The sequence below is a fragment of the Schistocerca nitens genome, chromosome 1 (assembly GCF_023898315.1).
Source record: "Schistocerca nitens isolate TAMUIC-IGC-003100 chromosome 1, iqSchNite1.1, whole genome shotgun sequence".
NCBI lineage: Eukaryota > Metazoa > Arthropoda > Insecta > Orthoptera > Acrididae > Schistocerca > Schistocerca nitens.
The window spans coordinates 241,408,152-241,552,330 of record NC_064614.1 but is presented as its reverse complement, the minus strand read 5'-3'; the positions used below and the strand labels follow the sequence as shown (position 1 = coordinate 241,552,330).

General features: G+C 41.2%; 1 protein-coding gene across 1 annotated transcript; it reads left to right on the top strand.

The window, feature by feature from the left end:
* Positions 1–36,196: 36,196 nt before the first annotated feature.
* LOC126246560 (GPN-loop GTPase 1) lies at positions 36,197–110,260 on the top strand. The gene is made up of 5 exons (XM_049948404.1): positions 36,197–36,636; positions 60,373–60,737; positions 60,825–61,054; positions 104,192–104,433; positions 110,052–110,260. Exons 1-5 carry the CDS (start codon positions 36,378–36,380, stop codon positions 110,156–110,158), a joined length of 1,203 nt encoding a protein of 400 aa, XP_049804361.1. The 5' UTR covers positions 36,197–36,377; the 3' UTR covers positions 110,159–110,260.
* Positions 110,261–144,179: the final 33,919 nt, after the last annotated feature.

Sequence of the window (144,179 nt, the reverse complement as noted above, 5' to 3'; positions counted from 1 at the left end):
CACCGGACCACGTTCGAAGTCCGTGGGTTCCACGGAGCGACCCATTCTGCTCTCCCACGATGTCTAATGACTACTGAGGTCGCTGATATGGAGTACCTGGCAGTAGGTGGCAGCACACTCCACCTAATATGAAAAACGTATGTTTTTGGGTGTGTCCGGATACTTTTGATCACATAATGTAGTTATTAACAATGAGACAGATGAAGAGATCAACAAATTATTAAATTCAGCTGGGTGAATTACTGATACATCCAAAAATGACATCATCACTAGGTTCCATAAATTCATTATGTGTACGATGTAACCAAGAGGAGATTTGGTAGCGTCACGTGGGTGAAAACAGTTAAGTTCTACAAAGAGATACCAGTATCAATAGTGTTATGCACCTGTGGATGTTAGGCACCAACAGCAAAATGGGACGCAAGATCAGTTGAGTGAAAGCAATGGTGCCACGTAGGACTCTTTGTTTGAACACTAAATCCACCTTACACCTAAAATATAACGATACAAATAAATGACGAAAGTTCAGAATAATGTAAGTTAAATGTGAATCTGAAATGTTGAATATGACGTTAAGGCTGAAAGCATAGGACGTGAAGAAAGCTACAACAGCACCCGCAAACAAGAAAACAAGTCAGAGAGAAACATGTTTAAAAAAGAGCGGGTATCCTCGAAAACTGCTCTTATTTTATAAACACTTGCCAGAGATGAGGTCAAATGGGTGTCCGAAAAGAAAAACTGGCAGCCAAAGTCAGTTTATTTTCCATCAGAAGTTTATTTTAATGATTATTTCTGTAGATATCATTTACTCCTTGTGGTCATCACTCCCGCACTCCATGGGTCAGCTGACTCCGTTGGATCGGGTACATGTTCACTTGCAACTTTTTTTGTATAATCGCGTAAAAATAAATGCTTTTCCTTGTTTTCGTATTAGCTTTTGGTACAGAGATGCATGTTTTGCAGCGCTGGCCCTCTCATTCCACATTACCCTACAATTAATCCGTCCTGTTATTTGAACCTTTGATAAAAGCAAACAAATTATAGCCGTTCACTATCTGTACTCGCTCAACAATGAAGAGATCTAATAACAACAGCTCTAATCGTTCAGCCAACGTGTCTCGCAACAAGTGATTACTGAAATTAAAACGACCGTGGTAACCAATAATCTTGCCTCCCTGTCGTTTGCGATAAAAACCCACGTAACGCTACGCCTCACATCGCTAGATATGTGTCAGTGGCGTAGAGAGCATTCGAGCGTGATCGGAAGATAAAATGAATTATCGAAATTTCATAAATGGTGTACTGTCAAAGAGCTGCTGTTGTGAGTAGTATGAGGACTGCCAAAATGTATCAAGATTTGGTTCAACGTAGACGAACAGATCGTCAGATTTGATATTTGGGGTAACTACAATTTCCAGGGCATACTGCACTGCAGAGCAATTGGATAAATCCCATTATAGTAGCGGCCAGAATTAATGACTTATTGAGTATCATTATTTGCAATTTCAAAATCTCCAGAGATGAAGCAATTATTTACCCTATCAGAACTTAAATAAAACCTAATTCGAGTTGACGTACTATCAGCCTCGAGTAGAGACCAGCAGTAAGTTGTTAATGTAGAGAAAATATTAAACTTTGCAGTTCACGCAACGTAAAAAGGTAATAACATTTGACAGTTATTAAGCGTCGATCAATTGATAGGCTACCTGAATCGTAATTTCTTAGATCAATGGCCGAAGAGGCAACCAAAATATTGGTTATATTGGTTTGTAGGATCTATGAGTCTGGAGACATACCACCAAACTATAAGAAAAATATCATCTACACAATCCAAAATATAGCAAGTGTAGATAAGCATGAGAAATTTCGTAAAACCAAGTTAACACCTTAACATCCAAGTTGATGACAATAACATCAGAAGAATAGAAAAAAAAATTGAGAATCTGTTATATGATTAGCTTTTGGAAACGTAAAAACACCCTGAGAGCCATTTCTGACGTTGCGCTCGTAAGAGTACTGTGCTACAATCGTAATCTTTGGTTAGCAAGTTTTAGCCCAGAGCCAGCCACGGCACGCCAAACTGCACGCGTCCTCGATGTACCGGCCGTGTTTCGGCCGAAACTTGATCTGTCTCGGAAGTACTCGATACGGAGCGACATTTCATGTGGTAGTGTGATGCGGCACCGTTGCTTCCGACATTTGAACTCGGACCGAACAAGCCTCGGAGCCTTCCCCAAAATTCATATCAAATGTCTGATACCACCTTTTTCATATGCATCCGGATAGTTATCGGACAATTCAGTGCTCCTTAAAGAATCATTCTGTCCTATTTGATAAAAAAAACTTGATATTCATTGCGAAGGCGCGTAGAATGTTCTGGAAGGACGTGCGTTGTCATTGTTATCGGTGGATTGTTGTCGTTGATAAAATTATGTACATATACTAAATTAAGAAACTAGTCAAAAATTCCCTCCATGAACCATGGACCTTGCCGTTGGTGGGGAGGCTTGCGTGCCTCAGCGATACAGATGGCCGTACCGTAGGTGCAACCACAACGGAGGGGTATCTGTTGAGAGGCCAGACAAACATGTGGTTCCTGAAGAGGGGCAGCAGCCTTTTCAGTAGTTGCAGGGGCAACAGTCTGGATGATTGACTGATCTGGCCCTGTAACAATAACCAAAACGGCCTTGCTGTGCTGGTACTGCGAACGGCTGAAAGCAAGGGGAAACTACAGCCGTATTTTTTCCCGAGGACATGCAGCTTTACTGTATGATTAAATGATGATGGCGTCCTCTTGGGTAAAATATTCCGGAGGTAAAATAGTCCCCCATTCGGATCTCCGGGCGGGGACTACTCAAGAGGGCGTCGTTACCAGGAGAAAGAAAACTGACGTTCTACGGATCGGAGGGTGGAATGTCAATTCCCTTAATCGGGCAGGTAGGTTAGAAAATTTAAAAAGGGAAATGGATAGGTTAAAGTTAGATATAGTGGGAATTAGTGAAGTTCGGTGGCAGGAGGAAAAAGACTTTTGGTCAGGTGAATACAGGGTTATAAATACAAAATCAAATAGGGGTAATGCAGGAGTAGGTTTAATAATAATTAAAAAATAGGAGTCCGGGTTAGCTACTACAAACAGCATAGTGAACGCATTATTGTGGCCAAGATAGACACGAAGCCCACGCCCACTACAGTAGTACAAGTTTATATGTCAACTAGCTCTGCAGATGATGAAGAAATAGATGAAATGTATGACGAGATAAAAGAAATTATTCAGGTAGTGAAGGGAGACGAAAATTTAATAGTCATGGGTGACTGGAATTCGTCAGTAGGAAAAGGGAGAGAAGGAAACATAGTAGGTGAATATGGATAGGGGGGAAGAAATGAAAGAGGAAGCCGCCTTGTAGAAATTTGCACAGAGCATAACTTAATCATAACTAACACTTGGTTCAAGAATCATAAAAGAAGGTTGTATACCTGGAAGAATCCTGGAGATACTAAAAGGTATCAGATAGATTATATAATGGTAAGACAGAGATTTAGGAACCAGGTTTTAAATTGTAAGACATTTCCAGGGGCAGATGTGGATTCTGACCACAATTTATTGGTTACGAACTGCAGATTGAAACTGAAGAAACTGCAAAAAGGTGGGAATTTAAGGAGATGGGACCTGGGTAAACTGAAAGTACCAGAGGTTGTAGAGAGTTTCAGGGAGAGCATAAGGGAACAATTGACAGGAATGGGGGAAAGAAATACAGTAGAAGAAGAATGGGTAGCTCTGAGGGATGAAGTAGTGAAGGCAGCAGACGATCAAGTAGGTAAAAAGACGAGGGCTACTAGAAATCATTGGGTAACAGAAGAAATATTGAATTTAATTGATGAAAGGAGAAAATATAAAAATGCAGTAAATGAAGCAGGCAAAAAGGAATACAAACGTCTCAAAAATGAGATCGACAGGAAGTGCAAAATGGCTAAGCAGGGATGGCTAGAGGACAAATGTAAGGATGTAGAGGCTTGTCTCACTAGGGGTAAGATAGATACTGCCTACAGGAAAATTAAAGAGACCTTTGGAGAGAAGAGAACCACTTGTATGAATATCAAGAGCTCAGATGGCAACCCAGTTCTAAGCAAAGAAGGGAAGGCAGAAAGGTGGAAGGAGTATATAGAGGGTTTATACAAGGGCGATGTACTTGAGGACAATATTATGGAAATGGAAGAGGATGAAGATGAAATGGGAGATAAGATACTGCGTGAAGAGTTTGACAGAGCACTGAAAGACCTGAGTCGAAACAAGGCCCCGGGAGTAGACAACATCCCATTAGAACTACTGATGGCCTTGGGAGAGCCAGTCATGACAAAACTCTACCATCTGGTGAGCAAGATGTATGAGACAGGCGAAATACCCTCAGACTTCAAGAAGAATATAATAATTCCAATACCAAAGAAAGGAGGTGTTGACAGATGTGAAAATTACCGAACTATCAGTTTAATAAGTCACAGCTGCAAAATACTAACGCGAATTCTTTACAGACGAATGAAAAAACTGGTAGAAGCCGCCCTCGGGGAAGATCAGTTTGGATTCCGTAGAAATGTTGGAACACGTGAGGCAATACTAACCTTACGACTTATCTTAGAAGAAAGATTAAGAAAAGGCAAACCTATGTTTCTAGCGTTTGTAGACTTAGAGAAAGCTTTTGACAACGTTAACTGGAATACTCTCTTTCAAATTCTGAAGGTGGCAGGGGTAAAATACAGGGAGCGAAAGTCTATTTACAATTTGTACAGATGGCAGTTATAAGAGTCGAGGGGCATGAAAGGGAAGCAGTGGTTGGGAAAGGAGTGAGACAGGGTTGTAGCCTCTCCCCGATGTTATCAATCTGTATATTGAGCAAGCAGTAAAGGAAACAAAAGAAAAATTCGGAGTAGGTATTAAAATTCATGGAGAAGAAGTAAAAACTTTGAGGTTCGCCGATGACATTGTAATTCTGTCATAGACAGCAAAGGACTTGGAAGAGCTGTTGAACGGAATGGACAGTGTCTTGAAAGGAGGATATAAGATGAACATCAACAAAAGCAAAACGAGCTTAATGGAATGTAGTCAAATTAAATTTGGTGATGCTGAGGGAATTAGATTAGGAAATGAGACACTTAAAGTAGTAAAGGAGTTTTGCTATTTAGGGAGTAAAATAACTGATGATGGTCGAAGTAGAGAGGATATAAAATGTAGACTGGCAATGGCAAGGAAATCGTTTCTGAAGAAGAAAAATTTGTTAACATCGAGTATAGATTTAAGTGTCAGGAAGTCGTTTCTGAAAGTATTTGTATGGAGTGTAGCCATGTATGGAAGTGAAACAAGGACGATAACTAGTTTGGACAAGAAGAGAATAGAAGCTTTCGAAATGTGGTGCTACAGAAGAATGCTGAAGATAAGGTGGGTAGATCACGTAACTAATGAGGAGGTATTGAATAGGATTGGGGAGAAGAGAAGTTTGTGGCATAACTTGACCAGAAGAAGGGATCGGTTGGTAGGACATGTTTTGAGGCATCAAGGAATCACAAATTTAGCATTGGTGGGCAGCGTGGAGGGTAAAAATCGTAGAGGGAGACCAAGAGATGAATACACTAAGCAGATTCAGAAGGATGTAGGTTGCAGTAAGTACTGGGAGATGAAGAAGCTTGCACAGGATAGAGTAGCATGGAGAGCTGCATCAAACCAGTCTCAGGACTTAAGACCACAACAACAACAACAACAACAACAGTCAAAAATTGAAGTAATAAATTCGTAGCTATAAATAACTGAAGACTGCAGAGATGTTAGCATGAAAAATCAATGCTTCTAATTAACAAAATGGTAATCTAAAAATGCAGCAACAGAAGACCTCACTAACTTGAGAAACAGCTTAAAAGTTATTACCAAACGATGTATTTTCATTTGTTATTTATTTTTATGTCTTCCTCTCTAACTAATATTCTTTGTAATTACACTTCTAATTAACTCTCCAATTGTTTACATCTCACAGTTTTCCAATTTCCAGAATTTGAGGCCTTATTTGTGCATATTATCTATGTAATCGGATAAAGCATGAGCTCTGTACTACCATTGAATATTAGTAACCAAATCCAAACTAATTAATTACGTGACTAAAATAACACAGTAAGACATTATTGTAAATAAAGTTCAGAATGATTTTCTTATGGAAACTAAAGATATTACTATAAAAGATGGTCACTGAATATTGTATTTTATACCTTGTTCGGCTGTAACATCAGTGTCTTTACGTTTTGTACATTTTAATTGTGACATCAAAATTGTAAAAAATTAATAATGCTTTATTTTGGAAGCTATTGTTAAAATTCTATATAAAGCGATGCAGCGATGCTGCGACAAGTCAGTTTTGAAGTTACTTTTGGAAGTCAAAGAGATCAGTGAAGTTTGTCCGTATTTTGTTTCATGACAAGTATGCAATTCGGATGTCAATTGATGTGAATAAATTTTGTGAAGCATGAAAATTTCGCATTCATTTATCAATGGACCAAGAAGAAGAAACTTAAGTAACATTCAACATGAATCGTTACACAGCCAAACCCGACATTGCTTAACTTCGATGATCTTACGGGAACCCGTGTTACCATTGTGAACAGGCCGTTGGCTCTTCCGGCACATGGCTCGATATTTTTCGAAGCACCATCGCTGTATATTTCTCGCTATTTTCTTGTAGTTTAAAGTGAGTGTAAAAGAATAGTGGTTATCGCAATGGCACATACATTCAGAATGAGACAGAATAGCAATGTAAACCCACGTTCATTTAAATATGAGAGGGAATTTCAAAGAGAAATATGAAAACTCTCAGTTTCTATTACGCAGTCGCATAAACGCCAGGCACTTCGCTTATAGAATGGCATAAACCTCAGTGCACAGGGAATTTAAGGATTTACGAAAGACAAAACAAGCTGGCGATCTAGAAAAGCGCAACGCTGCACAGCGAGCAAATCTCAACGTTCGCAGCTCATGAAAATCATTGTGTTTGTGCTGTTTGTATTCGTACATATTTCTTTATGGAAACCAATGTGTTTAGAGTCCGTTGTATTGTTTCTTAGTTTTAGTCGGCAATCAACTGTAGGGGCCCATCATCAAAAACAAACTACAAAGTAGCGATCAAAATTGCCAGATCTAATAAACCTTCCAGCGACTGCGAGTTCATTAAAGAGTGCATTGTTGAGGCAGCGGATTTCGTGACGCCACAGGAGACACAGAAGTTTTCCGAAATTAGTCTTTCGCCACAAATAATGGCGGACATCTACAGGCAATTAATTGACAACGCCAGCAAGCTCATTGCATTCTCGATCATTTTGGACGAGTCGATCGACATTCTGGACGCAGCACAGATTGTGATTTTTGTTCGTAGAGTCGACAGCAATACACACGTGACAGAAGATCTGTTAGATCTAGTACCAAAGAAAGACGCAACGAGAGGAATCGGCATGGTGGAAACTACTGAAGAGGCAGCTGAAGCCTTTGGCTCAACTGAAACATGTTGGTGTCAATTACCACCGATGGACCGGCAGTGACGCGAGGGGTACAAAATGGGAAAAAAAACAGTGTGCAACGATCAACAGACAATTTACTCATCGTTTCCTGCATCAGGGAGCAGTTTGTGCTAAATTTTCATGGGATGAAGCGCTTCATGAAACGGGTAGTTTGAATAGTAAATTATCTAAAGTCACATTAGGTACTATATTTTCAGTTTCAACAGTTTTTGATGGAACTGCAGTAACTGTATGGAGACGAGATTTAATACTGCGAAGTACGTTGGTTAAGTAGAGGGCATGCCTGGAATGATTTTTCGAGTTAACGCCTGCTATTGCTCAACTTATGAAGGAAAAAGGAAAGCAAGAACCAACGTTAGAGGATCCGGAATGGATTGCATACCTCGCACTTTTATATGACATAACTGCACACTTAATCACCCTCAGTAAGTCACCGCAAGGTGAGATGTAGTTAATACCTAATTTAATGGGATATATGGATGCATTTAAAATGAAAATATCATTGTGGATGAGAAAACTTTTGAAAAAGATCACCGCCCATTTCCCCAAACTCTTTGGTTTCAAAGAAAATGCGAATTTTGCACAGTTCATTTTGGCGTTGGAAGAAGCAGTGGAAACGTTTTCAAATCGTTTTTAAGACACTGCCAAACTCGCATCTGTTTTTAATACGTTTTCAGGTCCATTTGTCGTACCTGCTGAAAGCGTCCTTGTTCATTTACAGACGAAACTAATCAATTTGCAGTGTAATTCCCGATTAAAAGACAACTTCTACTACTTTAAAACTGTCCAAGAGTTCTACGAAGGTCTTCCTCGGAAAGAGTTTCGGCACATCCATAATGAAGCTGCAAAAGTGATATCCATGTTTGAACCAGTCTATGTTTGTGAAAGGTTTTTGTCCATAATGAAACTATATGTCACGATTACCTGGCAGAGAGCCGACATTTAGTACCAGTTATCAATTTTTTTGCGTCATCAGCGAACCAAAAGTAACTAAATAGTGGCCCACCCGGTTGGCCGTGCGGTCTAACTCACGGCTTTCCGGGCGGGAAGGAGCGCCTGGTCCTCGGCACGAATCCGCCCAGCGAATTTGTGTCGAGGTCCGGTGAACAGGCCAGTCTGTGGAGGGTTTTTAGGCGGTTTTCCATCTGCCTCGGCGAATGCGGGCTGGTTCCCCTTATTCCGCCTCAGTTACGTTATGTCGGCGAATGCTGCGCAAAAAATTTCTCCACGTACGCGTACACCACCATTACTCTACCACGCAAACATAGGGGTTACACTCGTCTGGCCTGAGACGTTCCCTGGAGGGGTCCACTGGGGGCCGAACTGCACAATAACCCTGGGTTCGGTGTGGGGCGGCGGAGGGGTGCAGTGGACTGCGGTAGTCGCGTGTGGTTGTGGACCACTGCGGCTCCGGCGGGGACGGAACCTCTCCGTCGTTTCTAGGTCCCCGGTTAACATCCAACATACATCCAACTAAATGATGATGAAACTTTTGTTTTGTTTCGCATATATTTTGTTGAGAGTCGTAGCCATGACACTATCGATAAAGAAGTGTTCGGTAACATTCTTTTTTTCTTTTCACATGTCATTATGATACCTTTTTCCATCTCTAACGGCATACGATCGAGACCATTTGTTTTTGCATCATTTTCTATATCTCAGCTGAACTGTTGTAAGGATTTTACATGGAAGTATGTGGCTCGCACAATATTACTGACGTACTGTGGCTGCAAACTCAACTTTTTTTATAGGTACATGCTCTTCTACCATCAGTCAGGAACAGTGCATGCCAAAGGGCCGCCCGCATACCAAGTTTCTGGACAGATCTGCGGTAGCCAGTGTGGTCGCGTTTGCGACACGCACGACTTACTGGGATGTGTCATCAAAATGACTAGTTACTCGACATGATGATAGCGTTCGACAACTTAGGGGGCGCCGGGTTGATTTTTTAGTATTTCGTGTTTCTTTATTATAACTTGCATTTTACTGCAGTGTGCCATTTCAAGGCAATGGCGCGTTGAAGATTTGTCAATGCACCTTTGGTGCAGGGTGGGGCACATAAAACTAGCACAGAGACTATAGTTCCAGGGCACAAAGAAACACAGTAGATGAAAGGAAATATAGTACTAACCTGACTATAAAGCAATGAAGCATTCCGTCTTCAGGCCACAAGTGGCCCATTGAGACCATCTGACCGCCGTGTGATCCTCAGCTGAGGATGCGAATAGGAGGGGCTTGTGGTGCTCTCCTGCTCTCCTGGTCGTTATAATGGTTGTCATTGACCGGAGCCGCTACTATTCGGTCGAGTAACTCCTCAGTTGGCATCACGAGGATGAGGGCACCCCGAAAAGTGACAACAGCGCTTGGCGGTCCGGTCGGTCACCAATCCAAGTGCCATCCACGCCCAACAGCGCTTAGCTTCGGTGATCTGACAGGAACCGGTGTATGCACTGCGGCAAGGCCGTTGCCAACCTGACAATAGCAGACACTGAAAGTGACCACCAATCATCTCTTGGCACTTTTTGGCCCTGATGAGCAGGTTACTGTAGGCGGCTCAACCTGGACTCCTTGAAGTACTGCAGTCTCATCCGAAATGTTCCGCTTCAATTCTTGAAGATTATGAGGGCTGTTGTGATTCAACTTAGACTTGAGGTTCCCCAAACAAAGTAATCACACACTGACAGATCAGGTGATCTGAGTAGCCGGTTAGGGCCACGACCAGACTGACATCTGCTAACTTCTCTGTCAGGCGTGAAGACTGTGTAAATGTGCTCCAAGTTTCGGCCGGCGATACGAGCAGTTGCTCCATCCCGTTGGAAATGGTTATATGCATACATTCACGTCCAGTCGTACCCACTCGTCCAGGCCACTTTTATTTGCCCCATCCTGTATTATTTCCTACAATTAGATGTCTGTTAGTGACGCATCAACGGTAAAAGCCTTCAGAAGTTTCGAGTTATCAAATCGAATGAAGTACGTTCGCTTCATGCTATATGCCAATATTTTCTTTCTCCATCTTCGCAATTTTTACAGATTCTGTGAATTCCTTATTAACGCAATACTAGTATGTTCTGCAATATTTGATGACATATGCATATAAAAGTGACCTCTCAGAAATGAGATAGACATCAAGTAGACAAGTAGACGAAAAGATTGGCGAATCGTACTTCATGAAAACAGACATTTATTAACATGATGCAAACACTTTAGCAATCATTTTCCAAACACAAACCACCTTAAATTACGGTTCCTTGTGGGGGTTGATTTCTTAACAAATTCTATGGACATCATTCTGTCAGCAAAGGACGGTGCCATCGGAAAGATTGGGCACGGTTGCTCTCGTGAATGCATTAAAAATCCAGTCACTCACTATAGCAGTGGAAGGAACATAAATTCAACAATTCCTATGAACTGCGAGTGAGTGTCGTCAAATCTGGCGTGTGACTATTCATTCTGCTCAAGAAAATCTGTAGAGCACTATGGAGAAGTGCTAGCGGGGATGGTTGATGAAAAAACAAGTCGCCGTTCCAAAACCTAAGTCGGAAACCGATAAAATTTACTCACGCGAAATTTATCTACTTAGCTCCCATAACCAGTGAATTCAATTACTGCACAGATTACCTTCATTGCAGAACGAAACGACTAATCACACTCTCAACCAAAACGTGTTATTCTAAGTGTGCTCGAGAGCAGTACACGTTACTCGCCACATCGACAGACTGCGACTTACCATTCCCATAACTTTCTAAAACACCCCAGACAGTGTGCTCTGTGCAGCCCCTCTGAGTGAAGGTGGCCGACAGTGAACCGTCATCAAAAACGAACCCGCAGCGACAAATGCTCCGCCCAGTCGAGTGTTTACCCAGTCTCCCACCAGTTCGCCGAACAAAAATTCGAACAAGACTTGGGTAGAAAATTCCACAGTTCACGCATTCCTCTGACTGATCAATCACAAGACGAACTACTGAAAAGAGCAGGGCAGACTGTTGTCTCCAGGCCGACCACATCACAAGCTAGCTCTGAATGCTAAAAATCCAACAACGAGAACCAAGAAATCTGTACTGATTCTAAGATCGCACATGCACTCTTAATTAATCTCACATTCACATGTCACACGATTAGATTATGGTTAAAGTGTAACACTGGATGCTGATACAAGATAAAATTAGAGGCTAAGGTTCCCAGTAGGTTATTAAAGCCGGAAGCCGGGAAGGGGAGGGAGGAGGGGGGGGGGGGGAGGCGGAGGAGGTTGCCCATTCTTCACATCTGATCTCTGATCCTTGGGCGCCTTGAGATTTGGATGCCCACCAGACCACACCATTTTAATCAAATTCTAAACAAGATCAAAATATGTTCAGTAAATAAAAGGCATTTAGCGTTCAAGGCATCATATGTATGCAAAATATAAACATAGGTATCCTCTTACCTATTATCAAGCCATGGCAGTTGTCAATGGGTGTGCTCAGAGTCTCTAGCATTCTTGTAAAACGTTGTATGCCAGACCCAATTATTCTGTAGGAAACGTTTTTAGGTATATGTGCCATCTCCACAGTTGTACAAAAATTTCAGCGAAGAGTGTAACCTCCCCCTCACTTATCGACCTTAATGACAGTGAAAAATTAAACCGCGTGTACCTAATGGAAATTTGGGAAAGCAATCGTCACCGAAGTTAATCTGTCGGTAAAGAGGGAGGAAAGGGTTACATCTAAATGAAAGGAAAAATTCAAATGAAACTGGTGGAAATTAATTTTGAAAAGGGGTAAAGTTAATAAAGAAAGTAAATGTGCGGCCGTTACGTTAACAATTAACTAGCGGTAATTAGATATTTGAGATTTGGGGGAAATTACGGTCGCCAGTCCTAAGGACAATTACTATAGTAACTGAAAAAGAAAGGTTATTACACATATAATTAGCACTAGAGGCGTGGCAACTGAAGGTTGACACGTGTAGTGTGAAAACTGAAAGTTTGTCAGAAGTAATAAATTTCGCTACACTCTGACTTAATTTAGCAAAAGAATTAATAAAACCGGAAAATCGAAAGTTAATTTAGTGACTGAAGTTAATAGTGAGCTTTCTTTCTGAAGCACATCGAAATTCAGTAAAATACGGTTAGTCTTGGACTACCTCAACAATCATTTCAAAAGCAACTTGACTCTACGCAATTTAGAAATAAGAGATTTAACTTTGAACTTGAATTAAATGATTCTGAACAATTAACAATAGTAAAATTTAGTACGTACCAAGCTGAGCTGCAGTCACAGGTAAGCTAAAATATGCTAACAAAACTCGCACTCTTAATTTGTGCTCGTGTAATCTAAATATTGTAGCCAGCTATGAATACTTTAACTGAACTTTGAAATTAAGGCAGTGAAATTGAATTATATTATTTTAATGCTGGCGTTTGAATTTCAACGACACTCGGGTTCATTTCGGAAAAGGAAGGGACCCTGCTTGGCAATGCAATTGGGACAATGAGCAACAAAGGTTCATGCTAAGTTGCTGTAATTTTGTGACGCAACAATTTTAGAAGCTGAGGTCTGCCATACAGTTCTGAAACTTTACGTGCTTTTAGTCTTCCTTGTTGGTTGATTGAAGGTTTGAAGTCGCCGATCGAGGAGGTGGCGACAGTCACTCATTGTCGGCCGTCGCTGTTGCAGAAGCTGGATGCTGGCGCGCCTTCTTCTCGACACGGTCACCATGCGAAACTGGCTCTTGATGTGTGCCAGCTAATGCTTCCCGTCCGCGACACCGTGCTAGAAACTACCATAGCCAGTCGATCGCAATTACATGCTGCCAAACCCCGAAAGCCCGGCAACTTGCGGGAGCGTCACACAACACACCTGCTCAATCGCACTACTCCAACCATACTCTCCCTGCTCTGCCCGCGCTCCAAGCGGCAGAGTTAACACTACCAAAGATCCTAAACAATTTGGTTCTCCACACGACCTATCGATGTATTCGTTCGATAGCATAGTTTTCCCTAGGCAAGACCCAGCGTAAAATACAAATAATATTTACAAAACTATCCAATTATACATCGACATATATATATATATATATATATATATATTAAAACAATTACGATATATAAAGACATAGAAATGTTATATCTTCAGGTAACAAAATAAGGAAAAAATTATGGTACAATAGATGGAAATAGGAGGATATGCGTTTCCGGCGTTACACGTGCCCCACATTGTCTGAGGATGTTCGTGTAATCTAATCAGACTCAGAAAATGTCCCAAAAAAGAAACAGCGGAAATGCATATGGTCAAAACATCATCAAAATTTAGCATTCGTCTAATTAAGCATAAATCAATTTTTAGACCATAATAATTGAGTGGAGACACTCCTAATCTTATTCCACTCTATCATCTTGCACAAAATAAAACAGGTTGACAACATATTAAAATTCATAGAAAACATAGAAAATGGTTTAGCTATTCTAAAATCGTCAAAATTCGTAACACTATCAAGAAATGGAATATTATTTACAAAATTAATCAGAGTACATGGCCATAAAAACAGGTAGATCAAAATACGCAAATTAATTATTAATTACATATTATACACATTTTTATATAACCTTTTCATAATTAATATTCTCGTCATGAGAGTCCAATTAAAGCTAAACAAGAAAATAATATTCAGCAGATCGACAAAAACAAATATTGAGAGCAGAATTCTTTCACATCAGCTGTCCTGGAAGAAAAACTATTCCGCCTTTCTTACTCGCAAGTACAAAGAATGCCGAGAGCGGCACAAGAGCCGACAGCGGCACCGCCTCGCCAGTATTGTTGGGCTCGCCTGTGCGGCACGCTTGATCTCACTCGCCTGTGTAACGGCATTTCCAGAACGTCCGTTTCACTGAGTTCTTTCGGAACAACTCACTCCCGAGTAATCTCAAGGAGTCCATTAATTCTATCACAGTGGATAACTCAACATTGTCCATGATCACACGCATGTACTAGCCTGAAACTTAAAACAGCGCTAAGTACATCGGCAGTGACTAGTAAATCACATATTTATGAAATCTTACAGCTAGTTACAAAATCATATTTACATTCCTTAATCTACAGTGACTCAGCTGAAAACTTAAACTAGCAGCTTGGATTTATCAAATGATTATTAATCAATTTCTCTTAAATCATTCAGTCAAAATTAATTACTTATTAATTACAACTTCTTTAATGACCTCTTGGTCAGGCATAAGCATGGCAACCTAGCAAATCCTTAAATCTTACACTCTATATTTACATACTGTACAAATTACCCGTTCTGTGGTATTAATCAATCCTGGGTTGGTACAATTTCAAGTCTACAATGTTCCGTATACCTAATAGTTTTCCAGAGCTTGGATACTCTAAGCAATAAGCATTTGTGTGAGGTATACCAATGACTTTATATGGTCCATTATAAACAAACTTAAATTTAGAGATTTCATGTTCTATCTCGCTCGATTTCTCATGAGCTTTTACAAGTACTAAGTCTCCGATTGCAAACTTAGCAAAACGCGCTTTAGCGTCATGACGACGTATGTGAGCATCGGCTTTTAGCTTCATTACTTCTCGCAAACGATCTTTTTTTTCACACCAATACTAATGTCAATCCGTGGAGGGAATTTGATTATCTCTTCCAATTCACTTTCTACACTTTTGTCAATGCCGAGATTCCTCACGTTACGGCAGTTCAAATTCATGCCTACGTCAATGGCATCCAGCCAGTTAACAATGTGTATAGGCTGGTTTTGCCTATGCACGCCGTCTCGTGCCTCGTCAAAACTAACTACTATTGTTTTATCTTGTGACGTACATTTCAAAGTTTTGCTTTCGCAATTAATCACTGCATGGTACTTTAATAGCCAATCTAATCCGATAATTACTTCCGTAGTTAAGTCTGGCACGACGACAAACTCTTGTTCAAATCGTGCCCCACATATCTCGAAGTTGACAAAAATCTGAATTTGTGACCGGTTTACTGGCCTTCCCAGTAGCACCGATAATTTTCACTCCTGTTACTGGCATAACTACGATACCAGGTCTGTCTTTCAGTAACTCAAATATTTTCCCAGATACAGCACTCAATTCTGCACCGGTGTCAATCAACACGTTTAGTTGTAGGTCGTGCATATTAACAGGCACTACTATCTGTCTACACTTGTCCTTGACTGTTTCTTCATTTTCCCACAGTAAATCCTCGTCTATATCCAGGTCTTTCCAGAAAAAACCATCCGGATTTGATCCTAAAACCGGCTTATCTGGCGGCTTCTTCAGCCTCTGTTCACATACAGTTTTAATTTCAACACGTTTGTCCTGAGGCTTAGTCTGTAGCTTCGCCTCCAATACCGAAACCTTTTCCTGTAACTCGTCAACTAGTGAGTGTTGCTTTGCTATCAATTCACTAATTGTCACCTTCGTTGATTCCTCTTTGATCTGATTGATCTCATCTGCCAATCTACCTGGAGGAATGTACCCAGTAGTATCTGCAATTACTTCCTCTGGATCTGCGCAACCCACACTGCTGCCGTCTGACCGTATAACGTCAGCTCTAACCTCATACACGCTGTAATCTATGTGCTTTTCTACCAATAGTGTCCGGCTATCACTAAAATTTTCGTAATCTTTCTCCTTAATACTCTCGCAATGTTTAAACTGGAGGTTTGCGTCGGATGGGTCGGCTACTTCTACCACTACAACTTTCGGTAAGGTCTGTCGGTTAGGGCCAGAACTTTCCGTTACTACTTCAACATCTAACTCCTGCGGGACGAAACACGACGAATCTTGCTCGTGCTCCCCATTAACATCAACTATTTCTGGTAAAGTCTGCTGGTTAGGGCCAGAACTTTCTAACACTTCACAAACACTATCTTCCTGCGGGACGAGACGTGGCAAATCCTGCCCACGCTCCCTATAAACACTTTTCCCACACAGGCCACTATAATCTCTTAATTCGTCGTATAAACGACCGAACTGCCTTAACCAGACATCATCCCTCTCTGCATCCCCTCGCTCAATGACGGACGTGTTATCCGACATCTCACCTTCTCTCAACAATTGCGAATAATTCTTAAACTCAATCTCCAGTTCCGCTGTGGGTGTTACAGCTGCCACTTTATAATCGTTTTCCGGAACACTACTTAAATTGTTCTCACTGACAGTGAATGTATTTTCTACCGCCGTGTCTACAGCTGATCTATTACTTGTGGGCGCACTCCTTTCTCCTAACACTGGCACACTCTCCCGCCGTTGATTATTCCATACGGAATTTTCATAACGACGACACCTCGGTTTTCTACTGTTATTGGGCCGCCAAAATTTCTCCACGCCCGGTCGGCCCCTCACCGGCGCGGCTAATGGTTTCCCTGTCTCGTCCCAGCAGATACGCTCCCCGGATGCTGCTGAGGCGGCTGATCACACCCTCTGGCGTTATTACTATTCCGCGAAGCCCGTATCACGCTAGCATGATACTGGTTTCCGTCATTCCTGTTATTATTTGCATAGTATCGATTGTCATTACGGCCCGAACCACTATTGTTATTGCTGCCAAGATTGCGGTATGCATTATTCCCATAGTTGTCGTTGTTGTGGTTGCTGTGGTACCCGTTGTTGTTACCACGGCCTCTACCACTGTCGCGATTATTGCGCCAGTTGTCCTCGTCCTCAACTCTTTCCAGGAAATCATTGATTGTCCTGTAATTGCTTCCTATGTAGCGTTTTGTATCATCTGGAAGCTTCTTGTAGAGTTCCCAGACTATTTCGGATTCCGTGCGGCGATCACGCAAATATTCCAACTTGCGGATCCAGCCCTCGCAAAACTCCTTCATCGAGCCGCGCGAATTCGCATCGAAAGGCCTCGATACGACAAATTCGCGCTAGACATTTTGCTGTTTTTGCTCTGACCAGTATTCAGCCAGAAACAATTTTTTAAACTCGTCAAAAGTCAGGTTCGTAATGTTGAGGTTTAAGCCCCAACGCTTGGCATCACCAGCCAACACATCAATAACCGCATTAATTTTTCTCTCATTAGTCCACGATCTGGGTAAAACTCTTTCACAATTTTTAATGAAATCCGTCGCGTGTATACCGCCTTTTTCAAGGGGTCGAACCGCTCCTCTTTCGTCAACAATTCCGAACTATGTGCACAGATTGGCACATAGCTCTGTTTTTCATCAAGTTTCTTTTCTAATTCCGACACTCTCGTAATTACTTGGCAAGTGGTTGTCGCAAGCGTTTCTACTTCCTTTTTTTTCTCTTCGCAGGTATTAGCCTGCTTCGTCACTTTGGTATCTACTTCGGATACTAAAGCCTTTAAAGTTTCCACCTTCTTTTGATCCTCTTTTTTCACTAATTGAATTTGTTCCGTCACCTTATTCTCGATGATCGGAGCAACTGCTTCTCCTACACTTTTTTCGATTCTGCTAATTTCGGAATTAAAACGCGTATTTATGCTCGCAATTTCCGCCTGAACGCCTATCATTTCCTGTTTAAGATTACCGATTTCGGTATTAATCACAACAATATCTTCTTTGATTTTATCAACTTTTGCGTTAACAACTCCAACATTGTTGTTAACAACATTAATAGCTTTGTTCTGGTTGTCTAGCTTCCTGTCAATTTTTTCAGACTGAGTTTCTTGCTTGGCAGACTGAGCTTCTTGCTTGGCAGCCTGAGCTTTAATTTCTGCCGATTGAGTTTCTATCTTGCTAGACTGAGCCTTGATTTCGTTAATCAAAACATTCAATAAATCAGCTAAATTCCCGGAAACTATCGGTTTTACTTCCGTAGCGGCTTCCTCTTTAATTGTCCCCGCGCATTCGTCATCAAGGGGTTCAGATCTGATTTTCACTTCCGATTCCGAAACATTTTCTAAAGTTTGGAATTCCATTTCTGCTCTTTGTTGCGTTTTGGCGGTCGCGTCTTTCACGCTAGCCGCCTGCCCCTGAACAATGGGTACCGCGGTGCGCGTTTCCCACTGTTCGACCGACTGTTCCGTATCCAAGTCTACCAAATTTTGGTAATTGTTGCCTTCACTCATTTTAATAATTTTCAATATAAATAACAAATCTCAAATCTAATTAGGATTCCTCCCACTACTTAATCTCGCTGACGTAACTATCTGTTCGTAACCAATACTTTGTTACGACATCTGCATCAAACAAAATTCGTGTCCAGAACAACCTCAAACTGAACATCGTCCTGTCACGGTCGCCACGTGTAACCTCCCCCTCACTTATCGACCTTAATGACAGTGAAAAATTAAACCGCGTGTACCTAATGGAAATTTGGGAAAGCAATCGTCACCGAAGTTAATCTGTCGGTAAAGAGGGAGGAAAGGGTTACATCTAAATGAAAGGAAAAATTCAAATGAAACTGGTGGAAATTAATTTTGAAAAGGGGTAAAGTTAATAAAGAAAGTAAATGTGCGGCCGTTACGTTAACAATTAACTAGCGGTAATTAGATATTTGAGATTTGGGGGAAATTACGGTCGCCAGTCCTAAGGACAATTACTATAGTAACTGAAAAAGAAAGGTTATTACACATATAATTAGCACTAGAGGCGTGGCAACTGAAGGTTGACACGTGTAGTGTGAAAACTGAAAGTTTGTCAGAAGTAATAAATTTCGCTACACTCTGACTTAATTTAGCAAAAGAATTAATAAAACCGGAAAATCGAAAGTTAATTTAGTGACTGAAGTTAATAGTGAGCTTTCTTTCTGAAGCACATCGAAATTCAGTAAAATACGGTTAGTCTTGGACTACCTCAACAATCATTTCAAAAGCAACTTGACTCTACGCAATTTAGAAATAAGAGATTTAACTTTGAACTTGAATTAAATGATTCTGAACAATTAACAATAGTAAAATTTAGTTCGTACTAAGCTGAGCTGCAGTCACAGGTAAGCTAAAATATGCTAACAAAACTCGCACTCTTAATTTGTGCTCGTGTAATCTAAATATTGTAGCCAGCTATGAATACTTTAACTGAACTTTGAAATTAAGGCAGTGAAATTGAATTATATTATTTTAATGCTGGCGTTTGAATTTCAACGACACTCGGGTTCATTTCGGAAAAGGAAGGGACCCTGCTTGGCAATGCAATTGGGATAATGAGCAACTAAGGTTCATGCTAAGTTGCTGTAATTTTGTGACGCAACAATTTTAGAAGCTGAGGTCTGCCATACAGTTCTGAAACTTTACGTGCTTTTAGTCTTCCTTGTTGGTTGATTGAAGGTTTGAAGTCGCCGATCGAGGAGGTGGCGACAGTCACTCATTGTCGGCCGTCGCTGTTGCAGAAGCTGGATGCTGGCGCGCCTTCTTCTCGACACGGTCACCATGCGAAACAGGCTCTTGAAGTGTGCCAGCTAATGCTTCCCGTCCGCGACACCGTGCTAGAAACTACCATAGCCAGTCGATCGCAATTACATGCTGCCAAACCCCGAAAGCCCGGCAACTTGCGGGAGCGTCACACAACACACCTGCTCAATCGCACTACTCCAACCAGACTCTCCCTGCTCTGCCCGCGCTCCAAGCGGCAGAGTTAACACTACCAAAGATCCTAAACAATTTGGTTCTCCACACGACCTATCGATGTATTCGTTCGATAGCATAGTTTTCCCTAGGCAAGACCCAGCGTAAAATACAAATAATATTTACAAAACAAACCAATTATACATCGACATATATATATATATATATATATATATATATATATATATATATATATATATATATATATATACAAATATTAAAACGATTACAATATATAAAGACACAGAAATGTTATATCTTCAGGTAACAAAATAAGGAAAAAATTAGGGTACAATAGATGGAAATAGGAGGATATGCATTTCCGGCGTTACAAGAGCTTACGAGTGATTTATTAATTTGTTAACAAAAGTATTACATTCCAAACTTACTGTCACAAAGGTTAAACATAATTATTATACACCTTGTTTTATGAATATGAATATCCAACTAGAGTCATCTAGATTAAGGCAATGGTTTTTACCAACTGCAGACATCAAGATCAGTACTAGAATCGTCTGGCCTTTATACGCCGAAATTAACCACAGAAAAAGTTTTGCGACGTGTTTTCCTGCTGAACACACCCGGATCACATCGGTCTTTATCTACCTATAGTCAGCGCCTTAAGGAGGTGCACCTCACTCTCTTTATGGTGGCTGTGGCGCTGAACATAAATAATAGATCTGAACAACAGAGAAACTATGTGATGATTTATTTCATAAACTGCATAGCAACAAGTGACAATCAATGTTAACCTTATTATCGTAAAATTATGTTATTACGATTAACTTGTTAGGCTCCAATTGAAGATACTAACCACTCCGACTTCCATCTGAAACTTTCGGGGAATAGACATCAGAATGGAGAAAACCCAAACAGTCATCTCATATGTCACTACATTACCTCTAGCTTCGTGTTAACTTCATTTCATTTCATTTCTCGTAAAGCTCGATTAAAAATACTTTGTAATTAAAGTAAATTTTCTTTGATTTTTGTTGTGGCGCGTTAAGTGAGTTCAAACAGTGATTGTATTATCTCGTCTGTCTAAGAAGAACCGAAACCTATTATTAGGTTATTGCTATCTAAAAATTTACTAGTTTTGTATCCCGCCTGGAAGGCGGTGCGTGGGTCTGCTCCAGTAACTGAAGGGTAGGCCGAATGTAGGAAGCTAGGAGGAGCAGGTGAGGTAGAACTCTCGGCACTGCAGTGTGAACTAAAATCACCTTTACTTAACTTTGCGTACAGATGAGCACGTAGGTGCGAAGCCGTACGTCCAGTTCCTAAGTTACAGGTAGTGGTTAGCCCACTATGAAATAGAAACAATGTTTGCTAGGTCGTCTCCTCGGAATCAAATGGGTAGAATCAGCAGTGGCGCTCGTAGAGCTGAACAGCGCCGGCTAGAGGGCGCTGTCGTCGGTGTCGGTGTCGTAGTGCCAACCTACCAACTTGCACCTACGCCGTGGCATCATAGCTATCGATACCACAACTAGTACATACTATCAGTATCATAAATGCACGGACACTTAAAGTTCTATAATTCTTTTCAAACATTAGATTCTTTCTTTACACTGTTTTACAGCAAATTAAACTTTCTCGTTATATCGAAATGTATTACAAAATGTATAATCATGATGTTTAACAAAGAAGTAATGGTTTATCAAATAGCAAAATAAATATAATCTTTTTATATACTGAAAAAAATTTTGCTTTATTGTAAACCACAATACGGAAGCCATACACAGTATTCACTTGAAAATGACCATGCATATATGACCACGGCGTACCTATCTGTTCTCTACAGCGAATCTACACGCTACACGAAGAGAGAAAAATTACTGTTAATGGACGCGTAGGCCATGGTCAGTTAGCAAATAATCTTGGGAAACTTTTTGTTAGTGAAAAGAATTCGCCCATCTGCGTCTTAGAAAAGAAAGCGAAGAAAATCAAAGATAGAAGACACTAAATCTCTCGCTGCATTTTTACCCTAATACCTCTCTGCCAGTTGCTTGGACAGCTTTGTATTGCCTGCTTGTATGTTATTTACTTCAGTTGCTACGGTTTTTAACACCTCCTTCATGGTAGCCACTTGTGGTAATAAAAATCCCAACTCCCAGAGGTACTTGTGACACAAATGGCTATAGTTAAGAATGGAAGTTTGGTTTTTTAGTCGCTAGCAGCATCTAAGTCGCACACGTTTCGATGCGGACACCGAGACTGCACGGCCTCAGGACCATGCTAGGCTGTGGTGGATGTGACAGCTAGCAGTTAGCCGCAGCTCACTGCGCCACATGGATGTCCAGTGGAGGTCAGGCGATCAGGCCACGTGGAACTGTCAAAATTCAAACGAATGGATGTGATGTCAGGTCCATCATTAGTGCGCATTAAGAGAATTCATACATTGTTCACATTTGTGCACCTACAGTGCAAACTGTAACAGGTATAATGAAGGAAGATACGTCAAATTGGCCGGCCGCTGGTGGCCGAGCGGTTCTGGCGCTACAGTCTGGAACCGCGCGACCGCTACGGTCGCAGGTTCGAATCCTGCCTCGGGCTTGGATGTGTGTGTTGTCCTTAGGTTAGTTAGGTTTAAGTAGTTCTAAGTTCTAGGGGACTTATGACCTCATAAGTTGAGTCCCATAGTGCTCAGAGCCATTTGAACGTCAAATTGTAGATTCTGCCAGTACGTAGATATGGACTGTAATCAAAATATGTGAAAAGATTCAGCACCGTCAAAGTCTTTGATAACCACAATTCAGAAAATCTTAGTAACCTTTATATTATTTAAAGCACAAAGGAGACTGAGCACTTAAATTGTAGCTCTGGTGATGCAGTTCGATTGAGACACTCACGTTTCCTGACACAATTAATTAAGCTGTGAGACGAATTTTAAATGAAAATCGATATAACATCTGATGTAAAATAAATACACAACGAGCAAGGCAGTGTGCATTAAGGACGCTGTTGCACACCATATCCAACATTTTGTTCCGGTGTAACCACAAGCGCCAGAACGAAGAGGAAGAATGCAAGACCAGAGAAGGCGGTGCGGCGACGTCAGTCAATAGCCCGCTGAAAAGGACCACGCCGCCCCAGGAACGACCTCTGCAAGAACTGAATATAAACGCTGCTTCTGCCAGCCTCGGGGCTCAGATCGGCTCAGTGTACGGACATTAGTGGAACGTATTCGCGGAGCATAGCAGAGAACCTTGCAGAGAGTGCTACGATCCATATCCATTGCCTGTTTGGATTTTATCTATAGCGACGAACATAACTTGTTTGCATGTCGCCCATCGTGTGTTGTAACGTTCTCTGGCAGCACGCATCCAAAGTGAAAGTTAAAAGAACATTTCAATGTATAATGCTCACTGTAACAAATAATTAATATGAATTTCTGTTCATTGAATTTCAAAAGGAAACTTAATTTTGTAAGGAAAAAGATAATTATGAATTTTGCTATTATAAATGATTATTCAAAGAGTGTGAAATACTGTCTGTGGCGGAGGACGTGAAAACCGCCACAGGAGAAACGATATGTAGTCAAAACTGACAAAGACTGTACAAGAATTAGTTAAGATATAAAGAGGCAATATATTGTAATAGAATTGATTGTATTCTGCACGGACTGAATGGGAGAGGAACCCGTGACGTTGCACTAGGCTCTTAAGTAGTCTTCATTTGTCATAAGTCGATGATCGACGCCATTTGTAGCTGGGATTGTAAAAGGTGTGTAAAGATTTTAATTGTTTCTGTTAAAATATATTTATCTAGTAAAATTTATTTGTCACAATTACTGCAAAGTTCGCACCGGACATTACCCACTTTATTTAGAAATTTCAGCATTTTATTGGATATCGCTGGTGGTGCGGAGCTGCGCCGCGAGCGAGCAGTCTGCAGCAACGGCAGATTTAAATATACGATCGCAATAACGACCACATCCTAAAAAGGGTACAGGTAGAGGTGAACGAAAATAATAAAGTGTTTCTTTTCACAAATTTCAAATGCAGAATAAAAAGAGAGAGTAGCTTTTATCTTGTGTATTCACAGGTGGATACAAGCTGCGGCTTTTGTAAATTTTCATTCAAAAAAGTGATAAATTCTTAACATATCGTAAAGTGTATTTAAAAATGGATAATTTTCATGAGAGCTTAGCAATATAAAAAAGAAAACATTTTCATATGGTAAAGATAGTCATGCTTCAAAGCTAGTCGGGGTATATCCAGTTAAACAAAAATCCACTGCAACGTGAAAATGTTGGCTAAGTTCGATGGACAATGATATTTTCATTCTTGCACAAACAGCTTTAGTACTTGAATAAAAGTATAATTTGAATAATTATTTTGGAATATTCAAAGAAATTCATTTTTATTAATCTGCAACAGAATATTTCATACGTAAAGTAATAATGACAGATGAAAAATTTATTGCAACCTTTCATTTCTCATGTCCATCCATGTATATGTTAAGTTCAATCTCAACGGTTTCCCAATCAAATTAAACTCAAAAAGCAAAGAAAGTTTAAAACCAGACGGTCAACTAACGAATAATTAAAACAGACAGAATCGCATTAAAGTGCGACTACTCCTTGTAAATCTCCAAGTTAAGTATTGTCAAATGTGCTTTATAGAAATAAAACTACTAATGTTATTTGCTTGAATTGTTTGGACGCTGTGCCTCTGCTGAGCCAGACAACCATGGCGCGGCATTTGTACTTGGGTCAGTGCAAATGCAAGGGCAGGAATCTGCTGCTACGCACTCGGCCACTCCGCCCACGTGACGTAATGGCTCCCCTCCCACCTCAGGCGGTGTGGCCGGCAGCAAATATCAGCACAGCCAGAAACTCCGAACTTGCCCTCCAGAGAATTCTTCTCTTGCCCTTCTCATACTCACCACGTGGAGAGCCGAAGGGTAACAGTCAGCAGCAGTCGTCACAGTAGAGCCTCAGCAGCTCCAGTCGCCCACGTAGGGTGGCTCTGTCGGTGATGGAGGACTCAGACGTGGGAGGCCGAGGGATCGCGCCCCGCTGCGGATGGTAGCTTGCCGTCCGTCGGACGACGTCACCCAGAGATCAGAGGCTGGCCGCCCCCCTGCTCCCTGCACACGTGCAGCGCCGAGCTCCGGATACACCTCGCCACAGTTGTGGCGCGATCGTACAGCAGAGCTTGGGGGTTGATTCAGATGGCTAGTAGGCTCTTGAAATTCATCACTAAATTGGTCGTCGCGGTTGGCCCGCAACTTAAACAACCGGCGTACTCTCTGGTTCAGGATGCAGACAAAATGATGACACGACTGCTTGTCTCGAACCTCTGGGCGCCATCACTTACACTCCTTTTCTTACCTCTCTGACGTAGTCCCTTTGGAGGGGACGAGTTTAGTGTTCCTTAATAATTATAAAGTCAGCTCTTCCTAGCCTGTTTCAGCCTCCACACCGAGGTTGCTAGGCGCAACGTAAAGATTCTTCATAGCACATCAGTGGACTTTGTTGCGCCTGATTAGTCCAAACCCGTCTACACATTGCCTGAGAACAGCGTCGTAAGCGTACCTCGCAGAACCGTTTGCTTAATAATAACATTGTCAGTACCCACTGCCCGATGTGTCCATTGTACCTTTAATTTCTACCTTGCAGCCATAGCTGCGCCAAATTTTTAAACATTCCCCAAATCTGAGTTTAAAATTACTCGCGGTGCAGCACAGCCAAGCTAGTTGTAACACTCAGAAATATTTCATGCAGGTTCACTGTGGTCTTACACTGAACACCAAAGAAACTAGTATAGGTATGCGTATTCAAATACAGAGATACGTAAACAGGCAGAATACAGCGCTGCGGTCGGCAACGCTTGTATAAGACAACAAGTGTCTGGCACAGTTGTTAATTCGGTTAATGCTGCTATAATTGCAGGTTATCAAGATTTAAGTGAGTCTGAACGTGGTGTTATAGTCCGCGCACGAGCAATGAGACACTTCATCTCCGAGGTAGCGATAAAGTGGTACGGAAACACCCAACTGGCAACATTCAGAATTCCTCTAAGAACTTCAAAGTGAAAAACTGTAGTTACCGTTCTTATGTTGTAAATATTTCAGTATTAAAAAGAAAACTGAATTTTATCTATTATGCATTACAAGATAATAACATTATTGTTCGATTATATTGCCGCAAGATATCAACGTTACTGATCGTAAACAAATATCTGTTAACATGCCGCGTGTTTGATTCCTAGGTAATTTCCAAGAATGTTTACCTATTGAAGCCGTGGGCTCCAAACGATAGATATCGAATGTGCGATTCTAAATCGAGCAGCCGACCCGAGCGGACCCCTGCTCTGTGCACCTGGCGTAACTGCCGTCTGATAGCTCTTCGGGGTGGCCTCTAACAAGCTGCAACAGGCGCAGCTGCCTGTGACGCTCTTCTGAGCGCCGCGAACCAGACAAGCCGCTTAACGCATCCGAGCGCCAAGCGGTAGGAGCTTCGGCTCAACACTCCGCAACTTCGGTTGCAAACCCCCCAGCGGGACTATCCCGGTCTTTGGTAGGGTTTTATCAGTGTCAGGGGCCCGTTCACGTCGCATATCCCCGCGCACTGTAGGCCGCTCTCTTCTACCCGAGCTCTCTTGCGCCGCGCATTGCACTTCGTGCAGATAGGTCGTAGGGACTCCCCTCTTCAGTAGGTACACAATCTACTGCACTCTCGCCGAAAACCGAGCGAGGTGGCGCAGTGGTAAGACACTGGACTCGCATTCGGGAGGACGACGGTTCAATCCCGCGTCCGGCCATCCTGATTTAGGTTTTCCGTGATTTCCCTAAATCGCTCCAGGCAAATGCTGGGATGGTTCCTTTCAAAGGGCACGGCCGACTTCCTTCGCCGTCCTTCCCTAATTTGATGAGACCGATGACCTCGCTGTCTGGTCTCCTTCCCCAAAACAACCAACTCTCGCCGAAAAAAAAGCAATAGTTGTCGTTTCTAAAGGAGCAAAACCGTCGTACACACCTCCCTATCCAAATAAAACTTTCCTATGCAGGAAAGATGTCTGATCCTTCCTGCATATCCCCACCAGTAACCCGCAGCAAAGCTGCAACACAAGAGGCGGTGATGACGGCTGTTCCCGCCAGCATTTCCGTCCCAGTCTCCACCTTCCAAGAGGCAGTTGCCTCGAAGGACCAGCAGACTGCAGATCAGCAACAGCTGATCGAGCTGCTGATGGCGAGTGAACACTCACAAACACAAGACACACAAGCGCCTGCCGCAAACACGAGAGATATGCCCTCGCTCTCACTTCTGGCGGCTCAGGCACCGACCGACTCGGAGCCAGAGCTGACAGAAGACCCTAACAACTCCGAAGACGGACCGTGGCAGCAGGTCGGTCCACGACGCCAACAGCCAACAAACACACAAACAAGTGAGTCCACAAACTCACGAGTCAACGGCCGAGTGCTGCTGTCAACTCCGACAACATCGCAGATTAGCAAAAAATGGTTCAAATGGCTCTGAGCACTATGGGACTCAACTGCTGTGGTCATAAGTCCCCTAGAACTTAGAACTACTTAAACCTAACTAACCTAAGGACATCACACACATCCATGCCCGAGGCAGGATTCGAACCTGCGACCGTAGCGGTCGTGCGGTTCCAGACGCAAATTAGCAACACAGGGAACAATACAAACTACCCTGCGACTGCATCACACACAAACAAACAAACAGCTACGCAGAACCCGAAGCACCAGTCATTGTACACAACTACGGAGACCTTAGTTTTCTAAACAAAGAATTTAATACGAAACACAACCCCACAACATTCGACTCAAAACTCACCCGGGACCACGCCACACTGTACGTGGCAAACAAATCAGACTACTCGAATCTGCTGGACTTTCTGAAAGAAAGAAAGGTAGAACATTTCACGTACAGGACACTCCTAGAAAAAAACACAGCAGTACGTGATCAAGGGGATAGACTCACGAACCCCAATCGAAACGGTACACGAGGAACTCACCGCCCTCGGATGGGAGTGCATTCGTGTAAACCGAATGACAGAGTTCGGCACAGCGAGATCATCTCACAACTACATGGCGGAGGTGGCCGACACGGCCAAGTCCCGCGACCTGTTGAAGTTATTTCTTCACATGGTCGTCAATGTAGAAGTCTACAACATGCCGCATCCCCCCCCCCCCCCCGACAATGCTACAACTGCCAGCGCTTTGCACACGCGGGTATCCAATGCGATCTCGCTCCTCGCTGCCGCAAATGCGCTGGTGGTCGCACGACACAACAGTGGAAACTCCCCAACACAGCACCACGCAAATGCATCAACTGTGGAGCGGCCCATCCGGCCAACTACCGGGGGTGCATTGCGTATAAAGAAGCTCTGAGGTGCAAATTAGAAAAGCACACCAAAACTACCGCCATCACAGCTCCGAAACCGCCCCCGCGTCCAGTAAGAAGTGGAATATTCGTCGCTGGAGTGGTCGCTGACTGCCCCAGCAGCGCAGGACGGTCAGAGGAGCCTCTTAGCTCAGGACACGCACAACACCACCAGCACCAGACACACAACCAATACACACAACACCCAACACCACATCGGATACACCACACAACACCAACAACAACACCACCCTACCCCTGAGATCGCGAACTGCAGCCCACCACAGGCTACAGAAGACGCACTAACACAGGGCAAACCACAACGCCAGAGAAGGAGAAGGAGAAACAGTCGGAACAGGAGGAACGCCGGCCGCTGTGGCCGAGTGGCTCTAGGCACTTCAGTCCGGAACCGCACTGCTGCTACGGTCGCAGGTTCGAATCCTGCCTCGGGCATGGACGTGTGTGATGTCCTTAGGCTAGTTAGGTTTAAGTAGTTCCAAGTCTAGGGGATAAATGACCTCAGATGTTTAAGTCCCATAGTGCTTAGAGCCATCTGAACTATTTTTGAACAGGAGGAACACGACCTCACCACAACAAGCACACAGACAACAGGACACCAATCCTCACGAGCACAGTTCGGACACCAACACAACGACCCACACAACACATCCAATCGTCACTGGAACAACTGACACACAAGCCAGCCCTCACCAGACGCCAATACAAGCCCCAGTGGCCGCCAACACACCCAACAACTCACAGGCCGACACGCCAAAAATTATGGAGACATTATTCACCGGACTCACGGCGACCGAAGTAGTCATGAAGATTATGGGGTGTGTCACACAACTGTTCACGCAGTTCCTGTCGGGCTCGCTCAACTGGACAAGCATCCAAGCCACTATCATGCCACTATTTACACCACTGCATGGATAATCACCACACCAGCCTCGAAACGCAGACGCTAACACAAACTCACAGATCCTGTTTTGGAACGCCAACGGGATCGCAAACAAAAGAGCCGAAATGGTCGCGTTCATGGAACGAAAGGGTATCCGAATCGCCCTAGTCAACGAAACACTGCTTACGCGTCGCAAACAGCTAAACATCCTAGGCTATTGCGTTTATCGTACCGACCGAGCGGATGGTAGGAAGGGAGGCGGTACAGCAAACATCATACACAAAGACCTAGAACACACGAACATCGAGCTCATTGCGCTTGAGAGACTAGAGGCCACGGCCGTCAGGGTCAAGTTCAAAGGAGCCAACACCGCACTGGTATCGCTGTACAATCCTCCTACAGACATAGTAATACGCGATATCAGCACAGTTCTCAACAAAGCTGTTTCTCAAGGAGTTCCATGCGGGTTGGGGGAGTGGCTATGTACGTAAAAAAGCAGTATTCCATTTGAGTCCATAGACGTATCACGACACTGCACTGAACAGATATTTGAATGTTGTGCAGGGGCAGCTTAATTTAGTGAAACTAAACTTCTAATTTTTGTTGTTTATAGGTCCCCTAACTCCGACTTAGAGCACTTCTGCTCAAGCTAGAGAGGGTTCTTGATTCACTTTGTAGGAAGTGCCAGAAATGAGTTATATGTGGTGACTTCAATATTAATTTTGTATATGATGGTGCAAGAGGAAGGGTGTTGGTAGATTTAAATTCATATGATCTGATGCAGACTGTGTTTTTTTCCAAGTAGGGTGCAGGGAAACAGTAGCACAGCCATAGACAATGTTTTTATTCATTCTTCATTACTAGATGGTCATTCTGTGAGTAGAAGCGTGAATGGCCTTTCAGACCATGATGCACAAATTTTAACACTAAAACGCTTTTGTACTCAAACCAATGTCATATTTAATTACAAACTATGTAGGAAAGTTAATCCAACAGCAATAGAGACATTTTAAACCTTGTCAAGGAACAATAGTGGCAGGATATTTATAGAGCCAATAACATAGATGATAATTGCAATGCTTTCCTTAACACATTTCTCATGCTCTTTGAGAGTCGCTTTCCATTAGAACATTCTAAATCGGGTACTAGCAGTAATAAGCAGCCCAGGTGGCTGACTAGTGGGATAAGGATATATTGTAGAACAAAGTGGGAATTATATCAAAATGTTAGAAGCAGTCACAATCAAGCTACAGTAGCCCATTACAAACAGTACTGTAAGGTGCTTAAAAATGTTATTAGGAAGGCAAAGAGTATGTGGTATGCAAATAGAATAGCTAATTCACAGGAAAAAATTAAAACCATATGGTCAGTTGTGAAGGAAGTGTCTGGTCAGCAGCACAAGGTCGACGATATAAAGTCAGTTCACAGTAAAAATATATCTGTTACTGATAAATCAGATATATGTACAGTATTTAACAATCATTTTCTGAACATTGTTGGTGAATTAAATAAAAATTTAGTTTCTACAGGAAATCATACAACTTTCTTGGCAAATGCCTTTCCGAGATTGATGTCTGAAATATTCCTCTGTGATACAGACAAGAGGTAGACTGAGTCAGTAATTAAATCACTGAAGACTAAGGACTCTCATGGTTATGATGGAGTGTCTAGCGGAATATTGAAGTACAGTGCTGCCAATGTTGACCCTGTATTTAGCCATATTTGTAATTTTTCCTTTAGGAATGGTTAGTTTCCTGAGCGATTAAAGTACTCAGTAGTAAAGCCGCTTTATAAAAAGGGAGAAAGGGCTAATGTAGATAATTTTAGACCTATTTCTATGCCATTTGTGTTTGCAAAAGTTATTGAAAAGGCTGTGTATGTAAGGATAATTGATCATTTTATATCACACGATTTGCTATCAAATGTACAGTTCGGCTTTAAAAGTCGTCGTTTGACAAATGAAAATGCTATATTCTCTTTTCTCCGTGAGGTACTGGATGGGCTAAACAAAAGGTTTCGAACGCTTGGCATATTTTTTGATTTAACTAAGGCATTTGATTGTGTTGATCATAAAATATTGGTCCAGAAGTTGGACGATTACGGAATACGGGGAGTAGCTCACAATTGGTTCTCCTCTTACTTTAGCAACAGGCAGCAAAAGGTCATTATTCACAATGTTCATAACGGCTATGATGTGGGTCTGAGTGGGGTACTGTCAAGTGGGAGTGGGGGGTGGGGGGGGGGGTGCCCCAGGAATCAGTGTTGGGGCTTCTCCTGTTCCTTATTTATATAAATGGTATGCCCCCTAGTTTTTACGGGTAACTCTAAAATATTTCTGTTTGCTGATGACACTAGCTTGGTGGTACAGGATGTTGTGTGCAACATTGGCTCGGTTTCAAATAGTGCAGTACATGGCTTGTAGAAAATAAACTAACGCTAAATCACTGTAAGACTCAGTTTTTACAGTTTCTAACACACAATTCAACAAAACCTGACGTTTTAATTTCACAGAACGGGCATATGATTAGTGAAACTGACCAGTTCAAATTTCTAGGTGATCTGATAGACAGTAAGTTGTTGTGGAAATCCCACGTTCAGGATCTTGTTCAAAGACTTAATACTGCCATTTTTACTATTCGAACGGTATCAGAAGTGAGTGATCGTTCGATACGAAAATTAGTCTACTTTGCTAATTTTCATTCGTTTATGTCGTATGGTATTATATTTTGGGGTAACTCTTCCCATTCTAATAGGATATTTTTGGCTCAGAAACGGGGGTTTCAGGCAATAAGTGGCGCAAGTTCACGAATCTCTTGTCGACCCCTGTTCACGAGTCTGGGTATTTCGGCATTGGTCTCTCAATATATATTTTACTCCTTACTGTCATTTCTTGTTAACAATATTTGCTTATCCCCAAGAGTAAGCAGCTTTCACTCGGTTAATACTCGGCACAAATCAAACATGCATTTGGATCGGACTTCCTTAACTCTTGTGCAAAAAGGTGTGCAGTATACTGATGCATCCATTTTCAATAAGCTTCCACGCGAATTCAAAGATCTTGGCAGTATTTCACGCGCTTTCAAATCCAAACGGAAGAGTTTCCTCATGGGTCACTCCTTCTATTCTGTCGAGGCGTTTCTTGAAAAATTAACCTGATTCTTATTGTATTGTTGATGACGTTTACTTAAACTTATGGACTGACTTTTTTCGGGTTCATAGACATTTATTTTTATCTGTTATCACTTCTATGCTGTAATTTCATGTACTGACACGTTCCATGACGTTGGAGATTTGTTCCTCAATTTGGTCCTACGGAACTTGACGTGTAAATAAATAAATAAATAGCACCGCGGGTAATCGCCGCTGGAGATCTAACCGCCACTGGAACTCACGAATACGAACCTCCAACGGCAAGACACTACAAGAACACGCACTAGGACCAAATTACATTATACTTGGGCCGAATGTCCCCACGAACGTACCTACACAGGCCCGATACAGGCCAGACGTTCTAGACATAGCCCTCATCAAGGGAATCACCTGCACACTCAACCTTATGGTTGAAAACGATCTGGACTCAGACCACATGCCTGTCATACTGCATACGGAAGAAACACTGCAGGACACAGAACCATGCAGGATACTGAACTACAAACGCGCGAATTGGACACTGTTCAAGGAAGCGCTTGATTGTCGTATTCCTGACACCCACGAAATTAACAACACTCAACAAATCGATGAGGCTGTGGAGGCTCTTACTACTGCCGTCCATGACGCAATGACTGACGCCATTCCACGTACATCACCAAAACAACACTCGACGGCCCTGCCCCAGGAGATCCTGGGCCTTATCTCAACGAGGAACCGCCTCCGGAGATACTGGCAGGGTACCAGGCGCCAGTTCTATAAACTGCACGTCAACAGACTCCCGGCTATAATACGGGACAAAATACAAACATTTAGAAACGAACAATGGGGACAGAAACTCACTGGGCTAGACACCACACATCTAGGCGTGTGTAGCTAGGCAGACACTTCAGCGGGGAGCAACATTACATTCCCACTCTACAAGGACCAGACGGCCCAGCTTACTCTGCGTCGGAGAATGCAGAGCTTATGGCCACAACACGTGCAGCGTCTTTAATGCCGAATCTGGCTCCTTCAGCTCCAGTATTCACACTTGAAACGGACCAGGAGATTACACGTCTTGTAGCCCAGTCCACACGAGACGAAATTAGACGCACTAGCACAAATGAAATTACGTGGGCTATCAAGCATACCAACGTTAGGAAAGCCCCTGGGTCTGATGGCACTCAAAACCGTGTCCTCCAGGAGTTCGCGGACAGAGCCGCAGAATACCTTACACACATAACGAATGCCATCCTAAAACACAAACACTTCCCTGACTTTTGGAAGGCGGCCAAGGTCCCGATGTTCAGGAAGCCAGGGAAATACCACTCCCTCCCACAAAATTACCGACCCATCAGTGTGCTGTGCTCGCTCAGCAAGATTGTTGAGTTGGTAATATTAAAACGCATCACTACGCTCTGCATCGTCAATGACACCCTAAGATGGGAGCAATTCAGCTTTAGGAATCGTCACTCAACAACACAACAACTCCTCCGCGTAGTCGAACATATAACACACGGCTACAACATGAACTAAGTCTCAGGGGCCGTGTTCCTGGACATCGAAAAAGCTTTCGACCGTCTTTGGCACAACGGCCTTATACGCAAACTAAGCGAAGCTGGTTTCCCGGACGGACTCGTACGTCTCATACACTCACATCTCACGAACAGATGTTTCAACACTGACGTGCAGAGCAAACAATCAACACAACACGGTACCCAAGCTAGAGTACCCCAGGGAAGCATTCTAGGGCCCATCTCGTTCAACCTGTACATTAACGACTTCCCAGCAACACAAAACATGACGTTAGCCATCTACGCGGATGACGCAGCCATCCTTGCGCAAGATTGGAAACGGTCGAACATTAATTCACGAATACAGACGGCACTCAGAACTGCCGAGCCTTGGTTGGAACGACGGCGTATTAAAGTAAACGTCGACAAGTGCGAAGCAGTTCTGCTTAGATGCAGACCGAAACTAATGCGCAAACATCAACACAGTAGACAGATAACTGTACATACACGCCCAATACGTTTCCTAGAGAAAGTCAGATATCTCAGTGTCTGGCTGGACCGGAAACTTACATGGGGGGACCACATCGAATACGTTGCCAACAGAGCGCACGCGAGGCTAAAAAACTCTACCCAATGCTCAACAGGGAAAGCACACTGAATAGGAGGGAGTCGAGGTCCATATACATGACACAGATTAGACCTCTGATGACGTACGCAGCTCCCGTCTGGGGATATACAGCTCCTACACGCCTGCGCCGCCTGTAGATCATACAGAACAAAGTGCAACGAATCATTAGCAATGCTCCACGCTACACACGCACTGTGGATCTTCACAATGAATACCTCCTTGAAACCCTCAAGGAAGTATTCAAAAAACACGCCACACGGCTGTACAGGAACTCGAGATACTCGAACAATCCTTTCATCCTTACTCTGGGAAACTATGATCACAACCACAGATGGAAGCCTAAGCGGCCAAAGACACTACTAGCTAGGGCATAACCACCTATGACAAGCTACCATACACCAACAAGCGACAAACTTCGGCAAGCCCCTGCATATCAGCAACGTTGACTGGATATACCAGCTACTATTAAAGCCGACCAACAGGCTACAGCAGGGAAACCGAGGAGCTCGCTCACTGACGCACAAACAAATCACCAACGTCACCCCACACTGTGCATCTGATATATGACCTATCGGACACAAAACGATGGTGAAACTGTTACAGTTTGCTGACGCTGACCAAGAGATCAACACCGGAACCCAGCAGCAGCCGCCGAGTAACAGCACCGCACAACGTCAAAGGTATCGACATCCATAATACCCACTACTAACAAAACCTACCCTTGCATGACCTGTCGCATGCAGCAAGAAATCTGCTACTGCTCTTACTACCCGACCCAACTAACCCAGAGGTTTTTTCCCCTTGGCTCTTGCCTTGGCACTTTTTTTCCTCTGCCCTTCAAACCACTACCCTTTGTTCGTCTTTCGACCCAATCTATCTCCAGATGAGCGCGTATTAATGGTTAACAATAACCAGACGTACGCAAACATCGCAATACCCACATCCTGCGACACCTCACAAACTAACCCTTATGCAGACATGGCAGTAGACCTTTTGAGATGGCCATCATGTCGGTGTGGGCGTGGAGGGGCTCCACCTCTTGTTAAAATAAATTCTAAATCGATCACGCGACTGTGGGGGCGGGCGTTATGAGCTTGTTTACAGTGGCCACTACAGCAACAACAAAGGAAGAGCGTTACTAAAATAGCTGTAATTAAAAAGGAAACGACTTACTCGTCTTCAACGTTATCGTCATGAGAAAGTCCATTTGATGTGTATGCTACGGGAAGCATTCCCTTTTTGCCGTAACTCTGCCAATGTCACGCAAAAATATGGGTAGAGTGTCACATTTCCGACAAAAATTCAAACTATTTTCTACATTTCATAAGCATGGAATTAGATTCTTCCACTTGAGGTAATCGGCCGAAGAAACGGTAACAATACCATACATCCCACTCACCACCGTCATAAATCGTTTGGGCTTTCCTAGCATCTCACAAATAATTTATCATAACGCCCGCCACCACAGTCACGTAATCGATTTAGAATCGCAAGTTCGATATCTATCGTTTGGAGCCCGCGGCTTCGATACGCAAACATTCTTGGAAATTACCCATTCCTATGTATCGATATTTCGATATATCGCTGTGTGCTCTCGCTATACTAGTTTGTTTTGGTTATGGAGTCGTGTTTATACGTGTTGGATGTAGTAGGATTATTTGTTGTGTAAACGAAGTCATACGAAGACTGAGGATGTGCGTTAGTTGTTGATATGGCGTAGTCACACGTTTCACTATATAAATACGTGTTTTGTCTGAGTGCTTTCCTCAAATTATTTAAATTATGCAAGCTATGGACTCAGCAGAAAGTTCGCAGCAGTGCTCATCTGCCGAAATCGACATGAAAGAGACTACGGAAGAAAATGCCGCAAAGAACATACAGCGGAAAACCCCAGTTTGCTTGATTATCCTAGGAATGGCAGGATCAGGAAAATCAACTCTTGTGCAGAGGCTTACATTGCATTTACATGCGAAGAAGAAGCCTCCCTATGTGATCAATCTCGATCCAGCTTGTCATGAGGTTTCCTATCCAGCAAATATTGGTAAGTTCATCTCTTTATTAGTGTAACGTTGATATGATTTGTAGTGAAATAAACCAATGCATATTTTTTTTCTTTAATACGTTTACAAAGAAAAAAAGCATTTTGTGCGATACAGTGTAGTACCAGCTAAAGCGTTTAGTTTGAAGAAATATTGATTTTTTTTTCCCTTCAACATGCGTGAACATTCTGTGTACTAATAGGTTCTAACAGAATAAATAAATTTAAAGGGTAACGTATATCGACATTAGTGGTAGGCCTGCTTAAGCAAATCAAGTTCCAAGGAAACAATTTCTACTAGTCCAGAGTAATTGAACGATATTTTGCTTACCTATACGTCACAGGGTCAAACATGGTGGAAATCCATAACTTCCTTTGCACCGTAAGTGTTTAACACTGTAAAAAGAAAAAAAATGAGATTTGTGAATTTTTCATGACATATTGTCTCCATTGTTTACTTGTAGATTAAATGGTAGGCTACAGCACCTTCAGCATAAGTGTTACACTCATAAGTATGTAATCTTTCTACACCTTAAGGAGATACAGCTTTTTATTGCTTGGGTCGTTAGCAATCCACACAGTTTTTTTGCAGATACAACCTGTAAGCAAAGGTAGGCTAAATGAAATTTTTTAGTCGCGGGGATGAAGTCTCTTGAAAACAGTGTAAAAGTGCACTGAAACTTGTAGTCAGTAACCCACTATGGGAACTATTACAAATTATTAAATTAAAGTACTAATCAGTTTTGATCTCAAGGATTTATTAAAAATTAATACTCACATGTCAAAATAGTAACTGGTTTCGATTTTATCAAAAATCATCTTGAGAACAGTTACCAGTGGTGTCCTCCAGCACATAGTAATGCTCAAGCTGTTGTCTCTGCTCACCTTCTGATGAGACTGGTCTGTAGTTGATTTTTGATAAAATAGAAACCAGTTACCATTTTGATGTGTTATTAATTTGTAATAAGTCTTTGCATTCAAGACTGATTAGTATCGTAATTATCTATCAGATCACTATTATTTTCCAGCAATGTTTTCAAAAGTTACTGCTATAACTTATTTCAGCAATCTCCCTCCCCCTTACGTTCTGTACATGATCAATTATCAATTATAAATTTTCACCAATCACCAGAAATTTTATCTCCACCAAGTTGTATCTCAGTCCTAGGTAATTGCATTGATGAATTAAAGTCACCCAACCCAGTTGACATAATCTGCCTCTCTGAACACCGTGTGACCACTGGTATAGGAACTAGGCCTAAGCACAATGAGAAACTCAGACAGGAGAGTACTGCAAATGTTAGAATAAGGAAAGGTTCTCATAAAAGTATAATTAAAAATAATGTAAGTATATTTCATCAAAATATTCGGAGTTTAAAGAATAAAGTAAATGAGCTTCTAGTTTGTTTAGAAGATTTAGAAGCTGAGAATGAAATAGATATACTATGCCTGTCTGAGCATCAAATTGTTACTGATATGGATAAGGTAAATGTAAGTGGATATAAGCTCTCTTCACATGTAATGAGAGAAAATAGGAGTTGCCATATATGTCAAAAGTTATCATTGTGCAAAAAGTATAGAAACAAAAAAGTTTTGTGTAGAGAAACATATAGAAGCATGTGCCTGTGAGCTTAAATTAAATAAAGGCACATTTATAATTGTAACTGTATATAGGTCCCCATCAGGAAATTTTCATCTATTTCTGAAAAATTTGGACTCCTTGTTGTGCTATCTGTCAGACAGGGGGAAGCAAATTATTATTTGTGGGGACTTCAATGTAGATTCTCTGAAAGAGGGTAATAGGAAAAATGACCTTGAAGTATTACTCGGTTCTTTCAATTTGACACCCATTATTGATTTTCCTACTCGGGTGGTAAAGGATAGCAGCTCACTGATAGATAACTTCTTTATAGACCAAGATAAGTTTAACCAGATAAATGCTCAGCCTGTTGAGAATGGTCTTTCTGATCATGGTGCACAGCTAGTTACAATATATGACATAGCTCCATTCAGCAATACTAAACAGTCCTCCAAAGTAGTACGTCCAGTCAACGATTTAACAATTGCACATTTCAGGGAAAGCCTACAGCAGTTAGACTGGGATGAGGTGTACCGTGAACCTGATGCCAATTTAAAATATAATTTATTTCATGACATTTTTGTAAATGCATTTGAAAACTGCTTCCCCAAGAAAATAGTTAAATATACTCGTAAGAAACCTTGTAACAAGCCATGGCTTACTAAGGGTATAAAAATATCTTGTAACCGGAAAAGGGAAATGTATCTGACAGCAAGAAAGAGTAGTGACCCAGAAACTATCAAAAATTATAAAAACTACTGTGTTATATTAAGAAAACTTATTAAAAAATCCAGGAGTATGTGTATCATGTCTGAAATCAGCAACTCTGATAATAAAATTAAAACAATTTGGAATATTATTAAAAGAGAAACAGGTCAACCAAGAGCAGAGGAAGACAGTATTACCATCAAATTGAATGAAAACTTTACGAACAAAAAGTCAGACGTGGAAAATATTTTTAATAATCATTTTCTAAATGTTGTGGATATAGTAGGATCCAGGTGTTCATTAGAAGATGCTAGGCTGTTAATGGAAGAGGCCATACCTATGCAATTTGATACAATTGAAACCTCACCCACTTCTCCCTCTGAAATTAGGAAAATAATAAACTTGCTTAAAAGCAAAAACTCACATGTTATTGATGGCATTTCCAGCAAAATACTAAAAGCTTGTTCTCAACAGATAAGTAAGATTCTCAGCCACCTGTGTAATAGCTCTCTGGAACAGGGCATTTTCCCTGATAGACTTAAATATGCTATTGTTATACCTTTGCATAAAAAGGGGGATAGATCTGATGTCAACAATTACCGTCCAATCTCCCTTCTAACAGCTTTATCCAAAATTTTTGAGAAAGTAATGTATTCAAGAGTAGCTTCACATATCTGTAAAAATCAAGTACTAACAAAATGTCAGTTTGGTTTCCAGAAAGGTTTTTCAACAGAAAATGCCATATATGCTGTCACCAGTCAAATTTTGAATGATCTGAATAACCGAACACCACCCATTGGGATTTTTTGTGATCTCTCAAAGGCTTTTGATTGTGTAAATCATGAAATTCTGCTAGACAAGCTCAAGTATTGTGGCATGAGTGGGACAGTGCACAAATGGTTTAATTCGTACCTAACTGGAAGAGTGCAGAAAGTAGAAATAAGTAGTTCTCGTAACATGCAAAGATCAGCACATTCCTCAAACTGGGGAATGGGGTTCCACAAGGGTCAGTCTTGGGTCCTTTGTTGTTCTTATTATATATTAATGACTTGCCATTCTATATTCATGAAGAGGCAAAGTTAGTTCTCTTTGCTGATGATACAAGTATAGTAATCACACCTGACAAACAGGAATTAACTGATGAAATTGTCAATACTGTCTTTCAGAAAATTACTAAGTGGTTCCTTGTAAACGGACTCTCACTGAATTTTGATAAGACACAGTACATACAGTTCCGTACAGTGAATGGTATGACGCCATTAATAAATATAGACCTTAATCAGAAGCATATAGCTAAGGTAGAATATTGCAAATTTTTAGGTGTGTCCATTGATGAGAGATTAAATTGGAAGAAACACATTGATGATCTGCTGAAACGTTTGAGTTCAGCTACTTATGCAATAAGGGTCATTGCAAATTTTGGTGATAAACATCTTAGTAAATTAGCTTACTACGCCTATTTTCACTCATTGCTTTCATATGGCATCATATTTTGGGGTAATTCATCACTGAGGAATAAAGTATTTATTGCACAAAAGCGTGTAATCAGAATAATAGCTGGAGTCCACCCAAGATCATCCTGCAGACATTTATTTAAGGATCTAGGGATATTCACAGTAGCTTCTCAGTATATATACTCTCTTATGAAATTTGTTATTAACAACCAAACCCAATTCAAAAGTAATAGCAGTGTGCATAACTACAATACTAGGAGAAAGGATGATCTTCACTATTCAAGATTAAATCTAACTTTGGCACAGAAAGGGGTGAATTATACTGGCACTAAAGTCTTTGGTCACTTACCAAATAGTATCAAAAGTCTGACAGATAACCAACAAGTATTTAAGAAGAAATTAAAAGAATTTCTGAATGACAACTCCTTCTACTCCATAGAGGAATTTTTAGATATAAATTTAAAAAAAAAAATATTTAAAAAAAATTAAAAAATAAAAAATAAAGAAAAACAAAAAAACACAATAAAATAAAGTTGTTATATTAACTTAAGTATGTTGTTAAATTAACCTAATTATGTCATGTATTGGAAAATTCGACTCGTTCCACATCATTACGAAATATCGTATTCATGATCCATGGAACTAGTATTAATCTAATCTAATCTAATCTGTGTGTTTTGACATTTTGGACATTAATTCAGAGAAATCCTAGCGCCTCAAGCCATTTTTCAATGTTGTATGTAGTTTCATTCTTCACGTTATGTTAGAATGCCTGACGAAGCAGTTTCGGGTTAACTGCAGCCACTAGCTACAACTCTACAATTGAAAATTAATACTTATTCAGACAAAAGTTAATTGTACCTCCTAGTGTAGGATAACGTGACAAGGATGTGAGGGATATTTGAACTAGAAGAGACAGGAAATTTTTAGTGTCCTAATTAATTAGAAAATGAAAACCAGTATGAATTTGTAAAACAATTCTGGACTTGAGTAATACATATATTACTACTGCTGTATATGTTGGAAACAGCCCATTCAAAACCACACACTTTGTACCTTACTGGGCATTACAGAAGCATCTGATTCCACCCATCTCCTTTGACCCATGACATCATCAGTGTGGCAGAAATGGCTACTTACAGCATACGCAAAGTGACAACCATAATATCACTAAATACACGTGCCAACAAATGCAAACACAAATAAGAATGGCGCAATAACGTCTCACTTCAAAAATAAAATGAAACTAATGCAACAACCATGGAAAATTGGGGGTTTAGGGTGGGGACAAGCTAAATAAACAACAATAAAAGAACACCACTCCACCCCAAAACAAAAAATATAAAAAAAATTAATTTATAGCAGTCTGCTACACCAACAAAACCACAGGAATCTGACGCTTCTCTTGACCTATATAGATCAGGCGCAGCTGCTGATACCAAAAATCAAGACCTACAAGCCCAAAAAGTGGAATCGGAGATTTCCCTTGATCTATATAGCGCAACCGCAGCTATCGATACCAAAAAATCAACACCTACAACTCCAAAAAATGGAACCAAAGCCCCAACAACTTAAAACCCCAAATACGTCAGATTCACTACACCAATTAAAACCCAAGTGACCAACTGTAAATATATGACACACAAAACATCACAAGTACTATAGAATGAAACCACAATAATAATTACTTACCAATAAAAGCCTCTGGCAAAACACACACACACACACACGTGCCCACAATGCCACATGTACATATCCTGGACCTGAGCCTCTTGCACTCTCGTTAACCTCATGTTGTTGCCACAAACATGACACCTAGTAACATATTCAGCAATAAAAACGAACATCTGCAGAAAGTGTGTGACAGTCCTCATATCATCACTCATCTCAGAACATAATGGTATACTCATGAACTTCACTGCCATATCCATACCTAACAAAAAAGCAGTTGGCATAGTCCATATCAATTCAGGCAGGCTAGGAAAAAATCTTACCTTCATAGTGTCGGATCTTACTGGATTTAGCATACGTTAAAAAGGAGGACTAAGTAAGGAAGACAAATTTTTTTGTATTCTCCATAAAATTTTCTGCTCCGAGATACAGCCCTCCAAAGATGACATTGCGCATATCATTTTGAAGATGCGAATTTTGGAAAAAAAAAATTAAAATGCTGTATCTCTGGAACAGTTCTAGGTTTACTTTTTTTTTTTGAAAGATAATTGCTTTATGATTACAAAGAAATCCTGCATTTGGAATTATCTGTCAAAGTTCTTTTACTATAGCATTGTGAACTTTTTTTATAATTTAGGGACAAAAAAATTTTTTCAAAAATGCCATTCCATAAAATTTTGATTTTTTTCTGTTGATTACTACCATATAGTTCTACATTCCCTGTAAAGGAAAGCTTCCACTTTTAGGTTTTATAAACAACTGAAATTTTTACCATACATAAAAACTGTTTTATTACCACATTATCACATAACACGCTCATAAAAATCCAAACCTAGCCTTATTTAAAATAATTTTAGTTTTGAAGGATGAGTAAGAGACTCATTTTTCAAGCATTTTAAATGGTTCCAAAATGTATGTGAAAGATCCAGTGACTTAAAGGTTTCAATTTATATAACTTCTGTGCACTCTGTTTTCAACTGAAATTAGGCATTCAGTGAACTAAAAATGTGTTCCACTGCTTCAGTATTGTCCTTTGATATAGAGTGATGCCTTGTTGTTGAACCAATAGCAACTGGAGCACATACAATCTTTGAAACATTGTGTACAGGAAGTCAGTACTGATGGCATTGTTGCTGTCCTTCAGCTGGAAACCAATATCCAGTAGATGGTCCATGTGGTAGCATAAAGTTCACCACAATTTCGTTTAACTCATAACTGGTGTCAATAATCTCTGCAGTACACCAGTCACAGTCATACACACTATCACAAACATCCCCCTTCTCAGATTGTTTATCTGAATATTATCCTGCTGTTCTGAGGTGTTGGCTGAACAAACTAAGTTTCTTCTTTCTTGCTCTTTAAAATGCATGCAATATGAGTTCACCCATCACTCTGTGTCCAAAAATGTGTCTTCTGAATTCCTGTCACAGGAGTAGCTTGTTTAGACCATTCTTCTTTTTTCTGCTCACAGAATTCTTCAATTTCCTCTTTGGAGAAAAGAATGAGGGCTGTGGATGTGTAAGATTTCATGACTCTCGTAAAATATTCAGCAGTCTGAATTGCAGCTGTATTTGGTCTGGAAAGATTATGTTTTGCAGCATGGTGCTTCAGCAGGCCTCCTATGCCATCACAAGGCCCCTTCCCAGGACCCGTAGCACTGTATACCCAGTCAGTTGGCACAAGCAACTTACTCAGTCCAAACAGCAGATAACAATTTTTAAAATGACTAGGAGCACCATCAGAAATAATAATGATCTTCTCTGCCCCTGTTTGCAGTTGAAGAATTTTGCGCATTGCTAGCAAAGCATGCGCTGAGTCATGTCCTGTGTCATCACTTACAACTGCAACACTTGTGGTCTTGTTTTGAAAATATGTCACTCCTGTAAAAATTGAACCTGGTCATTACTCCAATGATACCCTTGTACTTCTTGTGGGAGAATTTCAGACCAATTCCCAGCAAAGTCACAGTGAAGCACTAAACATAATTCTTCAGCCTTACACACCGTTTCACTTCTGCAATGTGTTATTGCAATTTCTTCAGGTGCTGGTGTGTGACTGCTTTCACTGGCCATTTACCAAGTTCATCAATGAAACTGTCAAAGGCAACAGTTTTCTTAATTGGTTTATTGTCCTCCCATGTTATGTAATTTCTGAAGAGTTATCTGCTACGCCTTCCAGGCCAAGTTTCTGTAAAGACAGTCCTCCCTTTCCAGGGCATTCACCACATTCTTGAAACAAACAAGTCTCTTGCTTTACATCACAGACTACTAATGACTTCACATGCCCAACCAAGGTGTCATATGTCACATGTTTCAGTAAGTTCTTCAAAGTTACCACACAAAGTTCAAAATTTACGTAGTACATACATAAACAGACATCTCTAGGAGGGGTGGAACTACCCATCTAGGTTGTACAGCATAAAACTTTGATCTTCCAATATGTGAAGTTGTATAGTTGCTCTTATAAATTGCAGAAAGTTTCTTTAATACTGTGAGTTATGTACCTCTTCATATTCACAACTTTTTGACCTTCAGTTGTTACAACTATAGTGTCTTTTTTGTTGGCACTCTGACAAGAACAGCCCCATTTATCTTGCAGAGGAATTGACTCCACTATTTGAATTGAGCTGCATCTACAGGATGACTATAATAGGGATCTGTTCTTCCAAAGACTCCTTTTACAGACCTCACATTTGTTGATGTGTCTACCATGTACTTTGAAGCTGATGGAATGTGGTTCAAAATTGTTTTCTTTGAAAATGTCTCTGGGATAATAATTAAAATTTGCACCTTTTCACTGTAGGATGCACTATATTCAACAGCTGAACTGATATTTGTGAAAAATTCCTGGCGAGAGATGCAATAATGCTTTCATTCATTTTCTTCTGAAGATGGAATTTCTATTTTGAAGAGTGTGGTCAGTTTTGCTGTAGTGTATTCATCCTTAGCTTTAGTAATTTCTCTGCACTTTCTTGATGCATAGAGCTTATGACTCATCTTCACTGTCCACAGTTTCTTAACAGGACTAACGCCTACCTCTGTGGTTGACTGATTCAGGGTATTTAATTCTTCCTCTATTGATGCAAAATCTGCATCATCTCCACCATAGGAGGCTTCACCATGTTCAGATACTATCACTGTTGTTATTCTGTCAAAACATTTAGAACACAAAAAGTCATCACTGGAAACATATTCACTTTAAAACAGAGTCTTCAAATAAGAACACTTATTCCCAACCTGAACAAAGTCTGTTGTTTTTTTTTTGTCTTATCCAGGGTGTCCCATTTATCTTGACCAGCCTAAATAACTGTTTTTCCAGATGCAAATTACAAAATGTTTGAAGCAAATGTTCTTTAGCCATCAGGGGGACATCAATCAGCATGATTGCCTTTGTTGCAACTTTGTTTTTTACAAAGATTTGAACAGCTGTATGACTATTTTTAAATGGCACCCTGTAGTTTTTATTTGGTAATTCATTTCCTCTCCTAAAGACCTATTCAAAAATGTATCAAAATGTACCATTCACTGAAACACAATGTTATTAATTACAAAAAACAACATTGACATTGATGCTCCCAGCACTTAGTGCTGTTACTCGGGGTAATGGAACACATCCACATGCTGACATTGACAGAGGACAAATGTAAACGTAAGTAGAATGCACACCCGTCATTCCGTCAACCATCGTCAGTTGAAGAGTCGTGTGAGTAGAATGTACACCAACAAAGAGAAGGTAGAAAAGCTACTCGTCTATGGGGAATGTTAGTTAGCAGAACAGTAATTACAATACTGTTTTCTTACATACTGGTACATTTAGTACAGTAGTTTAGTCCTTTTAAATACTGTTGTGTGGAGTGGGCATACAGTAAAGGCTGTCCTTCATACAAACAGCATCGACATAACGTTTCTTTTATTGTTGTTGTTGAAGGTAGGCAAAACGCTATGCAGGTAGCAGAACTGTACAGAGAGCGATATCCTGACAAGAACCCACCTTCCCGATAGATATTTTCTCGTCTTCTTGCGACGCTTCAGGAAACGGGAATTTCAACCCACGACAACACAATCATCATAGCACTCGCACAGATGAAGCTGCCAAAGTTATTGTACTTGCATCCGTTGCTATGAATCCACGTGTGAGCACACGACAGCTTTAACATGAGATTGGCATTCCTAAAACCAGTGTACAATGTATTCTTACACGTCACCGGTTCCATCTTTACCATGTACACCTACATCAAGATTTGCATCGGAACGATTTCCAGAATCGTGTACAGATCTGTCAGTGGGCACAGCAGCAAATCCTCGCCAACCCAAACTTCTTCTTCAATGTTCTATTTACCGATGAATGTTCCTTCTCAAACAAAGGACAGGTAAATACAAGGAACATGCATTATTGTTCCAGCGACAACCCACGATGACTTAGATAGGTGGAGCATCAGTGTCAATAGAGAGTTAACGTCTGGTGTGGGATGCTTGATACTAAAATTGTTGGTCCTTATTCAATCAATGGTAGTCTAAATGGCACAGCGTATGCCAACTTCCTCAGACAAATTCTTCCACCTCTTTTGGATGAAGTGCCGCTAAGAACCAGATGCTTATGTGGTATCAACACAATGGGTGTCCAGCACATGATGCCTTGCGTGCACATCATGTTTTGAGCCGTAGGTATCCTGCCAGATGGATTGGTCGAGGAGGAACAGTTACTTGGCCTGCTAGGTCTCCTGATTTAAATCCTCTGGATCTTATTCTTTGCAGATGCATTAAATATGTTGTCTATCGCAATATTCCAACAACACCAGGACATGCAGGAACGTATTGTGCTTGCTTGTAATTCTCTTCAGCAGGCGACACTGGAAGCAATAAATAATTCTTTCATTCAACAAGCTCACCAGTGTAACTTTGTCCATGGTCACCACGCTGAGCACTTTGAATGTTCTACTCCTGGGCAGTGGTACAGGGGAGTCAAAGTCAATTTTTTATTAAGTTTTTACTTGGTTTTCATATGTTTTCTGACAACTCTAGCGAGTGAACGAGTTTGTGATTCCGAGCTCAAAGTCAGTGTTGTGTTATGTAATTAATAACATTGTGTTTCAGTGAGTAGTGCACTGTGATACATTTTTGAATAGGTCTTTAGGAGAGGAAATGAATTACCGAGTAAAAAATACAGGGTGCCATTTAAAAAAGTCATACCGCTGTTCATATCTTTGCAAAAAACAAAGCTACAACGAAGGCAGTCATGCTGATTGATGTCCCCCTGACAGCTAAAGAAAATTTGCTTGAAACATTTTGTAATTTGCATCTGGACAAACAGTTATTTAGGGTGGTGAAGGTAAATGGGACACCCTGTATATCACTCTTTTATGGATATGCAAATAGTGAGCACACTTCACTCTCCAGTGGCCTCAGTCAGAAGTCATTTCAAACAGTCTTTTTCACAAAACACGCTGCTACTGTGTCAACTGGCAAATTTCTCACGAAAACACAGAACTCACTGGATGGTCTCAGATTTCTTAGAAGCCTCTTCAGTAAACAAATTGGCACTGAACAAATACAATGCAGAAACCTGCAATGAACAACCACGACAAAGAAACTGACAAGAAACTACAACAAAGTGTAAGAAATATCTGCAACACTGAAAGTGAAAAGAAATAACTGTAATAAAGAAATTGATAAGAAATAACTGCAACAAAGACAATAAAAATAAACATTGTAACAAAGAAATTAGTAAGAAACAACTTCAGTGAAAACATACATTATCCTTGAAAGTAAAAGAATGATTTTTTAAAAATAAAACTGTCTAACTTAAAAAGTGGAAGCTCTCCTTTACAGAGAATATAGTACTATATGGTACTAATCTCCTAATCAACATAAAAATATCTAACTTTTCAGGATTGGTATTTTTGGAAAAAAAAACATTTTTTCTGTAAATTATAAAAAAAATTGAAAAGAACTTTGACAGTTATGTAAAAATGGAGGATACCATTGTAATCATAAAGAAATTATCTTTCAAATATAAATAACTCTAATAAAATATCTAGAACTGTTTTAAACAATTTTCTGAAATTCGCATCTTCAAAATGGTGTTCACAGTGTCGTCTTTGGCAGCCTGTATCTTGGGGCAGGAATTTTTTTTTGGAGAAAACAAAAAATAAATGTTTCTTACTTACTCCTTAATTTTAACATATGCTAAATTCAATAACATCCCAGACTATGAATGTAACCCCCCCTTCTGCCTGAAGTAATACGGATTATGCCAGTTAAAAAAATTAGACTTCTTTCTGCACAACAAACACCAAACTAATCAGATGTAACAAAAATGCCAAACACATAAACAGAAAAAACCTTAATAACTCACTGAAAACACTTCCACAACCCACGTTACCGCACCAGCTACGTATCTCAAAACCATGTTAGCATGATGACTACCAAACCCAGTACCACACATTAAACTCAGCATGTTCACATCCACTGCCAAGGGGCACCATCAGATGCAACACGACATCTACAGACACAACCAACTCAAAAACTTCATACTGTAGTGATGTTGTCACACACCACAACACCGTTACGTCACAGATCTAACCAGACGGGTGGAATTGGACGCTTCCGTTGACTGTACTAGATAGTGCAGTGTTTAGGACAGTGGGCTCTCGGTTTGATGAAATGGTAGTCAAATCCTTTGTCCAATCTTCCAAACTGCATAACATAAGCCTCCAGAAACTGTTAACAGCCTTTGAACTCCACACCTCGACTAAGGTCAGAAGGAGCAGCTTATATACTCCTTTCAGGAATATTTGAATGATGAGTATTTGACTATCCTTCTGTACATGGACATTATGGTTTAATAATATATTGCTTGCATAATTATTGTCTTCCAGATAGGCAAAAAGTAATAGTCATTTCATTTGGAGGCGTCAGACATTTGGGTTCGTGGGAAAAACTTGGCCTGATAAGAATTCATAGAGTGATCTATAGTCACAATTAAGAGATTGTGTAGGCTGCTGTTTAGCATAACCCTCACTCTTGCACACAGGTATTTGCACAAAAGACCAACATCAGCATGGTATTGTTATGTGGCAACTGCCCCCTCATACCACCTGTGACTACACCAGGAGATCCAAGTCCATGATTTCAGTGCACCGGCAATTTTTTGTCAGTTGTTCTTAGAAAATGACACTGTCTTCTAAAATGTGTCTTATTTTCAAATGAATCATGGTTCTGTAACAACAGACTTATTAGTTGCCACAATAGTAGTTATTACATTGTGTATAAGTCCTATTGAGTGTGATGAACAGATTTCCAAAAAAAGAGGGGTGTGGAATTATGGAGAATCATCCAATTTATGCTGATTTCTTTTACTGTCCAAGAAGATCTCTCTGTTGTTGGAACATAATGCAACTCTTGGATTGATGCAGGGTGTGGTTTAATTGGGGCCTTCAGTACTGTGTATCACCCTTGACTAATTACATCATCAAAGTAGCAGACATAAACGACTCATCAGAAAGTACAGCATCTGTCATTACTCATCCACTTTACTGTGAGTTGCATGTTAATGATAGATATAGGCATCTTGTACTGGGTGGATGGGGACCAGGGAGGACTCAGGTTATTGTGCCAATCTCTCTAACCAACAAGTTTGAGGTGCTCTCTCTCAGCGAAACTGAGCCAGTGGGATTCAGTTTGCCTGTTTTGGGGAAACCTATTTCATCCAGCGTCAGGTGGAGGGAAACAAAAATGGGTAAGGCCTATTAATCATCAGCAGTGCAAAAGTACGGTGAATGGTGGTACCTCTTAGGGAAATGGCAGCAAGGGACACGAAAGGACACCAGGTGCACTCAGAGCGTATGCCTTCAGGCCTCATTCAACATGTTGAAGAAGCTATTCCAGGAGCCATTGAGGGGACAGGGTGCAACAAAATGCAGATTGTGGCACACATTGGAACAAGTGATGCTTGTCATTTCAGCTCCAAGGTTGTGCTTGGGTCATTCCGGCGACTGACAGAGGAGGTTGAGAAGACCAGCCTTGTGCATGGAGTTTCAACAATGCTCACAATTTGCTGCATTGTCCTCAGTACTGATCATGGCCCTTGGTTCTGAGTCAAGTGCAAGGACTGAACCAGAGACTTCTAAGGTTCTGTGACAAGCTAGGCTGTGACTTCCTGGACGTGCACATAGGGTTGAGAACTGTAGCTAGCTGACTTTGTTTGGATTGCACACAAAGATGTTTTTAGACTAGGTGCCACCCCATCCAATGTGTGAGATCGAAAGAAATGCCTCCCAGGTGAGAGTATAAAAATCCTAATGGTAAACTGCCCATGTATTTGCAACAAAGTGCCAAAGTTGAAAGAGCTCGTGAAAAGCAGTGAAGCTCAAATTATACTAGGTAAAAGAAACTGGTTGAAACCTGAAATTGATAGCAGTGAGATTCATGGGAAAAATTTAAGTGTCTATCGAAAGGACAGGCAAATGGGAAATGGGGGTGGTGTATTTCCCGCAGTTGACAAGAAACTCAAATCCACCAAGATAGAAATTGTAGCTGCATGTTAGATGGTAGAAATTGAAGCTGCATGTGAGATTGTTTGGCGTGACACAGTAACAGGGATGGGCATAAAATGCTAAGTGGATCCTTCAGTTGCCCACCAGACTTGTCTCCTGATGTTACCGAAAACTTTAGAGAAAATCTGAACTAGTATGTAAGTTCTCCAGTCATACTGTAACCACCAGTGGTAGACTTTTATCATCGAACAATTAATTGGGAAAATTAGTTTTGTTAGTGGTGGAGGTGATAAGATATTATGTGAAACTTTACAAAATGCGTTCTCTAAAAACTACCGAGCACAGTTAGGAATCCCACTCACGATGGACATGTATTGGATCAAATAGCAACAAATAGACGTGACTCTTTGAGAATGTCCATGTTGAAACTTTCATCAGTGATCATGACACGGTCATGGCAATAATGATTACCGAAGTACAAAGGACAACTAAACAAAGCAGAAAGGTATATATTTTCAGTAAACTAGATAAAAAAAAAAATCAGTATTGTCATGTCACAGTGAGGAACTTGAAACTTCCAGCACAGGACAGGAGCACATAGAGGAACTCTGGCTCAAGTTTAAAATAATTATTGACCTCGCACTGGATAGATATGTGCTCAGTAGAAAAGTCCATAATGGGTGGGAACCTCCATGGTATACAGTCACAGTAAACAAACTTCTTAAGGAACAGAGATTGTTGCAAAATAGGTGTAAAACAAATTGTAGGGCTATAGATAGAGACAAGCTGAATGAAATGCATTTACCTGCCAAGAGAGCAATGTGCGATGTGTTCAGTGACTACTGTAGCAGGATACTGTCAAATGATCTTTCACAGAAACCAAAAAAATTCTCGTCATATGTAAAGGCTGTTAGTGGCACTGAAGTTAGTGTCCAGTCCCTAGCGAATGAGACTGGAGCTGAAATTGAGGGTGTTGTTGTGGCCTTCAGTCCAGAGACTGGTTTGATGTGGCCCTCCATGCTTCTCTATCCTGCGCAAGCTTCTTCTTCTCCAAGTAACTATTGCAACCTACATCCTTCTGAATTTGCTTAGTGTATTCATCTCTTGGTCTCGGTGTATGATTTTTACCCTCCACACTGCCCTCCAGTACTAAATTTGTGATCCCTTGATCCTCAGAACATGTTCTACCAACCAATCCCTTCTTCTAGTCAAGTTATGCCACAAATTCCTCTTTTGCCCAATTCTATTCAGTACCTCCTCATTAGTTACTCGATCTACCCATGTAATCTTCAGGATTCTTCTGTAGCACCTTAGAGATTCGAGCGCGCACGGAGGCTTTCCAGCAGTTGTTCTTCCCACGAACCATACGCAAGTGGAACAGGAAAGGGAGGTAATGACAGTGGCACGTAAAGTGCCCTCCGCCACACACCGTTATGTGGCTTGCGCCGTATAAAAGTAGATGTAGATTCCAAAAGCTTCTATTCTCTTCTTGTCTGAACTAGTTATCGTCCATGTTTCACTTCCATAAATGGCTACACTCCATACAAATACTTTCAGAAAAGATTTTCTGTTACTTGAATCTGTACTTGATGTTAACAAATTTCTCTTTTTCAAAAAGGCTTTCCTTGCCATTGCCAGTCTACATTTTATATCCTCTCTACTTCAACCATCATCAGTTATTTTCCTCCCCAAATAACAGAACTCATCTATTACTTTAAGTGTCTCATTTCCTAATCTAATTCCCTCAGCATCACCTGATTTAATTTGACTACTTTCCATCATCCTCGTTTTGCTTTTGTTGATGTTCATCTTATAACCTCCTTTCAAGACACTGTCCATTCCGTTCAAGTTCTCTTCCAAGTCCTTTGCTGTCTCTGACAGAATTACAATGCCATCGGCGAACCACAAAGTTTTTATTTCTTCTCCATGGATTTTAATTCCTACTCCAGTTTTTTCTTTCGTTATCTTTACTGCTTGCTCAGTATACATACTGAATAACATTGGGGATTGGCTACAACCCTGTCTCACTCCCTTCCCAACCACTGCTTCCCTTTCATGCCCCTCGACTCCTATAAGTGCCATCTGGTTTTTGTACGAATCGTAAATAGCCTTTCCCTCCCTGTATTTGATCCCTGCCACCTTCAGAATTTGAAAGAGAGTATTCCAACCAACATTGTCGAAAGCCTTCTTTGAGTCTTCAGATGCTAGAAACGTAGGTTTGTCTTTCCTTAATCTAAGATAAGTTGTAGGGTCAGTATTGCCTCACATGTTCCAACATTTCTACAGAATCCAAACTGATCTTCACTGAGTTCGGCTTCTATCAGTTTTTCCTTTCATCTGTAAAGAGTTCATGTTAGTATTTTGCAGCAGTGACATATTAAACTGATAGTTCAGTAATTTTCACATCTGTGAACACCTGCTTTCTTTGGGATTGGAATTATTATATTCTTCTTGAAGTCTGCGGGAATTTCACCTGTCTCATACACCTTGCTCACCAGGTGGTGGAGTTTTGTCAGGGCTGGGTCTCCCAAGGCTATCAGTAGCTATGATGGAATGTTGTCTACTCCCGGGGCCTTGTTTTGACTTAGGTCTTTCAGTGCTCTGTCAAATGCTTCACACAGTTTCATATCTCCCATTTCATCTTCATCTACATCCTCTTCCTTTTCCATAATATTGTCCTCAAGTACGTCACTCTTATATAGTCACTCTATGTACTACTAACACCTTTCTGCTTTCCCTCCTTTGCTTAGAACTGGGTTTCCATCTGAGCTCTAGATATTCATACAAGTGGTTCTCTTTTCTCCAAAGGTCTCTTCAATTTTCCCGTAGGCAGTATCTATCATAGCCCTACTGATATATACCTCTACATCCTTACATTTTCCCCCTAGCCATCCCTGCTTAGCCATTTTGCACTTCCTGTCGATCTCATTTTTTAGATGTTTGTATTCCTTTTTGCCTGCTTCATTTACTGCATTTTTATATTTTCTCATTTCATCAGTTAAATTCAATATCTCTTCTGTTACCCAAGGATTCCTACTAGCCCTCATCTTTTTACCTGCTTGATCCTCTGCTGCCATCAATATTTCATCTCTCAAAGTTACCCATTCTTCTTCTACTGTATTTCTTTCCCCTGTTCCTGTCAGTCGTTCCCTAATACTCTCTTTGAAACTCTCTACAACCTCTGGTTCTTTCAGTTTATCCAGATCCCATCTCCTTAAATTCCCATCTTTTCGCAGTTTCTTCAGTTTTAATCTACAGTTCATAACCAAGAGATTGTGGTCAGAGTCCACATCTGCCCCTGGAAATATCTTACAATTTAAAATCTGGTTCCTAAATCTCTGGCTTACCATTATATAATCCATCTGAAATCTTCCAGTGTCTCCAGGCCTCTTCGATGTATACAACCTTCTTTCATGATTTTTAAACCAAGTGTCAGCTACGATCAAGTAATTTCCTGTGCAAATTTCTACCAGGCGGCTTCCTCTTTCGTTTGTTATCCCCATTCCATATTCGCCTACAACTTTTCCTTCTCTTCCTTTTCCTACTATCAAATTCAAGTCCCCCATGACTATTAAATTTTAGTCTCCCTTCACTATCTGAATAATTTCTTTTCTCTCATCATACATTTCTTCAATCTCTTTGTTGTGTGCAGAGCTGCTTGGCATATAAACTTGTACTACTGTGGTAGGCATGGGCGTCGTGTCTATCTTGGCTACAATAATGCGTTCACTAAGCTGTTTGTAGTAGCTTACCCGTGCTCCATTTTTTTATTCATTACTAAACCTGCTCCTGCATTACCCCTATTTGCTTTTGTCTTGATCCTCCTGCAACCAAACTTCACTAATTCCCACTATATCTAACTTTAATCTATCCATTCCTCTTTTTAAATTTTCTAACCTACCTACCCAATTAAGGGATCTGACATTCCACACACTGATCCATAGAATGCCAGTTTTGTTTCTCCTGATAACAATGTTCTCGTGAATGGTCCCTGCCGGGAGGTTCGAATGGGGGACTATTTTGCCTGAGGAATATTTTACCCAAGAGGAGGCCATTATCAACTAACCACACATTAAAGATATATGCCCTCGGGAAAAATTACAGTTGTAGTTTCCCCTTTCTTTCAGCCGTTCGCAGCACAGCAAGGCTGGTGGTTAATGTTACAAGGCCAGATCAGTCACTCATTCAGACTGTTGCCCCTGCAACTACTGAAAATGCTGCTGCCCCTCCTCAGGGACCACATGTTTGTCTGGCCTCTCAACGGATACCCCTCCATTGTGGTTGCACCTATGGTACTGCTATCTGTATCGCAGAAGCACGCAAGCCTCCCCACTAGCGGCTAGGTCCATGGTTCATTGGGGTGGGGGGATTTAGGGTATCAAAGCAAAAGCTGAAATTCTTAACTCCATTTTCAAATGTTCCTTTATAAAAGAAAACTCATGAGAATTGCCTCAATGTAATCCTCATACCACTGGAAAGATGAGTGAAATAAGTATAAGTGCCAGTGGCTTTGAGAAACAGCTGAAATCATTGAAATTGAACAAAGCTCCAGGGCCTGATGGAATCCCTGTCAGATTCTTTACTGAATTTGTGGTTGAGTTAGCCCCTCTTCTAACTATAATCTATTGTAGATCCCATGAACAAAAAATAGCGCCCAATTCTTTGAAAAAAGCATAGGTCACACCCACCTACGGGGAGGGTAGTTTAAGTGATCCACAAAGCTACTGTCCAACATCCTTGACGTCATTTTGCTGTAGAATCTTTGAACATATTCTGAACTCAAATATAATGAGGTATATTGAACACAATGACCTTCTCAGTGCCAACCAGCATGGATTCCAAAAACACCTATCATGTGAGACCCAACTTGCACTTTTCTCACATGACATACTGAAAGCTTTGGATCAAGGCAGTCATGTAAATGGAGTATTTCTTGATTTCTGAAAAGCATTTGACTCAGTATATCATCTACACTAACTGTCAAAAGTTTGATCACGTGGGGTATAAAGTGAAATTTGTAACGGGATTGATGGCATTTTGGTAGGGAGGACAGAGCATGTTATCTTGGATGGAGAGTCATCATCAGATGTAAAAATAACTTCAGGTGTACCCCTGGGAAGTGTGTTGGTACTCCTGCTGTTCATATTGTACATTAATGACCTTGCAGACAATATTAATAGCAACATCAGTGTTTTTGCAGATGATGCAGTTTCTGTAATGAAGTACTACCTGAAAGAACCTGCATCAGTATTCAGTCAGATCTTGATAAGATTTCACAGTGGCACGGAGATTTGGAACTTACTTTAAATATTCAGAAATGTAAAACTCTGCACTTCACAAAATAAAAAAAAAAAGCACAGTATCCTATTACTATAACATCATTGAGTCACTGTTGGAATCAGTCAGCTCATCCAGATACCTGAGTGTAACACTCTGCAGGTATATGAAATGGAATGATCACATAGGCTCAGCCACAGGTAAAGCAGGTGGTTGACTTTGGTTTTATTGGCAGAATACTAGAGAAGTACAATCAGTCTACAAAAGGGATTTCGTATACATCACTCGTGCAACCAGTCCTAGAATATTGCTCAAGTGTGTGGGACCAGTACCAAATAGAACTAACAGGGGATATTGAAAGTATATAGAGAAGGGCAGCACGAATGGTCACAGGTTTGTTTAATCCACGGGAGAGTGTTACAGAGATAATGAAAGGACTGAACTGGAAGACTCTTGAAGATAGGTGTAAACTATCCTGACAAAGTGTTAACAAAGTTTCAAGAATTGGCATTAAATGGTGACTCTAGGAATACACTAAAATCCCCTATTTATCACTCACATAGAAATAGTGAGAATAAGGTTAAAATAATTACGGCACACACAGAGACATTCAAAGAATTATTCTTCCCACACTTCATACGTGAATGGAATAAGAAGAAAGCTTAATAATTGGTACAGTGGGATGTACCCTCTGCCATGCACTTCATAGTGGTTTGCAGAGAATAGATGTAGATGTGGAAATCTAATTTGTGTAATGTACATACCGAAGCAAGCATTACAGATCACATTTGTTAGCTTCACCTGCTCGTAAGAAACTGTCACCTTTTAACCTAATGTTGACATCAGACTACCCTAAAGGTCAGTTTGTCACCACAGCCTACATGCAAAATAATAATAATAATATATAAGCAAAAATATTATTGTCAGTGTTTCGTTCACTTTTTGTTTGTGCACATATGACATCACACACAGAACCATCATGCTGTGGATAAAGCAAAGTATGGTATCTGTGTCTTTCATCTGTTGGTTTATAATGATCTAAGGTAGCCATGTTTGTAGAAAAGAACGCAAACATTCATAGTATGGACATAATCACTGTATATCAAATTTCTACCCAATTTTGTTTCACTGTAACCACTGGTGATGCCAGATTCCAGCCTTATGGCTTGGCCAATGGCCAGAATGATTCATCGAGTATGGGACTATGACTCCCTCTAAAATAGCCACAGAAAATGAAAGATAAATAAAAATAAATACAACAAAATGTAACAGTGGAATGTCAATTTCCAAAACAAATATAAAAGGTAGTGAACAAGTATTCTGTGAGCAAATGACATTCCATTTTGCTGCCAGAAGTGCTTCCACAAAAAGAACAGCATTGAGATAAAGAAAACAAGAAAAACAAATTAATGTACAAGCCAAACATGATTGTAACCAAGTTGTTTAATAAAAATGAAAAGAACCATATTACGATAAATGTCACATTGCAACATCAGTAAACCATATATGGCTTGCAGTGATGCCAAATAGCAAGTGTCTTAGTCAGTGAACTTGACATTGTTGCTGGATACAGGTTTGACAGATCTCTGGTTTCCAAGTGACTGGGAACTGCCACCCGCCATCTGTAGGTGTGAACTCAGTGCATGCTTGAGCAACCACTGTGCAGTGCTAAAATGTTGGCTCTCCCAGGGAATGGGGCTATTGTCTTCAGTGCGCAGGTCATGAGAATGGTACACAAAAAAAAAAAAAAAAAAAAAAAAAAAAGGGGGGGGGGGGGGAGGAAGCTTAGAGAGAGTCTGAAAAATTGGATCGCCAACATCTGTAAATTTACTCACTGTCAGTGTTCAAAATTAAAATGAAAAAATGTCATGTAACTGCTTTTAGCTGCTGATAAAATAGTTTGTTTATACAACCAGTTTTGAGTCATCTGACTATCATCAGGTTCGTAAAAGCATTCACAGCATCATGTTACATGAAATATAAAATCATCAAGTGACAAAGCCATGAACAATACACTGTCATCATATCTTAGTACAAACTATATCCATTGTGTAAAAACTGTGCTATGGGATGTACACATTCATGTTAAATAGATTGTCAATGTAACTTATATTACAGTGTGATGGCATTGTATTGTTATTACTTGATGATAACAGTTTTATGTTTCACCTAAATGATGCTGTGAATACTTTTAAGAACCTGATGATGACCAGATGACTGAAACTGGTCATATAAATAAAGTATTATATCAGCAGCTTTTATAAAGAGCTATGGGGCACCATCTGCTCGAAATCAAAATGTAACATTTTCCTGCTCATTCTTTCTGTTTAGTGATTTGGATGTCTCTTAACACTTCCCAGGCAAATTGCAGATTATTTCAGACACCCCCCCCCCCCCCACCACCACCACCACCACCACCACCCGCCTCCTCCCCCTTGCCTGCTCCACAAGAATATTTTAGGCCAATTCTCCAACATGATACCATCACTTTATTTAGGAAGCTCTTTTCACTGTAAATAGTTGATATTTAGGCAGTTGTAGAGGGATCAGTTAAGTGCTTCATGAAGGTATCATGATTACAGAAATGAAATAATACTACAAATAGAAGATAAATAGCATAATTTAGTTAGTTTGTAAGTCATGCTTGTGGCATGAGATAAGATTTTTCACATTTCTTGATAAAGCATGCTGAACTACTCCTGCAACCTGAAAACACATCACTGGGTGTGAGGCAATAATGTTTTCCCACTCTTGTAGCTTTTATTGTTGTACCTTGTAGTTTTTCCTGTTCAATGATACATGTTGGTAGGATTTTTATGTGATTGTGGCAATCAGCTTCCTGGAGTAAATGTCCTGTAAAGGCATACAAAAGCTGTTGCTGTGGTGGAAAATGGTTGCAGCATGCAGTATATTGTGTAAGTGTTAAGAACTAAACCTTCCACAATTTCCAAAACCCTACAAAGGTACAGGGAAACTGGAGGCTATGCATGGAGTCCAAGTTCAGACCCAAGAAGGACCACATCAGCAAGAGATAACTACTTCTTTCAACTTCAAGTTATCCACAACCATCGCACCACCTTGTTGGGGCATGAAATTGGCTCTGCCAAGTTCAAGGAGTGAGTGTTAGTGAAAGGACCATTCAGAGAAGACTGTAGTAAGCAAATCTTCAATCTAGAAGATGTTCTACAAGCCCAGAACTCAGCAGAGAGCATCACACAGCTCAACTACATTTCGCAAGGGAATATCAATGCTGGAGAGCAGAACAGTGAGAGCGAGTATTGTTCACTGATGAGTTGCAATTTGGCTTGCAATCAGCTGACAATGGAAAGAGGGTCTGGAGGAGGCATGAGCAAAGGCATTCTCTTGCATTTCTGCATCCAGTGCACCTTTCTAGAATGGTTCTCTAATGGTGTGGGCAGGAATTAGTATGACTGCAGGGACAGATTTGGTCTTCATGGAGTATGGGAGCCTTAGAGCACATCAATATGTGGGGAAAATCCTTTAGAAGTATGTTGTGCCTCTCACTCCATTTATTGGTGATATTTTCACACTAATCCATGACAGTAAACAGCCTATGTTGGGAGAATTGTGCAAGAGTTCTTGTATGAAGGAGAGATTCATACTATGACTTGGCCTGCTTGTTGCCCTAATCTGGATACTGTTGAGCATGTATGGCAGCAGCTGGGGAGAAGGACTCATCAGCGCTATTAAGAGACCTTGCAGGAGGTCCTCCCGAAAGCTAGATGATTTCTCTAGAGAACATTGAAGAATTAATCACGGGCATGCCAGAAAGAGTGGATGCTGTTATTGGTACAAGAGTAGGGGATAATACAAGGTTTTGAAGATGCGAAGAGAGGTCTGTGATGTGTAGAAAACTGAAACAGAGGTACATTACCTTCATGAGCTTCATCAAAATTTGCTTCAGATGTGAAGCCAGTCATGTTACTTCTGCATTTGTGGCTTAATTGTTTATAATCATCTGTTTTCATTGTTAAACTTGTAGATGGGACTGAACCACAATATTTTATTATAAAATAGTAGTAGACTAGTGTCATTAAAAGTGTTCGGAATATAAAATAAAAAGTTTTTTAGAAATTGCATTTTTTGTGCCTGTCGGAGTTACCAATTTTTTTATTAACACTTTAGAAGCTAAATATATCTAATGCAGGCTGATTTTTTACACTGAAATTATGAACAGGAACATTTGTTTGACACAAAATATAAGGCAAGTTAGTTACATATGAGAAAACTGTGTGGCATTTTGTAGAAGACAGCAGAAGTCCTAATAAGTTTCGAGAAGACTTGCAGTTTGATTCTGGAGTCATATGACAGTGCCACCTGCAGTAAAAAGCTAAACTTGGTGACAGTTAACTGTAGCTGCAGTTGTGATTTTGTATCCCAAAATTATCAGCTGTATGTATTCTGCATATTATTTTACTTATGGAATTATCATCTACTGGAGTTAATCCTTACTTGTAAAAATAACTGAATATGCTTAAAATGAAAATATATGTTTCATTCTACATATTTTTACCATGGTTTCTTTGTTCTTACAGATATAAGAGATACAGTGAACTACAAGGAGGTCATGAAGCAATACGGCCTTGGCCCCAATGGTGGCATAGTAACATCACTGAACCTGTTTGCTACAAAATTTAGCCAAGTTGTGTCGCTGCTTGAAAAAGCAGGATCACAGTACGATTTGGCAATACTTGACACTCCTGGGCAGATTGAAGTATTTACATGGTCAGCATCAGGAAACATAGTCACTGAAGCTTTGGCTTCATCGTTTCCTACTGTTGTTGTTTATGTGATGGACACAGTTCGAAGTGTTAATCCTGTCACTTTTATGTCGAATATGCTGTATGCATGTTCTATACTGTACAAAACAAAACTACCTTTCATTGTTGCAATGAACAAGGTAAGATTTATTTTTCTAATTGCAAAGTTATTCATTGTCTTGTTAGTTAGTAACATATTTTATGTAACTACATCTGATGCTTTCAAGGTTGACATTGTGGAGCACAGTTATGCTGTGGAATGGATGAAAGACTTCGAGGTTTTCCAGGAAGCTCTGGAATCTGAAACGACATATATATCAAATTTAACAAGGTCGATGTCTTTAGCTTTAGATGAATTCTATAGCACACTGAAGAGTGTTGGAGTGTCAGCTGTTAGTGGTGCTGGTATGGATGAATTTTTTCATTTGGTAGAAAAGGCAGCTGAAGAATTTGAACAGTGAGTCAAAAGCTTTCTTTTTATTTATCACACTTAATCCATAATATGTAATTAATAGGATAATGGGGAATTTTTGGAAGTAAGAAAAATGAAATGAGTTAAAAAAAAGTACTCAACATTCAGAGGAGGTGCTGAGCTGTTGAAAGGCACATAAACAAGAATTTGGACACTGTAGCACAGCCCAAACTTAACTTTTTTTTTTTTTTTCCGGAGTGTAATAGAAAGGGATGTATGCAGACTATGTCTCATAAGATGAGTTATGATTTTCTTGTTCCTGTGCATGTATACAGTGCAGTGCAATATGTACTAGTCAAAGTGTCCTATGTGCAATGGATGGTTGTCTTTACTTATTCATTGTTAAGATGTGGGTTCATTTTGTTATGGATTATTTCATGGCACCCTAAGTCATCAGTTGAAATGTCACCTCAAAAGCAGCATTGTATGAAAGTGAGTCATGGACGGAAGAGAAATCAGAATAAAAAGAAAAAGAATACCATGAATCTCATTTGTTGCTTAATTTTTCAAATAAAATCTGTATTCTGCTGGAAAATATGTACATTAAAAAATTCTCATCACTCTAAAGAATATGACCATTTTGTTTTCACTATCAGTGATTTGTTCATGTTCAGTATTCCCATATTTCAGCTGTGTGATGTATCAACAGTGAAAGATTTCAGTGTGTTCCACCTGTGTTTATACTTTGCAAACCACTTGTGGACTGTGGCATGGCATAGTAGAGGCTAGACCTGTCTGGTTATTCCTTTCAAAAAACAGTATGTTGTTCTGTTTCACAATTCCTTTGATTTCAGTTATGTAATTGTTTATCACATGTATGCTAGAGGAAGTGGTACATTCTTAGGACCAAATTTAAGATCACTGTGTTTTGAGTTGAGTTGTTACCATAAGATGTAAAATTCTTTTACTCCATTCTCTCTTATCTGGGCTAGATAAGAGTAACAAAATATATAAGATTGAGAGAAAGTAACTTGACACATTTTTACTTCATTGTATATTTACCAGGTGTTTCATGGACAGTAGAGCTGTCTTGCTACGACTGTTTGTTCTGGTTTGATTAAATGCATCTTCTGGGTGTTGGGGTGTCTCCACCATTTTTGTTCATCCACATTATGCTGATATGCAGACTTAATCACTGTGCACAGAGTTGCTGTCTGTACATGCCCGTACCACCTTGCACATTTTCTCAATAACTAACATAACGCTGACCTGCTGTCTGATGGGGCTGCTTGTACAGTTAGTCAAAGTTGCTCCTGTTATCTGACAGCATCCACATTTTCACCACCTGGAGGGATTGTGCAACAATTTTTGGTTTAGCAGACACTGTCGTATACAGTGACAGGTTTTACCAATATTCAATATAATTAGGCTTTAAGTTGGAGTAGAATTTTCAAATCAGATAGAACTCCAGTGACTTTGGACCTTTGCATTCCAACTGTATTGACTCTGGCTTGTGCACCATTTATGTTCTTGTTGTTTTGTATGCAGATCTCAGGTTACAGAATTTTGTTTACTGTTTCTAGTGTGCTGTTGCTTAATTTAATGGAATCAGGTGTTTGCGTAGTTTCCAAGTATTTGGTTTTGAGGGTGTTTGTATATTGTCCATATGGTCGGAGTCAATCATAACAATTGTCAGTTTGTTACTGTAGGTTTTCTCTGCTTTTGGCTGCAAGCACAACATTATTTGTGGCATCTTACTTCTTATTTCATGATAAAATACCTGTGTGACTTACTTCTTTTTCACTGTGTACACTACACTATTTTTTGTAATAGTAATTACTTTTAAGCTCCATCTGAGGTAGGTTCATGTTAATACGGGTTCTGAGTTTCTGTTGTAGCACTAATTTCACATCAAGGAGAAGTGTGCTTCAAATCCTCATTCTGTCACCCACATTTAGATTTTGTAGGGTTTTCTTCAGCAAGTAATTGAGGACGTTGGGTCAGACTACTGCTCATAGATACAGGGGTTAGCACAGGATAGGAATCCATGGCAGGCCACATCAAAACATTCAGAGGACCAATGCAAAATAAATAAAAAATAGGAAAGATTGATATACTACATCACCCTTGTCCTATCTGAGCTCAGCTTCTATCAGTAATAATCTTATCACTGATGTGATCTTAAACTTCAGTTCTTCCCAAATGGCCCAGCCATTCATCTGCCACATTCTCAGATATAGTGTGTTTTGTCACCTGAAGAAGTAATTCATGGTTCCAAAAGCTAAGAGTTTTGTGAGTATTATGTTGTGATGTGAATTGTGTCATTTGCTTCAAGGACTTGCAGATCAGTTACAGAGGCATCTTTTTATCAAAAACTCAAAGTCAACAATTACATTTTTTAATAAAATGTAAAACCATTGAAATATGAACTATTGAGGACCACCTGGCACAGCTGCAACATTTCTGCTGGTGCCTAAAACAAACTACCACTTAGTACTCAGTGGGGTGTTCCAATTTTATTTGGTTCCTCTAGTAGCAGCAGTGGCATTCTATGGTTCAGTTGCTCTGGGACATTGATGTGTAACAGGCCTGCAGACTTGCACCTGTACACAAACGTAATATTAATTATATATGAATATAATAGAGGGAAACATTCCACGTGGGAAAAATATATCTAAAAACACAGATGATGTGACTTACCGAACGAAAGTGCTGGCAGGTCGATAGACACACAAACAAACACAAACATACACATGAAATTCAAGCTTTTGCAATAAACTGTTGCCTCATCAGGAAAGAGGGAAGGAGAGGGAAAGACGAAAGGATGTGGGTTTTAAGGGAGAGGGTAAGGAGTCATTCCAATCCCGGGGGCGGAAAGACTTACCTTAGGGGGAAAAAAGGACAGGTATACACTCGCACATACACACATATCCATCCGCACATACACAGACACAAGCAGACATTTGTAAAGGCAAAGAGTTTGGGCAGAGATGTCAGTCCTTTCGTCTTTCCCTCTCCTTCCCTCTTTCCTGATGCGGCAACAGTTTGTTGCGAAAGCTTGAATTTCGTGTGTATGTTTGTCTTTGTTTGTGTGTCTATCGACCTGCCAGCACTTTCGTTCGGTAAGTCATATCATATGTGTTTTTAGATATATTAATTATACATATTTATATAATTTTTTTCTTTTTTTTTGGGGGGGGGTTGATAAACATGGTCAGGGTCTGTTTTTGTGTCCATTTGTGTTTATTTCTACACAGAGAAACCTGCAGTATCAAGACAATAGATACTTTATTAGTTGTGTTTGTCCTTTGAAGCAGGTGATTGTAAAATATTGAGACCTTTGTAAAGTCTATTGCTAAAGAGTGACCTCTAGTCTCAGCTCGATAGCCCATATTCCCATGGAGAGTGGCATGTAATTCCGAGCAGTCACTAATTAAATGGTTGATTAGATTAGATTAGATTTACTTTCATTCCAATTGATCCATAGTGAGGAGGTCCTCCAGGATGTGGAACATGTCAGAAAAACAACAATACATGACAAATATTTACTACTAAAACAAATACGCTAATGTACCATTCCACAGGTCCCAAGTGGAATGATCGTCACTTTTTAATGAGCACTATATGAAAGAGTCATTTTACAAATACTAACACACTGAGTTTAAAATAAAAAAGTTTTTTATTTATTTATAATGTAATAAACATGTAACTCGATACATAGATGAAAACAATTTTGATTCCGGAGGTTTCAGAATATACAAAGGAAAGGTAGGCAAAAGAATAATGAAAAACACACCCCACCTCGGAACGGGCTTTATAATAGATAAAAGTATTTTAGACTCCATTATCAGCTTTCAATCACAATCGGAAAGACTCTCCACACTCACTTTTAAATCTGCTAATAGAGTATACACAATTGTGAATGCACATGCCCCCATAAATGAAGACAATAGGAAAAATAAGGAAAAGGTGGAACGTTTTTGGGAACAACTAGATGACGCGGTGCAAAAGATCCCAGACAAACACAACATCATACTTACGGGGGACTTCAATGCTCAAGTAGGAAAAGAGAATAAATACAAAAATATTGTTGGAAACTACCCAGCGCACAATAGAACTAACCAAAATGGAGTCAGATTAGTAGAACTCTGCCAAGCGCATGGCTTGATCCTGAAATCCACAGCCTTTAAGAGACTACCCAGAAAACAGAAGACATGGACCTCACCAAACCCACACTTGGGTGAATTTCAACTTGATCATGTGGCGATAAAATGGAAACACCATACAGAAATACAAAATGTCAAAGTACTCAGAGGAGCAAACTTGGATTCTGATCACTATCTTTCTAAAATAAAACTCAAAATTATCCCCAAAAGGAAAGATAGAAACAGTAAACCCAAAAGCAGAAGATACGATCCAGAAAAGATAATGAATTCGAAGGAGTTTCCCCTCGCGACTCAAGATATAAGGAACCAAAATTGGGATCAAATGAAGGAAAGCCTACTAACCAAAGCTGAACAAATAGCACCTATAACCAAAATCAAAAAACACGCATGGTGGACAGAGGAATGTGACAAACTTATTGAGCAAAGAAAGAAAGCATGGCAACAGATGCAATCTCAGAAAAATGAATATAATAGGCAAAATTTCCTGAGTGTAAGAAAACTAGTGAGTAAAAACCTCAAAAGAATTAAAAAAGCACAAGAAGATCAACTCCTTTTGCAGATCAACGAAGACTTCAACAAAAACAAGATTAGGAGCTTTTACAGAACTTTTAAACAAAAAATAACCAAGTACAGCCCACCGACACTCCAATTACAAGATAAAAATGGTAATATTGCACACAACAACAGGGATAATTGCAAAATTTTGAGGGAATATTTCAGAAACCTTCTCAACTGTAAAGAACCAATTGAAAAAATGGATTTCAGCAACTCAACTTCAACAAGTCCTAACTCAGAACCACCCACCGTCGAGGAACTACAATCAATCATTTTGAATCTCAAAAACTATAAGGCTTCGGGAGAGAACCAAATTACAGCTGAACTGTGGAAAAATGTCAATAGAAATGCCATAGAATCTCTCCAAAACATATTTGAAGAAATATGGAAATCAGAAAGAATTCCGGATGAATGGAAGATGGCCCTCATTCACCCAATTCATAAGAGGGGATCCAGAACAGACCCCAACAATTACAGAGGGATTTCGCTCCTTGACGTAACATACAAAATACTGTCTAAAGTCCTTTTGAACAGAGCAGAACCCCAGCTAGATTGTCAACTTGGAGAATACCAGGCAGGCTTCAGAAAGGGAAGATCCTGCCCAGAACAAATTCTAAACCTCAAAAATCTTATGGCCTACCAAAAATCGAGAGCAAAAGCGTATGTCATCACATTCATTGACTTTCAAAAGGCGTACGACTCCATAGACAGGGAATCTCTAATCTCCATATTAAAAGAATTGAACCTAGACAATAAAACTACAAACCTAATTAGAGAAACCATCACCAACACATACTCCAAAATTAAATTTATGGGAGAACTCTCAGACCTATTTGAGATAAAAACTGGAGTACGACAAGGTGATGGACTCTCTCCATTGTTATTTATCTGTGCCCTAGAAAAAATAGTAAGAGAATGGAACAAGAAAATCAATAGTGGAATCTGACTAGGAACAAAAAACAAAGGCATCAAGGTTAATTGCCTAGCATTTGCAGATGATATGGCCCTACTAGCTGAAACATGGGAAGAAGCCAAAGAACAGATCCTCGAATTACAGAAACAAGCAGAGAAAATAGGCCTTAAAATTTCTTTTGAAAAAACCAAAATAATCACAAATATAAAAAAGCCAATGAAATATCTTAAAGTAAGAGACCAAAAGATCGAAATTGTTAAAGAATTCAAATATCTTGGTGAATGGATTAGCTGGAACACCCTTGAGAAAAAAGCAATAGAATTAAGAAGAAACAAAGTTGAACTAGCCTTTCAGCTTACTAAAAATACTTATAATAAAAAGTCCCTCTCATGGAATTCAAAAATAAAACATTACAACACTGTCATTAAACCAGAAGCACTATATGCAGCTGAGACATTATCTATCACTAACCATGGCCCAATTGAAAGGCTAGAGATCAAAGAAAGAAAAATATTGAGAAAAATTTTAGGCCCCAAATTTCATAACGACAAACTAATTCATACCAAAAATGAAACACTCTACAAAACCACAGAAAAACTTTCGGATACAATGAGGAAAAGAAGAATTGAGTTTTATGGGCACATTCTCAGAATGAACCCAAATAGACTTACAAAAAGAATGTTTGACTACTTCAGGAATAAAAAATCCAAACCAAATTGGTTTATCCAAACAGAGAAAGACTTAAGAGAACTACACATCACAGAAAAAATGCTCACAGACAGGACCGCAAAAATGATAAGCAAAGACAGAAAAGAGGGATTCCAGCTCCAAAATAGAAAGAAAAGAACGATTGTCATCTCTGATGAGGAAAGAAAAGCAAGATCAGAAAGAATGAAGCAGTACTGGGCGAAAAGAAAGGCACAGAACACACAGAAGTGATTGATTCAATGTACCTCAAAGTTGGGTGAAACAAAGAAGAAGAAGAAACATGTAATACAACTACTATAATACTTATTTACAATGAACACATTACTGCACTGAAATGGTGCAGAAGTTAGATTGTACTTACACACACACACACACAAATTTTCAATGAACACATTACTGCACCGAAATTGTGCAGAAGTTATAGTGTACTTATATACAAATCAGTTGGTTTTACTGAGAAATTCATCAATGGAGTAGAAGGAGTTGGCCACTAATAAATCCTTTAGGCTTCTCTTAAACTGAATTTCATTGGTTGTTAAGCTTTTTATGGCTGCTTGCAAGTTATTGAAAATGTGTGTTCCTGAATAATGCACACCTTTTTGTACAAGACTAAGTGACTTTAAATCCTTGTGAAGATTATTCTTATTTCTAGTATTGATTCCATGAATTGAGCTGTTGGTGTAAAAAAGTGAAATATTTTTAATGACAAATTTCATTAAGGAATAAATATATTGGGAAGCAGTAGTTAGGATCCCTAGTTCCCTAAACAGGCTTCTGCAGGATGTTCTTGAGTTCACACCACATATAACTCTTACTGCACGTTTTTGTGTCCGGAAAACTTTAGCTTGGCTTGATGAATTACCCCAAAAAATAATCCCATATGACATTATGGAATGAAAGTAAGCATAGTATGCCAGCTTTTTCATTTTTATATCCCCTATGTCTGACAAAATTCGCATTGCAAACAGAGATTTGTTAAGACGCTTCAGCAGTTCTGTGGTGTGCTCCTCCCAGTTGAATTTATTATCAAGCTGTAATCCCAAGAATTTAACACTGTCCACTTCCTCTATCTTCTTGTCATCGTATGTTAGACATATACTCAGCAGCACCAAAATCCTCTTACCCATTGTATTTTTTTCTCCATCATTTCTTTTCAGACAATACAGATCTGCTATTCTGCTACAAATATACCATCATTTGTATACAGAATGAGTTGCATAAGACATAACATTCCTTTTATTCATAAACTGTTCAAGCTACTGAAATGAGCTTTTCAGCAAATGGTGGTATGCAGAGTGGCATGTAGTTTTGTTGTATGGGTAACATTCTCATGCATTTTAATTATAAATTTCTGGTGTTTAAGCATATAGAAATTACAGATCACTTTCTTTGACACCTCATCCTCAGCACTGTAATACAGTATAGTGATAATTATTCAGCATAATTTGGGAGAGAAGATGCATGAATAATTGAGATATTTTCAAATTTGTATTCTTTGTTCAAAAGTTTATCCAACTTCTGGTCGTAGGTACTGCAGGACTGTTTACTTCTTACAACAGTTGTGATGTTGGTCTGCTTTGGAGACGAGTTGGCATTTTTCCCCATGCATTTCAAATTTTTCTTGCAGAATAATGTCATTGTACTACTGAAACCCCCTCTGGTCCATATAATCTAGAAGATTATCAATACATTGCAATGCAGTACAATGACGACAATGCCACTCTTTTATCCCCATTTCCACATTCACTGTTCTCTTCTTTGTTTTGTTGTGAAAGAGCGGTCACAATTTCGGTGACACTCATATAATAGAAGCTGGGTTCACTTGTGTCAATTTTCAGCAACTCATTCAGGGTTTCTTCATTGACATCTTCAAAACCATTTGACCCCATTTCCAGTTTCATTGTTTGCTCAGTTTTTATTTCTTAATCAGTGATATGTTGAGAAAATCACTTGCTTCCATATCTGGAAGAATTTTCCTACATGTTCAAATAGGTGTATGTGATTTAACTTCCTGCCAGGCATCTACAATTATCTTCTTCTTCCGGAATGCCACCAAATCATCCTCATCATGTAGCATTCTCAGTAGACCACCTTGGTAGAACTGTTTTACTGATGCAGTTATGCTTTGATCCACTGGCTGTATAATGGCAGTGACGTTTCGAGGTAAAAACAGAATTCTGATGAGACCATCATCAGATACAACAAGCCTCATGTTGGGATGTGAAGGGGCATTATCATACAAGAGAACAGCCTTCTATGACAATCCTTTCTCTTCTAGAAATTGCCAAACTTGTGGTACAAAATGTGTGTGGAACCAGTTTTTGAAAAATTCACGATGCATTGGTGCTCCTTTTTAATTGTAATAATGCACAGTCCTTTTGATTGTAATAATGCACAGGGAGATCCTTAGCTCTGGTATCCTGGAACGCTCAGGATTTTCTTGATTTTCCAATCAGTGGTAGTTTCACTTTGTGGTTCCCAGAAGTGTTAGCGGTGCACAAGATTGTAACGCATTCTTTGGACAGCTTATACCCGGAAGCATGAACTTTACTCTCAATAGCAAGGATTCCAGATGGTAAGACATTTCCAGTACAGATAACTTTCGTCTGCATTATAAATTTGGTCTGGCGTGAAATTCTCTTCTTCCACAAATTTGTGGAACTCTTCCCGGAAGGAATCAGCTGCTGCAACATTTCACTAAGTTGCTCTCCTTGCACAGTAAGTTTGTTTACCCCGTGACATTGTTTGATTCTGGTTAGCCATCCATACGATGCGTTAAATTCTCTCTCTAGCCGTAGAGCTCCATGAATAAAATTAGCTTTTCCAACACACATTGCACACTGAAACAGTGATACCTTCTTCTCATTTTTGGATAAACCATTGCAAAAGAGCAGCCTCTAATTCATCAAATGTAAATATCATCAAGCATTTTCATGCAGATGGTCCAGAAATAGAATCACAGTTACAGACAAAGTCCTGTATTTTCTGCTGCATTCCAGTACCACAATCAGCACTTAGTTTTGTAGTAGTCTCCCCCTTTTCAAATCTCAGTTCAATCTGATTTTTGTTTTAATGTCCACGTTTCTTTGGTTTCTCAGTCATATCTCTTACGAATTTCTTTTAAGTTGTTTTGTTGGCACTTACAGGCTGATTAACATCAGAAAAACAAGCTTGTTTTCGATTTATGTGGAACTGGCCAGCCAGTAACAATGGAAACTGTACTCTGTAGTCAGCGGCAGTCATTTAAACAGTGAAAATGGCACTCATTTCTACACAGCGGGTTGTTATTGCTATTTGCTATAGTATTGCATTTTTTGTGTGCACAAATAATCCACACATAAATAATTAGAAGTACACGGTATTTGTTAATATTTCTTATAAAATATTGTTCACAATTACAAATATTTTCTTTCTATTACAAAATTTGTTCTTGGTATTGGATACATTCTGGCAAAAAAGAAAGGTTGTAAGAACACTCCCAACAATTTACTATGAAAAATAAGAATTAATCTGTATGTATTACCAAAATCAAACATCAACAGTAAACAAGGGTTTTTATTTAAAATAGCCTTATGGAGCTATATATGGTGCTAGAAAACACAAAAGTGTTTCCCTGGGGTTTTAGCTTCATTCAACCAATGCGGAACAGAAGTGTCGTAATACCAAGATGGGCACCTGTGGTTTGTTATTTCTTTGGAGTAATTTCTAGAAACATCTAGTAATAAAATACATTTTAATGTTGTACCTCTTGGTGTGTTTTATTTATTAATTTTCCAGATTCAACTTTGTGAAACATGTTCACAAATATTACTACCAAATTTGCATTCATTTCTGCTGCTGATTTTGAGCAACTTGTTTAATTTATACTTGCTTTGACAATATTTTTACAAAACTTTGCACATCTGAAACACACACTTTTCTACAAGCATTGCAAATTCTGAATGGGGAATCCATGATAATTAGCTAAAGTGCACTTATGAGGCCAGCCAATTGGGAGATAGTATACAGTAGCCAGTGAGAATGGCTGAATATAAATGATTTCTTTTGGCAGATGGCACAAATTGATTGCATTTGTTTTTTACCTGTATAATGCCACAATAACATTTATTCATCTCAGTTATTATGAATTTTTTAAGTTGGTTACTGATTTTCATATTTGTATGATAATTGGAAAAAAACTAGTTGTGCTGACAGACTGACCTGTAGCAAAGCCAGTGGTCTAAGTTAGAATGGAACATGGCAGTTTGATTGTGAACTGGCAATGTCAATGAATCCCAACACAAAAATCTCTGCATCATTTCTAGGATTTCAGACATGGAAAAAGCACTTGATGTCATGGAGTCAAATACCTGAACATCACAGCAATTAAATAGTGAATTCATAGTTCAGTGGCATAGTCAGCAGACTGTTAAGCAACTGTGTAGTGGCACGATTTGGATCAAATCCCACTTTCAGCATTATTATTATTATTTTTAATCAATAAGAGAAACAAAATTGATGGAACAAACAGTTTGTGGTTCTGAATATGATTTTTTGGCCCTCAAAAGGAAACAGCATGTGTATTGTGAATTTTAAAATTTTCCCGGCGAATTGACTGTTCAAACAAATTTCGGGCTTGCAGCCAGTCGTCGTTCAATACTTCGCACAATATTTCAACTGGGCACCGTCTGCGACGGCTCACCTGAAGATAACTGGCAGGTGCCCAGTTGAAATATCGTGCGAAGTATTGAACGACGACCGGCTGCAAGGCCGAAATTTGTTTGAACAGCATGTGTATTCTTTACCACTTACTATTCCATCCAAAGACTGTCCACTTCAGTGACCATGTAGTGTGTGAGGAAGGGGGTCTATGATGTGTGTCTTTTTGTATCATTTTCCCACAGGCAGCTAGGACAACATTTGAAGGTCATGGTGTTACTTGGAACATGGCCCGACCAGTTTTGTCGCATGGTCCCTTTTCTCTCTGCCCATACAGTTTTGCTGGAACTGGACTCTGGTGCAGAAGGAAGCCATTGGAAAACAAAAATGTCATTGTGTTCTTCCAAGTTACTCTTGCACCATAACTGACATGTGTATTGGTAACTGATCCTTCTGGAAACCGATTAATCCATAAGTATATAGTTGTCATACTGATGGGATAACATTATCCTTAATATGATTATAGTGGGCAACATGAAGTCAGCCATCTATACTGTCGGTGTCCCAAGTCTGTGGAAACACATCCATTTTCAGACTGCCACCTCCATGTAGCCACTGCAGTATGGCTTGTGAATATATTTGGGGTCAAACCAGACACCATGCAGTCTGTATACTAGAGATCAAACACAGAGCAAGTACGAGTCTACCAGGCAAGGGAGCACCGTTGTTAGCAGACTGGACTTGCATTCAGGGGGACGTGTTTAGCTATTCTAATTTAGGTTTTCCGTTATTTCCCTAAATCACTTAAGGCAAATGCCAGGATGGTTCCTCTGAAAAGGACTTGGCTACTTTCCTTCTCTGTCCTTTCTTCATCTGAGCTTGTGCTCCATTTCTAATCACTTTGTTGTCGACGGGACATTAAATGTTAATTTCCTCCTCCAAGTACGAGTCTAATGTTGAGGGTTGCATACCTTAGAAATTGAGGTTCCACTGTTACCTCAATACTGTATTAATGTTCTGTGTTCCATGATATCACTTCCTACTCATCGACTAGTTCCCTCTTAGTGAAGCTAAGTCATGACTTAGTACAAAAGTTGAATGTGCGATCTTGCTCTTGTGGTGTTGCACTGATCGGGTGAAATTACAGATTGTCAGGATCAGATGGCCTCTAACAAAGCTGTGTTTTGTGAGGATGTGGAGGGTCTAAGACGAAAATTAAGTGATGCAGTGTATACAAGAGCAAATGTGCACAGTTACAGGAAGAGTGATGTCTGGGAAATGTTTGATGTTGTAGGTCACCCTTCAGATGAAAAACATACAAAGTTCATCCGGTGCAAATAAAGTGGTTGTATTCTTGTTTATTTTACATCTACCATGAAAAATGTATGTGGTCCATCAAAGGAAAGTGGTGTCATTGTTATGTCCCTGTGGCCTAAAAGTGCACTGTTTTGTATTCTTTTAGCCATGGCAACTTGCATCTATGGGCTGCTAGCGAGTTGTGTAGCTTATCATTCACTTCTGAAATATTTTTGAGGACTACTGTAAATGTATTTTAATAGTTAATCACCATGTAAAGAATAAACTTAGTCCTCATGTCCTATTTTCTTTGTATTGTCATCACAGACTGTAATGGTCGCCTAGTCGTAGATATTGCTAATTGCTATAATCGCACTATTTCACTCCAATTTACGGAGCTTGTTAGCACTTGATGTTAGGTTGGCGCCATTAAAATGCATTGTAGTAATCGCTGCTGCTTGCTGGATCGCTGCTGTATCTCGATGCTGATGCTGGCTCTAAATCTGGTTGTCTAGGGTAAAAACATGAGTTCCCATGTTTTTTATGTGCTGTTGATGATAAAGAACGAGCGAAACCAACAAATATGTAAACATCAAATATTTATTACTTTGGTGGCCATCTTAATTCCACAGACCATGACACAACACAAAGTAGTACTTCCTTTACATGTTCTCTGTATTGTTTATCCATCTCAAACAATAACACAGAAACACACTTTACCAAAGTGACATTCCGACTGGCTCCTCGACCCTTCTTGCTGCTTGTATTTATAACATTGTCAAAGAACTACTAAAAAGAGATATAGTTTATAAGTCACATGTACATCTGTTATCATAATTTGTGCAGATAAGTTATTAATTTGCATCGAGTGACATAATTTAACATGTTATGAAAATGACAGACAGATTTGTTGACTTGACAGAATAATTCTCTGTTACAAAAAGGCCATTTTTTAGAAGTTTGTCAATTGACTTCTCTAATTTGCATAAATAAGTAAGTAACATGAATTATTGAGAATTACATTGGTTTTCGTCTAAAATAGGATTGATTACGTGAATACTGAGTGAAAACGCTCCTAGTGAACAAATAGGTTTCACTGGGTGATTTTTATTTAAGGAGATCCAAAATACCTAAGTTGGCCACTATTTTTCGTACTTCATATTAATTATTTAAGATAAACTTAGTGTTTTTACATGATGACATTTGCTGTATCAGTGATCAAGTGATATTAACTTTTGTGTGGGTCAGTTATTCAGTATAATTTAATGGGTTGACTGTTTATGGAGACATGTTGTGCAATCATTGTTAACATACACAATAACTTTTCTATAATCATAAATACTCGTTAAACTGTTTGAATTTGGAGGGCATCCCATACTTCGGTAAAGTAAAGCCTTTAATATGTTCCGTTACAATACCCCCCTCGGGTAATATCATTTACAGAAGGTTAATGATATTAGCCGACTAGGACAAATGTGTCAAATGGTTATAAAAACAAAGATGATGTGACTTACCAAATGAAAGTGCTGGTCGGTCGACAGACACACAAACAAACACAAACATACACACAAAATTCAAGCATTCGCAACAAACTGTTGCCTCATCAGGAAAGAGGGAAGGAGAGGGAAAGACGAAAGGATGTGGGTTTTAAGGGAGAGGGTAAGGAGTCATTCCAATCCCGGGAGCGGAAAGACTTACCTTAGGGGGAAAAAAGACTGCTTGTGTCTGTATATGTGTGGATGGATATGTGTGTGTGTGTGTGTGTGTGTGTGTGCGAGTGTATACCCGTCCTTTTTTCCCCCTAAGGTAAGTCTTTCCGCTCCCGGGATTGGAATGACTCCTTACCCTCTCCCTTAAAACCCACATCCTTTCGTCTTTCCCTCTCCTTCCCTCTTTCCTGATGAGGCAACGGTTTGTTGCGAAAGCTTGAATTTTGTGTGTATGTTTGTGTTTGTTTGTGCGTCTGTCGACCTGCCAGCACTTTCATTTGGTAAGTCACATCATCTTTGTTTTTAGATATATTTTTCCTACGTGGAATGTTTCCCTCTATTATAACCATATATATATATATATATATATATATATATATATATATATATATACTATGCATAATGTGTATGTATACAATGACCGATACACTGTTTCAAAATGACTTTTTCCTGCAAATATTTTAGTTGTGTTGTTTCAAATGCACTTTGTGTTATGGCTCTCAGTATGACAGCATAATAAAAATATTTAGTAATATATGAAAGTAAAAAAATTGTTAATCTTTGCTCCCAGTGAGCCACAATGGAAAATGATCAAAAACAGACACAAATGTATCACATGCGATGTTAAGATATATAAAAAATATATGTAAATTATTTCAAAGTCAGCTCTCATTGAGTCACAGAATAATCAAGATAATAGAAGGAACATAAATATATTACATAGATGGACAGGTCAGATGTCCATAGGAAAATATTGCAGCTGTCTGCTCGTTTTGAGCCACATAAAGGAAATGAAAACAAAGAACATAATTATAAGTATGGACATGATATATAAACACAAACACTAGAGAAGTCACATGTATGAATATAATGTGCATTTAAAAAAAAGAAAATATTTAAAAAACTTGTCTCTCATTGAGACACATAGTCAAGATAGTACAAGAACATATTAATACCAAAATTGCACACTTAATTTGGTCACAACATAACACAAACATCAAACTTGGTGAACATCTGATTAGCTGTAGAAAATTGTACACAAATCTTATGCCTAAGAAAAGAATAGTAACAAAATGATGGGTCTTGCACAACAATATTTTACATTGTCTTTTATATTTGGTGCAAGTATGTCCCATATTCAACAATACAAACAGAAAGTAATAAATGTTTGTCACCTTCTTGCCCATTGCAAGTAAAGAAGATATCTCAATATTTAATATGCAATAGTGACAATAAAAATATAAAAACATTGTCTCAGAGATCTGGAACTTTTCCAGGGTCTGTAGTGGTAGTTGCTATTTGACACACCCAGTAAAAATCTTTGCTGATAACATGCTTTACGGAAAATGGGTAAGTAACTGTATTCAAACAGGGAAATGTGCTTGATCATGTTTATATGGTTTCAATTCAGTGATGTTTCTTAATCCAAATAACCTTCTTGATCTGGGAAAGATAAGTCTATACGCATTAGGATGTGGGCTTTCTCTTATTTCAAATGGACAACCTAGCTCAACATCTTTGTCTATTTCAGTATTTTCAAACAATAGATCCTTTTCAATTTCTTTAGTTCCTAAGTCTGATGTCTCTTTCCTACACTTAGACACATCCCTCTCTGTTTTCAAAGCATTGACATTTAAATATAAACCTTTGTTTTTATCTGTTCCTCTTAACACTGTGTTGCCACTTAACAAACTACTGTTTTCACCCCATTTTTTATGAAATCCACTACAGATTCTTGTCCACCATGTAGGATACAAGGTTGCACTTACCTTTGCTAATTCTTTCCAAAAGGCATCTTTGTTTATACAGTTTCCATAGTTGTTCCACAAAACTTCTAAAAACTTTTCCCCTTTTTCTTGAAAACACACATTTACATTCCATCCCTTTATATTTTCTTTAATATTATTATTATTACCATTCTCATAGATTAGTGTTTCATAGCTCCCAATAGGCAATAGCTTGTCCTCAGATACACATTCCCTAGTCTGCATTTCACTCAAATTAACCTCATTATTACCCATGTTTGTCACATCACTTACCTTTACCGCATAATCACTTTTCAATTCTACAAATACTTTTATTTCTTCCTCCACACTCTCATCAATAACATCACTTGATTTAGGATCATCATTTAAATGTCCCTCTATTACTTCTTCCTCCTCCTCCACAACAACCCCATCTTCAGTTTCCCCCCTATGTATCTGAATCTCAGCAATTGAGTCTTTGGCTCCATTAAACACTTCGTCATCCCCCTTCGTATCAAATAAACCCCCAAAAATAGATTCTATTTGTGGTGTGTCTGACTTGTTATTAACACCAGTATCTTTTTCAGCCCAACTATGGAACTCTGCAATACCTTCAACTTCTGCACTTTCACTAACTACCTGTGCTTGAACACTGTTTTTATTAACTGTATCACTTTTACTCATAGTATCCCAAAACCTTTTATTAAATTCTAATTTATTCATTCTAACAACATCAGTATTTTCATGGTACTTACTCTTTACATTGTATCCTCTCCTTTTCCAGTTTCGGTTATGTGTTGTCCTGTCATAATATTGTCTAGCCCCAAAACTACGGACATCTAGTGGGACTGTCCACCATTTCCCGGCTGGTTCCCTCGGTCTGTCCGTTTGTAGTTGTCGTTTTGTTCACTAGTTTCAACAAACCTCCTTCTATCTTGTTCTCTTCCCCAATACCTATTTCTATCATTCCTGTTATCTCTCCTCCATCCTCCCTCCTGTGTATTGTTTCTGAAATCATTTTCATATCTCCTAACTCCCCTATTTGGAGCATTATTTCCAGAATTTTCAAAGTCTCTCCTCCCATAATAATCTCTATTTACATTCCTGTTCCACCCCCCATACTGGTTGTTGCCAGAGCCAAAACTTTGGTTATTTTCTCTTTCCAAGGCCGTATCTAATCTATCTACAAATTTCAGGAACTCTTCCATTGAATCGTCTGGTCCATGGACCAATTCCCACTGCAGTCTCTCTGGTAACCTTCTTTTTAAAACATCAATTTGTGTCATAATATCAAAAGAGTTATTCAAATGAGCCAGTTTTTTCAATTGATCTCTGCAAAATTTTTGCATTCCCCCTACTTTCCCTCTATACACTGGTCCATTTAGAAATTCTGACTTTAATCTGGCTTGTATGGATTGTGACCAAAATTTACAAATAAATTTAGCTTCAAACTCTTCAAAAGTATTCCAAGAATCATTATTCTCATTTGCCCAGGATAGGGCCTCCCCTTCTAGAAACCGTTTTACTAACTTAATTTTTATGTTATCTGACATTCCTACAACAAACATATCTTTACATTGGTGAATAAAGTCAATAGGGTGCAGATTTTCACCAGGAAAGCATTTCACTTGGATGTGTCCATACATTGTATTTTGATTGTAAAACATTTGTTTTGACATCAATGCATCTTCCAATTGTGTATATTTAGTGTGTATATTTTCTACTTTTGTATCTACATTAGTGGTATACAGGTTGTATTCTTGTTTAAGGTTTTCTGATGTTTTGTCTATTCTCTGATCTAATCTTTCAACTTCAGTATCTACTCTGTTGTAGATGACAGCAATGCTGTCTGTGTTAGCTTGTATGTTTTCATTTAAGCTTTCAACTTTAACTTGAAATTCTTTTCTGAAGTGTATCAGCTGCTCTCTAGTGTCCTTACTGAGGGTAGTTTTAATTTCCTCACACTTCTCATTGAGATGAGTACTTAATAGATCAAAATTCAAACCTAACTTATCCAGTCTATCTGTGTTTTCTTTAAGTTTCAAACTTACTTGTTCACTCGATTGTTTAAGTTGCGAGCTTATTTGAGTTGCAAACTCTGCTAGCCACTCTGTTAAGTTTAATTGTTCACCATTCCCTGGTTCAATTTTTACATTTCCTACGATCTCATCACTCTCAGGTAGAGACATGTTCACTATTAATTTTGTAAATGACAACAACAACAAAATACCTTGCTTTATGTAGCTATGCTATGATGTCGTGAGCGGTGTTCTTGTTGGCTTTCTTCACATCTATTCGGTTTTATCGAAGCTAAAGTCTTGATTGATGAATTCCATTGACATAATCCAGACGTTAATCTTCCGAGTGGTGTGATGATAGTTTTTCGTAGTCGCACAAACACACGTTTTTTTGTTTTTCACTTTGACATATTTTCACTGTTGCCACACTGCACAAATAAACTTTTTTTTTTTTTGGAGTGCTAAGCACTTACGAAATTTATCGCTGCACTATTATCATTGATGCACTTAAAGATCCCGGACGAGCCCCCACTTTTGTAATGGTCGCCTAGTCGTAGATATTGCTAATTGCTATAATCGCACTATTTCACTTCAATTTACGGACCTTGTTAGCACTTGATGTTAGGTTGGCGCCATTAAAATGCATTGTAGTAATCGCTGCTGCTTGCTGGATCGCTGCTGTGTCTCGATGCTGATGCTGGCTCTAAATCTGGTTGTCTAGGGTAAAAACATGAGTTCCCGTGTTTTTTATGTGCTGTTGATGATAAAGAACGAGCGAAACCAACAAATATGTAAACATCAAATATTTATTACTTTGGTGGCCATCTTAATTCCACAGACCATGACACAACACAAAGTAGTACTTCCTTTACATGTTCTCTGTATTGTTTATCCATCTCAAACAATAACACAGAAACACACTTTACCAAAGTGACATTCCGACTGCCTCCTCGACCCTTCTTGCTTCTTGTATTTATAACATTGTCAAAGAACTACTAAAAAGAGATATAGTTTATAAGTCACATGTACATCTGTTATCATAATTTGTGCAGATAAGTTATTAATTTGCATCGAGTGACATAATTTAACATGTTATGAAAATGACAGACAGATTTGTTGACTTGACAGAATAATTCTCTGTTACAAAAAGGCCATTTTTTAGAAGTTTGTCAATTGACTTCTCTAATTTGCATAAATAAGTAAGTAACATGAATTATTAAGAATTACATTGGTTTTCGTCTAAAATAGGATTGATTACGTGAATACTGAGTGAAAACGCTCCTAGTGAACAAATAGGTTTCACTGGGTGATTTTTATTTAAGGAGATCCAAAATACCTAAGTTGGCCACTATTTTTCGTACTTCATATTAATTATTTAAGATAAACTTAGTGTTTTTACATGATGACATTTGCTGTATCAGTGATCAAGTGATATTAACTTTTGTGTGGGTCAGTTATTCAGTATAATTTAATGGGTTGACTGCTTATGGAGACATGTTGTGCAATCATTGTTAACATACACAATAACTTTTCTATAATCATAAATACTCGTTAAACTGTTTGAATTTGGAGGGCATCCCATACTTCGGTAAAGTAAAGCCTTTAATATGTTCCGTTACAAGACTCAGAACTGTGTGTATGTCAGTGTATTTGTAGATGTACTCTGAACAGAGATTGAATGAGATGGAATGAGCAGGCGTATATGAGAACTGTGGAAGGGTAGGTGAATGATCAGCTTTGGTTTATTGGGAGAATTGTAGGAAAGAGTGGTTCACCTGTAAAGGAGATCACATATAGGATGCTGGTGTGACCTATTCTTGAGTAGGCTCTACTGCTTGAGTGTTTGAGATCCGTACCAGATCGGATTGAAGGAAAACATTGAAGCAATTTAGAGGCAGGCTGCTAAATTTGTTACCAGTAGGTTTGAACAACACATAAATGTTATGGAGATGCTTCAGGAACTCAAATGGGAATCCCTGGAGAGAAGGCGACGTTCTTTTTGAGAAAGACTGTTGAGAAAATTTAGAGAACCAGCATTTAAATCTGACTGCTGAACAGTTCTGCTGCTGCCAACATACATTGCGCATAAGGACCACAAAGATCAGATACGGGAAATTAAGGCTCATATGGAGGCATGTAGAAAGACGTATTTCCCTCGTTCTATTTGCGAGTGGAACAGGAAAGGAATTGATTAGTAGTGGTACAGGGTACCCTCTACCATGCACCATACAGTGGCTTGTGAAGTATCTGCGTAGATGTAGATGTAGAAATACTAAAATAAATTTACAGCATTTTTTGAAAAAGTTCTGTACATATATAAAAATAAATTAAATAGACTCAGGCTGCAGTTATGGAGTTACACGTTTTTGTTTCAACCTTGATGACAGATTATGGTTATTAGTATATGTAGCAGTGTTCCTACCAACCACAGTGATGTATAACTACACACACAAACACACACACACACACACACAAGGCAGGAGAGAGGGGGAGGGAGAGAGATGTATGTATATAACAATTCAAAACCATATCCTGGATCCATTAGATCAGAAAGGATTTAGAAAAGGCTGATATAAGTCCATCAGACATTTTCAACTTAAACTCATAAAGACAAAAATTAGCAAAGGGGTAGCATTGTCAGAGAATGAAGTCAGCACCAAACCTGGACTGAAGAAAGAAAAAGTGTCCATGGAGAAAAAAATGAGAACTACAGGAAACTCCAAAGATTAAAACGTAGTAGCTTTTTATGATCTGATAGTGTTCAGTTGCACCTCATAATACTAATACTGCTACTACTACCACCACTACTACTACTAATAATAATAATAATAATAATAATAATAATAATGTTGGTTATATACACTTCTGTATAAATGCATCTATAAACAGAATAATATTCACTGCCCAATAGTTGCTAATGTAGTGACGGTGCCGCAAGTCCTCAGTTATACTTGCAAACTCAAGTACTTACTCTCCGTTCTGCACTGGTAGTGTCCATTTATACCCAAGACAATACTCAAGTGATGATTTTATGGGTGTAACTGGGCAGTGGTGGAGGCTCACAAGTCATATCTCTGATCTTACAGACACGACGAATTCGGATATGACATCACAGGGCATAGGGCCCGCTTGTGAGTTTAAAGCGAGTATATAGAACTCACTTTTTATCTCTAGTATACTCGTACTGGAACATCATGCACCGTGGAAAATACTTTTTCATGGAAATATATTACATTCTGCAAGTCATGATGGATTTTCCTCGGGAAGCACTAACTGGTAGGGTTGATTATCATCATGAGCATTCCCTTGACAGCTACACACTCACTTTGTCATCCAATCTCCCAAAACTGACACCAAACTATGTCATCTTATTGGGGAAATACAATATTATGTTTCAGTTGCACCATGTATATATAAGAATTTTTCCATGATGTGTTACAAGTTCGTTCTATTGGACTGGAGTTGTTACATACCAATGTCCTGTTTCCAGACACATACATGTTTCTCCAGTATCACTATGTCATTTTATCCATCATTGCATAGTGTGCCTTGATACTCCATACTGTGCCTTGTGAGCAGCTCATCTGGAGGTTGGGTAGCACTGGTCGCAAGAAGGATAGGAAGGAGGTTACTTGTGATGGAATCATCGATGTTAGCCTCTGACACCTTCATCCACAAGAGCAATTATGTGGTCACAGGTAGCTTATTGACAATGAGATATGGCTTGTGAAAAAAAGTGACTGGACTCAGATCAAGGTGGTTCAGGTAGCTGAACTTCAAACATGTACCGTCATTGGTATTGTAGAATGAATAGTGAAATGATAAATGCAATTCACTTCTTCACTTTGTCAGTCACTGTACCAGAATAGTTTTACCACATGCAGGGCAATGTATAGTTTGCTAAATTACTCCAGATTGTGTTGTCCTTTGGTTAAGACAATCCTACAAGGAAGCGAAGCAGTTTAGTCCCTCTAAATGCATCCATACATGCTTTAGATCATTAGGCCTTGGTTTTTGAAAAAAATCCAAGTCCGCTGTAATCATGTTTGAGCACTGTACTTCATACAGCTGGTGAGTTGGCACAGTGATTACTTGCCAACCAGGACATCATGGGTTCAAATCCCCGGACTCACATTCCCCCCCCCCCCCCCATATGTATAATTAATGGTCTCAACTATTAGTCAAAAGAAATGTACATGTGCCAAAATGTCTTCTGTTCAGTATGCAAAAGTGCAGAAGGTTTGTGAACCTGACACATTGTTGAGACTAAGTTCAGGAAAAAACTGTCTAAACAATGATACAAAATTATATGAGGTGTGATTATTTATCTGTGCTAAATCTGAGATCCAGTGACCTGCACCCTTTTATTAGCATTCCTGTTGAGTGCCCCCCATCATTGTGGTAAAGCATATGGAAATCATCTGCTCAACAGATGAATCCTTCCCTTGCCATAATTGGGTAATCTTCTTCTTCTGTAGTGGTCGATCCAAGGATTGGTTTGCAACAGCTACAATGGCAGCTTGTCTCCATTCTGTGCGTCTTTCAGCTTTTCTCTTCATTTCTTTATAGGTGTTACATCCCACATCTTTCACGATTTGATCCATGTACCTCAGTCGTGGTCTTCCTCTTGGTCTTTTTCCCTCGACATATCCCTCTATGATTGTGTTCAGGAGTCCTTTATGTCTTAATGGATGGCCTGTAAATTGCACTCTTCTTTTAACAATGAAACTGCAGAAGCTTCTCTTCTCACCTGCTCTTTCCAGAACCACTTCGTTTGTGACCTTGTCGATACATTTTATTTTGAGCATGCGTCTATAGCACCACATTTCAAAAGAATTTACCTTCTGGTCTTCCTCTGTCCTGAGAGTCCATGTTTCACACCCATAGCATGCCACACTCCACACATATGTTTTCAAAAATCTTTTCCTGATTTCAAGGCTGATGCTCTTAGATGTTAATATGTTTTTCTTCTTGTTAAAAGCAGCCTTTGCTTGAGCTATTCTACTTCTCACTTCTGCCTTGCTCATTCCATCCCTGGTAATATTACTGCCCAGATAAGTAAATTTATCAACTTGTTCAAGCAGTTCATTGCCTACATGAACTTGGACTTTCACTTGATCTTCTTTGTCACATGCCATCACTTTTGTTTTTGCTTTATTAATTCTCATATTATATTCTTCACCCATAACTTTATCCATTCTATTCAGTAGGACTACAAGATCTTCTTCACTTTCAGTCAGGACAGCTATATCATCGGCATATCTTATCATATCTATTCGTTGGCCATGAATTACGACACCTGTCTGTGAATTTTCCCTTACTTTTTTCAGCGCCTCTTCAATGTATATGTTAAAGATAACAGGGGATAGTGCGGAACCTTGTCAGACACCTTTCCATATCTGCACCTCTTCTTGTTTTGTCCGTCCACGGATAACTGCTGTCTCGTTTTTGTACAGGTTCCATATCATTTTTCTATCTTTATGGTCTATTCCTACTTTTTTGAGTACCTCAAACATCTTATCCCATTTAACATTATCAAAGGCTTTCTCTACATCTACAAAAGCTATGTATGTTTTCAGGTTCTTATCTAGTCGTTTCTCTATTATTAGTTTTAGAGCAAATATTGCTTCTCTGGTTCCTCTATCTTTCCGGAATCCAAACTGGTCTTCGGAGAGTGTAGCTTCGACTTTTTGTTCTATGCGTTTTAGGATAATTGAGGTTAATATTTTAGAGGCGTGCGTAACTAGGCTGAGCGTCCTATAATTTTCACATCTTGTGGCATTTGCCTTCTTTGGAATGGGGATCATAATGTTTTTCTCAAAGTCTGTAGGAATTTTACCCTGCTCGTACATGTTGAAAACAAGATTATACAACTCCTGATTCAGTTTTGCTCCTCCAGATTTCAGAAGTTCGGCTGGGATATTGTCTATACCAGGCAATTTGTTGTTTTTCAATTTTTTCAGAGCTAGTTCAAACTCTTCCTTTAATATAGGTTCACCTATGTTGTGTGCATCTACTTCTGTTTCTTCTTCCATGATGTTTTCAGACAGGTCTGGTCCGCTGTACAGTTTTCCTATATATTGTTTCCATCTTCTTGCAACTTCATCATCGTCATCCAACATATTGCCATTTTCATCCATCAAAGCCCTACACTTGTTTCTTCTGTCTCCAAAGCAATGTCTCACAATTTTATAGGCCCTGTCGATATTTCCCTTGCTCATGTTGTCCTCAACGGAAATACAGAGATCATCAAGGTATTTTTCTCTTGCTTGTTTTGCCTCTCTGTTGATTCTGTTTTTCAGACTCTTGTATTTCTCTTGGTCTTCCTTCTTCACAGAATTTTTTAATTTCCTTCTTTCTTCCGTCATATTTAGTAGGTCATTAGTGATCCATTCCTTCCTTTTCTCTGTCCTTTCTTTTCCTATTACTTCTTCTGCTACTTCTAAAATACCAGTTTTTATTTTTTCCCAGCTGCTTTGGATGTCATTGCAACCCTGTGTATTTGTTTTCTTGTCTGTTTCTAGTTGATAGTGCTTCAGTGTATTTTTGTTTTTCAGGTTTGTTAAATCCCATTTACATGTACTTCTTTTTTTAATGTTCTTGAATCTTAGTTCAGTCGTCATCATAACGAGTATGTGGTCACTTTCCACATCACAGCCTGGATATGATCTGGTTTTTAAATCTTTGCTTCACTAATATGAAGTCAGTTTGATATCTGTTAATTTCACCAGGCATTTTCCAAGTATTTCTTCTTCTTGGATGATGATTAAAGAAGGTATTTGTAATGCAAAATTTATTTCTTTGGCAGAATTCTACAAGTTTATCCCCTCTTTCATTTCTTAATCCTAATCCAAAATTCCCTGCCACATCCTCTTCTTTACCATCCCCAACAACGGCATTCATATCTCCCATGATGACAAGGTTTTCAGCTCCTTTAATTCTGCCAATTACTTCTTCAAGGTGGTCATACATCATGTCGATTTCATCATCCTCGTGCCTCGTAGTTGGCATGTATACTTGGATTATGATTGTGTCTCTTGGTTTAGTTTCCAATTGGACATAAATTATCCTCTCACTATGTTGAACAAATCCTTTTACTCTTAACCCCATCTCTTTACTGAGGATAATTCCCACTCCTGCAATCCCGGGATTGTCTTGTGCTGTTCCAGTGTGTATGATTCTGTAATCCCCTGACCAAAAGTCACCAGTGTTTGGCCATCTCATTTCTGAGACTCCCAGTACATCAATATCCATTCGTTTCATTTCCATTTTCAAGTTTTCCAGTTTACCACGTTTAAGAAGTGAGTTGATGTTCCATGTTGCTATCCTTCTTACGTTAATGCTTTTGGATTTTGGTATCGCTTTAGTTGTCCCCGCCCGGAGATCCGAATGGGGGACTGTTTTACCTCCGGAGAATTTAACCAAAGAGCTTTCCATCATAAGCTGTTGATACTTGGGATACCCGCCCAGGTCTTTAATGGAGTGGTTTCCCGTTGCCTTCTCCATTCTATGCCGTTGGCCACCTTGTGGCTCCTCCGCCTTTAGGAGCAGTTTCCCACCCCAAGGTCAAGAGAGTGCCCTTCCTTCTAGCCGCTCATCCGCCCTCCTAGAAGGCCATTGGCAATTGATAGAAGGTAATCTCCTTATCCCGGGAGATATTTGGCTCAGTAGAAGTATAGGTTGGAAATGGAAGACCCCTAGCCTTCGAAACCTAATAGCGTCAGTGTCGGAAAAGAACAAGAGTTGGCCGAGGGTGGCCAAATAGGAAAGATAAAAGTGAGGAGCCTGGCATAAGTAAGTGGAAGCAATGCCAGGACTCAGCTCAGGACCCCGTGGTCGCCAACCACATACTCACTAGGTGTGAGTCCCTGAAGTGAATTGGGTAATACAGGGTGATTCAAAAAAAATACCACAACTTTAGGAATTTAAAACTCTGCAACGACAAAAGGCAGAGCTAAGCACTATCTGTCGGTGAATTAAGGGAGCTATAAAGTTTCATTTAGTTGTACATTTGTTCGCTTGAGGCGCTGTTGACTAGGCGTCAGCGTCAGTTGATGCTAAGATGGCGACCGCTCAACAGAAAGCTTTTTGTGTTATTGAGTACGGCAGAAGTGAATCAACGACAGTTGTTCAGCGTGCATTTCGAACAAAGTATGGTGTTAAACCTCCTGATAGGTGGTGTATTAAACGTTGGTATAAACAGTTTACAGAGAATGGGTGTTTGTGCAAAGGGAAAAGTTCTGGGCGGCCGAGAACGAGTGATGAAAATGTAAGTGGACTACAGTATCTGGAGATGTTAGAGAATTGGCTGTTCCCTCAGCTCGAACAAGAAGCACAACAATTCATATTTCAGCAGGATGGAGCGCCACCACATTGGCACTTATCTGTCCGTAACTACCTGAACGTCAACTACCCGAGGCGATGGATCGGCCGCCAGGCAGCCCGTGACAGAGCACTTCATCACTGGCCTCCAAGAAGCCCTGATCTTACCCCCTGCGATTTTTTCTTATGGGGGTATGTTAAGAATATGGTGTTTTGGCCACCTCTCCCAGCCACCATTGATGATTTGAAACGAGAAATAACAGCAGCTATCCAAACTGTTACGCCTGATATGCTACAGAGAGTGTGGAACGAGTTGGAGTATCGGGTTGATATTGCTCGAGTGTCTGGAGGGGGCCATATTGAACATCTCTGAACTTGTTTTTGAGTGAAAAAAAGCCTTTTTAAATACTCTTTGTAATGATGTATAACAGAAGGTTATATTATGTTTCTTTCATTAAATACACATTTTTAAAGTTGTGGTATTCTTTTTGAATCACCCTGTATAATCTTTAAAATACAGCAGAGTTTTTGCTGCTTCTGATGTTGTGCAGCCTGAATAAAAAAAATCTTTGATGATCTTCACTTAAAACTTCTGGGCATAGGCTATGGTTGATGTATTAAAACTCTCCACTGATGTTTCATCTCCAGTTGCAGGAGACATCCTCCAAGGTAAAGCTGCGAACTGCAAAGATAACTCGAGGAAGCACTGATTATATAGGCATTGGAGAGGGCACCACTGTCCATCATGTGGCGTCAGCTATGAGACTGTCTCTGTAATGTCAACATTCTCAATTGAAAGTAATTGATTGTCACGCTTCTGGTGCAACGCTGACATCCAGATTTTATCCAGTTTAACGTGTTCCTCTTTCCTGTTAAAATTATTATCATGTATATTGAGCTCGATAGCCTCTCTATACATGCGCACATAATAATGTGAGGTATTAGATATAATGCTTGTCTCGCTGAATTTTATTTCATGATTACCTACCTGGTAAACATTTTCTGCTGTTGCCGATTTATCCATGTGACCCAGGTGGGAATTCCTCTTATGTTCAACCAGATGGGTGCTAACACTTCTCTTTGTGGTACCGATACAAACCTGTCCACACCTACAAGGAATTTTATATACCCCCAGTGTAGCCAAAGGTTGTCGTGCATCTTTTTCTGATATTAAATATCTTTTATTTTCCTGGTGGGTCTGAAAACAGTTTCCACCCCATATTTGCTTAATACTTTCCTAATGTGATCTGTGACCTCACTAATTAATGGAAGAAAAACCTTGCCATTGGCAGCTGTTGTTCGTCGTTGCTCCTGATTCTCTGCCTAGAGCAAAGTGCTTGATCTATCTCCTTACTAGAATAGCCATTCTTCATGAAAGTCGACCGTAGATGTTCAGTCTCATCATTTTAATAAACAGGTTCACAAATTTTGTACACCCTGTCGACCAAGGTTTTTATTACACCTCTTTTTTGTCTAATGTGATGGTTTGAATCTCCATGCAGATATCAGTATGTGTGGCCTTTCTATACACCTTATGGCCCAACATTTTGTCCTGTCATTTAATCACAGACATATCCAGAAAATTCAGTTGCCCATTACTCTCCGGCTCCATAGTAAATTGGATTCTATGATTAATGCTGTGTCAGGGCATCCAACACCTGTGCAGCATGTGTCCATACTGCAAAAGTGTCATCGACACAGCGATACCATCTGGTTGGTCCCTTACTGGCAGTCTGCAATGCCCGTTGTTCAAAAGTCTCCATAAACAAGTTAGCCACAGCAGGAATAAGAGGACCGCCCATAGCCACCCCATCAATCTGTTCATAAAAATTACTATTTATTGAAAGTAGGTTGTGGTGAGGCAGTGTCAGAATAATGTCACAATATCAGTAGGATAAATATGTGCTATGCATGAGATAGCTTCTTTTACCAGAATCATGGTAAATATCAAAACTAACGAGGATATTGTAGTGGACTGACAAGGCAGCCAGTCCACAGTGACGGGTAGCCCAGAGGGCACACGTACACACACGCCGACTGGCGCGAAGTCTGGAACAGGATTCGTAATGAATGTGATAAAGAAAAGAACGTAGCTACTAGAACACTTAACTTTTATATCGTCCTTTGGTATACAGCATTCTTGATGATACAAGTGAGACTATCTTGATATACATGCAATGGTACAAATGGCGCCTTGCTAGGTCGTAGCCATTAACTTAGCTGAAGGCTATTCTAACTCTCTCTCGGCAAATGAGAGAAAGGCTTCGTCAGTGTAGTCGCTAGCAAAGTCGTCGTACAACTGGGGCGAGTGCTAGTCCGTCTCTCGAGACCTGCCTTGTGGTGGCGCTCGGTTTGCGACCCTGACAGTGGCGACACGCGGGTCCGACATGTACTAATGGACCGCGGCCGATTTAAGCTACCACCTAGCAAGTGTGGTGTCTGGCGGTGACACCACAGATATCATCTGGGCCCATGCTCGTTTCCTTTAACTGGTCAGTGAAATGAGCTGAATTTTTAATATGACTGTCAGTTCTACCAACACAAGATTGCAGCATTGAGGCAAGGTGTCTCAGTGGGTGAGACTGCCTGCAGCACTGGGAGTTGGCCTCAAAGGAACCTCACGTTTATGCATGTTAGGTAATCCATAGAGTCTAGGTGGGTACGCTTCTGTTTTACAAAGCAGCTTCCTATCATTGGAGGAGAAAGAAGATGCTTTCATCTCGAATGGTCATTTTTAAAATCTTCATAGTCAGATCCTTTTGAAGTTTTTTTTGTAATTGAAAGGAACCAAAATATCATTGATCTTTCCATTATAGTCCTCACTCTTCAGTATGGTGGTGGCTTTATTCTTATCTGCAGTAAGAACAATAATGTTTTAATCTGCGTTGATATCCCTCAGCACCTTCCTTTCTGCCTGCGACAAATTACTGTTAGGTGGCTTACATGTACGTAAAATCCTAGCTGTTTACATCTCAATTACATCAGCGGACTGCTGTGGAAGCTAACAGATACCTGCCTCAGTACTTGTTACAATATGCTCAGTGGGTATGTTTTGGGGCATCACAGCAAAATTGCATCCTTTGGCTAGTACAGAAATTTCAACTTCTAACAAATCTTTATCAGACAGGTTGATAACAGTTCGACAATTGTCCGCAACTGAACCCCCGGAAATGTTCTCGTGTAAGTTAACAAACTTCTTCTTCTGTCTATTTACTGATATTTCTGCATTAACTTTCATAGTTTTCAATGTTAGACCGTCAATCTTATTCCAATCATCACACTGAATAGCATTACCAATAACCAAGTGGAGATCAAAAAACTTACTGCTGATTCTGCCAGTGAGATGGAATGTTGGGCCGTAAGGTGTTTAGAAAGGCCACACATACTGATCATTATCTACATAAAGATTCAAACCACCACCTTAGACAAAAAAGAGATGTAATAAAAACCTTGGTAGACAGGGCATACAAGATTTGTGAACCAGTTTATTAAAAAGATGAGATTGAACATCTATGGTCACCTTTCATGAAGAATGGCTATTCTAGTAAGGAGATAGATCAAGCACTTTGCTCTAGGCAGAGAATCAGGAGCAACGACGAACAACAGCTGCCAATGGCAAGGTTTTTCTTCCATTCATTAGTGAGGTCACAGATCACATTAGGAAAGTATTAAGCAAATATTGGGTGGAAACTGTTTTCAGACCCACCAGGAAAATAAAAGATATTTAATATCAGAAAAAGATGCACGACAACCTTTGGCTACACTGGGGGTATATAAAATTCCTTGTAGGTGTGGACAGGTTTGTATCGGTACCACAAAGAGAAGTGTTAGCACCCATCTGGTTGAACATAAGAGGAATTCCCACCTGGGTCACATGGATAAATCGGCAACAGCAGAAAATGTTTACCAGGTAGGTAATCATGAAATAAAATTCAGCGAGACAAGCATTATATCTAATACCTCACATTATTATGTGCGCATGTATAGAGAGGCTATCGAGCTCAATATACATGATAATAATTTTAACAGGAAAGAGGAACACGTTAAACTGGATAAAATCTGGATGTCAGCATTGCAGCAGAAGCATGACAATCAATTACTTTCAATCGAGAATGTTGGCATTACAGAGACAGTCTCATAGCTGACGCCACATGATGGGCAGTGATGCCCTCTGCACTGCCTATATAATCAGCATTTCCTCGAGTTCTCTTTGCAATTTGTAGCTTTAACTTGAAGGATTTCTCCTGCAACTGGAGACGAAATGCCAGTGGAGAGTTTTATGTATTGACCATAGTCTGTCAGCCCAGAAGTTTTAAGTGAAGACAATATCAGCCGTGAAAGCCTACATAGTTTGATGATTTTCATCCATTTGCTAGACTTTGATGGAATTAATGTATTAACATTAGATTATTACGATCACTCCTTTTTTGTGCAGAAGTCAGAGGCATCCCATGTGGATGAGCCAACAGAAAATTTTGACACCCACTTTTTCATATTTTCTACCATCTTTTCCAATTCACAGTGTGACTCACATCTACTGTGAAAAATGAACTGCACAACATCAGAATAGAAGGATGTTTTCCATATAGTAAATCTCTCATGGCAAAGAAGAAGAAGAAAAATACTTTGGAACTTAAAACAAAGTGGAACATTTGTCCATTTACATAGAATGCCTAGAGGTTGACATTTCACTGACAGTGACAATCATAAAGGTCGTATGTAGTGTATCAGTAGCTAATAATAGCATATTTTATTTGTAGGAACACTTACATGTTAGAATAGGTCTTGACCATTTTTTGCACAACATTTCAAATAATAATTCCTCTTCTGCATATTCACAAAATAATCTGGAAAAATGGCCTGTTGCCCTTCCTTCACATCAGTACTACACCATACTGTGACTCTAGTATTGATTTTATGCTGGTACTTTTGTGCTGTCAAATGTATATTAGTGCATTTTGTGTATCAAGATATCAAAAAAAATTGGTGATAACATTCCAGCCACAGAGATCTTTATCCTCGCACTAGGATTATGTCACCTGCAAATCTTAGTTTTGTATCTCCTTCCCTTACACTTTTATACTTCCTCTGAATGTGTATAATGTACGAAAAAAATAGATTATTCCTTACTGTAAATATGACACATTAAATTGCAAACAGGCACAGCTAAAAGACACTGACACGTAAGCTTTTCGCCACAGCTTTCATCTGAAAAAGAAAACAAACATTCATTCACACAGGCAAGCACACCTGACATACACATGACCATCATTTTAGGCAGCTCGGGCCAGAATGCAGCTGTCATTTAGAATGGAAGCAGCAGTCTGGAGGGGGTGGGGAAGGGGAATGGTAAGGTATAGCACTGTATGGGTGTTGGGGGGGGGGGGGGGGGGGAGATGTTTATATTTTCCCACCTCCGCGTTGCAAATGTTTTGACTTTTGAGTGAAATGCCCAGTCGATGTGCTGTTGTTTTGACGTCAGTTCTACCAACAGTGAAAGTTGTTTAGTTCTCGGGGTGTTGTAAAATTCCTGGATTAGTCTCGTCGCTGTGCAGCCTATGAAAAGGATTGCGGAAGACTCCCAAATAAATTCCAAAGTACAGTGCAGTTTTAACACCATTATATTTCCAGGACTCTGGTGTCCGAGCCTGGTGAACTGTACCGGTTACATCACATGTACCCAAAATTGACATCAAACGACACAGAGTTCACAACAATCAACAAACGAGTGAGCCTACAATACGTTTGCTCGCAGCCCTAGCTAAAAAACAAGTGCCCCAAGGCACCTGCGTGACCTCTACTTATACTTTTGTTAACAATTACCTACAATGAAAATTACAATTTTATGTAAAATCACAATTAAAAGTTAAACCGAATATGAGATACACATTGCTAAAAATTTACAATCACAGTGCTGAACAAGGTGAACCTATTTTAACTTAGTTATGAGTTAATATAACATTTTCTGACTAATTATGTTACAGGTAACAATTACATTTCTAAATTTGTTTATAACAAATCAACTAGTGCCTGAATTGTAGTGCTAACATATATCGGAGATTCAATTAACATGCTTTATTTATATGTTCTATTTAATTTGCTGTAGTAATTTTATAATGATAGGTTTACTGGTACATCCTGACCATGTGCTACATTTCTTTCGATTAGTTACAGTATTAATTTCACATTTATATTAGGTTTCTCACATAAGAACAATGTTAATCAGCAAAGCATCATTTTTGAATTATATATATATACTGAAATAGTGGTTATTTTTGTATGTAATTTGGAAACGGGTCACTTAACAATTGGACAATTAGGACTGGTGTTTATCTTTAATTCTCTCCGAGGGGTTCTGATATGTAGCAATGAGATACAGTAATATTTCAATACCCCCCGAAGAGTTTTGCCTAGCCTGATAGACGAAACTATTCTCACAGAAATATTAGTGCGATTGATGTGATACAGTACTAGTTGAACAAAATAACACAAACTGCATATATCTTAAAAGGTACAAAATTGAATCATGAAACTTTACATACAGATAAATTTTCCAAATAGCTACAAACATATACATCAAGGAAACAAGAATTGGAAATATGAGATTACAAAGAAATTTCAAAATTTTTACAAAATCAATATTTACATCAAATTTTCTGAATCAATGTTTTTCCAAAACTATCACTTCTAGAGCATCCTTGTTTTTGTCACTTCTAGAGCGTCCATTAATTTTCCCTCCTTCAAACACTCAAACACAACTAAGCTAACAAATTACAAATTTGATTGAAGTGATTACGTTGCACTTTTAAAGTGTCCATACGACATGTTCTAGAATAATAGTATCATAGAAAAGACAGAAGAATAAAATTTATCCTAACAGTTTGCAATACCATAAAATATTCTACAAATCTTGTCAAACACGAACATTCAAAATTATATATGTATATTTATATTTATATTGTGACAGTATAGAAACTGTTCATTTATATCCAATCTGGGTTGTTGTCACAAGTATCTGAATATACTACGTATAGTCACAATATATATATATGTATATATATTTCTTGGCTTTGTACATCAAATGCAATAACGTTTCAAAATGTTTACCAGACATCCCGAAAGTCAGATCAAATTAACACTGAGAGACAGCTTCAAGATTTTATAAATTGTGAGAAAATAAGTAATATGTCAATAAAATTCCTGAAAGTGGCAAGATACACTTAAGCAAGTGAAAATGCAATTGTGCTATAGTTAGCAACCTTGCAGTAAGGAGATTCTGTAAAAACAATCCAGAACCTTGTCACATGGCATCTTATATTTCATTTCGTCAAAGTCCTCAGTCTGTCTATTAAAGTTGTCATTTCCTACCCCTCAACACCAAACTAGTCTCCAGATTGTGTCTTGTGAGATGTGAGTAGTGTAAAATAATAGTTTTTCAGTGTGATTTGTGTGCTATGCATTGTCATAGTTGTTCAAAATTATTCTCAAGTTTAATTTCACATCAGCATTTCCTTCAATCAAAATGTATAAGAGTTCTACTTCATGCGATTCAAATGATTCATTAGTTCCGTTACGTGTGACTGCACAGTACCATCATCATCACAATCCTCTCAATTAAAGGAGTCATCAAAACCATTAATAAATGAGGGTTGAATACCACCAATCACCTCAGCAGCATTGCATATCATATAACGTAAACCTGTCATCATAATCATCATCACCATTATCATCATCACCCAAATACCCCTGCGAAAATACAAGCCAAAACAAAATCATCTTCCATCAATAAACCGTAAACATCAATTCATGTGAATCAGAAACAGGAATGAGTCTGCAACCTCAAATCCTTAATACAAATGCAAATCACAACATCACTTACCTTATTTCAAGACAATCCTCAACAATTCATATCAATTTCAACATCTCTCTCATGTGTACATAACTGAGTGAAACATGTATATAGTATATCATGGCGATAATCCCTTCTTAACAGCATAAATCACTTCAAACCTTTCATAAATCATAATGTCTTTCAACATCTCATGTGGTCTTATATATAGTAACACATAAATTCAGTTGTCAATCGTATAACGGTATGAGAAGCAGAACATAGTAATTCCTTCCTTGTGGATATCCTATATAAAATAAAAACAGTGAAAAGATGTATATAGTTCTTCTTAACTGCACAAATGTACCATAAAATCTTTAAGTATGTATTAATAAGCTTAGTGTATCTTCACACAATTTACCTTTCATTTCTGCATAAGCTGATATAAATACAGTATGGTCTGTTGTCTGTAAAGATGTGTAACTGTTCCTCACTAGAAAATACATATTGGTTTTTCCTGGCAAATCATAGTCCTCACATATCAGTAATAGTTACAATCGGTAGGATGTAAATGTCAAATTATCAATACATCTGATGATGCAGATTACTCAATCAAAACAAAATGTATCTTATACTACAAATTAAATCACATGAAAATATATTGCATAACAAATATAAGCAAACATAGGTACAAAAAATTAATGTATGTATTGTCGGAAGTTTGTGTGTCAGAAAGGTATCGTAGAATGTGGCATCAGTGTTTTCGAGAAGAAAATGTCACATTAGCCGGGGCACCTTGCATAAGCCACACGCATAGTACTCAAAGATTGTGTACCCCCCTGAGGGATTGCAATTATTGCACATAAGGTTTCAACTGAGTGACATTTCTTAAACCAAATAGCTTTTTTGATTTGGGATAGATAAGTCGGTAGGCGTTTGGATGTGGTTTTTCATAAACTTCAAATGGACCAATGTAAATATCGAAAAATTTCTTGATCTCTCTATTGATTGCCTTGGATTTCTCATAACTTTTGGTTAAGACTAAATCACCTACATTGTACTGTGTAAACTTTCCTTTTGAATCATGTTTAAGCTTTCTCTTGGCAAAGTGTGTTTCAGTATTTTTCTTTACTATTTGCATTCTCTCTTCCGGTGTTAACTCATTTCAGACAGGGAAATTAATCAATTCATACAAGATGTTTGGTGGGTGTTTGTTAAAATGGACTTCATAAGGCGTAAAGCCAGTTGTTATATGTTGTAAGGTGTTCAAAACATCCTCAAAATCACATATGTAACTTGACCAATTTGTATGATCTTTAGAGCAGTAAGTTCTGCAAAGCCTGCCTATTTCACGCATATAGCACTCAGTTGGGTTACAAGATGGAGAATAAACAGAAATAAGGACGTGCTTAATGTCTTCATCTTTCATGAAATCTTTCCAAATGTTAGATGTAAATTGACTCCCATTGTCTGAAAGAATGGCTTTTGGTTTTCCAATCTGTGTGAAGTAATCATTACAGAAACAGTTTAAAATTTTCCTGTTTGTTGCCTTCTTTAGTGGATACAATTTTACTAGTTTAGTGAATAAGTCAACAACTACAAACAAGTATGTATAACCCTCTTTAGTTCTCGGCAATTGACCAAACAAATCAATTCCTATCAGTTTCAATTTGCCTTTTGGCACAATACTTTGTAAATAACCTTGGTATTTCTGATTTGTGACTTTTATTCTTTGACACCGATCACATTTTTGTATAACCTGTCTTACTCTTCTAAACATATTATTAAAATAGACATTTTCCTTAAGTTTGTCAGTGCATTTCATGATTCCACAGTGTCCATAGCTCTCATGTGTTTACTTAATTAAAACATCAACACATTGTATAGGCCAACAAACCTTCCAGATGTCAGAGTCAGTGTTATGTCTCCTGAATAAAATACCTTTAAAGTTTTGATAATACATGCCAACCTTTTCATAACCCTTTTTACTGATAAGGCTTTTCACAAGTTTCAAATCATCATCCTGGTTCTGGTATCTCCTAAGCTGACTGCAAATGTTAGTAATTTCCTTTTCACCCTTAATCCCTCTCATGTACATTATTTTAAACACTTTGTTATCCAATAGTTCTTCTTCCTGACCACCCCCCACAGGTAATCTAGACAACGCATCAGCAATTATATTCTGATCCCCTTTTATATACTGAATGCTATAATCAAATTGTTGTAAAAATATGGCCCACCTGTTTAATCTACTATTGAAAAGTTTACAGTCTGGAATTTAACATAGAGCTTTGTGATCTGTGAAAACTATGACTTTATGGCCTGCTAGATAGTTCCTGTATTCAGTGAAACCCCATACAATGGCAAGTAGTTCCTTCTCAGTCACTGTGTGATTATGTTCATGTTTCTGCAGACCTCGGCTGGCAAAACTGATTGAAAGATGTTCTATTTTTCCATCAATTTCCTTCTGTTGAAACAAATGTACACCCAATCCGTAATCTGAACTATCTGTCATTAGGCAAAATGGTAGTGAAAGGTCAGGTCTGTGGAGTAATTGCCGCCGTTTCAGTGTGTCAATCTGTATCAGTTCGTCCAAAGGTTTGCTCAAATGTAACAATGTCCATAATTGTTTTTCACAAAATTCTCACATGTTAATTGCAAGACCTGTGTGATATTTGCTACCGTTAAGAAATTCAGATTTTATTCTTGCCTGTTTGTTTTCCGACCAAAACTTTGCCAAGAATTGGCGTTCAAAATCAGCAAAAGATGTAGTATTTGTATCAGTGTTTTGGTTCGCCCATGTAAGGGCTTCACCATCCAAAAAACGTTTCGCAAATTTAACTTTAGCAGACTCTGGCTTGTTAGATTGGAAACTGTCTTTGCACTGATGCACAAAGTCACCCGGATGCAATTTCGCATCACCTGGGTACCATTTTAAACTAACATTGTTACAGTTATGCACAAACATCTGGTTTGAATCAAAATTGGGCATTATATTATTTTGCAATTTTGAAACTTCAGAGCTGACTGTTTGCAGTTCTATTGTTACACTTTCTACTTTCTCGTCAATACGAGATATCTCCTCAGAAACTACTTCAAAATTTAATCCCAATCTTTCCCCTACCAATTCTTTTTCTGAAACAATGAGTTCCTGCAACATTTTTAACTTTGTCTTTTTGGTTCACTAATTCATTTAAAATGACTACTTCTGTGTTTTTGACACGTTCGTTAAAATGCTTTTGTTTGTTTCTTTAAATTAGGAGATTGTGAAAGCCTCCAAACAGTCAACTTTGGTTTCTACCCTTTCTATGTCACATGCAACAATTTGTACTTTGTTATTTGTTGCATTGATTTCTTCTCTCAATGATTTTAAATTTTGGTCCAGCTTTTCTGTGACCTCTTTAATGTTGCTACCTAATTGGTTATTTTGAGTTACCAGTTGTTCTAATTTATTATTCAACAATTGAGATACCTGATCAATTAAATTCGGTTGCTGATTTGCTCCCGAAAAACCATGAAAAGGCGAACAACTACACTCACAGAATTTGCTTCACTGTTTAAGTGTAGATTTGGAGTAGAAGCATGAAATTGACAGCCTGACCGCGTGGTCATGCCTATTCGATTTAACTGAGTTTCGCTCATTTTGCTAAACAGTAGACAAAACACTTTCCTGCCTATCAGGTGAAATTGTCACATGCACACAATGAAACAAGAACAGAAAATTGTAGGACACTGTCTGCGACTGAAATAAAAACAACTAAAAAGGGTACTTATCCGATTCATTTTCGATGTCATTCCAGAATTTCACTTTTGCTCCTGGCGACGTCCGTGGCACAGTCTGCAACATACAAGATTATGGTTCCTGCCTCTTGTATATGGAATTCTTGCGAGTCGTCCTCTGCACAGTCTTCCACTTGATCCCAGCTCCTCCACCACATTGAGATGTTTATATTTTCCCACCTCCGCGTTGCAAATGTTTTGACTTTTGAGTGAAATGCCCAGTCGATGTGCTGTTGTTTTCACTTCAATTCTACCAACAGTGAAAGTTGTTTAGTTCTCGGGGTGTTGTAAAATTCCTGGATTAGTCTCGTCGCTGTGCAGCCTATGAAAAGGATTGCGGAAGACTCCCAAATAAATTCCAAAGTACAGTGCAGTTTTAACACCACTATATTTCCAGGACTCTGGTGTCCGAGCCTGGTGAACTGTACCGGTTACATCACATGTACCCAAAATTGACATCAAATGACACAGAATTCACAACAATCAACAAACGAGTGAGCCTACAATACATTTGATCGCAACCCTAGCCAAAAAACGAGTGCCCCAAGGCACCTGCGTGACCTCTACTTATACTTTTGTTAACAATTACCTACAATGAAAATTACAATTTTATGTAAAATCACAATTAAAAGTTAAACCGAATATGAGATACACATTGCTAAAAATTTACAATCACAGTGCTGAACAAGGTGAACCTATTTTAACTTAGTTATGAGTTAATATAACATTTTCTGGCTAATTATGTTACAGGTTACAATTACATTTCTAAATTTGTTTATAACAAATCAACTAGTGCCTGAATTTTAGAGCTAACATTTATCGGAGATTCAATTAACATGCTTTATTTATATGTTCTATTTAATTTGCTGTAGTAATTTTATAATGATAGGTTTACTGGTACATCCTGACCATGTGCTACATTTCTTCCGATTAGTTACAGTATTAATTTCACATTTATATTAGGTTTCTCACATAAGAGCAATGTTAATCAGCAAAGCATCATTTTCGAATTATATGTATACTGAAACAGTGGTTATTTTTGTATGTAATTTGGAAACGGGTCACTTTACAATTGGACAATTAGGACTGGCGTTTATCTTTAATGCTCTCCAAGGGTTTCTGATACGTAGCAATGAAATACAGTAATATTTCGGGGGGGGGGGGGGGGGGGGGAAAGAGCACTATCTGGTGGAGGGTGCAGGTCTAGACTGCCAGCAGGCACTGCGATGGGAGGCTATGGGACAGGGAGGGTGGAGGGATGGAGCAAAAAAGTAGAGGCACGGGGAAAGATTGGTGAGTGCATTGGAAGAGAGCAGCACACAGAGAGGGTGGGAGATAAGAATAGGGAGGAGGTGAAAGGATGGAGGGGATGGAAACAGCTGGGTGGAGGGTATGGGGAGAGACTTTTACTGAAGGTTAAGCCAGGATAATATCAGAAGTCTTGAATGTATTTTAAGGGAACTCAAGGGTAACTGCCATCTCCACAGTTCAGAAACGCTGGTGGTGTAGGGTAGGATTCATGTAAAGAAACAGCCATTGAAATCAAACATATTATGTTCAGCTGCATGTTGTGCCACAGAGTGGTCTACTTTGCTCTTGACCACAATTTGGTGGCAGCCATTCGTCCTATAAGATAGGTGGTTAGTAGTCAGACCAATATAAAAACCTGTGCATTGATAGTAGCGAGCAAGTGTATTGCATAGTTACTTTCACAGTGGCCTGGCCTCTGATGGGGTAGGATAAGCCTGTAACAGGACTGGAATGAGAAGTTCTAGGTAGGTGATTTTGGCAGGTCTTCCACAGGAATATGATCTATGCGGTAAGTGGTTGGCATGATAGTAGCATATGGATGGACAAGGATGTTGTGGAGGATGGGTGGGTGACAAAAAACCACTTTAATAGGGGCAGGAAGGACTTTGGGTAGGATGTCCCTCATCTCAGGGCATAATGAAAAGTAATCAAATCCCTGGAAAGGGATGTGGTTCATTTGTTCCAGTGAGGGGTGGTACTGGGTGATGAAGGGGGCCTCCTTTGCGGCTGGTTCTAGAGGATGGTGTGAGAATTGGGGATGTGAGGGGAAATGGCATAAGAGATGTGTGTGTAGATTAAGTCTGGGGAATAGTGCCTGTCTGTGAATATGTTGGTTAGACTGTGGCATACTGGGTAAAGGAATTCCTATCATGGCAGATATGCCACCCCTGTGTGACCAGGCTGTATGTGAGGGATTTTTTGGTATGGAAGGCATTACAGTCGTTGAAATGCAGATACTGTTGATGGTTTGTGGGTTTAATGTGGACAGAGGTGTACATGGAGCCATCAGAGAGGAGGAGAAGGACAACATCCAGGAAGGTGGCATGCTAGGTTGAGGAGAACCAGGTGAACCGGGTGGGAGAGAATATGTAGAGGTTGAAAAGCAATGAAGGTAGAGTGTTTTGGCACTGAGTCCAGATCATGAATGAATTGGAACAAGACCAGGATTTTGGTGTTTTGGGATGCAATTAAGATCTCCTCCAGATGGTGCATAACGAGGCTGGCGTAGGAGGGTGCCATGCATGTGCAAATGGCTGTGCCACAGTTTTATTTGTATATCATGCCTTGAAAGGAATTACGATGAAGTTTCTAAGGTGTATGAGGAATGAGATGGTGAGTTTGAAGACTGAACAACATTGGGAAAGGTAGTGTTCAGCAGTGGTAAGACCATTGGCATAAGGCATAGTGGTGTACAGGGAGGTGGCATCAACAATGACTAGTTGGGATCCAGGAGGTAAATAGGTGGGGATTGTGGAGAGTCTGTGAAGGGAGTGGTTGGTATGTTTCGTGTGGTGGAAGGTGACCAGTGGCTAGGGGTCACCTGCCAGGAATTCCTTACCTCCAACCTAGCCTCACCATCCTTCCCAAGGTCCCTTCCTCAAAACACCAACCTTTCAGCAGAAAAAAGGACAGCCATATGCAACCTCAAAACAAATCCTGACCTAATCATCCTACCTGCAGACTAAGGTTCTACTATTGTTGTTATGAATCACAGTGACTACCTGGCAGAAGGCCTGTGCCAATTATTTGACTCCTCCATCTATAAACTCTGCCAGAGTGATCCCATCCCTGAAGTCCAACATAAAATCCTATCCCTACTTAAGCCTTTAGGCCCTTTCCAGAACCTCTCCCCTCAATCTCTTTCCTTCTTCACCCCACATGACCTCCTGCAAACCCAACTTCTACATGCTCCCCAAAAACAACAAACCCAACAATCCTGGACACCCCATTGTGGCTGGTTATTATGCCACCACTGAAAGAATTTCAGCCTTCACTGACCCACACCTCGAACCATTTGTCCGTAGTATAATCTCGCATATCGAAAATACCAACCACTTATTTCACTGACTCTCCACCATCCCAATCCCTTTATCTCCTGGGTTCCTACTTATCACTGTTGCCACTACCTCTGTGTACGTCAGTATTCCTCATGTGCATGGTCTTACCTTTTCCAACGTCCGTCAGACTTAAAACCTACCACGTCATGCCTCATACCACTTACTAACTTTATCGTAACTCACAACTACTTTTCCTCGGAAGGGAAAGTATACAAACAAATCTGCAGCATGGCCATGGGCACTTGCATGGCACCCATGTATGCCAATCTGGTTATGGGCCATCTAGAGGAGACCTTCATAGTCTCCCAAAATGCCAAATTTCTAGTCTGCATCAGATTTATTGATGATATCTCTACAATCTCAACTCAGTGGCAAGACACCCTATCTTCATTCCGTCTCAATCTCAACACCTTCCCTCCCAACTGCTACACCTGGTCCTCCTCAACTCAGTGTGCCACCTTCCTGGACATTGACCTCCTCCTCTCTGATGGCTCCATCCACTCCTCTGTACATATTAAACCCACCAACCACCAACAGTACCTGCATTTCGACAGCTGTCATTCCTTCCACACCAAAAAATCCCTCCCATACTGCCTGGCCAACCAAGGACAGCGTATCTGCACTGACGGGAACCCCCTTACACAGTACGCTGAAGATCTCACCAAGGCCATCACAGACAGACACTATTCCCCAGACGTAGTCCATAAACAGATCTCTCACCCCATATCTCCTCATACCCCCAATCCTCCCACCACCCCCTAAGAATCAGCCACAATGGAGAGCCCATTTTGTCACCCGATACCACCATGCACTGGAATAGCTGAACCATATCCTTCCCTAGGGCATTGACTACCTATCATCATACCTTGAGGTGAGGGACATGCTAACCAAGATCCTTCCCACCCCTACTAAATTGGTGTTCTGTCACCCAGCCAACCTTCACAACATCTTAGTCCATTGCTATGTCACTCACAATCCCAACCCCTGGCCATAAGGATCGTAGGCCTGTGGAAGACCTAGGTGCAAGACCTGTCCAACCCACCCAACCAGCATTTCCTATTCCAGTTCTGTGCAAGGTTATCCTACGCCATCATAGGCTGAGCCACCTGTGAAAGCAGCCCTGCAATGTACCAGCTCTGCTCCAATCATTGCACAGCTTTTGATGTTCGTGTGACTACCATCCAACTGTCCAGCAGGATGAATGGCCAAAGACAAATTGTGGCTGGGAGCAAAGTTGACCACCCTGTGTTTCTACATGCAGTTGAACATAACATGCTTGTTCAATGGCTGATTCACTACCCAAGCCATCTATATCTTCCTCTCCATCACCAGTGGTTACCCTGACAACACATTCTCCATTCCTGAAATTATCCTAGCATCAACATATAGTAACAATCTGTCCCCACACCCTCTACCCAACCAGACAGGGCTTTTCTAACAACCCCCCCCCCCCCCATACAGTGCTATCTCTTACCATTCCCGTTCCCCGACCCCTCCAAACGGCTACTCTCATTCTACATGACAGCTGCATTCTGGCCCAAGCTATCGGAGATGACGGTCATGTGTGCATGAGGTGTGCTTGCTTGTGTAAATGTATGTGTGTTTTCTTTTTCTAACAAGGACTTTGCCGAAAGCTTATGTTTAAGTGTCTTTTAGTTATACCTGTCTGCAACTTAATGTGTCATCTTTACAGTAAGTAGCAATCTATCTTTCCTTTACATTTCTCTAGACCCCTGAGTGTTACAAAGGATCATGACTTTTTTCAGTTAATTCTTCCGTAACTAAAAAAATGTGGCTAGTCAAAAATCTGTTAGAAGAGTCACCTAATTGTAATACCCTTGATCAGTTAAGGTGAAACAGAATGGGTCAAGTGGGAAATCAGCAGTAATCCTCACTTAATTTTATTCCCTTCAGTCATTTCCTCACATTTACTGAATGAAACCATGTTTGAATTTGAAAACCGTTTTTTTTTTTTTTTTTTTTTTTTTTTTTTTTTTTTTTTTTTTTTTTTGCTCCTGTCATGTTCCAGTGCTAGAACAGTAAATTGTTTTTCTTTTTGTATTTTATTGTAGGTGAGCTTTGTTATCATGATGCAGATATGTCAAAAAAAGTGAAGTTTTTTTCCTTTTATTTCAGAGATTATCGTGTTGAATGGGAAAAACTGAAGAAAGAGAAACAAGAAGAACAAAGAAAGCAACAAGAAGAGAAGTTAGAAACCTTAGCAAAGGACAGTGAGCAGGGAAAGGGAGAACCTGTTCCACTAATAACCCAGATTAGTGCCGGAAGGGAACTATCTGAAATTTACCTGAAACATCCAGCAAATGAGAGCAGTGAGGATGAAGAAGGCGAGGAAGATATAGTACAGAAGAATGACGAAGGTATTGTCAATATTAAAACTGTTGTTGCTCCAATTCTTACTACTACTACTACTACTCTTGTTGTTGCTGCTGCTGCTAATGCCACAACTCTCTTGCTGTTACTCTTAGTAGTGGGTAATTTCCCAATTTAAAGTTGTTAATAAGTTCCATAACCAAAGTTAAAAGTTACCAAAAATATCCACTCTTAATGTAATAAATGGTATTTTGTGATCTTCAGTCTGAAGACTGGTTTAATCCATGTCTCCACACTACTCTTTCATGTCTACGTGTCTTCATCTCTGAGCAGCTGTGGCAACCCACTTCCATTTGAACCTGCTTACTGTATTTATCTCTTGATCTTCCTCTATTATTTTTACTCCCCACAACTCACTCATTACCAAATTGAAAATATCTTCATGCCTCCTTTCTTTTAGTTAGATTGTGTCATAATTCCCCCTCCCCCAATTTGATTCAGTACCTCCTCATTTGTTACTCAGTCTACCCATTTGATCTTCAGTATTTTTCTGTAGCATTACATTTCAAAAGGTTCTATTTTCCTCTTGTAGTAACTGCCAGCTGTCCATGTTTCAGTTATGCACAACGCTACACTCCTTACAAATACCTTCAGAAAAAACTTCCTAGTAATTAAATTTATATTCGTCTGGCTCTAGCTGCCAGAGACTGTGGTTATGTGTGTGTGAGTTGTTTTTGCGTGAGTATGTGCACTTGTGTATGTTGTCTGTTTTTGACAAAGGCCTAGTTGGGCGATAGCTAACTATCAGACAGTCTTTTTGGAGTGCCTTTCTGCAACTCAGCATCTCCGCTATATGGTGAGTAGCAACTATCCTTTCCATTATATTGTTACAGTCCATCCTCAATTTTCCATGGCTAAATTTATACTCAGTATTAACAAACTTCTCATAGTCATAAATGCTTTTCATTCTATAGCCAGTCTGCATTTTAAATTCCCTTTACTTTGACCATCATCAGAGATTTTGCTTCCCAAACAGCAAAACTCATCTACTACTTTTAGTGTCTCGTTGGCTTCAACGTCACTTGATTTAATTCAACTATATTCCATTATCCTTGTTTTACTCTAGGTGACATTCATCTTATAACCTCTTTTCAAGACACTATCTGTTCCACTCTACTGCTCTTCCAAGTCATTTGTTTTCTCTAAGAGAATTGCAGTATCATCAGCAATCTTCAGAGTTTTTTTTATTTTCTCTCCCTGAATTTTAATTCCTTTTCAGAATTTCTTCTTGTTTTCCCTTACAACTTGCCTAGTGCACAGATTGAATAACATTGAGAATAGGCTACAACTCTGTCTCATTTTATTGAAAATCATTTGGTAGTGTTCATCTGAAAGAGCATGTGATTTGTATCACATGTAATGCCCTCTTGTAAGGCCAAAATAGATTGTGATTTTCAGTAAAAAAAATTAAGGAGCAGCTATTTCACACTTTTATTAGTGATGCACTGCCACCAACACCCAATCAGTTAGTTTCTTACTAGCCAAGACACTAGGTTTAACTACACTACTGGCCATTAAAATTGCCACACCAAGAAGAAATGCAGATGATAAATCGGTATTCATTGTGCAGATATATTATACTAGAACTGACATGTGATTACATTTTCACGGAATTTGGGTGCATAGATCCTGAGAAATCAGTACCCAGAACAACCACCTCTGGTCGTAGTTATGGCCTTGAGACACCTGAGTCAAACAGTGCTTGGATGGCGAGTACAGGTACAGCTGCCCATGCAGCTTCAACACGATACCACAGTTCATCAAGAGTAGTGACTGGCATGTTGTGACGAGCCAGTTGCTCGGCCACCATTGACCAGATGTTTTCAATTGGTGAGAGATCTGGAGAATGTGCTGGCCAGGGCAGCAGTCAAACATTTTCTGTATCCAGAAAGGCCAAAGGCCCGTACAGGACCTGCAACATGCGGTCTTGCATTATCCTGCTGAAATGTATAGAGTTTTGCAGGGATCGAATGAAGGGTAGAGCCACTGGTTGTAACACATCTGAAATGTAATGTCCACTGTTCAAAGTGCCCTCAATGTGAACAAGAGGTGACCAAGACGTGCAACCAATGGCACCCCATACCATCACGCCGGTTGATACGCCAGTATGGCGATGACGAATACACGCTTCCAATGTCTGTTCACCGCGATGTCGCCAAACACGGATGTGACCATCACGATGCTGTAAACAGAACCTGGATTCATCCGAAAAAATAACTTTTTGCCATTCGTGCATCCAGGTTCGTCGTTGAATACACCATTGCAGCGCTCCTGTTGTGATGCAGCGTCAAGGGTAACTGCAGCCATGGTCTCCGAGCTGATAGTCCATGCTTCTGCAAACGTCGTTGAACTGTTCATGCAGATGGTTATTGCCTGCATTTCTTCTTGGTGTAGCAATTTTAATGGTCAGTAGTGTAAAAGTTAAGTAATGATAAAGTTCACTTGGTCACAAAATAATCACTTACTGCATGCGACTTGAATATTCAAAGTGCCAACTGACTTCAAAGCCCTGAATTATTTCCAAGTGTTGAGCTCGCATCAAGTCCTATAAATGCTCTGTGGTACTCTGGTCACCCAAGTACATGGCCAGCCTATAATCCTGATTGCTCACTGATAAAGGTTCTCCAGCTCTGGTATGCAAGCTTATTTAAATACTCGGTCACATGACCACTGCTCTACTCAATACATTCACTTACGACGTGATTGCCATTCAGGATACTTTAAAATAAATTCCACATACTGTATATCCAGTGAGAACATATAATAAATACTCTTGGGCAGTTAGCAAACTTGTTACAAAACATTAGTATCTTACTTTTTTTAATAATAATTAACTTAATGAAAGTCATGCTACATCTGGCATTACAGCAAAATGATATTCAATCCATGAGTTTTAAATATATCATAAACATTGAATTATGGTTAAATAAACATCGTTGGATAATAAGCTGGGATGCTCGCACTAACTTTATATAATGTGCTCATGTGGAGTAATGTATAGTTAAGGCACTGTTTGCATATAACCAAATAAATTATTTATAATTACTAACAACCTTACAATCTAAAAACAGCCGATGGAGGACACAGAAAAATGGACTTGCACAGGGTAGTGTCTTGGCTCAAATATTATTTAACATCTATACCAATGATCTTCCCATCAGCCACCAGACACGAGTGTTCATATATGCTGATGATGCAGCAGTGGCCACTCAGGATAAAACCTTTGAACAAGTAGAGGAGAATCTCACAGGAGCCTTAACAGAACTTGCTACATATTACGACGGCAATAATCTCAAACCAAACCCTAGTAAATCTCAAGTATCCACCTTCCATCTTAGGAACAAACAAGCCAAACGGAAACTCTGAGTCACGTGGCAAGGGGAAGAGCTGAAACATACAAACAGCCCAAAATACCTGGGAGTAACACTGGACAGAGCACTTACTTTTAAGCAGCACTGTCACAACACTAAAAAAAGGTCTGTACCAGGAACAACATACTGCGGAAGCTAACAGGTTCATTGTGGGGAGCTCAACCACATGTTTTGCGCACCATGGGTCTGGTGCTGAGTATCTCAGCAGCGGAATATGCGGCGCCAGTTTGGAGGAACTCTGCTCACACTAAGCAAGTCGACGTCGCCGTAAACGAAACTGTACGTATTGCCACAGGATGTCTCAAACCAACTCCCACAGACATCATTTATCCCATCATAGGCATAGCACCACCCACTATCCGCAGACAAGTAGCCGCCAAGATCGAAAGATCAAAACAAAAGAATGATCCTCAACACCCGATGCATATGCACCGAAAACAACGTGTCCGGTTGAAATCCCGCAGGAGTTTCATTGAAACTACTGAAGAGCTCGCCACCAAGCCCGTTGCAAGGCGGCTATCTCTTTGGGAAGAAATGGTGCCACACTCCACAATGGAACTACTTGAGGAGGGATCTGCAGGATTTCAACTACCTTTTACAACTTGGAGGTCATTAAACCGGCTGCGCACTGGAGTAACTGGGTGCAAATCAAACCTATTTAAATGGGGTTACAGTGACAGCGATAGGTGTGAATGCGGAGCAATACAGGACTTGGACCACCTACTGATTTGCCCAGATATGTCTATAACATGCACTAAAGGTGATATTTTGAAAGTCAATGACAAAGCAAACTACGTTGCTAAGTACTGGGAAGGGAAGATATAATTGGTGCATCCGGATACGGAAGAAGAAGAAAAATTACTAACAAATTTGTTTAAAAGTAAAGGAAACTTATCATAATTACTGGTATCATCAGCTTGCATTTGATGTATAGCACCTGTAAGTTGCATAATAGGTTCAGTTGTTATAATTTTTATAAATTATAATAATTGTAAATTTTGATAAATTTTTTAATTGTTGTGTTTAGAAAGAAGGCGTGACTTGCACTCAGCTTGCCTCATTACTGTGATTCACAAGCTGTATTTAGATTCCTCTCAGCATGCCTATAAGTCATTTTATGTATCTTCAGTAAATATTATACTTCTGACTCTATATTCAAACTTTCTGGGGCCACCATCTTAGATCACTCAGCACACTTGCTGTCTGCTGTTCCCACACCACCCCATCCACCTGGAAAATTCCCACTGAATGCTGCTTCCTACTTGAGCCCATCTCTTCCGTGGCCTTGTTCCTCCCAGCAAGGTATGGCCATCTCACTGTGCAATGGCAGCAAGCATCTCGCCTTACAAAACTTAGTCCTACTAGACTTTAAGTGAGCCAGACACTTGAAATGTGACAGCAGAACCACTTACATAATCTCATTATTAATACTCAAATTTTCACAACATTCTGTTTGTTACTTTTTCATGATGAATTCCTACTTTAAGATGTCTAGGACATTTGTATTGGTTTGCCATTCTCCTATTACATAATTTTCTTTATTTTATTAAATGAAAAGCATAATAAATTTGCAATTTATTGTTATCTTATCACTTTAAAATTTTAATCAAGATGTCATTGTCAAAATGAAAATGCAATGTTAAGATGTCAACTTACATTGTCATTCTGGGCAATATGTCAACACTGATGTACTTTTCAAAGTGCTGCATTTACAATTTGTGGCTATTCATCTTGCTTATGGCATTTAGTTTTCATAGAGACAATAATATTAGTTACTAACAAGGAGATAGAGGGGCTGGCCAGTACTTACCTCAGCTCGGTACAGCCGATAATACACAAAACAGAACAGAAAATTTACGTTCTTAGCTTTCGGAACTTTGTTCCTTCATCAGGGAGGAGAGAGGGGAAGAAAGGGAAGAAGGGAAAGTGGATTCAGTTACTCACAACCCAGGTTATAAAGCAACATGGAAAGGTAAACAGGGAGTGTAGTGAGGATGGAGGCTTTGTTGTCAGAGGGAAGCCAAAGATATTCTAATATATAATATTTCTGTATAATAATATATAATAATTCTAATATATAATATTAGTTACTGTTGACTAAATCTATGTTACCTGTTGAATTTCTCTTTCAGATAGGAACTCTGTAAGCCTTGTCTTGTAATGCAATTCACGTTCACCTAGTGTAACTTGAAATCTTAGTTGTTAAAACTTGCATGCATCTTTCCCTCTTTCAGATTTAGAAGAAGAAAAGGAAAGAGAATCATTCATGAACTTTCTCAAACAACAAAAGAAGATACAGGAGCAAAGAGTTGAAGCTGCAATGGAACAGAATAAGAATTAAGGAGTGTTTACAATTTTATAATTGTTGTCATTTGTGAATAATGGACCCTGTAAAACTTTTCAAATTTATATGATTTTAATAAACCACTTATTTTTTGTAGAAGTTATTTACTAGAATGCCATACCTATCTTGCCATTTATGAAACACTAATGAATATCAGTATAATAGAGGGAAACATTCCACGTGGGAAAAATATATCTAAAAACAAAGATGATGTGACTTACCGAACGAAAGCGCTGGCAGGTCGATAGACACACAAACAAACACAAACACACACACAAAATTCAAGCTTTCACAACAAACTGTTGCCTCATCAGGAAAGAGGGAAGGAGAGGGAAAAACGAAAGGATGTGGGTTTTAAGGGAGAGGGTAAGGAGTCATTCCAATCCCGGGAGCGGAAAGACTTACCTTAGGGGGGAAAAAAGGACGGGTATACACTCGCATACACACACATATGTGGTATGCTCAGATGAAGAGGCATGGGCGATGGCGGTGGTGCCGTGACGTCAGCCTCAGTGTCCATCGGCTCTGGTACCGCGGAGGAACCCGACGGTGATGGCAGCCAGAGGTGGGACCGTGGCAGGGACGAGAGGCACCCGCACGGCGTAGCAGACCGGACCAGTGGCGCAGGCAGGGGCGCCCGCACCATAGGCGCAAGCAGCAGAGGCGCTATCAGTGAAGGCGTGGGCTGTGGTGGTGGAAGCCGCGAGGCATCCAAGTCTGGCGGAAAAGAACCAGCAGCAGAAAACTGAGGACGGCACAAACAGATCTGGTTCCGGTGTTGCTTGACAGTGCTGAAGGTACCAGAAATAACAAACAAGGTGCAGCCAAGCTGGCGAAGAATGCACTCCTGCTCCCAGCGCTACCTGCCAGAGAAAACAGGATAGAAAACCAAATCTTGCGGCGCCAAGCCAGAACAAGGCGAAGCAGTGGGAGCATGCAGCGGCAGGTGCAACAGCTGCAATAGCAACCAATGTGTGCAGCCATGTAGCAGTTCTGCTGGGGAATGGGCGCCGCACGGCTGGGAGCGATATGAAGCAAGGAAAGTCCATAGCGCACGCTCACAAGAGTGCGTGGCATGCAACTTGTTCAGCTGCGACTTAAACATACACACAAAGCGTTCAGTCTCGCCCTTCGACTGGGGGTGAAATGGGGCTGAGGTCAGATGGCGAATGCCATTAGCAGCACAGAACGCTTCAAACTCGGAGGACACAAATTGGGGGGCCATTGTTAGAGACAATAACTTCAGGAAGGCCCTCAATGCAAAAACTAACCATCAAGGTGCGAATAATACTGGCAGATGTGGTAGAAGATATAGGTACCACAAAAAGGAAAGTTGCTGTAAGCATCAGTGACTATCAAGCAGTGGGTGTCACAGAAAGGACCTGCAAAATCAATATGAACGTGCTGCCAAAGTGCAGTACGAGTCAGCCATGCAAAGTAGCACTGGCGGGGTGCGGATTGGTGCTCCGCGCAAGAGCAACAATTAGCAAGCAAATTCTCAATTTGGTTATCAATACCAACCCAGGTGCAGTGACAACACGCTAATTGCTTCGTCCGCACTATACCCCAATGACCAGCATGCAGTAAGCAGAGGATTTCCGACTGCAATGAACGAGGTACAACCACATGAGACTGATCATTGTCAGTTCGTAACAAAATAACACTGTGGTGTACAGACAAGTTGTGACATTGTGCAAAGTAACGTCGAACAAGGGGATCACTAATTATGTAGCAGACGGAGGCCATTGAGTACGAATATACTGCAAAACAATTTGAAAAGAAACGTCGGCGGCTGTCACAGATGCAATGCGATGAAAATCCAGCAGAAAACCATCAGTGAAATCCTTATTTTGTGAATCAATGAACATGCATTGCAATTTGGAAGAATCAAACACTTTGTCAGGACTGATAGGTAGACGAAGCAAAGCACCAGCATTGCCACGCTGGACCGTAGGCCAAAACAAAATTCCATAATTGTAGTTAGCGTATACAAAGTTATACAAAAACAAAGACCAACATTGCGACTTTTGTGCAGTAGGGGCTGGAACTGGCTTGGATGGGTAAAACGACAATGTCTAAGGGTATGATTGGTGACTAAATAGAAGTTGTGACTGTACCAAAAAATCATGAAACTTGGTCACTCCACATACAATAGCTAAAGCCTTCTCGATTTGAGAATAGTTTTGCTGGGCAGAATTGAACAATTTAGACACAAAAGCAATCGGGCATCGACAGAAGTAAAGCGGTGCGAGAGAATCGCTCCGATGCCATGAGAAGATGCATTGACAGCCAATACAACTGGTTTGGAGGGATCGTATGGAATCAAACAGTGATCACCCAAAAAAGCAGATTTGAGCTTGCGCAAAGCAGCATCACATTCCAAAGACCAAACAAAAGGAAAGGCACTGCAATGTGCAATGCGTTTAGTATAAACCGAACATAATATGTAATTTTGCCTAACACAGACTGAAGTTCTTTCAAGTTCCTGGGTGCTGGCAAGCCCCTAATCGCATGGAGATGGGACAGTGACAGGAGAATACCCTGTCCATTAATCATATGTCCTAAATACTGAATCTCAGTTTGAAAAAATTTGCACTTGTCTCTGTTACGCTTGAGTCCTGCCTGCAAAAGTACAGTAAATTCTGCAGATGTTCGTCAGGGGTGCGACCTGATACCACAATATTGTCCAGATAATTGGAACAACTAGGAACAGTGGCACACAACTGCTGCAAGTAAGTCTGAAAAATAACAGGAGCTGAAGCACAACCGAACGGAAGGCGGCAAAACTTAAACAATCCAAGGTGGGTGTTGACCACAAAACCGCTGTGTCTGTTCATCAAGCGGAATTTGAAAGTATGCGTCCTACAAGTCACTCGTGGAAAAGAATTTACCCGCACCAAGCTTATCAAAAATGTCTTCAGGACGCAGTAAGGGAAACATAGCTACCACCGTCTGAGGATTGACTGTAGACTTAAAGTCAGCACAAGTACAGAGCCGATCATTTGGTTTTTGCCACACACACTGTAGGCAAAGCCCATTGCGAAGCAGAAACAGGTTCAATGACACCACTGTCTTGCAAATGCTGAAGTTCAGCAGCTACGGCATTGTGCTGTGCATGTGCTGCAAAGTCTGTGGCACAACCAAGGCCATCAGAAAAGAGTTCAGCAAAATCATCGCATAGTGCGACCACACTGACTGCATGGTGACAAGCATTGACGCAAAGTACATTGTCCCGAATTGCGAGGCCAAAAAGTTCAAATGCGTCCATGCCAAAAATGTTCAGAGCATTAGTAGAGTGGAGCACATGAAAAGATACTGTTTTCGTCGTTGCACCATATGTGGCTTGCAAAGTACACAGGCCTAGCACCAAGATTTCCTGTCCAGTAAATGCAGTCAGCGTGGAATGCGAACGACGAAGTGGGGGTGAACCAAGCAAGTCATACGTCAATCTGTTGTGAAAAGAAACAGACGCACCAGTGTCCAGCTGCATGTGAACAGAATGTCCACAAATGTTCAAAATCACAAAAAGTTTATTCGAATCACTCTGAATGTGAAAGGAAGCACCTGGAAAAACTTGTTCATGCACACTACGAGCTGTAGAATCACGTGAAGCAGAAGCCTTTGAAAAAATGGCATTAATGTCCATAGGCTGATGATTGGAACTATGACCACGTCAGTTTCCATTGCGGTGTCATCCCTGCAATTCACGCGAACTTGCAACAGTCTGAGAATTAGTGAGTCTCTTACTTCACACTGCTTGCACATGTCCTTTCTTATTGCAAAAATAACACTGTGCATGCCGGGATGGGCAAATGTCACGTGGGTGGGCAAAAAAGGAGTTCGGATAAGATTTCAGTTTCTTAGTGAGTGCCTGGGTGGAAGTTTGTTTACTTGCGTGCGAGCAGCACGGCATGGCTCCCTGTGCTGGGACAGGGCGGGAGAGCATGTGTTGTGCCTCGCTAACAGTACACACACCCGAAGTCACGTCAAATGTGGAAGTAGCCAAATCTAATGTATCTTGTCTGTCAGCAAGTCTACCACTTCCTGCAAAGACAGGTTTTTAAATCTTAGGAGTTGTTCGCGGATGCAGTGATCCGCCACATTCTGCGCTATATGTCCCAAATCATGATATCCACATAGGAGAGTCCACTGGAGCAATTAAAGTCACAATTAAATGTTAGTCCCTGAAGGTCAGCTAACCATGATTTCTTTCACTGAGTAGGAAAAGACGGAAAAATTTGTTGCAAGCAGTTATCACATGTACACTGTCACGGAAGTGTGAGTTTAAAGCTTCTATCACTTTGGCATAAGTTTTAGTTTCAGGATGGGTGGTGGGAAACAATTTTAGGGGCACACAGTATAACACATCACCAGCGTTGGCAATGAAAAAGGCAAGCCGCTCTGTACCTGGTATGTTATATGCGGCAAGGTGGGCCTCGAGCTGAGCAATGTACTCTGGCCAGTTTCCAGAATCTGGATTGAAGGCACGGAATGGCGGCGCTGTTGGCATCATCTGTGGCACAGGCGGGGGCGTTGGAGGCACCGAGGCAGCTGCAGTTTGTAGTGTGACAAGTCTATTCACAGCAGCAAGCAGCTGAGTCATTTGCTGAGCCTGAAACCGTACAATATCGGACAGCAAAGTCTGTTCCTGTTGCGAAGCCATCGTTGACACAAAATGATTTCTTAGAGTGAAGGGTGGGAGCGCACATTCACTCAGTTACATGGAGATTGAACAAAAAGATAAAGCAGTACAAAGCAAGAAAAATCGGTAAGGGGAGAAAAAGACGGCACTCTCTGAGCTCCACAGCATCGGCCAGAGGGCACTGTGGTCAGCATAGTTAGTCTTCTCTCGTAGTGTCAACTTATGAGAGCGTGCACCTGTGTTGTGGCATCATAACTATTGACACCACAGAGAATACAGAAGATGGGGTAACTAATGAGGAGATAATAAATCGAAATGGGGAGGAAAGAAATTTATGGTACAACATGACTAAAAGAATGGTTTGGTCAACAGCACACAGCCTGAGGTTGTGAGGAAAAGTCATTTTCATAATGGAGAGAAGTGTGACGGTTAAAGATTATAGAGTGAGATGAAAACTTGACTACAGTAAGTAGGTCCAAATGGATGTAGGTTGCAGTAATTGTGCAGAATTGAAGAGGCTTGCACAAGATTTACTAGAGCAGAGAGCTACAGACTGTAACCACAACAACCACAACCAACTTGACTGAGAACACTCTATTGGTAAAGGATGGTGGTGTTCACTTATTTCTCCCACCCCTTGACCCATGAGACAGCATTTCACACATGCCTCTGGTGACATTGTTTTTAAATACTGGAAGTACACAGTGAAGACACAGCTTGGAAGCTGTTTGCTGATTCTTCATCTGGTGTCATTAGAGCCTCAGGTGGGAAGCCAAGACCCTCCTATTTTGGACAAGTCATGGGGAGGTCACTGATCAGTCTTATGGATTGGCTTCTTAGATCCATTTTGGGATCCTCAGGACAGGTCAGAAGCGGAGTGAGTGCAGTCTAATGTTGGGTATGCATACTTCACAAATCAAAGCATTGCTGCTAAATCAGTGCTAAAGGACCTCCGTTGTTCATGCTGTAGTTCCACATGTATGGCAAGTGTGAGAACTGTGGCACTGCAGTCACTTCATACAATTGCAGTCGATGTGCAAATGAGGCAAGGTTATTTTATAGAGAGGAGAATAAGGCATGGAAACCTTTCAGCGGCAAAAAAAGTTTTGAAGAGAAGGAGACATGGGGGAGGCAGCGTCGCAACTTTGACAAACTCCTTAATCCGAGACCAGTTGTGCCAAGGAACCCAACAGAAAAACAGGAGGAAGAGGACTCAAATAATAGTGTGGACCCACCTAACCTAGAAGAGGTGAGAACTGCAACGAGGAAGTTAAAGAACAACAAGCCAGCAAAAATGAACGGCACTCCAGCAGAACTTTCCAAGCAAGGAGGCTCTGAATTGGAAACTGGTTAATCTAATATGGAAAGAAGAGGAAGTGCATCAGATATGGAAAGAGGGAATTATATGCCCTATTTATAAGAAGGGAGACCAGATGGTATGTGGTAGCTATAGAGGGATCACACTGCTTAATTTGGGATATAAAATCCTCTCTAACACACTGTACGACCAACTTCCAATAATACAGAGGGAAATCGGGATCGTACCAACGTGGATTTATGCCCAGTCAGTCAATTATTGACTAGATATTTGCCCCTGGGGGGGAAAAAAAAAAAAAAAAAAAAAAAAAAGGGAATATGGGGTCAGAACATATCATCTTTTTTATTGATCTTAAAGCAGCATACGATAGTACAGACAGAGGGAAACTATATCAAGCTCTAGGTGACTTGGGTATTCCACAAAAACTGACAAGTATAGTGAAAATGACAATGTGCGGAACACAAATTAACATAAAAACTGGAGAAATGTTGTCCAATACTGTGGAAATTAAAACTGAAGCATGGCAAGATGACGCACTGGCATGCCTGCCTGTGTGCTTTCCCAACAGCTAGGTATTTGTTTTCTGTTCATTGATATTTAGTCCTGCATTCCTGCCTGCCTGTTCAAATGCAGTGAATGCCTCTTTCATTGCCATGAGAGTTCTTGCTAATATGTCGATGCTGTATGCTTAGGTCAGTATCTGCACAGATTTATGAAAAATCGCTCCCATATTCAAGATATTTGCTTCTCTCATCACCTCCTCCAAGACAATGTAACCAGCCTAATTGATCAGTTGTTATTTCTTGCTTCTGTGATATAGGCAGGTCGGACATTTTGCGACAGCCGAAATAACGATGGGTTGTTATACCTTTGAAAGAGCCTATCATTTCAAGTACCTGGATTCAACTGTTACAGGGACATGGTGATGGTGAGTTCAGAGAAGACATCACAGGGCTCACAGGTGAGTTTAAAGTGAGTATACAGAGCTCATTTCTCTAATCCTGAGCAGTGGCTCCTCTACTGTGGGCTGAGAAGGTGTTGATGTGATATCTGTAGATGACAGGGTAAATTCCGAGATGTGGAAGCTGCTCACATGCATTCCTTTAGTTCCTGTAGTTTTTCTGTTATCAGGCTGCATGCAAGTTTAAAGTCTGCTCTAGCAAATGGATCTCGGTGGACAATAGAGGTCAGTGTTGCTGCATTGATGCACTTGGCTAGTGAGTGTACCACAGTCTCACCACATGAATACACTGGCCAATAGTGCCCCCCTTATCTGGCATAAATATTGCTGCACCTTGACTGTTCAGTCTGTTGTGTACTTCATCTGATAGTGTTTATTACTGTCTCCACTGTACTACTGCTTATGCATCAACAACTTTGCTTTGGTATTGATTTTCCTCTTCAGTCTCAATTTTGTTTGTGGCTCTTACTTGACCTGTTGACAATGTTGTGTTGAAGGCTCATTGTACTTTGTTGTTGCATAGGTTGCTATAATTTGCTCTTGTTGTGTCAGGTCTGCTATTAGCTTAGCCTGCTTGCTTGACTCTGGCATGGGTTTGAGTCCCGTCCGCAGGTGGTTTTCCTGCCTGGCATCATCACTGTTTCTCTCCTATTTTCTGAGGTGTGCACCAGCATACAGCCACTCACTTCAGCCCTTGGCAGATAAACTTCGTGTGCAAGAGGCTGCTGCGCCCAAGGGACCAGCTTCCTCCACTGTTTCCACCGTTCAGTGATGAAGCAGAGGATGAGGACACATATTTGCATCAACTGAAACAGCATTTCAGCCATTTCAAGTCACAGACAATTCATAGCAGTGATCAGTCTTTCTGTCTTAGGTTTCGCTGAACACATTTTTTCCCCTCCAAAAATTTCCACCTCTGTTTGACCCCGTCGCCCTCTCCTTTCAGGAGATATGCAAGCTGCTGACTAATTATTATGCCCAGTGGTACCATGTGGTTGCCTCCAGGTTCAAATGGTTCGGAGCACTATGGGACTTAACATCTGAGGTCATCAGTCTCCTGCACTTAGAACTACTTAAACCTAACTAACCTAAGGACATCACACACATCCATGCCCAAGGCAGGACTCGAACCTGTGACCGTAGCAGCAATACAGTTCCAGACTGAAGCACCTAGAACCGCTCGGCCACAGTGGCCGGCGGTTGCCTCCAGGCTACAATTTTGTCAGTGCCATATACAGCCAGGACGGTCATACCGCATGTGGTTCACTGATTTTCAAGGACTCAGCGAAAAATGTGATTTTATGTGTGCCAGTCACGGCTGTGAAGCTTCCTATGCTGACTCCTTGATACATGATGTGGTGGTTCAACTGGCGCCTGACCCAGAGTTTTGCATGGTGGCATTTAAGCTGATAGCCCGTCATTAGAGGACATCTTGCAAATCACTCATTCATTCAAAATTACACAGATGGCAGCAGTTCACACACCACCCCGTGCACCAACGGAATGTCATAAACATAAGATGGCTGCCAGATTTCAGCAGTGTTGTGATTCGTCTTGGCCCAATGTCTCTATGACTTGTGACTCTCCAGCCACCCCTCAATGATTGCTATAAGGGCCAATCGCTTCATGCCTGCAGTGATTTTCCTCTCACTCCCGAGCAGACTGTCCAGATTGTTGGGGGTTCTGTACACGCAGTGGCACGGAGGGACACCTCTGCTCAGTATGTCGCAGTTGTATGACCCGGCTCTACCCAGCACTGTGATCACACCTGGACACAGTACTCGTGTAGCAGGCAGTGGTCCCCCAGGGCAACCCCTTCACACACAAGTTGTTTTGTATGCTTCACATGTCTCACCAGGACATCCATTTTCATATGGACACTGGGGCCATCATCTCTTCGATCAATCAGGCGACTTAGGTTTGAATGTGTTCACCTGACTTGTCCCCACCCTATGGAGACAGTGCAATTCCTCCTTGTGGGTACTTCTCTATTGTGGCAACTTACATATGCTTTACTTGGCTTTAAAGTTCTTTGTTGTAAACCTTCCGTCTGCTACCAACATTTTTTACCTCAACACTTTCATGGCAGTTGGATTTTCTATCTTGACACTTTCACCACATTTGGATTTTCTATCTCAGATGAATTGAAAGTGGCTCCCACTGCAACCCCTTTCCAGGAACTGGAACTCTCTTTCAACTGGATTTGGACTGTGCTTCAGTCTTTCAGGAGCACATCACTTTTCGGCCAGATGCCATGCCTCGTTTCTACCATGCCTGACCATTCTGGTGGCCTTGGGGGCTGCCGTGAAGCAAGAATTCAATCATCTGCATGCAGCTGGGGTTGTTGAGCATGTCAAATTCACCGCATGGGCCACGCCTGTAATCGTTGTCCAGAAACAGAATGGGTCTCTTTGTATGAGTGGGGATTTCAAGATGACCATCAATGTTCAGTTGCAGGTAGAAACAAATCCTATTCCCTGGCAAGACTTACCAAACTGACTGGGAAAGGAAGATTTTTCCCAGGTCAACCTTGCTGATGCATGCACCCAGCTGCCCTTAGATGAGGCATCTCAGAACATTGTTGTCCTTAACTAACCGTTTGGGTTGTATTAGTACAGGAAACTCCCCTTTGGCATTTCCTCAGTCCCTGCTGTATTCCAGTGATTTCCTGAACAGTTGATACAGCATATTTGGCTTATGACAATTACCTGGATGACCTTATTGTCATAGGATTCTCCTGTCAGGAGCATTTGGAAAATCTCCGCACCCTGTTCACCCTGCAGAACATAGGCCCGCATTTTCATTCAGAAAAGTGGAGATTTTTTGAGATAGGAGTGGTGTACTTGCAGCATTGGCTCTCTAAGGAGGGAATCTGGCCTACCAATCAGTATGTTGTCGCCATCACTTCCTTAACCGGCCTGATGAACTTCCCTGAATTGCAAATGTTTTGGGGCAAGCTCAACTATTTTACTGAATTTTTAACCATGGTGTCCCACATTGCACAACCTGTCAATCAGTTGCATAAAAATGGAATCAGTTATACCTGAATCCGTGCTTGCAAGCAGACTTCTGTCAAATTGAAAACCATGCTGACAGCCACACCCTGCCTCACTTCCTTTTCTCCCAAGAGTCTGACCCTGGCACAGCACAACTTTTTCCAGATCAGAAAGGAGACCTTGGCAATAGTGTTCACAGCCAAGACACTTCATGTCTACCATTTTGGGACACAGTTCTCTCTTATTATGGATCACAAGCCATTAGTGGCACTATTCAGGTCACTTTCCAATCTCCCAGAACTAACAGTGAAATGCCTCCAGTGCTGGACGTTGTTACTCAGTGCCTACAGTTATACTATCCTGTACAAGCCAACAGTCCCGCATTCTAATGCTGATGCATTGTCCCATCTACCAGCTGGCCAAGATCCTGATTTTGACCAACAGGAGGTCCTCTGCTTCCACACTGATGCTGAATGCCGACATACACTGGATGGTTTTCCCCCTACAGTCACATGTCACCACTGCAATGCTCCGGGACCCCACCCTGTGACAGGTCCTTTGCTGTGTATTGCATGGCTGCCCCATTATCTCGCTCATCGGCTGATGACAGAGCTCTGCCCTAGGCAATAGCTTTCTCACCACCTCTCGGTTGTGGATGGTGTCATCCTTTTGGGTCTACATCTACATTTATACTCCACAAGCCACCCAACAGTGTGTGGCGGAGGGCACTGAGATGGATGTGGTTATTCCAGCAGAACTGCTTTGTTGCGCATTGAATGTGCTCCACTGGGGCCATTGGGGCATGTCCCACATGAAGACACTGGCATGCCGCCAAGTGTACTGGCCTAGGATCAATGGTGACATCAAATACATGGTCCGTAGTTGCACAAAATACGCCTGGCATCAGGCGGCAACACCTCAGCCCTTTGCCTCCAGGCCTACTCCTCACCTCCCTTGAAACTGCATCCATTTTAATTTTGCGGGCCCATTCCTGGATTCCATGTCGTTGCTCATTGTGTATGCTTATTCCAGTACCCCTATGTCGTGAGCATGGCATCCACCATGATCGAGGCCATCCTTACTGCCTTAACCCAAGTTTCGGCCATGGAAAGTTAGCCTTGCACATGGGTCTCTGACAGTGGCTCACAATTCCTGGCCTCTGTCTTTGATGACTTCTGTGCTGCTAATGGCATCAAACTCATCTGTAGCCCTCTGTTTCCCCTTCCTGCAATGGTGAAGCTGAATGCATGGTCCGGACTTTAAGGCAACAGATGAAAAAGGCTACTGTATCCTCCATCACTACAGCAGCCCTTACTTTGTTTTTGAACACTTATTGCATCACACCAGTTAACAGTCATAGCCCTGCGGGGCTCCTCCATGGTCACCAGCCTTGGAGCTTGCTTCATCTGCTGACGCCGTCACCATCAGAACCTCGCTTGCATCACCTGAGCCGCACCGACTCTGCTCCACCGCTACCAACAGCGACGTCACGGCGACTCACTGACCTCGACCCAGTCAAAACAAACAGCTGCACGACATACGATCCCGCCACGACTACCGCACCCTCATCTTGTCAGTGACTCGACGACACTACGCACCCTTACCACCCGGCCGTTCACTTCGCGCCCGCAACTTGTTCACCCACCCTAGCAGACAGTTTCAGCCATATCAATGCTTCATACAGTAGTGAATGTGTTCTCACTCTGCTGCCACCGAGTACTGAGTTTCACATTCGCGATCGCACACACGATCTCTTCAACTCGAACTGTTACATCTATACTGTGCCGCCGACCTTGTCTTGTACGCCAGGTTACCCTTTGGTAGAGACCGATTCTGATTTCAACCCCATCTTACTCAGTGATACACAGCAGACTGCTTCACGACATATATTTTCTCCTGAACAACTGGAACAGTTACGTGAGCAAATTGCAACATGCAACTTGTTGGTACAAGATCAGTTACACATGCTGCAGCCGACACCGACCGAGCACAACATGCAATGAGATGCTCCTGTCATTGTTCGACCTCCGACTGCTGACGATCTTTTGCCGTTACTACCAGCTACAACTAATATCCTGACGGTCACGCTACATGGATCTATGTCACAACTGTCATCATCACGCCGCCTCAAGTGGAAATTCTACATTACTGATGTAATACAAGCAACTTATTTACGCCGCTGCCACCTTTCCTTGGTAGTTCCAGACACTTCGTTTCTGTACCACGGCATACTCAGCCACATTCCAGTGCCGCTTGCTTTGCCGCCCTCTTCACTACCTCTGCAATGTACGACCAACACATCTGCCATTTCTGCTTCGACTAGTGAGCATCTTTTCGCTCCGACACACGACCGTGCAGCAGTTTCGCGCGAGCAGCTTGCAGCCTTACGACTCGACTGCAGCGCCGACAGCGACAGCACACACGCAACTCCAGTTCCATCAAACTGTATCACCTCTCCGCCACGGACCAGTAGTTCATCTGCCGATTCGACCTCTTCACATTCACATTACGTCTCATCGCCTTCCTGCTCCGACCATGGTTTCACCGACCGCATCCACCTTCCACCACCTCTCGCCATCGCCATGCCTCATGCACAGGGCTCACGGCCACGCCCCCCCCCCCACCCCTCCCCCCCCCCCCCCCCCAACCTTCGATCATGGCTGTTTCGCAAATCAAAACACCGACACTGTCAGCTCCACTCAGAACATCCTGCCATCTACCGCTGTATCACACTCACCGTCCACAGACTCTGAGGTGACGCTTCCGTCTACACCAAAGTCATCTGCCGCCAAGGTCAGTCATGTGCAGCTTGCTGTTTTCTCCCCTGCTGCGACATCAACCGTCTCTATAACTCGGTCATTACCGCGAGTGTTGCTCATCCGGCATCTCTTACGCAACCTGTTAAGCCACAGCATGCTTGCTCCTGTATGTCATACGGCCAATAATAAACTATTACCGGACACATTGCACTTACTGCGGCACTCACCAGCAAATACTTTGGTAATACATCGCATCACATCTTCGACGCACTCCGCGCCTTTGATCGGATCAAAACCCTACTGCACCACACGGCCTCGGCACGACGATGTTCTCCCCACCGACACGTCGCCGCCTTCTGCTTCCACCTTGCTATCAGCAGCATGGCACGGTCATCCTGTGGATGCCTTCCGCACCTCCTTCCCTCCGCTGGTCGCGCCTACCAAGACATCAAGAAACGGTCCGATCTCACCTCGCACTAGCGCCTACCACGACACGATCGGTCACGCGCATCTGCGCCGTCAGCCGGCTGGGTGCACACACGCCTCTCATCATCCTTACAGTGCTCCGCAGTAGCGGCGGGGGTCTCTGTGGCGGTTATCGACTGCAAGAGTCGACTGCCTCATCTTTGAGAACGAACTTCTTTGAAAACTGTTGATCTCAGTGTGTTCTGAACTCTGTATTCGAGTAGATGTGTTTGTACCGACATGATCAAAATAAAGTTAATTCAGTATAAACGAGCAAATACTTAATGTTGGGTTCGATATTACCGTGTGTAACATCTCGATCCCCATAAAGCCATACTCCTTGAGTAGTAAATCAAGTATGCCAACCATTTCCAGATAGCATACTTCCTCAGAACGTTTGAGTGTCACTGACCCTGGATTGATTATAGTTGCCTTAACCTATAGTGCCAGTGCTCAAATTTGGTGGTAGACTACTTGCTTTTTTTTTTATAATCAGGAGTTCATTTATTCACCTCTTTACACAAGTAAGGCTTACAAAGAACTGGATGGCGGAACTACACAAAGATAATGTTTTGGTTAGTTCAAAGATGTGCTCACATTGATACTGGTGTCGACCTCATTGGTGCCACATAGCCACATAGCCCCCCCCTCCCCCACCCCACACTATGGAGTAACCCTGAGAGGCTGGGGAGGGGGGGGGGAGTGACTATGGCGTTGCAGGGCTGGCCTGTGGGAGCCGGACCACGGTCAGCTCGACAGCATCGTCAGGGAGCTGTGTGGGTAGATGTCATGAAGGAGGGTCTGGATACTGAACCTGGAAGTCGTTGAAGCCCGCCGGGCGTCGTACTGGGCGTGCTGGTCATGTGGCGACAGGTAGGCCAGTGGTTTGCAGGAGGAACGGAGCGATGACGATGATGTCTCCAGTGGGTGTGGCGAACACACGAAGCATGTCCAGGTCAACGTCGGGCAAGAGGGGACCACATTTCACGAGGTGGCAGGGAATGATGGAGGTTGTGTCATGAGCACCGGATGAAGGGAAACACACAACGAACAGTGTGTCATCGCGTAGTATTATAGAGATGTCGGGGTTTATGTCCGGGGGGACAGACCCAAACACCTCGAGCGAGGGCATGTTCAAGATGGGGGGGCGGGGGGGGGGGGCGTGAGAAACTTCAACAGGCTGAGGCAGGCGACGGGGGAGAGGTCAAAGGGACCGGAGAAGGGCCCGGCGGCGAGGGCGTGATCGTAGGTAAGCTCGACGTGGGGAGCATGTGATCACTCGACGGAGTGCGTGAGACCGGAGTAGAGGGCAAGGTCAGAGAAGAGCTTGACGATTGGAGCTGGAAGTCACTCAAGTGAGTGAATAAGTCCGATGTGGAGCGATGTGAGGCACGACAGTGATTGGCGTGGTCATGGCCTGAAGTGGGCTAGAATCGGGCTCGATATGAGCAGGCTTAAGTCTGTTGAGAGAGACTGTAACAGCTGAATCTTTTATATGGATGTCATAGGTGCTGGCTGAGCGCCAGAGAACTCGGTACGGGCTAGTATATGGGGGTTGGAGGGGAGCACGGACAGTGTCTTCTCGGAGCATGATTTACTCCCAATTGTTCAGAGATTTTGGGACATGAACCTTAGGGCGGGAATGGCTGGCGGGCGGAGGGATGTGGAGGTTGATGAAGTGGCGTCTGACGAGGTCCATGAAGGAAGGTAAGTGAGACTGAGGGAGAGAAGCGGAAGGGCTCACAAGTTCACCAGGGAGAATAATGATCTGGCCGTATTCGAACTCGGCTATTGTGCCTTTGAGGTCTTCCTTATAGATTGCACGAATGCCGAGTAGCACAAGGGGAAGGGCCTCTGTCCAAAGAGAGTTGTGGCATCGAAGAGCCGCCTTGAAAGTGCGGTGCCAGCACTCAACTAGCCCGTTACTTTGCGGGTGATATGTTGTGGTATGGATGCGCCGGATGCCGCAAATGTTACAAATCTCGTTGAACAGTGCCGACTCAAATTGTCTGCCCTGGTCAGTCGTGATGATAGCTGGACATCTGAAACATGATACCCATGACTCGACGAAAGCTCGAGCAACAGTTTCTGCCATGATATTGAGGAGGGGGACAACCTCGATCCAGCGAATTGTTCAGTCGATAGATGAGAGAACATAACGAAAGCCGTTAGAGAGGGGGAGAGGGCCGACAATGTCAATATGAATATGCTGGAAACGCCCAGGAGGGATCGAAAAGGCGCTGGGGGGGGGGGGGGGGGGGGGGTGAAGTGTGCTTGTGTATTTTGAAGTGTTGGCACGCAATGCAGGGGCATGCCCATTGCTGGCAGTCCTTGTTGACATTTCTCCACACAAAGCACTCCGCTACGAGGTGGGCGGACATACGAACACCGGGGCGGGCTAAATTATGCAGTGCGTTGAAGACAGCTCGACAGAGCGTGGCTGGGATGAGGGGGCGTAACATGCCCATACTGTCGTCGCCGTCGCACCAGATCTCACCAGAAATGCCAGGGAAGGTGGTGCGGACGAAGTGTAGTGAAGAGGTAGAGTCTGAAATCAGGTTTTGCGTGTCCTTGTCAGCGGGTTGGAGGTTAGGCAGTTCAAAGAGGTCTAACAGTGAATGAACGGCATCGACTCGTGAAAGGAAATCAGCAACTATATTGTCAGCACCCTTTATGTGTCTGACATCGGTGATGAACTGAGATATGAAGTCTATATATCTGAAGTGGCGAGGAGGCGGGTCAGCTGGCGGGTTTGAAATGGCCACAGCCAGGGTTTTGTAGTCTGTTAAAACATAGAAAGGGCATCCCTCAACGTCGGTCTTAAAATGCTTGATCGCTTTGTAGACTGCAAGCAACTCCCTGTCAAACACGGAATATTTCCATTGTGCATTGGTGAGCTTGCACGAGAAAAACTGCAGAGGCAAGTTTGGCCGTCGACTGTCTGGCTAAGGACAGCGACAATGGCAGTATCGCTCACGTCTGTGGTGATGAAAACCTGCGCATAGGGATGAGGATGCATGATGGTGCAGGCCTTGGCAAGAAGATGTTTGAGGACAGTGAAAGAGTCAGTCATAGCAGGGGTCCATGGAACAGGCCGAGATCCAGAAGTCTTGGTACCTGCCAAGGCGTCCGTCAGTGGAGCTTGAATCTCCACAGCCCGAGGTAGATGACGGCAATAATAATTAACTGTCCCCAGATAGCGCCGGAGCTCTTTGAATGATGTAGGTCTGGGTAGGTTTAGTATTGTTTGTACTTTGTCAGGGGGCGGTGAAATGCCATCGGCAGAGACCCGAAAACCAAGCAAAACGACAGCAGATTTATGTAGCGGCAATTTGTCCTGGTTGGTCTCGATGCCTGCTGCTGCGATAGTGTCTGTAACAGTTTGCACATATTGAATGTTGTCCTTCATGGAGCAACTGAACACAAGAATGTCATCAAGATATGCAAAGCAGAATTTTAGTCCGAATATCACTTCGTTGATGAAGTGTTGCCAGGTCTGGGTTGTGTTTTCCAGACTGAAGGGCATGAATCGAAACTGAAATAACCCAATGGGGGTGGTGATAGCTGTCTTCTCGATGTCCTCAGGAGCCATGGGGATCTGGTGGTAGGCCCATTTGCAATAAATGACAGAGAACGTGGTCGCACCTGCGAGGGAACTGGTAAAGTCGGCAATGTTGAGTATGGGGTAGGTGTCCATAATTGTTCGTGCGTTTAGTCAATAGTAGTCTCCACACATGCGCTAGGACCCGTCTTTCTTGGGTGTCATATGAATGGGCGTCGACCAGCTTCTGACAAAGGGTTCAATGATGCCGGTGCTTAGAAGTTCAGAAATCTGCTTTTTAAGGTCGGAGAGGCTCTCGGGACAAAGTCGACGTGGTTTACTGGAGATCAGGGGGCCTGGCGTGAGGTGAAGCTTGTGAACCATGCCGTTGGTGACGACGGAAATGTTGCAGGCGGCACGGGAGGCAGTTTGTTTACAATGTGTGGCGGGCGGGGCAGGCGAGGCAAGGTCATGGTGTTCGGAGTCACACGGTGGATCCGACGGGAGCCGAGGCGGCGAAGTGTCCCAGGAATCAACGTGACAAGATGGCCGCGGCCCAAAGCAGTGGCACCGTGGTCGGGTGAGCTCGGTAGAGCTCATGAAGCATTAGTGGGTCCATTGTCCGAGGACGCAGACTGTGGCAGCACGGTCGTGGGCAAAGTGCTAGGTGCGAGTGCACTGTTTGCGTTGTCAGTGGCGGTCGCACAGCGGCGTGCAGGAGCCGAAGTTGTATAGTTTGAGGTGCTGTCCGCGAGGGGAGGGGTAGGAGCTGTCAGTCGGGAACACGTGATGCTCGTCACGCATGCGCACTCGTGTATGGCCGAGAGTCAAATGCTGCCGTGTTAGGGGGGTGTGGTCCTGTGGAATTGACAGTACACATTATGGTAGACTTGATAGCACAGTTGCGAGGGGTAGTGGGAGGTAAGCACACAGAGGCTCGATTGCTGGGACTACAAGCAGATTTGGTGCACTTACTGACCTTGCTTTGTCCTTCCTGCAGTGTCTGTAATTCCTTTGCTGCATCGGAGAGCTGGAGCTGAGTTTCGTGGAGCTGGAGGGAGAGCTTGAAGTTTTCCTTGCATAAGCGAGCGACGTTTTCAAGCTCGACAAGGCACTTGTGCGTTGTTTATTGTAACGTCGTCAACAGAGACGAGCATGTACGGATGAGACGAGCCCGGACCGACCTGTCATGGGGGGTTTGCTCAACGGAGTGCAGGGGAAGTGAGTTTTGGACGGGTGACAAAACACGGTGTTTCGCACTAGGTCCGGTGAAAGTTTGTGGTGTCGCAAGAAGCCAATGCTTAGTATAGGTTCGTCAATTTCGCACACTAAAAAAGTCCACTCGAGTTTGCAGTTTGTGGAGAGTGAGATGACGTGTGAAGTTGAACCCGAGCATTGTAGTTTAGTTGAATTCACAGCTTGCACCGAAGTATGATGAGGGCAGCTGTTCGACGATGCTAAGGACGTGAGCAGCAGTGAAACATCGGCACCTGTGCGGTTGCGGAAGCTCAACACGTTGCGGATGTATTTGGATTGATGTGTCATGGAAGACTGGTGCAGATGAGTCACCGGGATGTGCCGAGAACGGTAGCAGAGGCTGGACTGGTGCCAGCTGTCCAGAAGCACAGTGTGGAAAATCATGTCAAACGTCGGACGGAATGTGTGAATGTTCACTGTTCGTGGTCACTCCACTCAAAACGGTGTGCGGATAAGATGAATGTCGTGGCACAAAACACTGAGATGTAGCAGTGGGACGGAGATGGAGGTCAGACACAGATAACAAGTTATTGTTCCTGTTGCAGGCCGAGGTTTCGAAGCAGGAAGGCATGTGCTGATGCTTAACCGAGGCAGATGTGGGCGTTGTTGGATGCTGAGGAGGTTGACCCGTGAACAAAGCAGTTCCGGCCACGTGGCAGGAATCCGCATGGTACTGCACGGATTGCGGCGTGGCAAATCGTTGTCCTGGCGGTGGTAGGTTGTCCAACGAAGCATTTGCAGAAATCGGCATTGGTGCCACACTACATGGAGATCCGTAAGAGATAACTACACCATCGATGAGGGAGAGCACATGTGGTGGGAACAAAGGCGTCAGATAGCGGGAGTCATCCACACTCCTAACCTCACTTATTGTTGCAGGCTCGAAAATGTCCGGCGAAATCGGCCTAATCGTCGAGTGAGAGGCATCTTGTTGCAGTCCTGGCAGGTGTACAACGCCCGCAACATGATGCATGTCGATCACAAAATCCGGCGTTAGGCGTTGGGCCGAAGTCATTGTTCATATGCTGTGCCAAAGTAACATACGTGAACATAACTGATGTGGATGCCACGGACACAGTAAAACGGCGAAAACGGAAGACGTTACAACTCGGGGTCACAAGTGTGGGGATCAAGATGTTACGTACGGTAATATCGAACCCAACATTAAGTATTCGCTCGTTTATAATGAATTAATTATAACAAAGAGCAGATGTGTTGGTCATGCATTGCGGAGGTAGTGAAGAGTGCAGCAAGGCAAGTGGCACTGGAATGCAGCTGGTTGTGCCATGACACAGAAACGAAGTGTCTGGAACTACCAAGGAAAGGTAGCAGCGGCGTAAATAAGTTGCTTGTATCACATCAGTAACGTAGAATTTCCACTTAAGGTGGCATGATGATGACAGTTGTGACACCTTGGACATAGATCCATGTAGCGTGATCGTCAGGATATTAGTTGTAGCTGGTAGTAACGGCAAAGGATTGTCAGAAGTCAGAGGTGGAACAATGACAGAAGTATCTCATTGCATGTCATGCTCGGTCGGTGTCGACTGCAGCACGTGTAACTGATCTTGTACCAACAAGTTGTATGTCGCAATTTGCTCACGTAGCTGTCGCAGTTGTTCAGGCGAAAATGTATGTCGTGAAGCAGTCTGCTGTGTAACACTGAATAAGATGGGGTCAAAACCAGAATCTGTCCTCTATCAAAGGGTGACCTGGCGTACAAGACAAGGTCGGCGACACAGTATTGACGTAACAGTTCGAATAGAAGAGATCGTGTGTGCGATCGCGAATGTGAAACTCAGTACTCGGTGGCAGCGGAGTGAGAACACGTTCACTGCTGTATGAAGCATTGATACAGCTGAAATCGTCTTCTAGGGTGAGTGAACAAGTTGCGGGTGTGATCGAGTAGTGAACGGCCGGGCGGTAAGGGTGCATAGTGTCGTCGAGTCATTGACAAGATGCGGGTGCGGTAGTCGTGGCGGGATCGCATGTCGTGCAGCTGTTTGTTTTGACTGGGTTGAGCTCAATGAGCCTGCAGACATGGGCTGTGACGTCGCTGTCGGTAGAGGTCAGGCAGAGTCAGTGCGGCTCGGGTGCTGCGTAGAGAGAGGCGTGGCACGTCCAGTGTTGCACTGAGAAACAGCTGGCATTGTTGTTGGTGTAATTGGTGCATTGTCGTTGATTGGTAGGATGTCCTTTATGAAATTGTTCCTGTGAATTCGACCAGGCATGCAATTTAGCCATAGTTCGGAGTTCATTTGAATTGGGATTTGCAACATAGACCCCGTTTGTTGCAGTCCATTGTTTGGCATGATTGTCTGGTGTCAAAGCACTGCACAAAGTTAATGCATTACACAAAAGCAAGTCAAAATCGTCCAAATTAATTGGCAAAGGAGCACTGCACTGTCCGGAAGTGAAATTACCGACGCGTTGAGCGGGTTTCGACAGACGACGTGTGCACTTCGGTCGCATTGTCAATGTGTGAGAAGGTGACGAAAGTTACCAAAAAGCACAATTCACACAAGAGTCAGGAATTTACACACTAATTACACTTCCTGTACACTGCATCCAGATGCGGCGCGATATGAAGTCGATGGACGTAGAAATCTGACAAAGGGTTGCTGCATTGTTTGTCCATGGCAATGTTCCAGTACACATTTCTGGCGTCGTAAGTGGCGTTCTTGAGCGTTAGGGCCACCAGGATGGGGATCGAGATGTTACGTACAGTTGATAATGAATTAACTTTATTTTGATCATGTCGGTACAAACACATCCGCTCGAATACAGAGTTCGGAACACTCTGAGACCAACAGTTTTAAAAGAAGTTCATTCTCAAAGATGAGGCGGTCGCCTCTTGCAGTCGATAACCGCCAAAAGCTTAAACCTAGACCATTACAGTGACCTAACTTTCGACTTTGTAGCACCAATACCTTTGAAGTTACAGATGTTGTAGCTGCATGTTAGCATCAGAAGAATTAGTTGTTGTTGTTTCTTGAAATCAGAAAAACAAATTATCTGTGCATTGAAAGGGTATAACTTTTGTACCTCTCAGTTACTCCAGTGGTACCAAGTGGTTATAATTAAAGTGATGCTGCTTACGGAGGTTCAGTGTGGACTGGAAAAACTTGGTAGATATGCTAATGTGTTTATGTGGAACCAATTTACGCTAGAAAAAATGATAGTTCCAATTTTGGCCACCAAGTGCAAATCTGGTGCTGTACAGCATCTCGTCAACATCACCAGTGCTCGTATGGAAGACACTGTGTAAGCAGTGGTTAATAATAAAATCAACATTATGCCTTTCTCTGGATTTTTGCAAACATTTTTAGATTTTTTTATCCATATTCATGGCTGAAAGCAAGGGGAAACTACAGCCGTAATTTTTCCCGAGGACATGCAGCTTTACTGTATGATTAAATGATGATGGCGTCCTCTTGGGTAAAATATTCCGGAGGTAAAATAGTCCCCCATTCGGATCTCCAGGCGGGGACTACTCAAGAGGACGTCGTTATCAGGAGAAAGAAAACTGGCATTCTACGGATCGGAGCGTGGAATGTCAGATCCCTTAATCGGGCAGGTAGGTTAGAAACTTTAAAAAGGGAAATGGATAGGTTAAAGTTAGATATAGTGGGAATTAGTGAAGTTCGGTGGCAGGAGGAACAAGACTTTTGGTCAGGTGATTACATGGTTATAAATACAAAATCAAATAGGGGTAATGCAGGAGTAGGTTTAATAATGAATAAAAAAATAGGAGTGCAGGTTAGCTACTACAAACAGCATAGTGAACGCATTATTGTGGCCAAGATAGACACAAAGCCCATGCCTACTACAGTAGTACAAGTTTATATGCCAACTAGCTCTGCAGATGATGAAGAAATTGATGAAATGTATGATGAAATAAAAGAAATTATTCAGATAGTGAAGGGAGACGAAAATTTAATAGTCATGGGTGACTGGAATTCAAGTGTAGGAAAAGGGAGAGTAGGAAACATAGTAGGTGAATATGGATTGGGGGGAAGAAATGAAAGAGGAAGCCGCCCTGTAGAATTTTGCACAGAGCATAACTTAATCATAGCTAACACTTGGTTCAAGAATCATAAAAGAAGGTTGTATATCTGGAAGAATCCTGGAGATACTAAAAGGTATCAGATAGATTATATAATGGTAAGACAGAGATTTAGGAACCAGGTTTTAAATTGTAAGACATTTACAGGGGCAGATGTGGATTCTGACCACAATCTATTGGTTATGAACTACAGATTGAAACTGAAGAAACTGCAAAAAGGTGGGAATTTAAGGAGATGGGACCTGGATAAACTGAAAGAACCAGAGGTTGTAGAGAGTTTCAGGGAGAGCATAAGGGAACAATTGACAGGAATGGGGGAAAGAAATACAGTAGAAGAAGAATGGGTAGCCCTGAGGGATGAAGTAGCGAAGGCAGCAGAGGATCAAGTAGGTAAAAAGACGAGGGCTAATAGAAATCCTTGGGTAACAGAAGAAATATTGAATTTAATTGATGAAAGGAGAAAATATAAAAATGCAGTAAATGAAGCAGGCAAAAAGGAATACAAACGTCTCAAAAATGAGATCGACAGGAAGTGCAAAATGGCTAAGCAGGCATGGCTAGAGGACAAATGTAAGGATGTAGAGGCTTGTCTCACTAGGGGTAAGATAGATACTGCCTACAGGAAAATTAAAGAGACCTTTGGAGAGAAGAGAACCACTTGTATGAATATCAAGAGCTCAGATGGCAACCCAGTTCTAAGCAAAGAAGGGAAGGCAGAAAGGTGGAAGGAGTATATAGAGGGTTTATACAAGGGCGATGTACTTGAGGACAATATTATGGAAATGGAAGAGGATGTAGATGAAGATGAAATGGGAGATAAGATACTGCGTGAAGAGTTTGACAGAGCACTGAAAGACTTGAGTCGAAACAAGGCCCCGGGAGTAGACAACATTCCATTAGAACTACTGATGGCCTTGGGAGAGCCAGTCATGACAAAACTCTACCATCTGGTGAGCAAGATGTATGAGACAGGCGAAATACCCTCAGACTTCAAGAAGAATATAATAATTCCAATCCCAAAGAAAGCAGTTGTTGACAGATGTGAAAATTACCAAACTATCAGTTTAATAAGTCACAGCTGCAAAATACTAACGCGAATTCTTTACAGACAAATGGAAAAACTGGTAGAAGCGGACCTCGGGGAAGATCAGTTTGGATTCCATAGAAATGTTGGAACACGTGAGGCAATACTAACCTTACGACTTATCTTAGAAGAAAGATTAAGAAAAGGTAAACCTATGTTTCTAGCATTTGTAGACTTAGAGAAAGCTTTTGACAATGTTAACTGGAATACTCTCTTTCAATTTCTGAAGGTGTCAGGGGTAAAATACAGGGAGCGAAAGGCTATTTACAATTTGTACAGAAACCAGATGGCAGTTATAAGAGTCGAGGGGCATGAAAGGGAAGCAGTGGTTGGGAATGGAGTGAGACAGGGTTGTAGCCTCTCCCCGATGTTATTCAATCTGTATATTGAGCAAGCAGTAAAGGAAACAAAAGAAAAATTCGTAGTAGGTATTAAAATTCATGGAGAAGAAGTAAAAACTTTGAGGTTCGCCGATGACATTGTAATTCTGTCAGAGACAGCAAAGGACTTGGAAGAGCACTTGAACGGAATGGACAGTGTCTTGAAAGGAGGATATAAGATGAACATCAACAAAAGCAAAATGAGGATAATGGAATGTAGTCAAATTAAATCGGGTGATGCTGAGGGGATTAGATTAGGAAATGAGACACTTAAAGTAGTAAAGGAGTTTTGCTATTTAGGGAGCAAAATAACTGATGATGGTCGAAGTAGAGAGGATATAAAATGTAGACTGGCAATGGCAAGGAAAGCGTTTCTGAAGAAGAGAAATTTGTTAACATCGAGTATAGATTTAAGTGTCAGGAAGTCGTTTCTGAAAGTATTTGTATGGAGTGTAGCCATGTATGGAAGTGAAACATGGACGATAACCAGTTTGGACAAGAAGAGAATAGAAGCTTTTGAAATGTGGTGCTACAGAAGAATGCTGAAGATAAGGTGGGTAGATCACGTAACTAATGAGGAGGTATTGAATAGGATTGGGGAGAAGAGAAGTTTGTGGCAAAACTTGACTAGAAGAAGGGATCGGTTGGTAGTACATGTTTTGAGGCATCAAGGGATCACCAATTTAGCATTGGAGGGCAGCGTGGAGGGTAAAAATCGTAGAGGGAGACCAAGAGATGAATACACTAAGCAGATTCAGAAGGATGTAGGTTGCAGTAAGTACTGGGAGATGAAGAAGCTTGCACAGGATAGAGTAGCATGGAGAGCTGCATCAAACCAGTCTCAGGACTGAAGACAACAACAACAACAACATCCATATTCATTTCTTTTAATTTTGTAAGGGTGCTGATAACCTTGCCATTGAGTGCCCATACACACCAAAAACATCAAGAACAACAACAACAACATGCCTTTCTCGCTTCGACCTTTTCTGCCTGTGTTCCACCATACAATAATTACAGCCCACACTGGACCTCTGTGAATAGCTATACTTTAATTATAACCACCTGACACATGCAACAAACAAAAATAATAAATATCTGACAGTATGAAATCCAAATCTTTTGTTGATTTGATATGGACTGATTCTTTGCTGTGACCACTAGCTCTACTTTTTTAGACATATTAATCACACCAAGTTCTAGCATCTGCATTTTTTCGTGGCTGCAATACCTACTCTTTGACATAGTAATCATGGAGTGTGTAACATATATTCAGCAGGGCCACATAAGTAGTTTTTAGCTTTTTCATTTGCTGATGCACTTGCGTAGTAACCCAAAGTCCATACAGGCACTAGTATTCCTGAGTGAGACATAATGTTGGGGCTAAGGCAGAGCACACCATTGCTAAATTCGTTCATTCATTATGTTTTGTAGATCCCATCAGGAGGGAAAACTGCCAGAGATGTGGAATGAGTCAAGTTGCATATTTTAAAAAAAATAAAACAAGTAAATCATTTAAAAAAAATGTTTCACAACATGGTAGTATTATGAAAACAGTAGTTGCTACTCACCATATAGTGGATATGCTAATTTGCAAATAGGCACAACAAAGCTTTTGGCCAAACAGTCCTGCATCAGAATGGACAACATAAAATATAAACACTCAAACAAACACAACTAACACACATGACCACAGTCTCTCAGTCTGCCATCGTGTGTGTGTGTGTGTGTGTGTGTGTGTGTATGTGTGTGTGTGTGTGCTGAAACTCAGCATCTCTACTATATGGTGAGTAGCAACTCTCCTTTTCATAATACTGTCATTATTCGTCCCTGGATTTTCCATTTATATCATAACATGCTGCTTTATTATGAACACTGTTACTTGTCATACATTTTTAATTTTCTTTTGACTTAGCAGTATCTATGTTTAATGTAAGTTGACAATGACCAACATTCACAAGCCCAAACTGTGGACTGTTCAAAATTATTTTCATATGCTGGCTTCTTTCAATATAACTCCTGAAGCAGCCTGGTTTCTAGTATTAGACATTACATACCACTTGAAAATGGACCTGAAGGTCTGAAACTAGCTGTGGTACATCTACAGCTGAGAAAGGACTTTCCATACTGTGTTAACAATAAGATATACACTCCTGGAAATGGAAAAAAGAACACATTGACACCGGTGTGTCAGATCCACCATACTTGCTCCGGACACTGCGAGAGGGCTGTACAAGCAATGATCACACGCACGGCACAGCGGACACACCAGGAACCGCGGTGTTGGCCGTCAAATGGCGCTAGCTGCGCAGCATTTGTGCACCGCCGCCGTCAGTGTCAGCCAGTTTGCCGTGGCATACGGAGCTCCATCGCAGTCTTTAACACTGGTAGCATGCCGCGACAGCGTGGACGTGAACCGTATGTGCAGTTGACGGACTTTGAGCGAGGGCGTATAGTGGGCATGCGGGAGGCCGGGTGGACGTACCGCCGAATTGCTCAACACGTGGGGCGTGAGGTCTCCACAGTACATCGATGTTGTCGCCAGTGGTCGGCGGAAGGTGCACGTGCCCGTCGACCTGGGACCGGACCGCAGCGACGCGCGGATGCACGCCAAGACCGTAGGATCCTACGCAGTGCCGTAGGGGACCGCACCGCCACTTCCCAGCAAATTAGGGACACTGTTGCTCCTGGGGTATCGGCGAGGACCATTCGCAACCGTCTCCATGAAGCTGGGCTACGGTCCCACACACCGTTAGGCCGTCTTCCGCTCACGCCCCAACATCGTGCAGCCCGCCTCCAGTGGTGTCGCGACAGGCGTGAATGGAGGGACGAATGGAGACGTGTCGTCTTCAGCGATGAGAGTCGCTTCTGCCTTGGTGCCAATGATGGTCGTATGCGTGTTTGGCGCCGTGCAGGTGAGCGCCACAATCAGGACTGCATACGACCGAGGCACACAGGGCCAACACCCGGCATCATGGTGTGGGGAGCGATCTCCTACACTGGCCGTACACCACTGGTGATCGTCGAGGGGACACTGAATAGTGCACGGTACATCCAAACCGTCATCGAACCCATCGTTCTGCCATTCCTAGACCGGCAAGGGAACTTGCTGTTCCAACAGGACAATGCACGTCCGCATGTATCCCGTGCCACCCAATGTGCTCTAGAAGGTGGAAGTCAACTACCCTGGCCAGCAAGATCTCCGGATCTGTCCCCCATTGAGCATGTTTGGGACTGGATGAAGCGTCGTCTCACGCAGTCTGCACGTCCAGCACGAACGCTGGTCCAACTGAGGCGCCAGGTGGAAATGGCATGGCAAGCCGTTCCACAGGACTACATCCAGCATCTCTACGATCGTCTCCATGGGAGAATAGCAGCCTGCATTGCTGCGAAAGGTGGATATACACTGTACTAGTGCCGACATTGTGCATGCTCTGTTGCCTGTGTCTATGTGCCTGTGGTTCTGTCAGTGTGATCATGTGATGTATCTGACCCCAGGAATGTGTCAATAAAGTTTCCCCTTCCTGGGACAATGAATTCACGGTGTTCTTATTTCAATTTCCAGGAGTGTATTTCGGTGTCCATTGGAGTGGCAGCGATGACAGTACTACTCCACCTGGTGTGTAAGATATATGAGATGAGAAGTACTGCCAGATTTTGAGGAGAATGCAAAGGTATAAATATTACCAAACTATCAGTTTAATAAGTCATGGATGCAAAATACTGACACCAATTATTTACAAAAGAATAAAAAAACTGATAGATACTACCCTCTTGGAAAATCAGGCACAGCCAGAGTGGCCAAGCGGTTCTGGGCGCTACAGTCTGGAACCGCGCAACCGCTACGGTCGCAGGTTCGAATCCTGCCTCGGGCATGGATGTGTGTGACGTCCTTAGGTTAGTTAGGTTTAAGTAGTTCTACGTTCTAGGGGACTGATAACCTCAGAAGTTAAGTCCACATAGTGCTCAGAGCCATTTGAACCATTTTTGAAGATCAGTTTGGGTTCCAGAAAAATGTTGGAAACATGAGACTGTACTGACCATATGACTTCTCGTAGAAGATAGGTTAAGGAAAGGCAAATCTATGTTTATAGCTTTTGTAGAATTAGAGAAAGCTTTTGACAATGTTGACTGGAGTACACTCTTTACTATTCTGAAGGTTGTTGTTGCTGTGGTCTTCAGTCCTGAGACTGGTTTGATGCAGCTCTCCATGCTACTCTATCCTGTGCAAGCTTCTTCATCTCCCAGTACCTACTGCAGCCTACATCCTTCTGAATCTGCTTAGTGTAAGACATTTCCAGGAGCAGATGTGGACTCTGACCACAATCTATTGGTTATGACCTGTTGATTAAAACTGAAGAAACTGCAAAGCGGTGGTAATTTAAGGAGATGGGACCTGGATAAACTGAAAGAACCAGAGGTTGCACAGAGTTTCAGGGAGAGCATAAGGGAACAATTGACAGGAATGGGAGAAAGAAATACAGTAGAAGAAGAATGGGTAGCTTTGAGGAATGAAATAGTGAAAGCAGCAGACAATCAAGTAGGTAAAAATACGAGGGCTACTAGAAATCCTTGGGTAACAGAAGAGACACTGGATTTAATTGATGAAAGGAGAAAATACAAAAATGCAGTAAGTGAAGCAGGCAAAAAGGAATACAAACGTCTCAAAAATGAGATCAATAGGAAGTGCAAAATGGCTAAGCAGGGATGGCTAGAGGACAAATGTAAGGATGTAGAGGCTTATCTCATGAGGGGTAAGATAGATACTGCCTACAGGAAAATTAAAGAGACCTTTGAAGAAAAGAGAACTACTTGCATGAATATCAGAAAAGAGAACTGCTTGCATGAATATCAAGAGCTCAGATGGAAACCCAGTTTAAGCAAAGAAGGGAAAGCAGAAAGGTGGAAGGAGTATATAGAGGATCTATACAGGGGCAATGTTCTTGAGGACAATATTATGGAAATGGAAGAGGATGTAGATGAAGATGAAATGGGAGATATGATACTGTGTGAAGAGTTTGACAGAGCACTGAAAGACCTAAGTCAAAACAAGGTCCCGGGAATAGACAACATTCCATTGGAACTACTGACAGCCTTGGGGGTGCCAGTCATGACAAAACTCTACCATCTGGTGAGCAAGATGTATGAGACAGGCGAAATTCCCTCAGACTTCAAGAAGAATATAATAATCCCAATCCCAAAGAAAGCAGGTGTTGACAGATGTGAAAATTACCAAACTATCAATTTAATAAGTCACAGCTGCAAAATACTAACGCGAATTCTTTACGGACAAATGGAAAAACTGGTAGAAGCCAACCTCGGGGAAGATCAGTTTGGATTCCGTAGAAATGTTGGAACACGTGAGGTAATACTGATCCTATGACTTATCTTAGAAGAAAGATTAAGGAAAAGCAAACCTATGTTTCTAGCATTTGTAGGCTTAGAGAAAGCTTTTGACAATGTTGACTGGAATACTCTCTTTCAAATTCTGAAGGTGTCAGGGGTAAAATACAGGGAGCGAAAGGCTATTTACAATTTTTACAGAAACCAGATGGCAGTTATAAGAGTCGAGGGACATGAAAGGGAAGCAGTGGTTGGGAAGTGAGTGAGACAGGGTTGTAGCCTCTCCCTGGTGCTATTCAATCTGTATATTGAGCAAGCAGTAAAGGAACCAAAAGAAAAGTTTGGAGTAGGCATTAAAATCCATGGAGAAGAAATAAAAACTTTGAGGTTCACCGATGACATTGTAATTCTGATAGAGACAGCAAAGGACTTGGAAGAGCAGTTGAACGGAATGGACGGTGTTTTGAAAGGAGGGTATAAGATGAACATCAACAAAAGCAAAATGAGGATAATGGAATGTAGCCGAATTAAGTCGGTTGATGCTGATGGAATTAGATTAGGAAATGACACACTTAAAGTAGTAAAGGAGTTTTGCTGTTTGGGGATCAAAATAACTGATGATGGTCGAAGTAGAGGGGATATAAAATGTAGAGTGGCAATGGCAAGGAAAGCGTTTCTGAAGAAGAGAAATTTGTTAACATTGAGTATTGATTTAAGTGTCAGGAAGTCGTTTCTGAAAGTATTTGTATGGAGTGTAGCCATGTATGGAAGTGAAACATGGACGATAAATAGTTTAGACAAGAAGAGAATAGAAGCTTTCGAAATGTGGTGCTACAGAATAATGCTGAAGATTAGATGGGTAGTTCATATAACTAATGAGGAGGTATTGAATAGAATTGGGGAGAAGAGGAGTTTGTGGCATAACTTGACTAGAAGAAGGGATCGGTTGGTAGGACATGTTCTGAGGCATCAAAGGATCACCAATTTAGTGTTGGAGGGCAGCGTGGAGGGTAAAAATCGCAGAGGGAGACCAAGAGATTCTGAAGGTAGCAGTGGTTAAATACAGGGAGCAAAAGGTTATGTGTAAGTTTGACAGAAACCAGACATCAGTTATAAGAGCCAAAGTGCATGAAAGGGAAACAGAGGTTGAGAAGGGAGCAAGACAAAGTTGTAGCCTATCCCCTATCACTTTGTACACTGAGCAACCAGTAAAGGAAGCCAAAGAAAAATTAGGAGATGGAATTAAAGTTCAGGGGAGAGAAATAAAAACTATAAGATTTGCCAATGACATTGTAATACTGTCAGAGAGAGCAAATGACTTGGAAGTGGTGTTGAAAAGACTGGACTGCATCTTGAAAGAAAGATATAAGATTAACATTATCTGCTAATTAATTAATAATTTTAAGAATAATAATTAGAATGGAAATATGCTGGCACTGCACATGAGGTACAACAATAGTGAGTTCACTCAGCAGCGTGTGTCTCAACTAATTTACGCACAGCGACGCACACTCCAGACAGTCAGGCTTATTATTTTTCATATACACGAAAAATCTGTAACATATAATATTGGAGTATTAGATGACGGTTTTTTGAGCCTTGAATTTATTTACCTTGTCTTCTCCTTTGAAGACAATGTAATGGCATCCAGCTTGCTCTGCTTAAATTTCTTGCTTCTCCAAAGCATTACAGATACCAGTAACGCAACTATATAGATCAGGTGAAATAAGGAACTAGTACATGAAGTTCACCTCATACTATAAGAATTAATATGTTTCACATTATTTGAGAACTAAATTTAAATCCATGTTCTCTTTCTATCAAGGACAGTAAAAGACAGACAGTATAAATTAATAAAACATCTGGTAGGAGTTTTTATAAATATAAGAAAATTAATGTTCATCTTTTCTCACTAGCTCCACAGGTTCATTGCTGTGGTCATACTGTATTTTAATCTTTTCCATAAACTACTTAGGTAAATGAACAAATAGAACTAGAAGGAAAAATAAAAAGTATAGGTTACAACTGATCCTCTACCATATACCGGCATGGTCCATGATTGCTGGACAACAGTATACAATTGTGGTGTTCTTTCTACATAAAATTATAACAAGTTAAATTTTATTTCCAGGTATAACTTATATTGTATCTTTCACCTTATTGGGGTTTAAAATAACTTTATTATGGCCAGTCTTATTATAATGTATACCCTAGATGTGCCAGCTCTCCCTTTTACATTTTTATTTACATATTCTGAAAGTTTAATTTTCCAAGTCCATGCTGTGACAAAGGCAGCTCCATTATTGTGAAGGAACCACTACATGCCTCTTGCAGGCCTACACTCACACTTGTAAGCAATGTTTATTGTGCACACACCTTGTAAGTCTGTTGGTGCAACATGGCTTTGCAGTACAGTTTTTTTCCACAGTTTTTAGATAATTACAAATTCCATTTCATCAAAATGTCCCTAGAGCTGCTCTGTTGGATAGTGTGTATTGGCAAGTGTGTGGTTGAGAGTTTCCAATGCTGCAGGGGAAAGACCCATTATTACTACCTTTGGTACTGATGCCACATCGAACATCATATATTTCAGTATACAAGGCCAGCATCATGTCAAGATCTCACCAAACCGCAGGTTAATTCCACAAACATTTTCACCTTTCATGGTTTTTGTTGTAACAAAGTCTAACATCCCTCACCGCTACAAATGAACAGAAAACTTTTGGCTCATGGTAAGCATCCGCACCTTTACTCACTTTATCACACATAAATGTAACCCTTTTACAGAACAAACCAAGCATTTGATAATCGAATAGTTCCTCTTGATGTCTGTTTTGTCAATACATACATGGTTTCACATAACATACACAAAATAAACATTACAATTCAAAATTATTTGATTTTGTTGTGACTCACCGATCATTCAAAGTGCCGCCGCGCAATTATGCACGTCCTCTACGTGCGGCGCTGTCTGCCAGCCATGCAGCAGCTGCACCACCTAAGTGGCCAGCCGAGCAGCGGCTGCTAGACTGGGACTCAGTGCTCATTCGAATGCTAACGTGTACACATGTCTTGCCTGTCAACTTAATCTGTGACTTATATGTGTTGTGTCGTTCTGAAATATATTTGTTAAACTTGATGTTATAACAGATTTAACCTAAGCACACCCCCCTGCGGGTTCGGGGGTAAGAATAGGCCCGCGGTATTCCTGCCTGTCGTAAGAGGCGACTAAAAGGAGTCTCAAACGTTTCGGCCTTCTGTGATGGTCCCCTCTTGGGTTTGACCTCCTTTTTTTTCCAAATTTCTGTTGTTAGTGCGTGCCATTTGGGGAAGGACGCCTTACGTGGTGTTTTTCTATTGGTCCCTCATGCACCACCATCTTGCATATTACCTATTGTCGTGGGGGGGGATTACACCCAACATCTTCTGGGTTGTCTCCTTCTCGTCTTGTGCCCAATCCTCTTCTTAGCGCCCACGACAACTGTGGACCCTTTCAACACCTAAAATCCAGCACGGTAGCCAGTCCGTTGTGGTGGGGTCGTCATGTACCCTCTTGGTGGTAGCCCCCTGACCACGCAGGGATCGCACTACAGATGCCAGAGCTGTTTCCTCCCCATGCATGCCAAGGAGTATGTGCCCATCTTGTCTGGGGAACGGGGACTCCAGGCAATGGGATATCGGCCAGGTACCCGTTGCTTTGGCTGGGTGGCGCCCTTGGGGAGAGCCCTCGTTCGGAGTAGGTGGCATCTGGGCGGATGTGGCGCAATGAAGCGCAATAAATCACACCAAGCTGGTGGTCGCACGGCCACCAGCATCTCTAAGCGAGGCAGAGTAGACTTTGATGCTGCGCAATATGACCCTCAGTCGTTCCCCTCGTTGGCTGCGCCATGGGAGGGACGTAGATCTAGTGCCAAGCGGGAGCCTTACGTACCGCAATACCTTGTCTGCAGCAGGACTGATGGTGACTCCTTTCTTATGACGAAGCCTCTGTTTTTTGTGGAACACCTGGAGGATAAGTTTGGGGAAGTGGCGGGGTTGTCTAAAATGAGGAATGGGTCCATCCTCCTCAAGACATCCTCCCCAGCCCAGTCACGAGCGTTGCTCTTGTGTGATAAGCTGGGTGACGTCCCTGTAACCGTCACTCCCCACAGTAGCTTAAATATGGTCCAGGGGATTATTTACCATCGTGACCTTTTGTTACAATCCGATGACGAGCTGAGAGCCGACTTAGAACGACGTGGAGTGCATTTTGTCCGTCGTGTCCATCGAGGACCCAAGACTAACAGGGTGGCCACCGGTGCCTTTATCTTGGCCTTCGAGGGTGATGTCTTGCCCGAGAAGGTCAAGGTGATGGTTTACCGTTGTGACATCAAGCCATACGTCCCTCCCCCGATGCGGTGCTTCCAGTGCTGGAAGTTTGGCCATATGTCCTCCCGTTGCCCATCCAGCGCTACATGTCGAGATTGCGGATGCCCCTCTCATCCCGATTCTCCATGTGCGCCTCCGCCTGTATGTGTCAACTGTGGGGAGCACCACTCTCCATGCTCGCCGGATTGCCCCGTTCTTCATAAGGAGCGGAAGATTATGGAATTTAAGACCCTGGACCGGCTTACTTATCGCGAGGCTAAACTGAAATATGAAAGGTTGTATCCTGCTTCCATTCGAACGTCTTATGCTGCAGCCACGTTATCGTCGCCCACGCAAGCGACGGTTGTCGCCTCATCTGTGCCGCCTTCAGTGGGCCCTCGGGGCCGTGCATCTCTGTGGGCTCGATCCCTCCCCCTCCTCCTCCACCGGCGTTGCCTCTGCCGGTTCCTCTCTCGCGGAAGGGGTCCCTTGGGGCTCTCCCTTCCTCCGTTTCTTCTCCTACCCAGCCGGATGTCAGCCAGTGGCTGAAGGTTCCGCCACCTGCTGGTCGTAGGGCTTCTGCGTCGTCGTCAGCCTCTGATGCTCCTTCAGAGAAGCTCTCCCAGCCCTCTCACCCTAAGGGCCGACGCGAGAAGAAGGAACGGAATGTGTCCAAGAAGAAGGATGTTCCGGCGGTTTCAGTACCGCCTGCTGTACATAGTCCTGGCTCCGGGGATGAGGTGGAGATCCTCACCTCTGCCGCGGATCTCGCCCTCACGGAACCCTTGGGGGCCTTTCCTATGGACAAAGCTGACTCTCCCCCGGTGGTGGCAGTTGACTCTGAGGCGCCGTCTGCCTC

Excerpts from the sequence above, each read along its gene's own strand:
- LOC126246560 (XM_049948404.1), top strand. The coding sequence starts at position 36,378 with ATGCAAGCTATGGACTCAGCAGAAAGTTCGCAGCAGTGCTCATCTGCC. Across the intron at positions 61,055-104,191 it reads GCAGCTGAAGAATTTGAACA|AGATTATCGTGTTGAATGGG; the intron begins GTGAGTCAAAAG and ends CTTTTATTTCAG. Across the intron at positions 104,434-110,051 it reads AGTACAGAAGAATGACGAAG|ATTTAGAAGAAGAAAAGGAA; the intron begins GTATTGTCAATA and ends TCCCTCTTTCAG.